Here is a 144,179-nt window from a genome sequence, read left to right on the forward strand (position 1 = left end):
CTTTTTAATATGCTGTCTAGGTTGGTCATGGCTGTCCTTCCAAGGAGCGAGCATCTTTTAATTTCATGATCACCATCTGCAGTGATTTTGGAGCCCCCCAAAATAAAGCCTGTCACTGTTTCCATTGTTTCCCCTTCTATTTGCCATGAGCTTGTACTCCAAAACAAGAGAAGTCACTGCAATGAGAAGCCTGTGCACCGCAACAAAGAGTAGCCTCCACTCACTGCAACTAGAGAAAGGTCGCACAGCAATGAAGACTAAGTGCAGCCAAAAAATAAAGCATAAAGCTTTAAAAAGCCCCACTGAATCCTCAGATCCATGAACATGGCATACACCTTGATTTACTTGGGTCTTCTCTAATTTTTCTCAGTAACGTATTGTTGCTTTCTGAGTACAGATCTTACATATATTTTATTAATTTTTTCCTTAGGTATTTTATGTCTTTCAATGTTGTTATAAGCTATATTGTTTTATCATTTTATTCTCTATTCTTCCTAGTGATTTTTTTTTCTTTTTTTTTTTCCTAGTGATTTTTAAAAATATACTGATTTATATGCAGTGACGTTACTAAATTCACTTACTGATCCTAGTGGTCGATCCAGACTCTCAAAATGGCTATACCTTTGTAATGATCTCCATTCCTCTGTCTTCTATATTTCTTTCTTAAGAGTCTGTTTTCCCTACTCTGTTTCACAACTCTGGTGTAAGCTTACACAGGAGATATTAGTGAACTAGACTTATGTCTTGGTGGGCAAGAATTGTTCAGAACCATGGAGAGCAGCCCACCTGGTTCAACCTTTGCTTAGTCTTGATATGATCATGACAGGTCTTTGTGAGCTTTGTTCTAAACCCTAGAGTTTAGACTATTGTCTAGTCTATAAAAAGTAGTCAGTATTTACTGAATGAAATGAGTCTCCCATGGTGAAATCAAATTCATGTAGGACTATAAGCATTTTCACAGCTCTTGATGTGCTGTGCTAAGTCACTTCAGTCATGTCCGACTCTTTGTGACCTTGTGGACTGTAGCTGGCCAGGCTCCTCTGTCCATGGGATTCTCCAGGCAAGAATACTGGAGTGGGCTGCCATGCCCTCTTCCAGGGCATCTTCCCAATCCAGGGATCAAACCTGCATCTCTTGTCTTCTGCACACTTCCCTGGTGGTTCAGATGGTAAATAATAAGAGATTTATTTTTCTTTCTGATCTATAAACCATACATAGATCTTTTATATAAAGATATATATATATAAACCATAAACCATATATATATATACCATATATATCTTTTATATAAAGATATATATATATATAAACCATATATATATCTTTTTCTTATGTTATCTAGGACTCCAGTATGATGCTGAGTAAGAGTAGGAATTGACATTCTTAAGTAAAAGAGTTCATTCATGAAGAGAATTTAACAATACTAAATTTAATGTACTTAATGAGGAACTTCAAATTACAAGAAGCAAAAATTGATAAGAGTTGAACTGAGAAATAAGACAAATTCTCAGATATTTCTATACTTCTCTCTCAATAATTAATAGTAGTACACCAAAAATCTTAGTCAAAATTTTAATCTAAAGATATAGAGGGATATCCTTCTATGAGGAGAGATATAATGATATAAAGCAAGATATAAGAATGGTATTGTAGGGGAGTTCCCTAGGATTCCAGGCTTTCACTACCAAGGTCTGGAGAGAGTTCAATCCCAGGTTAGGGATCTGAGGTCCTGCAAGATTCAAACAAGACATGGACAAGAAAAAAAAGAATAGTGTTGTACTTGAATCCCCCACCCCCCCTTAAAAAAGATATGTTGAATTCCTAATCCCTATGACTATGAAAATGACCTTATTTGAAAACAGGTCATTTGGAGAAGTAATCAAGTTAAGTAAGATGAGATTCTACAGGATTAGAGTGGGCCCTAAATCCAAGGATTGGTGTCCTTCTAAGGACAGACAGAGAGAGAGATTTGAAGATACAGACACATAGGGAAGGAAGCCAAACGATAAGCACACACTGGAGCTTCCATAAGCCAAGGAATGCCAAGACTTGTCAGTATCCACCACAAGGTGGAAGCTGCAAGAGGATTCTTCCCTAGAGCCTTCTAAGGAAGATAGTTTGATATTTTGCTGATATTTTGATTTGGGGCTTCTAGAATCCAAAATGATGAGAAAAGAAATTTCTGTTGTTTTAAGCTCCTCAACTTCTCACCAATTTGTTAGAGCAGCCCTAAGAAACCAATGCCTCAGCAGTAAAGAATCCGCCTGCCAATGTGGGAGATGCAGGTTCGATACCTGGTATTATAGAATCCGTCATTGTGTTTTCAAATGTGCGAAGAACATTTACCAAGACAGACCATATTCTTAAATCAGCTCTCAATAAACTTAAAATAATCCAGTCATACCAAGTACCTTCTGATCACAGTGGAATTATAAATCAATAACAGAAACATATTTGAAAAATCCCAAATGTTTCAGAAATGAATAACAAGCTTCTAAATAATCCATAGGCACAAAAAGAAATAGCAAAGGAAATTTGAAAAGTATTTTGACCCAAACAAAAATGAAAAACAAACATATCAAGTACTGTGGGATGCATTTAAAGTAGTGCTTATTAGGAATTTAACTTGTAGCATCTTTACAGGAGCATCTAAGGGATTTTGTTTTTGTCATCTGTGGCTATTAAAATTTTCATGGGTTGAGATAATTTACTAAGTCAGGAGTATGAATTTGAATGTGTGCCTTTAAAAATATTTTCTATTTGAATTATTGTTGTTCATTGCTACTGACCTTATGAATTTGGAATCCTTTATTGAGTACTTTTATTAATTCTCATGATTTTTTTCAGCAAATTTGTCTGGCCTTTCTGAGTACATAATAATCTCCTTTTCTTTTCCAACACTTATTTTTATCTCATTAGCCCCACATCTCAGAATTAGTATGAAATAGTAATAGCAATTATTAGTAACAATGCCTTATTTATGATTTTTACCAGAGTGCTTCTGATGTTTATCAACTTCTCAAAGAGATCTGTGCCTGGAGAATCCCAGGGACGGCGGAACCTAGTGGGCTGCCGTCTATGGGGTCGCACAGAGTCAGACACGACTGAAGCGACTTAGCAGCAGCAGCAGCAGCAGCAGCAGCAAAGAGATCTGTAATTCTGAAAAATTAAGAACCATTGTTTAGAATCTTGAGTTATTAGCATTCATACAATCTTTATTCTGTAGGTAATGATTCTTAAGATCAGAAAGTTTAAATGACTAGCTCCAAGGTCTTAAAAGTAGGCAGTAGAAGAACCATGACTAGAATTCCCTTTCATTTATGGTTTTATTATCAAACCTTACAACACAAATAGTAATAGTTTTCCTCATCTCTGATTCTTTAAAAATTGAAAACATTGCATTTGTATGTTTTTTGGTAACAAGTTTATTAAGATATAATTCACATACAACTCACACATTTAAATGATACAGTTCATGGCTTTTAGCTCACTCACCAAGCTATGCATCATCATCACAATCATTACTAGGATATCCTCATTATTCCAAAAGAAACCTGGCATCACTTAGCCATAACCTTCCAATTCTCCCATTCCTCCTGTCTCCCTCTTTACCTCCATCTCAGGCCTAGGCAAGCACTCATCTGCTTTCTGTCACTATGGAGGTACCTACTCTTTAATATTTTTATACAAATGGAGTCTTATGTGGCCCTTTGTGACTGGCTTCTTTCACTTGGCATGTTTTCATTGTTTATTCATGTTGTGGAATGTATCAGTACTTCATTTCTTATTGCCAAATACTATTCTACTGCACACCTATAAAGTGAAAGTGAAGTCGCTCAGTCGCGTCCGACTCTTTGCAACCCCATGAACTGTAAGCCTACCAGGCTCCTCTGTCCATGGGATTTGCCAGGCAAGAACACTGGAGTGGGTCACCATTTCCTTCTCCAGGAGACCTTCCCGATCTAGGGACTGAACCTGGATCTCCCGCATTATAGGCAGACGCTTTATCATCTGAGCCACCAGGGAAGTCCATTGCACACCTATAGCACTTATTTATCAGTTGATGAATATTTGGATTGTTTCCACATTTGGCTATTATGAATCTACTGTTATAAACATTCAGGTGCAAGTTTTTGTGTGGACACAAGTTTTCATTTCTTTTAGGAGTGAAACTGCTGAGTCAGTAACTCTGTGTTTAACATAGGGTTAAACATAGGAAAAAGCTTGCCTTCCAAACCACCTGCACCATTTTACATGCCCACCAGTGGTACATGAAGCTTCAAATTTCTCTATATTCTTGTCACATTTATCATTGTCTTTTGGATTATAGCCATTCAGTGGGTGTAAAGTGGTATTTTATTATGGCTTTGATTTTCATTTCCATGTTGGTTAATAATGGTGAACACTTTTTCATGTGCTTACTGCCTATTAGTATATCTTTTATTTATTTTTTTTTTGAGAAACATCTATATCCTTTGCTCATTTTTTTAAAACTTTGAGAATACTTAAATGTGTATTAGTCATTCAAATTTCCTCTTCTGTGAATTTCTGTCACTTGCATAGTATTGTGTTGCAGTCTGGCACTTCAGTTCAGTTCAGTTCAGTCGCTCAGTCGTGTCTGACTCTTTGCGACCCCATGAATCGCAGCACACCAGGCCTCCCTGTCCTTCACCAACTCCCAGAGTTTACTCAAACCCAGGTCCATCTAGTTGGTGATGCCATCCAGCCATCTCATCCTCTGTCGTTCCCTTCTCCTCCTGCCCCCAATCCCTCCCAGCATCAGGGTCTTTTCCAATGAGTCAACTCTTTGCATGAAGTGGCCAAACTACTGGAGTTTCAGCTTTAGCATCAGTCCTTCCAATGAACACCCAGGACTGATCTCCTTTAGGATGGACTGATTGGATCTCCTTACAGTCCAAGGGACTCTCAAGAGTCTTCTCCAACACCACAATTCAAAAACATCAATTCTTTGGTCTTCAGCTTTCTTCACAGTCCAACTCTCACATCCATACATGACCACTGGAAAAACCATAGCCTTGACTAGATGGACCTTTGTTGGCAAAGTAACATCTCTGCTTTTTAATATGCTATCTGGGCTTCCCTGGTGGCTCAGACGGTAAAGCGTCTGCCTGCAATGCAGGAGACCCAGGTTCAATCCCTGGGTGGGGAAGATCCCCTGGAGAAGGCAATGGCAACACAGTACTCTTGCCTGGAAAATTCCATGTACTGAGGAACCTGGTAGGCTACAGTCCCATGGGGTCACAAAGAGTCAGACACGACTAAGTGACTTCATCTTCTTCTTCTTCAGGTTGGTCATAACTTTCCTTCCAAGGAGTAAGCGTCTTTTAATTTCATATACAGTATCAATTGTATTATTGCCTTTTTCCTTATTAACTATAGGAGCTCTTTAGGGTAGATATGTATCTTTGTACATTTGTAGCTTGAATTTTCACTACTTTGTGATCTCCTGATAAAAAAAGACCTTGAATTTAATATTTTCTGTTCAATTATCAATCTTTCCTGTTATGGTTTGCAAGTTTTGAATCTTGTTTAAGAAATATGCCCTTATATCCTTCATGAAAGGCAGGCAGTGTAGTGTACTGGTTAAAAGGGAGACCTACAATTTCCCCAGTAGTCCAGTGGCTAAGACTCCCACCTCCCAATACAGGAGGCCCAGGCCCTGGTCAAGAAACCAGATCCCACATGCTATAATTAAGACCTGGCACAGCCAAATAATTAATTAATTAAAAATAAATAAGTAAATAAAACAGGAACTCAAGATGCAGTTTACCAGAGTACAAATCATAGCTCTTCTACTTTATGGTACTGTGGCCTGGGGACATTTAGTTAACCTCTTTTGCCTGAGTTTCCTCATCTATAAAATGGAAACAATATTAGTAGTACTTACTTCACAGGGTTGTTATGAGGACTAACTAAATTGGGATATATAAAATGCTTAAAATTGTACCAGCACATAATAAACATCAAGTAGTTTTATTATTGTTTGCATCTTTATTCCACCTGATTTATTTTGTGATGTAGAAAACTAATTGGACTTTTGTTCCATATAGATAACCAATTCTTGAAACACTGTTTATTGAACAATCTGTCCTTTCTGCATGTTTTTGTCAACGTTTCAAGTTGGTCTGTCCCACACCTCTCCATTCTATTCCATTGGCCTATCTGTATCCTTCTGACTCTTAAAAACTTTAATATACCTTGCTTGCTGTTCAAGCAAATTCCTCTACCTTTTAATTCATCTTCAAAATTATCAACTATTCTTACACCTTTGCTCTTAAGTATGAATTTTAGGTTTACCTTGTCAAATTCCATAAAATCTCTGTGGGTATTTTGACTGGATCTCTGGTTAAATTCTGGTGGAACTGATTAAGTTTATGGTACCTCTGTCACTACCAATGAGAGCATAACTGAAAGCTCCCCAAAATGTGTTTCCTCATACGATTGACTATCAGATAGGATTCTTGCACATATATGTCTAGTTGACAAAACCCACATCAAATGATGATGTCTTAGCTATAAGAGAAGGTTTTGAAAACATGAGTTCTGCCTCCTATTTTGGGGAGGGCAACTGAAGAGGAGATGGAGAGTTACACAGATATGATAAAAGTGTGCTATATATTTAGCCCACTATAGAATTTCTAAATAAGTAGTTTTGTTCTTTTTGAAATCTTAAAAATTTATTTTTCTTCTCCAGCTGCTTTTGTAAGGAAGCTAGAAAATTACTGAATAGAAACAGCGATAATGAGACAAGATAATTCTTGTCTCATTCTGATTTTAAAGGGAATGAGTCTTACATTTAACCATTAGGTGTAATATTATGAATCTTTGTTACATAACCTTTAACTGATTAAGAGTTTCCTTTTATCTAGCTATAATTGACATATAATAGTATATTACTTCTAGGTGTATACGGTAATGATTCAGTATATATTGTGAAATGGTCACCACAAAAAGTCTAAAAAATGTCTATACATTTAAAAGTTGCTAAGAGAAGAGGTGTGAAAAGTTCTCATCACAGGAAGAAGCTATATTTTTGTTAACTACAATATGGTGATAGATGTTACCTAGATGTTGCACATTTTTAACTGGATAATTTATCCTTTTTATTAAGTTATAGTAGTTCTTTACATATCCTAGGTTTTTCCCCTTCTATCTCTACACTTTGGGTATCCAAATCCCGTTTTTAGTCATATTTATATTTATCATATTTTCACCAAATCATTTTAGATATGTGATTTGCAAAAAACTTCTCCAATACTGTCAGCTGTCTTTTTTCTTAACAGTGTCCTTTGAAGCACAGTTTTTAAAATTTGGTGATGTTCAGTTAGTATCTTTTTGTAGTTGTTTCTTCTGCTTTTGCTGTTATATCTAAGCAACCATTGCCTAACTCCAGGTTATGAAGATTCATGCCTATGTTTTCTTCTATTGGTTTTATGATTTTAGATGTTACATTTAGGTCTTTGAGTTAATTTTTGTGTATATGGTGTGACGTGGGGGTCCAACTTCATTCTTTTGCATGTAGATAACCAGTTGACCCAGCACCATTTGTTGAAAAGACTATTTTATTTTCCTTTAATTGTCTTGGTACCCTTCAAGAAAATCAATCGCCTTAAACATGAGGGCTTATTCTGGGACTCTCATTTCTATTCCATTGATCTATATGTCTATTCTTATGACTATTATCATACAGTCTTGGTTACTGTAGCTTTGCGGTAAGTTTGTAATTAGCTGGTTTGAGTCCTTCAACTTTGTTTTTTAAAGATTATTTTGGCTTTTCTGGCTCCCTTGAATTTTGACATACTTTACCATCAGCTTGCCAATTCCCATAAAGAGGTCAGTTGGTAATTTGATATGAATCTATAGAACAATTCGAGTGTTGATATCTTAATACTAAGTCTTTTGATCCATGAACATATCATTTTATGTGTTCAGGTCTTTAATTTCTTTCAAACTGCAAATATTTTTTTAACATGCAAGTTAGCTGACAAGTATTCACACATGGCTTTTGAGAACTGCTTAGCAGCTGTAACTATTCCTTTTATTTTTATGTAAAATCATTTTAATGTGTTGAAATTAAAAGCACAAAGATGTATAAAACAATATCTGTTGCATTAAATAATTTCTGAAATAAGGAAGGGCAAATAAGTAAAAATCTTTTAGTTAATATATAAACTGGGGAAGTATAATGAAACATGTTTGAGACTGAAAGGAAACTGGGAAGCTTTTTCCATCTCTGTGCTTAACTAACCATAGGACCTTGGGGAAATTATATCTCTAAGATTGTTTCTTCACATTTAAAATGATATTGTGATTCTTCCTAAATAGAAAGTCATGGGTCTATGCAACCAATCTATAACATAGCATGCAAATTATTTTTAGCCTAAATCTTGAGGGTTAATGTTTATAGAATTGTTTGAAGTTGAGACCTTCAACATCCCCACCCACTGCTTCCCTCACTTATATTTTTCTTATCCAAATCCAGTTGCTTTTGGAAGTATTTACACATGATTTAATACCAAGTACTAATATTATTCCCTATCTTAGAAGACTAAAGGAAAAAATATGTATAAAAGATTTTTACTTGCTGCAGATTAAATTAAAGGAGGATTTATATGGGGCTTAAATACCTATAATAAGTATAAAATAGAATTATGAGCAATACTGTGGCTATGATTCATCATTAAAATAACCAGGAAATGGATGCCATCTGTTTTAGTCAGAATGTTAATGATAATAAGCCGACTTAAAACATCCAGTACAGTAAATAAGATAACAAGTGTGGGCCAATATGAGGACTATATATTTAAACCTCTCTTTTTTTAGTGTTTGAAAGTATCCTAGCATAAAAATCTTTAAGAAACTTTTTAAAAAAAGTAAAGTATCTTTAATATTGTGTTATTTTTAGGTATACAGCATAGTGATTCAGGATTTTGCAGATTATATTTCTTTATAAGTTATTACAAAATATTGGGTATAACTCCTTATGTATACAGTAAATCTGTTGCTTATCTGTTACACAGAGCAGTCTGTATCTGTTACTCCCATACTCCTAATGTTCCTCCTTTTTCCCACCTTGATAGCCTTAAGTGTGTTTTCTATGTCTGAGTCTGTTTTTGTTATACATCCATTTTTTTTAGACTCCACAAAAGCTAGGATACTTTTAATGCACCATTTTTCTTAGCATCCCCGGACCTCCAGTTATCTCCCATGTGAGATCCATGTATTCAGGAATTGTTGTTTTAGTGGCTAATTAGAACCAGTTTTTTAATTGGCTTTTGAAGCCAATACTCAATAGCACCATCTACTGTTAATACAGTGGAATTTAATAATAGTGAAAAGATCTTCACGTTGGAATGAATACAAGAAATCATCTAGTCCCAACTTCATAAGCTCACAGATAAAGAATGTGAGGCGCAGAAAAGACACGCAACTTGTTAAAAGTCAAAGATTTACTGCTAAAACTGTATTGCAAGCTATTGCAAGTTAAAATTTCTGTAGGTGCTTTCAAAGTAAGGAAACACATGGATAAGCAATTTATCCTAGTGATCAAGTCTCTGAGGTTAAGAACCGAGCTGGTTCTGCTCAAGTGTTATCTTGGGGCAAGTTAATTAACTTCTCTGTGCTTTAGGTGCTATATGTGGTAACTGGCTACCCATGTGCTTCTCAGGGTTTGTGTAAGAAGTATCAGTCAGTACAGGTAAAGTGCCATGCTTGATGTATGGTGATCGACAATGGCGGTATGACTTTTATGCACGAGTGGTGGAGACACCTTCAAGTCCAGGCCTCTCTGATTTCAGTGCCCATGTTTTTGACCACAGCAGATACCAGAAAAGACTGGCATTATCTTACATGCAAAATAATTCACAGGCATTTGATAACACAGTATTTCAAAATATATGCCTACTGGCATAGCATGTTTTATGGGATTCTTTGATTTTGGGAGTCTAGGAAGTTGGGTCTTATCTTCAATACTTGGAAAAGAGAATCTTAGTTGTTTGTGTTATCATTTGGCCCAGCAAGCTTCCTCTCTTTTAGTGATAGATCTTATTATCCTCTTTTCCTTGAGGGTTCTGTAGAGAGTAAATGGTTCAGAGGACAAGTGATGTAAAAAGGGTCAATGTCCAGAGGAGTCAGAGAAATAAGAGACGTGTAGTATCTTAGAAATCAGGCAAATACATCCTGTGGGGTACCTCATTCCTAATAAAGTGGGAAGGAGAACCTTGCCCTGTCATCCCACTTTCATTCTCTCCATTTAGCAACAGAACTCTCAAGCCTATACTTTCTAGTCTCCTCTGGAGACACTAGAGCCAGTGATTTGAGAGTGAAATTGCTGGATGCCATTTTTAAATTTGATCTGAAACCATTAGTCATTTACTGAAATGCAAATATGGCAGTGACTCAGCTTTAATCTATAGAGAAAGAAAATACCTTAGAAGATGAACATGTGAGGTAGTTTAGGATATACTAAGAAATAGATTTTAACAGTGCAGTCACTCACTGGAAACTGTGTGCATGTGGTGTTAGATAGTAAATTCAATGCATAAGCTAACAATCCATTTACGCTTAGACATAAAGAGGAATGACATACTGATTCATGCTCCCTTATGGATGAGCCTTGAACATTACTCCAAGTGAAAGAAATCAGACACTGAAGGCCATGTATTGTATGATTCAATTTATGTGAAATGTTCAGAATAGGTAAATCCATAGAGACAGAAAGTAGATGAGTGATTGCCAGGGGCTAGAGGGGTGCTCTAGGGACTTCTCTGGTAACTCAGACCGTAAGCAGTCAGCCTGTAATGTGGGAGATCCAGGTTCAATTCCTGGGTTGGGAAGATCCCCTGCAGAAGGAAATGGCAACCCACTCCAGTATTCTTACCTGGAAAGATCCCATGGCTGGAAGCGCCTGGCAGGCTACAGTCCACAGGGTCGCAAAGAGTCGCTCACAACTGAGTGACTTCACTTTAGAGCGGTACTGGGGTACAGAGTGACTGCTAGTGGGCACCAGGCTTCTTTGGGGGGTGATGAAAGTGTTCTAGGATTACTAGTAATGATTGTGCACCTTTCTGAATACAGTAAAAACCACCAGTCTGTACACTTTAAAGGAGTGAATTTTATGATATGTGAAGTCTATCTCCAAATATCCATTTAGTGTGAATTACACTTGAGAGTCCTTCTCCCAGAGTCTAATACAGTTAGTTTACCTCCAATGTAAAAAACAAGTTGCCTTTTTAACTTCTGAGTTGAGAACTAAAGTAGCATGCTTGCACTGAGGCGCCCTGTCACAAAAAATGTATAACTTGAATCCCCCGCAATTACATAAGATTCTCACATTATAAAGTGTAAGGGACATATCAAAGGTATTCACAAGAGAGTATGTATACTCCCGAGGATAAAAGACGGCTTTCCAAGAGGTTCTCAGGCACAGATGGTTTTAAGGAAATGAATTTCCAGATCCTCAACTTGCACGTGTTATCGTTTCTAGACTGATCTGTGGCTCAGTTGCCATGTCATTAAGTCCTACTGCCCTTTCCTACTTCCCATTTTTCAATTTATAGGAGAAAGGCATACTCACCTGTCATGAATTCTTACCATGGTGGAAACTTCAGGGTGCCAAACAATCCGACAGTTTGAGATACTCTTGTTTGGGGAATGTGCTTAGTCGCTCAGTCACGTCTGACTCTTGGCGACCCCATGGACTGTAGCCTGCCAGCATCCTATGTCCAACCGGTCTCCTGTGTCTCCTGCATTGCAGGTGGATTCTTTACCCATTAAGCCATCAGGGAAGCCCCCTTGCTTGGAAAAGCCTCCTTTAAACCAAGGACTATAAAACCACGATACGGCGTTGCATTTTTCCCTGTCTTGTATTTTTAACAAACAATCCAGAATAAGTCCAATCAGTTGAATATTTTAGTAAAATTCCTTTCATTCACTTATATACGTTTAGAAGAAAAATCTACAAAAATGAAAGCTAGGAAAAGAAGCCAAATCAGATCTTCATTCGGTACACGATTACTGGCTTCCCACACCCCCATCCCTAGGAAGTAATTTCTCCAGCAGAGTGTGAAAAGGAAGCGCCCGAGGATGAAGGGGTCGGGGGCCAAGGCTTTCCCTGAGACCAACGAAAACGCAGGAGTTTCTCTTACACTCGGGTTAACTGCCACATATTTATGTGCCACAACGGCACATATTTATGCCCGCTGGTTGAGTCCACCTTCGTAGCAGCCCTTTCTAAAAGCATGGTTGTGTTCAAACGGTACGTAGGCGGTTTAAGCCGGCTCCAGAGAAACCTCCAAGAATCCGGCCGGCAGCTAGCTCTCTACGGTGAGCAGGTGCCCCTAATCATTCCACCAGAAGCGTGGGAAGGGCGGGGCGAGCCGGCCGGAAGTTGCGAGAACAGCCACACAAGGTTTGTCCACTGTTTTCAGGGAGGACCGAGTCGGCGTGGAAGGCGAATGGGCACCTCCCCCACTGTGACAGCGCCGACCACCAGAGTCATCGTGTCTACTCCCTCGTCACACCTCGCTGGTCTTCTACGCGCTGAGAGAACCAGGCCGAACGTCGCGCGGCTCCCCGCCTGGCTCCGCCCACCACGCTCGTAGCCCCGCCCCAGACCCGCCCAACAGGAGGTTCACCTATCGCACTTCCGGCATCAGCAGGCCGACCAGCCTCTTTCCCTCTTCCAGGCTCTCTTCTCCCGCCCCTATCGACTTTAACACTATCACGTGAGGGGCGAGCGCGGGGGCTGCCGGGATAAGTACGCCGGTGGGTCAGGGTTCGGCCTCAATATGGCGGTCCCAGTCCGGCAGTGACCAAGGCTTTGCTGTCGAGAGGACTAACTGGCGACTGCCGGCGTCTCCACCTATCAGGGTGGAATGCGAGGACGCCGGGGCGAGCGCTGAGGAGCGGCGGTGACGGGGAGGGGTCGGTGGCGGGTGCTCCGGGAGCCAAGGAGGCAGCGTCTGTTCGTTCTACTGGTCTCAAGGCTTCAGCGCCCGGCCCCGCCCGGCCGGGCCAGGCCGGCGGGCGGCGGCGGTAGCTGCTGCAGCCGCAGGATCAGCCTCCGAGGGTGGGCCGGAGGGCGGACGCCGCCGCTGCCTCTGCCGCGGTGATGGCCCAGTGTGTACAATCAGTGCAGGAGCTTATCCCGGACTCCTTCGTCCCCTGTGTGGCCGCGCTGTGTAGCGACGAAGCCGAGCGGCTTACTCGTCTCAATCACCTTAGCTTCGCGGAGTTGCTTAAGCCCTTTTCTCGCCTCACTTCCGAGGGTATGTGGTCTCCCCTTTGCACTGAGCTCCCGCAAAGCCGGGGCTGGGAGAGGGAAGTCGGGAGCGGGCGGGGACGAGAAGGGCGGTGTTTACATCTCGGAGCCGGGAGAGTGGCGTCGGACTGGGGCCCCGCGGTGTCTTTAGTTGCCGTAGGAGGAGGTTCCGTAAAAGAGATGGTCAAGACAGCAGCGTGGTTCTGACCTCCAGTTTTTCGGGCACTTCCCGGACAAACCAGACTGTTGGGCAATTAAAGAAAAACGTGAGCCGCGGAGAAGGGCATTGAGCCTGTTCTCAAGGGCCGTAGGGAGGGAATTAGGAAGTTGCAAGGCAGGTCAGCCTTAGAAGATGCTCGCTGTTAGACCAGTGAGGTCTTAGTAAAGAAGACGAATCGTCTTCCCCTGGGAGTTAAACTGGTTTTCAAAGTTGCCTTAAGTATTATATTCTTCAGCAGTGAGGCGTATCCCTTTCAAGACTTCCGTTTACTTTACTTTTTTTCTTTTGAAAACATCTCTCTAGGTATCCAGAATTTTACTCCTCAAGCAAATAAAAAATATTATAAAAGTAGTGAAACTTGCAACAGCCTTTTTTTTTTGCCTGATGGATGAGGAAATAAGGACAAGTTGTAGTTATAATAATTTAATCGAGTTAGTTGCGGTTATATAGATCTATAGGGATGGAAAAGTCCTGAAGTTTGTGGGGGTTTTTTTTCCGGATAAAAGTTTAATCAACAGGAGAAATATCTTTTATTGAAGAGTTGCCTGTTTTCTCCAGCTTTAGATTCTTTATTAGGGAAAAGTAAGTGTAATAGTAGTCTAGTGTGGTTTAATCAATATCTTTAGCTGTACTTTGCAAACAGAACATTGAAAAATATGGGTAAGATTTTTTGTTAAAGACTTTAAAAAGGTTCTATAATAAAGGTTGTCAAGACAACGATCATGATGTTTATTTGGTTATGATGACTTCTTCACACACACAAATGCTGTGCCATAAGTTTTATGTATTTACGGGCCACACGTGTGTATTCTTTGGGAGAATACTTCCATTATAAGTTCACTTTTGGATTTAAAAGAGACAAGGAGCTATCCAAAATAAAACAGGTTGAGAACTCTTGAATTTCCTTCAGCCTGTACCTTAGCCATCCGTCTCATCTCCTGCAGTATTTTTTACTAACTCAACAAAAATGACAAAGTGCTCTATATTCTTAAATTCTTAAAAAACAAAACAGGGGAGCAAGTTTGCCCAAGATTGGAGTGCTCTTTCCTGCTCTGTTAATAAAGAATAGTAACGCTAACTGATATATATACTTAGCGTTTCTCTTTTAGTCCCTCTTGAGTCCTATGAGAAAGGTACTGTTAACATCATTTTAAATTTGAGGACATCCAGGCATGCAGATACTAACTTGGTCAGTCTTAGACAGGTGGGAAAGATTTAAAACCAGGCAGTGTGATTCAAGACAAGGTGTTCTCAGGAAAATCATCTCATCTTCTGGCAGTGTTTAGAATTACTTACTCACAGGCAAGAGCAGTACCTTCCAGTAGTAACAATGTGACTCGCATGCATAACTTGAAGTTGCTTTGTAGTCACATTGTAAAAAGATAAAAAGAAATTGGTAAAGGAGATTAAATAATATTTTACTTAATTCAATATTTTCAAACTTGTCATTTCAACAGATAATTATAAAAAAACTTAATGAGATATTTTGCATTCGTTTTTTATTGCTAAGTCTTTGAAAGTTGGTGTGCATCTTACACTTATATCAGCACCTAAGTTTGGACTAGATATATTTGAAGTTCTCGGTAGACACATGCCTGTTGCCTTCTGTGTTGGACAGTGCAGTGAATAGAGGCTGAAATCTTTACTGTTTTCCTTGTGTAGACTGCAAAAGATTTAGGGATGGAGTATAATGAGATGGACTTGAATAGGTAGATGTTGGTGGACTGGAAGAGGATGAGCATTCCATTTTGAGAACAGAAATGAGGTTAGAATGGTATGGAGTAAGGTAGGAATGATAATTGAGTGGTTGGGGAACAGTGGAAAAACTCCCCTTTCAGTACCGGATAGTAAGGGAAAAGGCCTACATAAGGAAGGATCTTGAATTCTGAGAAAGGAATTTTTGATTTCCTATCTCGTGGGTATGTGATTTCCTATCTCGTGGGTATGTGATAGATTTTTTGAGCAAGGGCATGGAGTTTGGGGGAGTTGTGTGAGGTTTTATTTTTTAATACAGTAAAGTTTTATGTGTTGCATAAAGTTAAAAGATATTATTTTTCAAAATACATTCTGTAGAACACCAGTTATGTATGTTTCCTGAAAAAATTTTGTGGTCAAGTAAGTTTGCTTAAAAAGGATGTATTTGGGAGAATTAGTGTCATTTAGTGTATTAAGAGCTCTGGGAACATCTACTGTCAAGAGACCTTTTAAAAGTGTAATCTAGTTTCCCAAATTTATTTGAACATGAAGTTGAGTTTTTAGAAACATTTGTCTTGAGCAGCCAGTAGTCTATGGGCAGCACATACTGGGGAATGTTGCTTCAAGGAGCTATATGTGGCAGTCTATAAAAGTAAGGCAGTGGTGGAGCTGAATTTCACCCTGAAATTGAGATGTTATATGCTATATAAAGTCACCTTTTGTGACGTTATAATCTTAGTAAAGCCTTAATTATTTAATTTTGAAGCTTTTGGATTTTTTTGTGCATGAATTAAGAGCTTTTGTCAATCACTTTTAATTCTTGCCTTTCTCTTTATTAAGCTGATTTTGTGCTACTCCAGTGTATTACTTATCAATTGTTATGTAATAAATTGCCCTGAAACTTAGCACCTTAAAACAAAGTGTTTTTAAAAATTAATTTTATTTACTTGTTTTTGGCTGTGGCGGGTCTTGGTTGCTGTGCGGGCTTTTCTCTAGTTGTGGCTGGGGGCTACTGCTGTTCCAGCGCAGGCTTCAATAGTCGTGGCTCTTGGGCTCTCGGGCACACGCTCAACAGTGGTGGCACGTGAGATCTTCCTGGATTAGGGATCGAACCTGTGTCTCCTGCACTGGCAGGCAGATTCTTTACCACTGAGCCACCAGGGAAGCCCCCAAAGCATCTTGTATCTCTCAGTTTCTCAGGGGTCTGGGAGTGGCTTAGCTGCACTATTGTCTCTTGAGGTTGCCCTGGAACTGTCAGCAGGGCCTTTGGTCATCTCGGGCTGGAGGATCCACTTGCAGGCTCACTCCTACAGTTGTCGTTTCACTTCTTCACTGGTTGTTGGCCTGAGACCCCAGTTCTCTGCCATATGGGCCTCTCCAGAGGCTCCTTGAGTGTCCCTATGACCTGGCAGTAAGTTTCTCCTAGAGGGAGTGATGAGAGAGAGAACCCAAGATGGAAGCCATACTCTTAAAACCTTATCACAGTAGTTTTTGCTGTGTTCCAGTGGTCATACATGGGCTTCCCAGGAGGCTCTAGTAACATATCCACCTGCAGTGCAGGAAACATGGATTTGATCCCTGGGTCAGGAAGATCCTCTGGAGAAGGAAAAGGCAACCCACTCCAGTATTCTTGCCTGAAAAATCCCATGGGCTGCAGAGCCTGGTAGGCTACAGTCCATGGGATACCAAAAGAGTCAGACATGACTTAGCGACTAAACAACAAGAACATTGGTCACACATATCCATCCTGGGATGTGGGAGAGCATATACTGGGAAATATCAGGATCATCAGGTGCCGTTTCAGAGGCCGGCTGCCACACATTGACTCATTTCTGGTTTATTGATAAGATTACCCAACAACTAATGACCCATTCCGAATATAGGACACAACTCTTAGTAGAATAATTTTTTTGTGTTAACACTTAAGAATACCAGAGTCAATTTAAAATTTTGAGAGAGGTTTAATATACATAATGGTTGCTTATGTTATTTGACAGTTACGGATCAACTTCAAGGAAACTGCTTGTATCCTAAAAATATCAGAAATGTGTCATAGTATTTTGATGTTTTTTGGTTTCTCTATTTCATAGACCAGCTGAGAAGTTTAATTAGGGAGCTTGAGTATGTTTATTTAAATCATTTAGAAAATGAGCAATTACAGATGAATGCAGAGAATGCAAGAAGCATCTAGCTCCCTACTACCTAGAGCCAGCGAATCTTGTCATATTTGCTTTGTATCTTTTTCTTTGCTTTAAGAAACGAAGTTGAATTCACCTTTTACCCTTCCTTAGTTCCATTTCTTTCCTGCTTTTACCATAGGTAATCATTATAATGGAATTTGTGTGTATACTTTCTGTACATATATTTAGTTTTACAAGTACACATATTCATGTCATAGGTAGTATTTTTAAAAGCTTTTTGTCTTATATTTTTTAATTGAAAATTTAGACATCAGCTGAGAGAACACGTTGGAAATTTAGGAAGACAGTTTTAATGGATGTAACTTTATTTAAAACATAGGCAGACCTGAACTTAAAAAGTTTATTATAAAGCATTTCCTATTAGGGGAAAATGTCATTTTTTTAGTGGGTAGGTACGCAAAGTCAGTTTTCTAAGAATTGCCCTGTATTGGTATATGATGATTCATGACATACTTGAAATAGAGGATATTATATGTGCTGCCACCATCCTAACTACCTACTCATGTGTTAGGCCTGTGCTGAGTGCTTTATACTTACTACATCTTCTAACAATATCTCAGTTAAATTCTTAAAATAACCCGGTGAGGTAGGTTATTTCCTTCATATGTTATAGGTGAAGAAAAAAATGAAGCATGGAAAAGGTTAATTGGTGTTTAGGATAACCCAGTTAAAAGTAGTGAGTTAGTATTTCAAGTAAAGTCTGACTCCAGGATTTGGGTCCTTAATCTGTATAATGGACTGCTTCTAGTGCTACCGTGGAAGCTAATAATCATCTTGTCTGATTATGAGAAAAAAATATACTTACACATTTCCTACTGTGCACCATGGGCCCTGTCTTACTACAGTTGCCTGAGAACCTCTTGCCTGGCCTTGAAGCTCTGAGCCCTGGTTATAAATAATCTAGACTGAGACAAGGCCTGTAGTAGGGAGGAGACCAGAAGTATTTATTAGGTTGGGAGAAGGAATATGGTCATTGATTTTTGTTTTCTTCCTTTTTACTAGACTTTGTTTTTTAGAGCAGTATTAGATTCACATCAGAATTGAGTGGAAAATACAGAGTTCTCATGTACCTCCTGTTGTGATATGTGTACACCATCACCTACTATCAGCATCCCACAGTGGAGTGGGCATTGATCTTTATGATAGTAGAACAGGGGCTGAGCATTCAGGCATCACTGTCGGGGACCCAGAGGAACCCCGCGTGCAGCATTCAGTGCCTTTTCTCCCCTTTACTATTTTCAGTTTTGATACCATAGATCTCACACTGCCCTGGACCAGCCTTAGGGTAAAGTGAGAATCAGAGATTTGGTATGGATGGTGGTTGGGCTTCCCAGGTGGCTCAATGGCACAGAATCTGCCTGCCAAGCAGGAGATGGGGGGTTTGATCTCTGGGTTGGAGAGATCCCCTGGAGAAGGAAATGGCAACCCACTCCAGTGTCCTTGCCTAGAGAATCCCAGGGACAGAGGAGCCTGGGGGGCTGCCTTCTGTGGGGTCCCACAGAGTCGGACGTGATTGAAGGAAGCGACGCAGCAGCAGCTAGTATTCTTGCCTGGAAAATCCCATGGACAGAGGAGCCTGGCTGGCTACAGTCCAGGGGGTCACAAAGAGTCAGACACAACTTAGCGACTGAACCACCACCACCGCCACATGGATGGTGGTTATGTGCTGCGTGGTCAATCGCTTCAGTTGTGTCCAGCTGTGACCCTATAGCAGAGAAGGCAATGGCACCCCACTCCAGTACTCTTGCCTGGAAAATCCCATGGATGGAGGAGCCTGGTGGGCTGCAGTCCATGGGGTTGCGAAGAGTCGGACACGACTGAGCGACTTCACTTTCACTTTTCACTTTTATGCTTTGGAGAAGGAAATGGCAACCCACTCCAGTGTTCTTGCCTGGAGAATCCCAGGGATGGGGTCGCACAGAGTCAGACACGACTGAAGTGACTTAGCATTTAGCAGTGACCCTATAGACTTTTGCCCGCCAGGCTCCTCTATCTATGGGGATTCTCCACGCATGAACACTGAAGTGGGTTAGCATGCCCTCCTCCGGGGATCTCTCAACCCAGGATTGAACCCACATCTCTTATGTCTCCTGCATTGGCAGGAGTTCTTTACCTGCTAGTGGGTTCTTTACCACTAGCCACCTGAGAAGTTCTCCCTGGCAATTCCAAAGGTAAGAGAAAGGAAAAGACCTATGGTAGAGTAGCTGTGAGCAGTAGCGTTACCAGAGAGGAAGGTTAGACTGTCTAGCTAGCCCTTTGGTGTGTAATGGAATGTTGTTGTTCAGTTGCTAAGTCCTGTCCAACTCTTTGGGACCCTGTGGGCTGCAGCACGCTGTAAGTCAGTTGTATTTTGGAAGACTGTTACACTTGGAATGTCTGGTTTCCAAATTGAGCATCCTTTGTAAATCATTAACCCAGTTTTTTTCTTTTTAATTGTTATTATAATTGTTGGCTTGTTATCCTTTGTGTAGAGTTAATTTCAAGTGTTTTTTTCTTTTTTTAAGTTCATATGAGAGATCCCAATAATCAGCTTCACGTAATTAAAAACTTGAAGATAGCTGTAAGCAACATTACCACCCAACCACCTCAGCCTGGAGCCATTCGGAAACTCTTGAATGATGTGGTTTCTGGCAGTCAGCCTGCAGAAGGATTAGTAGCTAATGTGATAACGGCAGGAGATTATGACCTCAACCTCAGTGGTATGTAATAAGGTTTATTATTATTTTTTAAATGATATTTCTTTTGTTAGAAAAGGTAATTCTGTAACTTGGAAATCATTCAACACACTTAAGTACTTGCTGAGTGCTTGAACCTGAGAATACAATGTGGAAGACAAGTCCTTGCTTTTTAGGAGATTACGGTCAAGTAAGCAGGCAGCCATTCAAATAACTACGAAATAAATGGTTTTACTTTTTCATGATGAAAAATTTTTTGTAGTTCTACTTGTAAAGTTAATGCCTAGAACATGTGCATAATATTTCTTAAATGAAAGAACCAACAGTAGACAAAAAAACCTATTCTTTTGTGATATTAGTAATACAGTGATTATATAAAAGCATTAAGTTTATTGTCTTTTATCATGCTTAGTGTTAAATGGAGGAAATGTTTATAGTATATAAATAAATACGTATCCTAATCTGATATGACTGGTAAATGTTTTCATAATAAAATTTGTAGGTGAAACTATGTAATAATATGTAAAGTCAATTAGCAGTATTTGGTGTGACTCTTTGCCAGTGTGGAAAAGACTTGATGAGGGGACATGGGATAGATTTTTAAAGGGGAAGGATGAAAAGTACATCATCTAGGAATTTTCTGGTGCTCCAGTGGTTAGGACTCTAAGCTTCCACTGCAGAGAAGCATGAGTTTGATCCTTGGGCAGGGAACTTAGCTCCTACATCCTCCATGCATCATCTAGTTAGGCTATTTTAGCTACCTAATAATCATCTTAGATCAGTATAACTTATAATCTATTATATTAATGCCTCTTAATTGCATAGTTGAAGATTTTCCCAAACATACAAAGAGAAATTAAGAGGGATGTTTTAGATCATGAAGTTACTTGGTTGCACTTGTATAAGTTAGAAATATTTGTAGATTTACTTTGTTTAAAAATTAATAATTTTTCTTCTTTCTATGTCATTTTAATTCCAATAAGATAAGTTACCTTGATAGGATTAAGTTTAGAAAATTTTGGTTATCTTTACAAATCAAAAGAATCCATTTCAGGATATGTACTTTAAGCAGTTCCTGGCATAACTTATTTTCGTGAGGCAAGATTTGTGTATTTTTGGGAGAAAGTGATGGAATTTGCATTATTTCTCTCATCAGTGGAAAATTTGAAGTGTGAAAGGTGCTGAATCTAATGCCAGAGTATCCAGGTTTTTATATTCCCATTGCCAGGGTTAGTTGGATAATCTGAATCAGTTACTTATTCAGAATCAGTTCTCTTCTCTGAAGATGAGAAAATTTGACTACATTACTTCTTAAGGCCTCTTCTAGACCTTTAATCCTGTGATTCTGTTTTATAGGGACTTTAACATTTTTATTATTCATGCAACAAATATTTATTGATTTCTCTCTATATGCTTTGCACTGAGATAAGATGCTATATGTAAGTTCATAACCTGATCAATAATTAGGAGACATTCTAATTTATAGTATGTTAAAATACATTATAATAGAGATATAGCATATCTCATATGCCAGAGTGCTGAGGGGCACAGAGAGAGGAATTAACTATCATATTTTTTCAAAATTATCTTTTGCAGATACTTTCCTGACCTCCAAAGCTCATGTACCTTTTACTTTAAAAAAAATTATTAAAATGAAACATGCACAGAAAGAAAGCAAAAGTGTTAGTCAGTTGTGTCTGACTCTGTGCGACCCCATGGACTGTAGCAGGCCAGGCTCCTGTCCGTGGAGTTTTCCGGGCAAGAATACTGGAGTGGCTTGCCATTTCTTTCTCCAGGGGATCTTCCCAACCCAGGGATTGAACTCTAATCTCTCTTGTCTGCTGCATTGCAGGCAGAATCTTGACTGTCTGAACCACCAGGGAAACCCCATATTAATAGAGATAATGCTGAAAAGACTTAAGAGAAACAAGCAACAGTAATCTGCTCTCTGTACCCCTGCCCCACCAACTTTCACTGATTTTCTCTGGTATTCATTTTGTGTTTCCAAGTAATATTTTTATATGGTTGTTTATGGCTTAATTATCCTAAAGGAGCTAAGTCCTGGGTGTTCATTGGAAGGACTGACACTGAAGCTGAAACTCCCAATACTTTGGCTACCTCATGCAAAGAGTTGGCTCGTTGGAAAAGACCGTGATGCTGGGAGGGATTGGGGGCAGGAGGAGAAGGGGACGACAGAGGATGAGATGGCTGGATGACATCACCGACTCGATGGGCATGAGTCTGAGTAAACTCCGGGAGTTGGTGATGGACAGGGAGGCCTGGTGTGCTGCGATTCATGGGGTCACAAAGAGTTGGACACGACTGAGCAACTGAACTGACTGACTGATGGCTTAATTAAAATTTTTATTTATTGATTTCTCATTATAATTGATGAAGATTTAGCTTAAGTATGCCCCTTCTTCCATCTCCTTAATGTGGTTTTTTATAATATTTGGTTAATACTCACTGTTGACAATACTAAGTATTCACCTCACTGCTGAGCTGAATATTGGGCTTTCAGTTCGTTTTTATACAGCATTTTGTTTTTTTCAGGATTTAGTTAATCACCTTTTGAAAAACATCTTGCCCAGAGTTCTTTGTATTTTTTGCTAGTTTCTCAAACTCCTAGTAGCAGCTTCCCAGTAAGATTTTCCCCTTGATAGATCAATTTGAGATAATCCATTTATTAAGGTCTCCTTCCTAAGTCTTCTCTCTTTCTACTCCACACATTCTCAATAGGTTATGATAAGCATTCCTCAAGTGGGTGAAAATTTGGTAGTTGGGGGACAAAAAATATATACTACAGTGATATGTGGCTCTCCAAAGGACCACAGTACATTAATGGATACATAGTATATCTGTGGTATTATGTAAGAGTATTCTGTGGGGAGAAGGAACAATTAGAAGAATATTTTAAAAAGCTTACCAGGCAGTGTTGGGGGGTTGGAGGGGAGAGGGAATATAATGAAATGGAAGTTTCAAACACTGTTCTACTCTGTCATGGTTTGGCTGCATTCCGAGACCTGCTCCACAACTGCTATCCTGGAGATTTCCTTCCCTACTCTGTAGCCTCTCATTCATATCTTTAGGTATATTTCATTGATTTGGTAAAGGACATCTCCAGTATCTTCCTAAAAAGATTTATGTTTTGGAAGGTAAAATTTTTCAGGAATGAATGTCTGAAACTCCTTAGGCAGACTTTAAAAAAGAATCTCAAGTGGTTAGGACAAGCTTCAGAAGAAAGCAGTTTCTTTAGCTTCTTTCTCTGCTACTTAAGGCACTTCTCTTTAGCTTTATTGTTACGTTGGTCTTGAAGGCTGAGAATGTGAGATGCTGAAGTACTGAATTTATTTTAATAAAATTCTTTAGAATAATACTCTGGAGATTTGAGAATGTGAGATGATGAAATACTGAATTCATTTTAATAAACTTCTGTTAGAATAATACTCTTTGGAGATTTGAGTGGTTTTATCCATTTTAAGTAAGATTAATTCTTTGTCTAGAAATACTCTCTAGTTTTACCATTAATGTGAGTCGTCATACTTTTCACCCATTCTGTTTATGAAATACATGTTAGATACTTACCTCATAAGCCTAGCTTCACAGTGCCATTTCTTCATCAGATTGGTCAATTAAAGCTGGTGTTCCTTGGTATGGTAGTTGGAGAGACATAATGATGGAATTGAAAGAATCCTTATTATGTATAGGTATTTCCTCTGGTGGTCTCAGTTTTCCAGATTGTTCATAATCTACTCCTTGTCTGTTACTTTTTTTCCTCTCAGCTACCACTTTTTGGTATTTGTTTCAGTTAACTTGTCTGTTTAATTTTTCTAAAATGGAGATAACTTTTGTTGTCTCTTTATCTATTACCTATTGTATTTACTCTTGATTTACAGCATTATCTGCTAAACTCAGACATTGACCTTGAAAAATATAATTTGGGCTGCACCTTGTTTTGGTAAGAAGGAGGAACATATTTTCCATCCTTTTTCAGTATGTAGTGTACTTTTTCTGATTGCCTTTATGTTAACTACTATTACTGTGTAAGATACCATTAGACTTTAGTGAATAGTCATGTGTAAACAGTGTTTTAGGAGATTGTTTAAATATTCTTTAATGTCTTTCCAAAGATTTTTACTTAAAAGCATAAAGAACCCTTTTAAAAAGTGATTATTATTTAAAATGTGGGTAGTGCAAAATAAGAAATGATTGTTCTTATTTTTCTAGTATCTTTAAGTATTTTTCTGTTTTTTGTCCTGGGAATTGTTTATCAATACCAGTTACTTTGAACTATAAGAAAGTCCTGGAATAATGAAATTCCCTAGGATGATACAATAGTGAACAAAATCACTGTTATATCATCCTTCAGTTTGAAATTTTGTATTGCCCACAGTTCTACATCTTCTTTCAGGAAGCTATGAAAGAAGTTTGGAGACAACATCTTTATAGTCATATCTTTTATCTTTTTTTTTTCTCCATTGAACACAGTTGAGACTTGGGAATTTTTAGTCCATATTGACAAAGAAAAAAAAACTAACAGTGGAATACACAATTTTTCACAGTTACTAGACAAATCAGAAGATGAATACAGTGACATATGGCAGTTTAGACTCATGCTATCTAGTAGAAATAAATGAGCCACTTAAATTATTCTCAGTATTCTGTAGCTACAATAAAGAATGTAAGAACAGGGAATTCCCTGGTGGTCCAATGGTTAGGACTCTGTGCTTTCACTGTCAGGGGGGCCCAAGTTCAATCCTTGGTCAGGGAACTAGATCTCACAAACCTTTTCACTTTGCCAGGAAGGGGGAAAGAAAGAATGTACAAAGATATGAGTGAAATTAACTTTAATATATTTAATTTTAACCCAAATATTATCATTTCAAATTAATCAATGGAATTTTTTTTGTATATTCAAAATTTTATGTGTATTCTTTTTTTAAATTTTATTTTAATAAATTCTTTTTTAAAAAAATTTATTTTAATAAATTCTTAAGAAAAAAACATTGACGTGAATCAGCATGGGTGTACTTGACATGAATCAGCCATGGGTGTACATGTGTTCCCCACTCTGAACCCCCCTCCCACCTCCCTCCCCATCCCATCCCTCAGGGTCATCTTATGCTTACAGCACACCTAAATTCAAGCCACATTTCAAGTGCCCAAGAGCCACATGTGGCTAGTGGTTACTTACCTTGTTGGACTCTGATGACAGTGGTGAAATTGATCATATATAAAAATCCCAGTCTTTGAGTCTTCAGAGGACAGTATCTAGGACAGTTGTCTTCAAACTCAAGAGTTGATGATTGAGCAATGTATTTCTAAAAACAAAAAGAAAATATAATATTTTCACCCAATTTAACAGGAAGGACTTAGTTTAACAGGAAGGACTTCATGTAGTATTTTGAAATGCTAACCTAGACCATCCCATTTTGTTAAAGGACATGTGACCATATTCTTTGATCTTTTATGATGTTGGGTAACAATTTACTTGATACAGTTTGTTTCAGGCATGTGTATGAAGGTAATTGGAAGGAATCAGATGATGTAGAAATGAAAATTCATTAACTTAATCACTGTGTTTATTGTTTAGAAGTCTAAAGAATGAAAATGCTTTGCAGTGATGGAGCAAAATAAAATGACCTTTTTGTTTTCAGCAAAATTTTGAGCCATCACATTTTTCCAAAATGTTGCACCTTGGCTGTGCAAGAAAAACCAGAAACAGTGATAAACTAGAAGTTGTTAGACATGTGTTTAAATCTGGAATCAGTATTTACATGGTGAATGTGTTCTAGGTTTGTGCATAATAGTTGATGGACTTTCAAAAAACATTGCCTAATTGAGGCATATATCTTTGAAACTGGGAATAGATGGAATACAATTGGAGATTGCTTTATTAAAATTTCTAAAAAGTTTGTTTTGGTTTTATTCTTAATTCTGTGAATAATTTATAAAATGAATTAGAAATATAATAAAATATCAAGGATCAGTTAAATCCAAATAGTAAATGCAATGACTTTCTTGATATACTGAGGGTTAAAAGGCATATAGTTTCAAAACAGAATGATCTGTTCTTTAAAAAAATCTATGGTATATGAGAAATTTAATTATTGGGCATAAGTTATCATGGCTTGCATCTCTTTAGAATACTTTGATTTTTGCTGATTTTTTTTTTAGAAAACACTTGATTAGAAATAATCTCTTCAAGGATAGTTTTCAAAAAAAAAAAAAAGGTAGTTTTCAAGGGTGGTGTTAATAAGATTAGTGTTTCTTAGCTCTTCATATTTAAGATTATTTGATTTGCAAAATGCTCATAAATTTTATATAAAAGTTCTGGTATTAGTTTTTTGTAGCTTTTGTAGTCTGAGATCTTCTGAATTAAACCATATATTCTGATAGTCACTGTCAGGTATTTTTGACTTGAGACTTCTTTTATTGAAATAAATAATTATGCATCTAATTATCATATTTTTTCCCTTACTTGAGTATTTTCATTTGGGAAGATATTATTTTGCTACTGCTGTTTATCAAAAGTTAAACTGCTAGCATTATGTGGAATTTGTAATATTTCTTAGTGCTTTTTTGTTTAGTCTGAATGGTGGTTTTCTGGTACTTTCAGCGTTTGTGAATGACTAGAAAGGGAAAATAGTGATTTATGGGTGATGTTTATGTTTAGGGTAGCCAGTCTTTTTCTCTTACGGGTTTGGGACTACTGATGAGAGTGTTTGGTTTCAATAGAAAAAAGACGAGAGTTGCTGTAGGTCTGTCTCAGTGCCTGCAGCCCTTGTTAGATATGTATTTGAACACTAATAACTTTGGCTCCCCAGGTGGCACATTAGTAAAGAATCCACCTGCCAGTGCAGGAGACACAAGAGATACAGGTTCAGTTCCTGGATCCGGAAGATCCTCTGGAGTAGGAAATGGCAACTCACTTCAGTACTCTTGCCTGGGAAATTCTGTGGACAGGGGAGCCTGGTGGGCTACAGTCCATGGGGTCGCAAAGCGTTGGACACAACTAAGCACGCGCACACAACTCTGTTTGCCAAGTTACTGGCACTGAGAAGGGAACGAAGAATAAATGGGGAGAGAGAGAGAGGGCTGCCTTTTGTATGCGTGGAGGATAGAGCATTACATTTTTTTTTTCCACTTCTTGGCTGCCGCCTTTACCTTTCTTACCAGGGGAAGAGTACATTCTACATAGAGAAACTTAACTGGTAGGATATCATGGTTGCTGTTTCAGTTCCAAGCAAAGAACATGTAGAGAGGGAAAGGAATGTGAGCAAAACACTGATTTCATCCAAAATATGTACAAAAGAATTTTTAAGGGATGAGAAGTGTCACTAAATGTTAGTCTTTTGTTAACATTAAAAAAAAACAAAAAGACTTTTTTCCCCTACATGCTGCTAAAACGTTGCTTGAAAAAGCAGAAAGAGAAGGATACCCTAATCTTCTGCCATGTGAGAAAAATGGAGGAGGACTTCTTAATTAGCCCTTCAAGGAAACATGTGGCTGAAGGAAAAAGTTACCTCATCAACCTGAATGTTACCGATTTGAAGGATAAAACCCACTTCTGCCATATAGTTAGAAAATTTTCCTTTGTTCCTGTATTCTTTGTTGAGTACCCAGTGTTTTCTTGTACCAGTGTTTAGAAAGTATTATTTCAGTTTAAGAACTCCTTCATGTGTATGTGTGCTTTTTTTCTTTTTAATTTTTTTTTGTTGTTGTTAGGTTTTGTTATCTGTAACATACTGTTGCAGAGTCAAAACTATACAAGAAGGTACATTCACAGAGGCCTAGCTTCTGTTCAGGCCCTTCCCCTTTCTCATCTCTTCTTTATCTTACACATGGTGGCATTTGTTAGATTCATCCTGTCTTTTCTCTTTGACAGAGTAAATTAATACATATGTGGCTTTCTTTCTTTTCCCCTTTTTTTCACAAAATTGCATACTTTTCTATTGTTGTCTTTTTTCACTTAATTGATCCTGGGGGCACTTCATAGTAATCATGTGGAGATTTCCCCCTTTCTCATAAAACTCCATAGCACATCCAGTGTGTGTCCCTTAGTTTACTTAACTAGTCCCCTCCTGGTGGACATGTGCATTTTCTAGTCTTTTATTACAGAAAATGTTGCAATGAATAGCTATTTTGGAAGACCTAATTTGTTTATTCAGAACTCCCCAACCCACTGTGAAACAGACCCCTTGTCATATGTCTACAACTTACCTGTTTTTTGTTAAATTTAAGCATTGTTGAAGCAACAAAGAAAATAGAAAAATAAAGTTGATAAGGTCGTTTCCCCTATCATCTGTGGTGATTTCTTATCTAACCAAATTTTTCATTATTTATATTTTATTTTCTCTTCATTGGTACTGATTGAAAATAAAAACTAATTTTCAAGCTAGAGACTCATTTTGACTGATTTAGGGGAAAGATATATTTACTGGTTAGTAAGAAAATTGGTTTCCTGTTGTAACAGACTAGTCTATGTCATTCTCCAATTATGCCACTGTTCGTGTATATGTATATATATATATATAGTACTATTTCTGGGAATGTTTTTCCTCTTCTGTAGCAAGAAAACATGAAAATTTTGTAGTACTAATCCTCCTAAACAATATCTGGGTTATTCTCATAATCCGTTTGTTTTTATATATATGATGCCAGGTTGGATATGTTACTTGGTTAAGATGAGTAGCTTTATTATTTCACCCTTCCCAGTTTAATGTAGTATTGCAGTGTAAAAAGAAAATATACTTACTATGCTTTCAGTGATTATAAGAATAAAACAAAAAGTATATAAGGTTTTATAGTCAGCATAAGTAACTAGGAATAAAGTGTCCTTTTAGTAAAACTGTGATTTAGATAATCTGCTTAAACCTAATGAAATGACCAAGTTTAACAAAATTCAAGTTTTTAACAAGTTAGAATACTTGTAATGTAAAATGCTTAGCATGGAGTGAGAGAGATTTGACATTTTAAGAATCACATGACATCCATGTATACAAAAAGTAAAAATACACATCTTTGTATTTGATTGTGAGGTAAGCATGTTTTGAAATTCCATTTGAAGAGGTTTAGTTGCTATCGTACTCAGGTAATGAAGTAAGGTTTGTCAGCTTGACCACTATTGACATGTCGAGCGAGATTATTCTTTGCTGGTATTGTAGTGGGGTGTGTGTGTGGGGTATTGTTACCCTGTTTTCCTCAGTGTAGGATGTCCTCATTATTCCATCGTTCCTGACCTGTTTCCCTAGATGCCAGTAGCACCCCTCCTTGTCCCTATTTGTGACAACTCACAGTATCTCCAGACATTGCCAGATGTTTCCTGGGGGTCATGATTGCTCTTGGGTGAGGACCACTGTTCAGAAGTAATGCCATTTTTGAGAAAGAGCTACTTATAACAGCATGACTAGTGGAAGGGAAAGCTATAGTTCTAACATCTGGTTGTTCACATAGGTAATATTGAAAGCATTAATAAATAAACTGTGGTATCATTGTGTAGGTTTGGGAATAGGTCAGTTTTATTTTTGCAAGTGCATGTACTGCCATGTATGAATATATTTGTGTGTATAACTTATGTATGTATATCAATATATATATATTAAAGCACATGTGAAAAATGCTTGTTTATTGCTAGAAATGATGTTTCATACCTTTTAGGAATATGAACTTGAAATGTGGTCTGTTGTAAACTGATTCTACTGAACAGTTTTAACTTTTTCTTTATTAATTTTAGCTACTACTCCATGGTTTGAGTCTTACAGAGAGACCTTTCTTCAGTCGATGCCAGCGTCAGATCATGAATTTCTGAACCACTATTTAGCATGTATCCTTTGACTTTTATGTTCTCTTAAAATATTTGGAAGTTACTGATGTTAGAAAGAGTTACATAAATGCAAAATTGTTGAGAGAATGGAAAAATTATTTTTTACTGAAATGCTTTGTGTTTTCTTCTTGTCCTTGTTAAATGGCATCCTAGATTCAAGACTGGTAGAACTAAGTTTTGATTAAAAAATAAGAATACTAAGAGCCTGCTTATTTTTTGTCATCCAACTTGTATATTTCATGCTTAATATGTTTTTAAGCTATTTTAGAAAGAAAAAATGTAAACTGTCAGTGTTAATTGCTTTTGCTGGTTGTCTCAAAATTCCCTGGTGGTTCACACAGTAAAGAATCTGCCTGCATTGCCAGAGACCTGGGTTTGATCCCTGGATCGGGAAAATCCCCTGGAGAAGGGAATGGCTACCCACTCCAGTACTTTTGCCTGGAGAATTCCGTGGAGAGAGGAGCCTGGCAAGCTACAGTCTGTGGGGTCTCAAGAGTCAGACACAACTGAGGGACTAACTCTTTTACTTTCAAAATTAACTGCTTATGCAAAAGCTCGGATTTAGAAACAGCTTTCCATCCTTTAGTAACAAGTTTTATAGCTGTTAACCTCCTTTCAGAGTTATGACTTTCATTTTTTTTTTAACGTGGTTACAGAGAAAAGTTGAGAAGGGACAGAGTATGAAATTGCACCGAGATGGAAGGGAGAGGATCAAGACTCAGCAGAAGTTTTCATTATGTTGGTAGTTGGACAGTTTTCATATTGTCCATTTTTATTTTCATAGATTTCCTTATTGTATAGATAAGTGATCTAAACAGCTGTTAGCAAGATATCTTTAGTACTTAGAACCTTGAATTACATAGAAATGTTGAAGAAATTATTTTATGCTTGAAGGAAAACCTGTAAAAATCAGATTTTGTTTGTTTTAGCTCATAAAATACCTCCTTAAATTTACTTTTAAAGAATAATATTAAAACAAAAATAAAGAATAATATTAATTATTGGACTTCCTAGATGGCGCAATAGTAAAGAATCCGCCTGCCAGTTCAGGAGATGCAAGAGACACAGGTTTGACCTTTGAGTCGGAAAGATTACACTGGAGAAGGAAATGGCATCCCACTCCAATATTCTTGCCTGGGAAATCCCATGGACAGAGGAACCTGGCGGGCTGCAGCCCACTGGGTTGCAAAGAATTGGACATGACTGAGTATGCATGTATGCATGCAGTTTATTTTAATAGGATAATAGTTACTCTTAAGTGATAAGTGATTATTACCTTAATGTGGTTTACAAGGTATGTTGGTGGCATCCTCTGGTGAAGCTGAACCTGTGGAACAGTTTTCAAAATTGTCACAAGAACAGCATCGAATTCAGCACAATAATGACTATTCCTACCCCAAGTGGTTTATACCAAATACACTTAAATATTATGTACTTTTACATGATGTAAGTGCAGGAGATGAACAGAGGTAAGCTTTATTTTTTTTAATTTTAAAATATTTCCTGTCAAATGAGTTGACATTAATTTGGACATGGCTTAAGTTTTTGATACATTTTTCATCTAAGAAAGTAAAAATTTATTAATAAATCAGCTAGATCTTTTATTTGAAGTTATATTCAGCAACTACATCATTTTATTTCATATGCTTATCCAAACTTTTCCTTCAGCATATATGTCTATTAATCTTTGTTCATGAGTGCTTGCCATTTTATATCTATAGATCTTAGCTGTTATTTCTTACTTTGTATATTATTATTGCTCATTATTTTCTCTTGTCCCTTTCCCAGTTTTCCTGTAACTTTTCGTTTCCTGGTTTATAGGCACTTCTTTTTTCACTCTTCACTCTCATCACTTTATATTTTTAAACTTGATGTTTTTCACAGTCTCAAAAAAAAATATCCAAACACTTATTTCTTATGTCCCCCTTAATATTCGTTGTTGGTGATTTGTCATAGTCCTTTTATGTTTGGGATAAGAGAATAGCTTATCTTTAAAGATGAGTTCTTAGAAAAGTAAGATAATATTAAAACAGTTTTATGGCTTTTTCTGGCCAGTGGGGATGGGGGAGAAGATGGGACACCCAATACTTTTTTGTTAAGAGGGAAACTTAAATGTTCAAAAAAGGTTAAATGCGTTAAGACTTTTTGCTGCTTTGCAGTTTATTTTGATTTTTGGTTTAAGATATTGATCAAAATCTTTTGTTTCAAACTGTTATTCTGTTATGTCAGTGCTGTTTAGAAAAATGCAGTTAAATAATTGTTTTTTGTCCTTGTTCTGAGCGCACGCCACCGTTTTAAAATAAAGTTTTCTCGATAAAACCAAAGAATTGTTCTGAGGATTACTAACCTTTATATATATATATATTTTTTTTTTGTAGGGCCAGGATCTTTATTGTTTCTGTATATTTCTTTTTTTTTTTTTTAATTTTATTTTATTAGTTGGAGGCCAATTACTTCACAACATTTCAGTGGGTTTTGTCATACATTGACACGAATCAGCCATTATAATTTTTTTTGACATCATAAATAATCTGTAGCTTCTTGGATAAAGTATATAAATAGGAATAATTTGAACTGGCTTTTATTAGTTTCAATTGTTTGAATATGGATACCTTCATATTAAATGGTTATAACATGGATATTTAAGTGGTAATTAAAGTGTTAGAGCAGTGTTTTTTTTTTTTAATCAGTGGTTCTTATGCTTAACAGTGTCATTGGTAAAGCAAGTAGATGTTTAGTTTATTGTACGTGAGTAAATATACACACACATATACTTTATGTGTTTATACAAATTTATAATTGTTTTACTTAACTGGCCTTAATTTTACAGTGTGTAATAGGATTTAATTATTTGTTAGGTTTGTTATTTGTATAGTATTAGTATCTGCATTGAATGGGATATATCCACATGTTTTTTGATATCAGATACCTGATGAGTTTAGCGAGAAAAACTAATTAGGTTAGCTCTATGTTCCAAAATTTCATTTCCATTAGAATGTACTATTTGATTCTTAGGCTGACTTATTTGAATTGTCTTATCTCTTACCAACTAGCAAGTCTAGTTAACTAAAAGTAAGGAAATCAACTGCTTTTTGTTGCATCTGAGAATAGCTCATGGGTCCAGCTGATAATAAACTAAGCAAAAAAGTTGGATTTCTATATAATAAGTATTTTGACTGCTTTTCTTGTTTTTTTTCCTTCTTCTAAACTGTGTTTTCTTTGAAGACTGCTTGGGGAAGGGTAAAGTGTAGCAGTAAAAGATGATTTTTTTGGGGGGATGCTATAATTGTCTATTTTAGCACTTATATTTTTTGGTAAGTATCTGTTATCTAAGGCAGAATTTCCCAAAGTTATTTCCTAAAGACTAGTCCACATAGTTGAGTTTCTGATATATATGTTTGAACCCACTCTTTGGAAATTCACTGTACACAGTAGCATATGGAAGACTCAGAGGTGGTCTGCTGCAGAGTAACTGGTTGGCTTGATTACTGTAGTTCCCCAAGCTAGTGTGACCACTGAAACTTTCTTTTTTAATAACATGAGTATTTTTAAAAATTTATTCTATGAGATGTACTTTGGTAACTGTACTTTAAGGTGATAACCAAGCTAGCTAAACTTCAGTTAGAATCATGAACTTTGTTTTAAGTTTTAAAATTATGCTACTTCTAATATCTTTTTTGAGAACTATGTTTTTCATGGTTTTTGTATTATTTTAACATCTGTTATTGCCTAAGATCCTCTCTCCATTGGCTACAAACTTTTCCACTTTTTATTTTAGAGCTGAGTCAATTTATGAAGAAATGAAACAGAAATATGGAACTCAGGGTTGCTATCTACTTAAAATTAATTCTCGAACATCTAATCGAGCATCAGATGAACAGATACCAGATCCTTGGAGTCAGTATCTCCAGAAAAATAGTATTCAAAACCAGGTATATGTAAAAAACAACAATGAAGCAAACCACAAAAGTTGTATTTCAGTTTTATGGCTAATGGCATCACTGTAGAATTTGTAGAATTACTAGTAGTTATTTTATGGAATCTGTCTAGTTTTGATACATTAGTATATGAGCTCTTAATGTTTCAAAAGCTGTTTTTAACTGCAGTAATCCCTTCTGTGTATACCTTTCAGGTATAAATATCAGTGTTAATTGTTTTCTTGAAAGATGAAAAGTGGAGACTTCCCTGACAGCCCAGTGGTTAAGACTCTGTACCTTCACTGAGGGGCGAATTAAGATCCCACAAGGCTCATGGTGTGGCAAAAAAAAAAAAAGATGAAAAGTGAATTATACATTTAAGAATTGAATTAGATTGACTAAACATGTATATAATAGAATTTTTGGCTTGCACATTAAATTCATTATGAATGCTTACAGTCAATTCTTTATTATCCACATGCTCTGGGGGTTGCCTTCCTTCATTTTCAACATGCTGTTCTTATGGCCACCTTTTGGAGCTCATACTTTTTAGGTGGGTGGGCTTTTTTCCCTAACTTTCCTTTGATTTCCTTTTCTTTTGAATTTCTAGGAAGTTTTGTTTCTTCCTAATCAACTCTTCTAATGTTGATTTCTAGACTAATGTTAATTACTATCTGTTGGCTGGTGTGTGGTGGGTGTAAAGTTTCACGTTCTGTCCAACTTTTAAGATAGAATTTTATGCCACATGGTACTAGTCAAATGCCAAGTTATATGCTTAATTCAGATAATCAAGAGTTGACTGTTTTTTGTTTAGAAGGAAGATTTCCAAAGTAAATGGAAAATATATTTTGTACAATTAAGCTACATTATATACTTTATGTGATACTATTTTAAGAAGTATGAATTAGAAAGTATGTACATTTTGATGTTCTAATAGAAATATTGTTTAATAATCTGTTTATTTGCCCTTTTTGTCTTACATATGAAATTTTAAATCACTTTAGATTTAAAATTTTACTCACTTTAATATTGAGATGATTGTTGACCTTCTTTAAGATAATGCTGGGGGAAAATGTCTGAGAGAAAAAGAACCAGTTGGAGGTAGAAGAGCTTTTAAATGGTGTTTCAGGGCCATACGCAGAATAGGAATAGTATTGAAATACTCAGTTTAGAATCTAACCGTCTAAGGTTGGGAAAGGGCACATAATAGGTCAGATTGTGCAGTTGGAGAACTTTTAACAGAAGACAGAGCTATAGATATTCTACAGCTTAGAATCCTAGAAGTCCACGATTTGAGGATAGTTTAAAGGTTGTCAGATCCAGGCGTCATTCTGATGCTTTAATTTCCTTTAAATCTGTGCGTGACCTCATCTATTGAAAGTACTCACTGTCTTTTTAGGTGACCTGCTCCATGTTTAAGCAGCTTGAGGATCAACCAAAATTTTTCTTCTTTTGCTTGTACTCAATCCTATTGGGACCATGTCAGTTTTTCATTAAGATGACTTTCAGAATATAGAACATAACTCTCATGTCTTTTAAAATATTTTTCTAGGGTAAATAGACCATTTTTTCAGCTCTTAACTGTTTTTAAGCAATTTCTTGTCCTGATCACCTTCCCCTTATTAAGTTCTAGGTTATATATTTTTCTCAAAGTCTGGCACTCAGAATAATACCTCATGATATTAGTGGGCTCATGGAGTAGTATGGACATTGTTTTTTTTTGGTGGCTGAAACCATTACCCTTTGTACAAGTAAACATTGCATTGGATATTTTTCCAAAACTTTTATTTTCAGAATTCATTCCAGCCTATTAATATTATGTCCATGAGCCCGCGGATTCCATGCCATCCTTTTTTACCCCTGCTGACTCCAGTAGTCCATCTGTCTTGCCATTCTTCCTTACATAGTTGCACATACAGGGATTCATATCGGCCTGTGCATATCACATATAAACATAAACTGAGATAGAAGTAACTTGAATTCTGAAGAATTAGGGTAGTTTGGATGTGAAACAATATAAGGATATAATAAGTATGGATTTAAGTGATAGAATATGATACATGGATGAAGTTAAGAATTTGGAGGATTAGAAATTTTTTGCTGTAGGAAAAAAAATGAGGTTTATTATAGTAGATAAATTTGGTGATATCTTAAACATGATTAAGTATAATTGTTAACACTTTTTGTATTTTATTTTGATAGGAATCATATGAAGATGGCCCTTGTACTATAACTTCAAATAAGAATTCTGATAGTAACTTGCTTTCATTGGATGGATTAGATAACGAAGTCAAAGGTCTTGATATACTTTCTCTTAAGTTTGTCTTTTGATTGAAAATAGCACTCTTGTTAAAGCATGCTAATCTTTATATGTAAAAGATGGGGGAAATTTTCATAGTGAAAAGAGATAATGGACAGATCAGCTTTTCCTCTGAAGATTTTATTGAGTTATTTGAGTTTGATGTTTTTTGATGTTTAAAAATTTGTTTTATAAGAGTAATAAGTCAAACTTAAGAAAAAATTTTTTGGTAGAAAGCAAGGGATGGTATGATATGTAGTATTAATTATTCCCCCATTCACGTAATTTTGAGAGTTTTATTTTTGTATTTTAAATTACAGTTTAGGTAGTGATAGCTTTAAAATTTTTTGTTATTTTTTTCATTGGTTAGTTGTGCTATTTAAAAATAATTTTTGTATTTTAACACTATTTTTCTTCATTTATTTACATGAATTAAAAATTTTCTATTACACATAATATGTATTAACCCAAGTCCTGATTTTAGGGGGAAACTTGAAGAATGCTGTTGTCTTAGACTTCTAAGACATACAGTAAGAGAAAGGGTTCCAATACTGTTTCTTTTCTTTAGCAGTATGGTAGTAATGCCTCAATTTTCTGTTGCTTTCTGAGAGTAAAAGAAAGATCTGTTTCTCAGTAGATGGCTTACCAAATAACTTTAGAGCTCACCCGCTTCAACTGGACCCCTCCAGTGACTCTTCAAACAGCATTGATGGCCCAGATCATGTAAAATCCGCTTCATCATTACACGAAACAAAGAAAGCAAATGCTGGAATTATTCATGGTGCATGTTTAACCCTTACTGATCATGATAGAATTCGACAGTTTATACAAGAGTTCACATTTCGGGGCCTTTTGCCACATATAGAGAAAACAATTCGGCAATTAAATGATCAGGTAAGACTTAATTATTTGCATTAGTATTTTTTAAAATTTCAGGAAATAATAAACTTGAAAATATAGTAGTATAAGTTAAAGAGTTTATTTTTTATTTTAAAAATAGACCAATATTAGAATTTATTAACTTATTATCAGTGATGAAATTCTAGTAAATCCTAGAAGAGGCTTATTTATTTTCACTAGGGATTTTAGATGATTTTCTTTAAATCATTGTTATTAAAGTGCACATTTGCTTATTACTCTTAAAACTTTTTAGTTATTTAGAATCTTTTGTTTTCTATGTAAGTAAAGAATACTAAACTCATGTTTATCAACATATTTCATTTGTTTTCTTAGCTAATATCAAGAAAAGGTTTGAGTCGATCTCTATTTTCTGCAACTAAAAAATGGTTTAGTGGCAGTAAAGTTCCAGAAAAGAGCATTAATGAGCTAAAAAATACATCTGGATTGCTGTGAGTAAAATATTACTGTTTTTAGTTTTCCTGTATTTAACTCTGGTTAGTGTTTAACTAATGATGTTCTGCAAAAAATGACTATAGTTTATTAGTTTCATTTTGGTCAGAACTCCAGTAGATAAGAACAGTGACCATAAATAAGTTATATTAAATTAAAAAAAAAACTATTAAGTAATTCCATATCTAAAAATAAACAAGATCACAGGGAGGTCACATTATTTTGGGTCTGTTTTCCTTAAAAAGATAAGGGTTGGATTAGGTATTCACTGATAACTCTTCTTTATTAAAGTACTGAGGTCTAGTAATTCTAAGACATAGCATGTATTTAGAAATTTTGTCTAAAATCTGGTTTTAAGGGGAAATAAAATTCATTTTAGATTTTTTTTTGACTGTACATAAAGGTGAGTCACCTGGAATTGATCATTTGCTTCCTAATTTGACCATGGGGAAAGTGCTTGCCTTCTGAGAAGTTCTCAATATAGGGATATAAATTATATAGATACAGGTGTAACAGTCTGTTTCCAAATATCTTTGAGAAATTCTGCCTGAATTTTTATAAGACAGGATCAGATTTTCCCATGTTTTGGACAGTTGGGCATCTTTTTAGACATTTTGTAATATTTAATGGCTTAGAGGTCATAGATTCTGAATTCCTTTCTTATGTTGTATCTATAGGTATCCACCAGAAGCGCCAGAACTTCAGATCAGGAAAATGGCTGACTTGTGCTTTTTGGTGCAGCACTATGATTTGGCGTACAGTTGTTATCATACTGCAAAGAAAGATTTTCTTAATGATCAAGCAATGCTTTATGCAGCTGGTGCTTTGGTTGGTATTCTGTAGTACTATAATCTCTTGTTTCTGCTACCATGAATGACTTAGAAATTTTTTTTATGAAACGGCAAGCAGAATTTTCCCTAGGGATAAAGTTGTACTCAAAGAGCACATAATGCTTTATAGCTTTTGAATTAATTGATGATAACTTGATGGATTTCTCTTAAATTAGTATCTTCAAGCATGGTCATACATGAGGGTTTCTTAGATTTGATTAGTACTTTCTATTTAATTTGACCTACAGTTTATACTGTATTTCCAGGATAAGAACTTCTCGTTTTTAGAGGATTCTTTTTTTTCCTCTTGAAAAATGTTTTAAAATTGTTTGAAATTTTTTTTCTGATCTAAGACTGTTTATTGGTTAACAACATGTACTTTGGTGTGCGACAAACTTTCATCTTAGGCAAGTTACTGAACATCTCTAAGCCTTAGTTTTCTCATCTGTAGAATGTGAATCCTAAATATGGTTAGATAAGGTACAAGGTTTGTAAAGTGCCTGGCACACTACCTTATATTTAGGCTTGTCAGTAGGCATTGGCAATGTTAGTTTTGTAATTGATATAAAACCTAGGTATTTCAGAAAGAATTTTCTGTGTTGCCTTATAAACTTCTAATGTAATTGAAAAGTTGTCACAAATATGTTTGTAATGTACTTTCTGTGCTTAGAAAAGCGTAAACTAGCATTGTTACTTTCTACATGGTCTGTTTATTTAAACAACAGGACACGTGACTTAAAGGGAAACTAGGATTCATTTCTTTTAGGGTAATTTATCCCACATAAGGACAGATTGCCCTGCATGTAACAGCTACATACAGAAAAGTTATAAAATTGTTCTTGGTTTTAAATGATAAATGAAAAACATTAAAATTTTCCAATTGGATATGGTATGCAAGGATTTTTATGTCCTTTATGTATTAGAACAAAGTGAGTTGCTGGAATATAAAAATAAGAGCTGAAAAAGTATGCCACTAATGGAGAAAAGAGAAAGGGATATTTTCAGAGAATAAGTATTTTTCCCCATCTCATCCCCATTTGATGTTGAACAAAGCATACCATTGGCCATTTGGTTTTAAAAAAAATGCTGTGTGCTTGTGCACATACACCAGTCTTTATGTTCAGTTAAAGAATGGGGACGGGGAAAAGGAAACAACAGAGAAACTGTACTGTTAGTAGTCAGGATGTGGTGGAACCAAATTGCAGGTTCCTAACTGAGAATGTCTTCTTGGTCTGGAGGAACAGAATTCTGGAGTTAAGTAGCAGGTTCCCTTTTTAGTAGAAACCTCTTGTCTGCCACTGGAACACATCAGTTGTATCTTCAGCCTCCTTTTCCAACTGTGCAGGTATGTCTGTTTCATTGATTGGCATCCAGACAAATGGGAATCTGGTCTGCCTCATTGACAAAGCCTGTTGTTCACAGTAGGCTTCCATTAGTTTACTAAGTAGTGTGTGCCTCTTGATCTTAAACTGCGCCACAGAACCCTCTGTCCTGCCCCCTTCAAATTAATAGGATTATCACTCTCAGTCTTGACTCCTCCCTTGGGCTTTTCATTGGCCATGGCATGTGCAGGAGTCTCCTCAGCTGTTGCTTCAAAAAAGAGGTACCAGGTCCACACCAAAGAGGCATACGAGCGAGTGGCAGAAGGAGGTGGCGGCGGTGGCAGAGGCAGAGGGCACACGTCGTGTGCTCGCTTCCCCGCACTGCGTGCCTCTATAGTCTTCTTAAAAAACATGTAAGCTATAAACAGTGTGAAGAATAAAAATACATGAGAACTCTACTTCATTGATAATTATCATGTAGATAACCTGTTTAATAACTGCCATCTATTTTGCATTTATTTTAATACTGTATATATAAAAATAAGATAGTCATTTTAAAAAGTAAAGCTAAAATAGCAAAAAGTCATCTAACTTTTAAAAAATCTTCAGGAACTGAAAATGTTGATGAATGAAAGTATTTGAAAAAAAGAAGTATTTGAAAAAAGTATTTGAATTGTCCTTGGCTAGACAACCTCTGGTGTATGGTTAACTAACATAAGCTAATAGAAAATCACAAACACTTAAATTTCATCAATACTTTATAATGTAAGTTCATAATTACAAAATTATGCATAATGTATCTGAAAATTGAAAGTTTGGGAAAATCTTATGGCAGAAAATTTGTATGATATTATGGTATTTAAGCTTTTTCATTTCTGTCTACGATCTGATTAATACTTCATTTAAACCATTTAGATGGAGGCAAATTAGTGGCATATTGGTAGAGGCATATGAAGGAAAAATAACTGAACGCTGGAAAGTAAAGGCATAGCTGCTACAACATATGCACACCTAAAAATCGTTGTAATCTATAACTACCCTAAAAATAATAAGCCTTAGAGAAAAATTGATCTGGTAGAGTCCTCCTAAAAGCTATGTATCTTTGTAACCAGAGCATAAGGTGTTGTGTGAGACAGCTTAGCATAGTGGAGGTTATCCCAAGAAATAAAAAAGTACACAAAACCAGTTTGTGAACCCTGGGGTGGGGAAAAGAACTCCTAACCAGTGGAATTGTCGTTAAGGTAAGCATGGAAAGACGTGCAGCCTGCCTTGAGCAAGAGCTGTGTAAGGCTGGGAGTATACATCTCCAGAGAGACGCCCCCTGCCCCCAGGCACACACACTTACAAAGAGTAGACATTCAGTTTTTATTTCTTAAAGCACAGATTACAAGAGCTCCTGCTTGGGCAAGAGCTAAGTTCAGAGCTTTTTCCTTTCCTGCTGAAAGTTATGATTCTTATTTGCTATTTTTGATCCCCTTGCCTAAGAAAAACTATTTTTGAATGAATAAAAATTCTGTTTGTACTGATACCACTTTCCTATTTAGCATTCACATAGTAGATAATTGATCACAGACTATACTGCCTGTCTTTTTTGATGAAAATTAAGATACTTAATTATTTTAACTATAAAGTTAAAAGTTACATCACAGCAAAACCAATAAAAAAATTTTGGAGAAATACTGTTTATTTTGTAGTTTAATTTGTCATAACTAGCTGAAGGTTAAGCAGGTCACTCCAGTTCTTGACGAAAGTCTTTGTAAAATGTGTTGACCTGTTATTGTATACTGTAAGAAATGATTTAATGGTTGATTATTGACTATCATGCAGTTACTTGGGGTGATCATTCTGAATGTTTCATTGTATCCATAGAAATTGTTAACTTGTATGTATATTGATTTGTAATTTCTTATAGAGTTAAATTTGAAAGTGACAGAATTTGAAGCTTATTTTTCTTACAGGATTTTTTTCCTTTGTACACTTTTACTGATAGGTGTATGTATGTATGTATGTGTGTGTATATATATATGTAGTATATATAGTAGTATAGTGCCTATGTAGCAAATATAATATATTTTTATATAGTATTATACAATATATGTGGGGCTTCCCTGGTGGCTCAGATGGTTAAGAATCTGCCTGCAATGCAGGAGACCTGGGTTCGAGATTGGGAAGATCCCCTAGAGAAGGGAATGACTACCCACTCCAGTATTCTTGCCTCAAGAATTCCATGGACAGAGAAGTCTGGTGGGCTACAGTCCATGGGATCTCCAAAAAGTCAGGCATGACTGAGCGACTCACATTTCCACTTTCGTGCTCTATATGTAATGTGTTTTAGTTTTTTTTGTGTAATGTAGAACCCTCTGTATATTCATTATATGTATTAGTTAAAATATAAGCTGGTTAAGAAAACATGATGTTTCAGAGCTGTAGAAAATTTTGTCACTTGGAGATCACATATTTTCATTCAGTTGCTTCAATAAATTTTTGCACTGGATGCTGAGGATACAGATACTCTGAAACAGGTAGGGTTTGTACTGTCATGGAACTTAAATAGGCTGTCAGGTTAAAGGCTTTAATCATATCCCAGTTTTTTATCCCATAATTTATTTTTGTTTTTTTCCTCTATTTTAAAAACTATTGCAGAAAAGTGTTTATTCATCCTATAAGTAGGTTGGCATTAGCAAATTTCCCCCAATTTATGGAAGTTTCATTTATTTCTAGTTAGATTTTTATTAAAAGTTGGTATATATGAGACTACAAGTATGAATGTAATACAGTACTTTGCTAAGAGTCCCCTTCATCTTTATCTTCATTTCTTTCTCTTTTTTGGCTGCACAGTGAGGCATGCAGGATCCCAGTTCCCCACTAGGGATGGAACCCGTGCCTCCTGCATTGGGAGCATGGTGTCTTAACCACTGGACTGCCAAGGAAGCCCCTCATCTTCATTTTTAAATCCTTTAGCACCATTGTATATTATTTGAGTTATTGACAGTGGAATGGGTCTTTGAAGTAAGAAGTCCTAAGAAGTTGAAAGATCGGTTTCAGAAATGGTTTTTGTGTCTTCTGATGTAGAATATGAACCATAGAGTTTGTAAGAGGTGAAAGGTATATAGTACAAGTTGTTGTGAGCTGTTTTCAGATATTGAAGCCCATAAATTGGAAACAGATGTACTTTGTTTCTCTGTCTATGGTTCTATCATTGGTTTGTTCTCTACTCTCTAAGGAATAGGCAGTAATGAGGAGGTGGCAGCAGAAATCTTACTTGATAGTTACAGACCATGACCAAAAGTGTTTACTAGGTCTTCTTGAAAAAAACTCATTTAAATAATGAATGACAGACTTTGGAATGTGATTGGAGAACTTTAAAACTGAAAGCATATAAACGTAATTATTTCCAAGTCTGCATTAGGCTATCAAATTTATATATGTGGCTACATAAAAAAACTCAGTGAACTGCATTCCTGTCTTTAGACTCTGAATGCTAAACTGACTACAAGAATTTTCTTGTTTTGAAATACTGTAGTGTCTTTTCCTTTAGGAAATGGCAGCTGTGTCGGCTTTTCTTCAGCCAGGAGCACCCAGGCCATACCCTGCACATTATATGGATACAGCAATTCAGACATACAGGGACATCTGCAAGTAAGTGACTAGAATATTTATGTTCTGTCCCTTTAGAGATAAACTTGACATTTATATTGCTATTAGATATAAGTGGTGCTTTGCTTTTTTATGTCTTAATGTAAAGCTCCCATATCAAGTTATATAGATGAGGAGATCATTTAAAACTAGTGTTTTACTACATTTCCCTTTCCTGGAAGGATTTGTAGTTAGGAATTAGTTATGTGTAATGTTGAACTTACTTGTTTCATTGAGGGTGATTTGTATTTTGAGAACATTTTTAACTTTAATTACTGTTAAGCCAGGAGTTAGCTAGTTTGAACTTTCCTTGTTAAATAGGCAGATACAGAGAGGTAGATAATGGTCTCAGAAAGAAAAAGAGAAACATTTTGTACATGTAGTGAGTTCTGTTGAAACTCCTTGGAAGTCAGAACTCATCACCTGTAAAGGAGACTGTTAAAGTTGGTCCAGAGAAAGTTTCATGGTACGTTTGAAGAATAGACCTTGAAAGAAAGGTGGTTGGGATGTGAGAACCATAAAGATAATTCAGGAATTTTGGTTGGCAACAACAGTATTTTGGATGTAACATTACTGGAGAAAAAAGAAGAGAGCCCAGGCTAGATTAGAGGGTTTTGTGTATATGGAAAGGTGTTTTGAGAGAAATCAGTGTGGCAGAGCATTAACTCTCACTTATTACAATTTTTAATCTGTAGTTAAGCTTTATGTTTAATAAATGGGGAGTTACTGAATATTTGAGTAGAGCTTTGACATGGTTGTTTTTCAGAAAGATTAATACTAGCCTTTTCTGTGTAGAATGGAAAAATTAAAAGATGAGGGCACAAAGGCAGTTTTGTCTGCGATAGTGTTGAAGTAGTAGTAGTAGTGGTCATAATAATGTGTTTGGAATACAGCACTAGTAATAAAGATCAACACTTATACAGCACTCAGTGTTTACCACTGTGCCAAAGTAATTTATTTGCTCATTTATTCTTTACAACAAACATATGAAACGGTGGATGCTATTATTACTGCATTCTACAGGCAAGGAAATTGCAACAAAAGAGTTTAACTTGCTGGAATGGGTGAATTTAACTCAGATGACCATTATATCTACTACTGTGGGCAAGAATCTCTTTGAAGAAATGGAGTAAACTTCATAGTCAACAAAAGAGTCTGAAATGCAGTATTTGGATGCAATATCAAAAACAACAGAGTGATCTCTGTTCGTTTCCAAGGCAAACCATTCAATATCACGGTAATCTAAGTCTATGCCCCAACCAGTAATGGTGAAGAATCTGAAGTTGAATGGTTCTATGAAAACCTACAAGACCTTTGAACTAACACCCAAAAAAGATGTCCTTTTCATTGTAGGGGACTGGAATGCAAAAGTAGGAGGTCAAGAAACACCTGGAGTAACAGGCAAATTTGGCCTTAGAGTACGGAATGAAGTAGGTCAAAGGCCAACAGAGTTTTGCCAAGAGAACACACTGGTCAGAGCAAACACCCTCTTCCAACAACACAAGAGAAGACTACACATGGACATCACCAGATGGTCAACACCGAAATCAGATTGATTATATTCTTTGCAGCCAAAGGTGGAGAATCTCTGTACAGGCAGCAAAAATAAGACTGGGAGCTGACTGTGGCTCAGATCATGAACTCCTTATTGCCAAATTCGGACTTAAATTGAAGAAAGTAGGGAAAACCACTGACCATTCAGGTATGACCTAAATCAAATCCCTTACAATTATACAGTGCAAGTGACAAATAGACTTAAAGGATTAGATCTGATAGAGTGCCTGAGGGACATGGAAGTTCATGACATTGTATAGGAGACAGGGATCACGACCATCTCCAAGAAAAAGAAATGCAAAAAAGCAAAATGGCTGTCTGAGGAGGCCTTACAAATAGCTGTGAAAAGAAGAGAAGTGAAAAACAAATGAGAAAAGGAAAGATATACCCATATGAATGCAGAGTTCCAAAGAATAGCAAGGAGAGATAAGAAACCCTACTTCAGTGATCAGTGCAAAGAAATAGAGGACAAGAACAGAATGGTAAAGACTAGAGATCTCAAGAAAATTAGAGATACCAAGGGAACATTTCATCCAAAGATGGGCTCAATAAAGGACAGAAATGGTATTGACCTAATAGAAGCAAAGCTAAGCTATTAAGAAGAGGTGGCAAGAATACACAGAAGAACTGTATAAAAAAGATCTTCATAACCCAGATAATCATGATGGTGTGATCACTTACCTAGAGCCAGACATCCTGGAATGCGAAGTCAGGTGGGCCTTAGGAAGCATCACTTTGAACAAAGCTAGTGGAGGAAATGAAATTCCAGTTAAACTGTTTCAAATCCTAAAAGATGATGCTGTGAAAGTGCTATACTCAATACGCCAGCAAATTTGGAAAACTCAGCAGTGGCCACAGGACTGGAAAAGGTTAGTTTTCATGGCAATGTCAAAGAATGCTCAAAATACTGCACGGTTGCACTCATCTCACACACTAGTGAAGTATTGCTCAAAATTCTCCAAGCCAGGCTTCAACAGTATGTGAACCATGAACTTCCAGTTGTTCAAGCTGGTTTTAGAAAAGGCAGAGGAACCAGAGATCAAATTGCCAACATCCTTTGGATTATTGAAAAAGCAAGAGAGTTCCAGAAAAACATCTATTTCTGCTTTATTGACTATGCCAAAGTCTTTGACTGTGTGGATCACCACAAACTGTGGAAAATTCTGAAAGAGATGGGAATACTAGTCCACCTGACCTGCCTATTGAGAAATCTGTATGCAAGTCAGGAAGAAGCAGTTAGAACTGGACATGGAAGGACAGACTGGTTCCAAATTGGGAAAGGAGTACATCAAGGCTGTATACTGTCACCCTGCTTATTTAACTTATATGCAAATTACATCATGAGAAACGCTGGGCTGGAGGAAGTACAAGCTGGAATCAAGATTGCTGGGGGAAATATCAATAACCTCAGATATGCAGATGACACCACCCTTATGGCAGAAAGTGAAGGGGAACTAAAAAGCCTCTTGATGAAAGTGAAAGAGGAGAGTGAGAAAGTTGGCGTAAAGCTCAACATTCAGAAAACAAAGATCATGGCATCTGGTCCCATCACTTCATGCCAAATAGATGGGAAAAGAGTAGAAACAGTGAGAGACTTTGTTTTTGGGGGCTCCAAAATCACTGCAGATGGTGATTGCAGCCGTGAAGTTAAAAGATGCCTACTCCTTGGAAGGAAAGTTATGACCAACTTAGATAGCATATTAAAAAGCAGAGACATTACTTTGCTAACAAAGGTCCGTCGAGTCAAGGCTATGGTTTTTCCAGTGGTCATATATGGATGTGAGTGTTGGACTATAAAGAAAGTTGAGTGCCGAAGAATTGATGCTTTTGAACTGTGGTGTTGGAGAAGACTCTTGAGAGTCCCTTGGACAGCAAGGAGACCCAACCAGTCCATCCTAAAGGAGATCAGTCCTGAATATTCATTGGAAGGACTGGTGCTGACACTGAAACTCCCATACTTGGGCCACACAGTGCGAAGAACTGATTCATTGGAAAAGATCCTGATGCTGGGAAAGATTGAGGGCGGGAGGAGAAGGGGACGACAGAGGATGAGATGGTTGGATGGCATTACTGACTCAATGGACATAAGTTTGGATAAGCTCTGGGATTTGGTGATGGACAGGGAGGCCTGGCATGCTGCGGTCCATGGGGTCACAAAGAGTCGGAGACGACTGAGTGACTGAACTGAACTGAAGGGCATGAGGTTAATAAATGGTTGAGCCAGTATCAAATCCTGCCCTTTTTATTATTGTTTGAGACTATATTGGAAGTTTCTGGCAGAAGAAACAGCCTTCTGTCAAAGAGGAACCTTCGAAGAAGTCTGAAAAAAAGTTTCAAAAGATAGAAGAACTATGAGAGGGAGGCAGTAAGGAAGCCAGAAGTCCTTTAAAGTCCTTTCTCTGCAAAGGGCTAAAGTTCTCATAAAGTCCTTTCTCTGAGAAGATTTTCCTTGTCTTTATGAAGCCCAGAGCTTTTGGAGAGAGAGTCACATTCAAGACAAAAGTGAAAATAGCCATTGACCCCGATGGCTATATGGCAGCCTGGTTTTTTCCTCCTGTTCACAACAGACTGTATGCTTTTTCTAAATACACTCTTAACTGTCATGCATTTACTGTATAATCTTCCTTCTAAGTTACCATGTTTGGTAAGGTTTATCATAAACGTAATAGATATTTGGGCATATACTACATTAGTTACACATAGCAATTTTAAGAATCTCCCCAATCTGAGAAATATTAAAATATAAATAAGTTTTCTTAAAATACAGGAAATAGAGTATACTTTAGCCGTGCCCTTAGAATGCCACGCCCCACTTTTTAATTGATGCAGTCCTATTTATCTGGATAAATTTCTTATGAAGCTTTCCCTTCCCTCCTTTATCTCTCATATCGTAATAAAGATCAGTTGTACTCTTCATTATCTGTTTTATGTCAGTTTCTGCTTTTAGATAGGGATTGTGTTTTAGAAATGGCTTGAATTTGTAGCACTTCCACTGCTTGACACAATGAGTTTAAAATGTTGCTTAAAGAATCAGTAAAGTCCTAGACTTGTTGTAGCCTTGTCACTTCATAACTGGTCATATGGGAGAACATGTGAAGACAAAAAAACAATTACGTTAAGATTTATAAAGTTTACTAAAGATTCTTTAAGAACTGAGCTTATTTGAGCATGTTGTAGTATATGTAAATTGTTGTTTAGTTGCTAAGTCATGTCCAACTCTTTGTGACCCCGTGGACTGTAGCCCACCAGGCACCTCTGTCCATGGGATTTCCCAGGAAAGAATACTTAATTGGGTTGCTATTTCCTTCTCTAGGGATCTTCCCAGCTCATGGATCAAACCCATGTCTCTTATGTCTTCTGTATTGGCAGGTGGATTCTTTACCACTGAGCCACCTGGGAAGCCCAAAACACTCTCAGATAGTCATAAATACCAACCCTCTAAGAAAAATCATGGTTTGTAGAAAATTTATGGCAGATGACTACAGTAATTTTGGAAACAATGAATTGTATTTTAAAAGTATAACTGTTCAGAATGGCCTTCAAGTTAGTGATCCTTGGTTGTAATTTTAAGGCCAAGTGGTATTTTCATATAAGGATTAGAAAGTAAAATAAGAACTTTGCTGCTTCAGTTGACCCTTGAACAAAATGGGTTTGAACTCTGCGGGTCCAACTTATATGTGAATTTTTTCACAAAATATGTACTACAGTACTACACAATCCTAGGTTGGTTGAATCCGTTGATATGTAACTGTGGTTACTGAGGGCCAGCCGCGTAATTTTGACTACACTGGGTGGTCAGCAGCCCCACTCCCTGAGTTGTTCTAGAGTCAACTGTATTTCTGAACAAAAGGATTCCATCTTGAAATTTTTCAGTTTTCATTTACTTTTATACAGGAATAAATAATCCAGTTCTAGATTTTTGATGGTAGAAGTCCATGAGAAAAATCAACTGATTTCATATTTTCAAAAAGATTTTTAGTCAGGAACAGCTAGACAGCATTAGCTCCTCGATATCTCCAGGTGAAACATCTCAATAGTACTACCAGAGAGAAAATGTCTCATTATTCCCAAAAGTACACATAACCAGAAATACACATAACCAGAGTTCACAGTAAGGAAAGAAAAGAAATCTGGATGAAATGTTTACCTTCCTTTATGTCTGAAAGCAGGTTTTGTTTACTAACTGCTGGTTCCAGTTATGTTCTAGCATTTTTCATATAGGAAATGTGACTTTGTATTGTGTTCTTTTTTTTCTTTAAACATTTATTTATTTATTTGACTGTGCCAGGTTTTGGTTGTGGCACATGGCATCTTTAGTTGAGACATGTGAGATCTAGTTCTCTGACCAAGGAACAAACCTGGGCCCCCTGCATTGGGAGTGCAGTATCTTAGCCACTGGACCACCAGGGAAGTCTCCTTATATTGTATTCTTACTGCAAAATTATACAGTGATAAAAAGTTTTGATGAGTTAAGAGATTCTTTGAAGTTGTTTTATTTAACCGTTTTTGGTAAGTGGAAAACAGGGATATGGATTTCTTTTAGAATTGGAAATTTTTGTTCAGTTCATGGTTACTGTGATGTACTAAAATATTATTCTAGTGCTAATTATATTTTTCTTGACTTTTTTCTTTAGGAATATGGTATTGGCTGAAAGATGTGTATTGCTTAGTGCTGAAATCTTAAAAAGCCAAGGCAAATATTCAGAGGCTGCAGCTCTCCTAATACGGTTGACCAGTGAGGTACTAAAACTGTGTAGTACTTGTTTTAATTAGTATTGTTTCATATTTTTAAAAAAGTATTTTCTTTTTTCTTGAGAAGGGTATGCAGAACAAAATTAAAGGGGCATCTCTGTTTTGGAATTTATAACCTGGCTACTTTAGTAATTTGTAGAATTAATTTTAAATGCAGTGTTTTGTAAACAGGATTTATTTTATTTACACATTTTATGTCTACATGATGTTTAACCACAGCCATGCATTGTATGTCTTCTGTGAATTAGGTTTTGACTTATGGATAACAGTATTTAAGGCAGCATACATATGTATCATTCCTGATGTAAAATCTATACTTAAAAATATTCAGGAATTTTTAATTTTGTTTTCATTCATATGAACTTGTTAAATCATCCTAAGCATTTTAAAAATTCTATATTATGAATATTTCAGAAGGAGGAAAAACCTGCTCATAGCTGCTATTTAAGGTTTCCAACAGACATTAAGTTGCATTGACTATAGGCTTGTAAAGAATGACAGTAATATGATTAAAGACATGTTTTTTTAGATGAGTGCTCAAGAACAGAAAAAACAGACACGTTTGTTTGCCCATTAAATATTAACTTACCCTAGGGTTTTAATCCTTGGACCGTTGTACCTTTTTACTTTTGTGTAATCTATTTACAGTTATAATTTTCACTCTCAAATCTCTCCAACCCTGGAGCTTTAGATTTGAATGACCAACTGCCTTTTAGACTCACCTACTCGAGTGTTTCCAATGCACCTTTGAGTCCACATATCAATTATTAAACTTAATACTTTGTAAATCATGATCTTAAATTGTAGCCAACCAGCTCCTAATTTGCTCAAGGCAGAAACTATTTGAGATGCTCCTATAGTCTTCTATACTGTTAGTGACACAGAGGATTTTTTGACTTCTTAAATATGTGTTCTTTTTATAACTTCAAATATTTCACTTGTCTTTCTCTTCTTAAAATCCCTCCTGTTACTATCATGGTTCGTGTCCTTAATGTCCTTCTCCTGGACTTCGTCCCGTTTCATCTTTTCTTCACCTCAGTTCAGTGGTTCCGATAGCAGTTAGATCCTTCAGATGGTACCCAGGTTGTCCTCAGTGTGTCTGTCCTGCCCTCTTATATGCTGTGAGACCTGACATATCATATATTGAAAATTTACGTTTAAGCTGTTAGCTTCTTGAGGATAGGAAACTGTTGTTTCAACTTTGTTTTTCCCTAGTGGCTAACACTGGGCTTGACACATGGTATATGGTTTGCAGATGTTTGTTGAGCTGAACCATTAACTATTCTAAAAAGGTTTCTTTAGGATACAACTAAGTAGGCTAAGGGATGATATTAAAAATATTTTATAATTGATACTGTGTGGACACTGACCAATATCAGTGACTGTAAAAGGAGTTTATGGTTTAGAAGCTTGGAATAAAATTTCTTTTATTAGAGCAGATTCTTGTGTCTCATTGTAACATTATTTTCTTTCAGTGTTTTTTCTTTCCAACTCTTTTTTTTTTTAACCCTTTTTCAAACCTGGATGATTTATTTTGTTATGAAATTCTAGAAAATTTATCATTGTCTTTTACTGCTTTGGGGTGAAAGAGGGGGGTGAATGTATTTCCCTCGAAGTTGTGATTTTAAATGGCCTTTTCTCCTGTGCTTTTCAGGTATTTCTTTGAAGTAACTTGAAAGTAGAGACTGCTAGGCATAATGTATCTAAGATTATTAAATTTTAGCTAGTAATTTATATTTATTGTCCTTTTGTTTACTGGAAAAGCTGTATAAAATGACAAGTCCGTTTATCCTGAGGGTAGAGAACTGAGTCACAGTCTTGACCCTCAGGAATTGTTTTTCCTAGTTTTTTGTTAATGCCGCTGTAGCCCTTGACAGCTGTGATGCCTTGGTGAGAAGAGTCGAGCTTTGAGTTTGTTGTTTGCACTGTAAGTGTAGGGGCAAGTGGACCTTACTCTTGTGTCGCGCCCTGGGATTTTCAGCGTGGCAGAGCAAATACGGCTTGGTGATAAAACGGGTCCCATTGATCAGCGCATAGGTAGTATGTCTAAATCTGGTGCTTTAAAGCATGATGCTTCCCCCTACTTGTGTCTGTATTTCTGTGTTGAACATTTATTCTGGTCATATGATGCTTTTTGTGTGTTGCTCCATTTAAATACAAATAGATCAGCTTATCAGAGGTATTGTAATAGCAGCAATTTGCTGTAAGTTTCTCCAGCTTGGGAGGAACTGTTCTGTTCCTGTGGTAAGTTGGTCAGCTGTTAGCACCTTTCCTATTAATTTCACAATTATGTAAGGGAAAAAAATCTTAGTGCCATGCCTTCCTTGAGATCTGATTCAGTGAAGTTTGTACAGCTGTTGTCTTCATCAGCTGTGTTTTTATGTAAGTTTTTACTGACGCCTCTACCCCAGATGGTTTTATATCTGGTTGCAGGCAGAGTTCACAGACTGGAGTTCTTGCTGAAATGGCACCCTGGGTTTTTCCTTTTCTCAGTTCCTCACAGAGCACGCATGATGGCCTTGTCAGCACGGTTGTGAACTGCCACTGAAGTAAAATTGTATACTTCAAACATTCAAAGCCTCTCCTTTCTGAATAAAACTATCCTTCTGTGACGTTCTGCCATTTTTCTTCCGTCAACACTGATGACAGTTAGCATTCTTTTCGGGGCCATTTTTTGGTTTCAAAGCAATGTTTTCCTACTTTAGGTGTCTCTGTAAGACAGGAACTAAACAAAGAGCAAAGCTGCAGTGAGATGTAAGTGCAGTGTTTAGCTCTGCAAATCGACTCTCAGGAAGCAGCTTTACTGAATGCAGGAGGCACATTTTGCTTCAGCTAAGTTAACATATGCTGTGGACTTCCAGGTCTTTCTTGGGTTGGTCAGTCAGTTAAAGTGGAGACTGTTGAGGGTTTACTGTCCTGGTTCTCAATTGATGTACATTAGAATCATGTACACACCACCAAAATTATCTCGGGTATATTCCTTATTTTAATCTGAATGTCCAGGATTGCTGCCCACCAAGTTTTGCAGGATAATGAAGCTTTGTAGAGAATTAAGATGTTTTATGCTCTGTGTGTGCATTGCTGGGCATAAACTTAAGAAATCTACTGGACTTAAACTGACTCCATTGAGAAACCTAAATTCCAAAGTAGATTTAGAGGGAATCTACTTGTTCTAGATATTAATGATAAAGTAATAGAATAGAATGAGAAAATGCTACATATGATTGGCTGTCATTGTGTCATATTAGTGGGGAATGTTAGATTAGTCACTGAATGGTATTGTGACACCTGATTAGCTGATTCCTATCTAATTCATTGCATAATATAATTATAGCTTGATTAAGTTATAACATGAAAAAATGAAATAACCTCAAAGAAAATATGGAGCATCCCAGGTGGCTCAGTGGTGAAGAATCTGCCTGCCACTGTTAAGAAATGCAAGAGACATGGGTTTGGTCCCTGGGTCAGGAAGATCCCTCTGGAGTAGGAAATTGACAACCATTCTTTGCCTGGAAAATTTCATGAACAGAGGAGCCTGGCAGGCTGCAGTCCGTAGGGTCACAAAGAGTCGGAAATGACTGAGTGACTGAATATACATATGCACACACACTGGAAGAGCATATTTTTAAATTTAGGAATGATAACATTCTTTCTTAGTTTGATGCAATATTTTGAAGCCATGAAAGTGAAGATAGTGTGTTTGACTACTAAAGAATAGACTCTTTTATAGCAAAACTGGGAAATACTATTTGCAAATGTATGACAAAGGCTTAATATTGATTAAGTGTACAAAGGGCTCTTACAAACTAGATAATCACAAAAACCCATTCACAAATGGGCATAACAGGCAGTTTGAAGAAAAAGTACAAAGATCCCTAAACATATGGTAAATGAACAGCCTTACTATTAAGGAAGTCTAAGTTGAGGAACTAAGTATTATTTTTCTTTTATGAAAAAGGTAAAAAATCTTAAAACTAATTTTTGACTGGGTAGAGTAGAAAATAAACTCTTGCTCTCTGGGAGTTTTTACTGATATGACCTTTTTTGTACCGATATACACATATATTGATTAGAATTTGAAGTATATGCATAGTTTTCATTAACTAAGCACTTCTATTTCCAAACACTTGTCTAATAAAAATATTTGTATAGTTATTTAAAAATATTTTTTAAAGGTGTTTATTGAAGAGTTTTTTTGTAGTAGTAAAAGTTTGTGGCAATATTAAATCAGTCAATTGGAGACTATATTAATAAATTATACATTTATATAATGGAATATAAAGTGGCTTTAAAAGAAATGAGAGATGTAGATGTTTTGGAAAGATGTTGATGGTACTAAGGTAAAAAGCGAGATAATACTCTGTGTAATACCATTTCTGTATAAGAAAGTATGAATATCAAAACTGTGGCATTTAGTATATAAATGCATACGTATTTAGACAATGAGGGAAATGGAACAGGCCAGTACCATGTTGGTAATGGTAGTTATCCCTGAGTCAGTCAGATGAGGCATGAAGTGGGGAAGAAAGACACTTCCTTTTTTTCTTCAACATTTATTCTTAAAGGAAAAAAAGAGGCTATATTTAATAATTTTTTAAGAAGAAAGCATTTTCCTAAAAAAATAGAGATGTAAGTGCCCTATCTTCCCCAAGTAATTCTGATGCCTTGGTTAACAACTGTTTGTTAACTGTACATTCCTGGTTTTTCCACTCACTAGCTTTTGGATCTAATTAACTAAAAAAATCATCTAATCATTTAGTTTTTGTTATGAGGAGGTCTGAAATAGATAATAATATCTACCATCTACTGAATGCTTTTCCTCAGATGTTTCCACTCTAATATAATTTTATGATTGCTACGGAGATAGTTGCAGTAATCAATAGTCTATGAACACTTTTTGATGTGACTATAATTTGTTGAAATTATTGCATTTAAAGTCAATGTTTTCTGTTTTCAACTTTCCCTGGGGAAAATAATGGCAGCAGAACACATGGAAGGGCATGGTAAGTTCAGCTTGAGAATAGCTGAAAAGCTAGAGAAAGTTTGGTGAAAGTGTTGTTGATGCTTGATCAGCAACCTTCCGTGCTTTCTCAGTTATTTGTCAAGTGATGATGGCTCTGTCAGTTGAAAGATTGTCCTTATGGTGAGGCTATAAATGTACAATGTGGTTTTTGTAGACTCTCTTGTAAGTCAGTTGCAGTGGAAACTAATTTGAGTCGTATCATTTACTAATACACTAACTGTAGGTGATAATCTTTGAAGGGGAAACCTTCTGGATGTTTTAATGAAAAGCAGTTATTTTGGCTGTTTTAAACTAGAGCAAAACTGAGAATTCCTTTTAAGTATAGTAAACCTTTATAGAGGATAAAGTAACATTTGATTATTTAATGATCTACATACATTCTGTTTTAGCTTTCTTCTTTTATTGGATGAATAGAAATAGGCTATTGTATGTCACAGATCAGTTTCCAGAAGAAATTAGATTTGAATCTTAGCCTATACTCCGTTTTCTGGTTTGAGTCAGTATACCTGTATTAAATTCTCAGTTTATAATCTTTTTTTGCCATTTGAAAAGGGATTGCATTTCTTCACAGATTTATTACATGGTGCATATCACAACCAGACTTCTGACTTTATGTAAAGTGAAAGAAAGTGTTTCATGGTAGAGACTTCTTTGAACTTTTTTAAAATTTGTGCTTATTAGAAGAAAGAATCATCAAGACTGGATTGTCTATTGATCTCTGCCCTTAGATACTACCAAGTTAAATATTGGATACACTGTATATTATTTAAAGAAAGAAAATGTTTTTTCACTAATTAACTCTAATTTTGTTAAATTAACCCTCTTTTTCTTTAAATATTCAATAGGATTCTGATCTTCGAAGTGCACTTCTTTTGGAACAGGCAGCACATTGCTTTATAAACATGAAGAGTCCCATGGTTAGAAAATATGCATTTCATATGATATTGGCAGGCCACCGGTTCAGTAAAGCAGGGCAGGTGAGTGTGCTGGCTTTAAACAGAAGATAATTTGTTATTTATTTTAATTTTTATTTGTTGTAACTTGTTTATTTTATAAATGTATGTTATTTGCTAATTTTTTGATTTAAAATTATTAAGATGAAACTAAATTTTGTACTGAGGTAATGTGTTATATTGGTAAGGACATGAGATTTGGATTTAAACAAGTCTAAGTTTAAATCTTGATCTTGTGCTCACAACTTTTTAAAGTTATGACTTTGAGCCTTTTTTTTTAATTTATAAAATTTGATTTTGCCCAAATTTCTGTGAGGCTAAATGATATATGTGAAGGCCAGATATACTGCACTTAAGTAACTTTAATCCTTCTTAAAGGTGATTGTACCTTCCCTACTTCAACTCTGGTCTTCTGTTGTTTTTCAGAGTATCTCTTAATGGTATTTGCTAAATATTTAATAGGTAGAAGTCATCTATTTCTTTTCGCTGGGAGCAGCTAGGTTGGAAGAGATCTTTATTAATTTGGAGCGATTCTCTGGCCCCCACTAGTCCTTTTAAACATTAGCTGGAGGGAGCTTTCTTGAGGCAGAGAATGGTAATAGCACCTGAGATATGGTCATTGGAGTCTGTGTGTGCTCAATTGTGTCTGACTCTCTGCAACCCCATGGACTGCATGACTGTGATCCCTGCCAGGCTTCTCTGTCCGTTGTGGTTTACTATAAGTATACATAAAAACGTGGGCTTAGTATTCATCTGTATATTCCAAGCACTCTGCTAGGAGCTGAGCTTACACTTGTAAAACTAACATGGTCTTGTCTCTTAAGGAATTTTTTAATCTAGTCAGACAGTATGAGGATTTTTTTTAATTTAATTAAAATGAATTTTTATGAACATTCCTTTTTCAAAGTCTGTGATAACCAAAACATGCCAGTGTTAATTCAAAGGTGCAAAGAAAGAAAGGTGTTCAAAATTACTCTCAATTTCATGAAAGAATGTCATGATTTATAAAAATCAACTTTTCAAGATTGAGTTCCTCTACTTTTGGAAAATGGAAAGTTAGAAAATATGTGAATTTGCTTTATATTAAATACAAAATTGTAAGCATATTTATGAAATTAAGTCTTTATAATAATTTTATGTACTTTATGATTAGAATTTCTCAGATTCTGAAGTGAGGAAAAAAATAAAAAAGCTCTGATTTTTCACAGCCCATTTTCCATAGTTAGTACAAATGCATCTGAAACACTATCCCGTTTTTATCTTTGCTTAAAGTGTTCTATTAAAGAAATCTACAAAATATGTTAAGTAGAAGAAAAATTATATGCCCCACTAGGAATGGTTCTGTCATTTTCCCACATCTTTGTCCACTTCTGTGAATGATTTCACTTGTGGTTTTGATGTCATTGGATCCTGTATTTACCTTCTAAAGGTACAGGACATATTGCCTTTAGGAAGTGCATGGCAGGTTAAAAATGCTACATTTTGGTAGGTTGAGATACATTTGCTCTCTGGCCTAATAATCATCTTTAACTGTAGTTATCTTGTGGAGTTAATGATTCCAAGGTAGCTGGTTTGCTGTTTTGTGACCTATATACCTTGAACTCAGGGGATCGCTTTCTCAAATAGTAGAAATCTGAAATATGCAGACCTGTTAGAAAAGCAAATATATGTCTCATTGAAGTTGGTCAAGAACAGTGTCTTCCTTGGACAATAAGGTGCTCATCATGCACATAACTCTGACTCGGGCCAAGTTGTTTCTGAGAAGCTCCAAAACTTTTCATGACATTTTCATTAAAAATAGATGTGGCTATTGACCGAGATGAGTGTGAAGCATAGAGGAGATTATATGTATATAGTGATGTCATTTTTCAGTCCTCTGTGATTGCAAGTTCATGCTGAATTGCTTATCTTATCCCCAGAAATTGTTTATAGTTCAGTTTTTTTCCATTAAGAATATCAACAAAAAAACAACAACAACAAAAAAAAAAAAGAATATTAACAAGTAAAAAGTATTTAAAAAGAGAGCCGACATTATAATCAGTATTAAAAAAATAAAGTGCTGAAGAGGTGTTTCTGATTATGCCCAGTATACCCTGGATGATCTTTCTATTACTTTGAAAGGCAAACTTTAAATCCTTGTTACCTTTTAAATATCTTTAGATGCTTTTCCAAGAGATCCTAAAAAATGCACTTGAACTTGACACTTTTAGACACATTTTATTGTTTCTCTGTATCTCTCAGTTTTTTTTTTTCTCTCAGTTTTTAAGATTCAGTATTTGTTCCTTTACTAAATGCAATATGGAGATTGGGATTTTTTGTTTGTTTGTTTTGTTTTTAAGAAACATCACTTAAAAATTATTTTGAAATGATCTCAAACCTATAAAATAGTTTCAAGTACAGTTCAGAGACTTTTGTTTACCTGAGTTGTTTGGGAGTTAAGTTGTCTACCTGGTGCCCCAGTACCCTCCCAATATTTTAGGATATATTTCGTCTTTCTTAGAAACAAAATTCTTTTCTCCTGTACAACAGTAAAACAACAATGCCAGTCGAGAACTTAGCACTTAATACAGTATTACTGTCTAATCCTCAGACCCTATTCAAGTTTTGATAGTTGTATAGTGAAGGATCCTGTCAGAGGGTACTTTGACTTTTATGATGTTGACACTTCCGATGACGATAGGCCACTTATTTTGTAGAGATGTGCCTCCATTTAAGCTTGTTGAATGTTTCCTCATCCTGAGATTCAAATCAGGTATATTTGTAGGATTATCACAAAGAAGAGACTGTGTTCTCACTGCATGCTGTGATGATTTTGATTTTGATTTGCCTTTATTACCTCTTGATCAAGAAAACATTTCCTAAAAAAATTGACCAATTCTGGTTAAAAATGATACAGATTTTGTTAATCTACCCAGGAAGAGGGTGGGTATAAGAATTTACTCTGAAGCACAAGGTTTAGTGGAGAGAAACCTTTTTCTTGGTGAAAAAGTGGAAAAAAGTTCATTATTCAGTCAGGTCCGACTCTGTGACCCCATGGACTGTAGCCCTCCAGGCTCCTCTTTCTGTGGGATTCTTCAGGCAAGAATACTGGAGTGTGTAGCCATTTCCTTCTCCAGGGGATCTTCCTGATCCAGGGATTGAACCCAGGTTCCCTGCATTGCACACAGGGTCTTGAGCTGCCAGGAATACCAAATCCCATTTTTAGAATGGAGGTTGTCTCACTTCAGAGGGTGGCATTAATACGTAATTAAAGCCTAACACCTATTCATGGGTGTGGCAGCATGCAGCCTTCGGCAGAAGAAAAGAAAACCAAACACTGTCACTATCAAAGACCAACAAATACATGTACACACATAATCACTGCAGATGGTGATTGCAGCCATGAAATTAAAAGATGCTTACTCCTTGAAAGGAAAGTTACAACCAACCTAGATAGCATATTGAAAAGCAGAGACATTACTTTGCCAACAAAGGTCCGTCTGGTCAAGGCTATGGTTTTTCCAGTAGTCATGTATGGATGTGAGAGTTGGACTGTGAAGAAAGCTGAGTGCTGAAAAATTGATGCCTTTGAACTGTAGTGTTGGAGAAGACTCCTGAGAGTCGCTTGGACTGCAAGGAGATCCAACCAGTCCATCCTAAAGGAGATCAGTCCTGGGTGTTCATTGGAAGGACTGATGCTGAAGCTGAAACGCCAATACTTTGGCCACCTCATGTGAAGAGTTGACTCATTGGAAAAGACCCTGGTGCTGGGAGGGATTAGAGGCAGGAGGAGAAGGGGATGACAGAGAATGAGATGGCTGGATGGCCTCACTGACTCGATGGGCATGAATTTGAGTAAACTCCAGGAGTTGGTGATGGACAGGGAGGCCTGGTGTGCTGCGATTCATGGGGTTGCAAAGAGTCGGACACAACTGAGCGGCTGAACTGAACTGAACTGATACCTTCATACTCATATATGTAGAATTAGAAGACACTTTACTGTTCAGTCTAGGGCAGTGGTATAGAGAGCTGACTAACCAAATTTAGACTTCACAAGATAGCTCTCAGCTACAAACTAACAGCAAGTCTCACTGATCTATGACTCCACGTGCTGCTGCTCTGGAAAATCCCAGATGGTTTTTCACAAAGTCAGTATCATCCCTGACTTCTCAGACTTCTTACCCTTGGACAGAGCAGCTGCTTGTCTGCTTCAGGACCTCTTGGTTTTTAGCGATCATTGCAAAGTTTAGTTTCATTTTCTTCATCATCCCAGTCTCTTTTAGAAGAACAACTCGTTACTAGTTATTTGATTGTGTGTGTGTGTGTGTGTGTGTGTGTGTTTGTCCAGTCCCAGAGAAATTTGGATTGTAATACTTTGCTTTATATATTTTCTTACAGAAAAAACATGCTTTACGCTGCTATTGTCAAGCCATGCAAGTTTACAAAGGAAAAGGCTGGTCTCTTGCAGAGGATCATATTAACTTCACCATTGGGCGACAGTCCTACACTCTCAGGCAACTGGACAATGCTGTGTCTGCTTTCAGGCATATTTTAATCAATGAAAGTAAACAATCTGCTGCTCAACAAGGGGCCTTCCTCAGAGAATATCTTTATGTTTACAAGGTGAATACTTATTTTCAGCAGTGGATATTAAAATTATATTTGTCATTATTTTCAGCATAACTCATTTTCAGTACTATCTAGTAAGAGTCTTATAAATGGTTTTATTAGACTACATATAATTATCTTTCATAATAAAATGCAGCAGACTAGGCTTTTTGGTCATAAATCTGAGTTACATTGCCCTTCTACAGTTCTCATAAAAGAGAATTTTAATATTACAGTAAACATTTGATTTGTGGCTGTATTTGGAATCTTAAAAAATACCATGAGCTTTTGGGACTGTTTTCTTATGTATTTTTGAATTATAAGTGGTTTTACAGCATTTGGGTTATTGTACCATTCTTTGGAAAAGTACATTCATCTCAGTTTCCTATGAAAAATGAATAGGTAGGGATCTGTGAGAGGTAGACATTACTTTGATGTAATGCATAAAATTAATAGGAAGAAAAAATATTTCACTGAGACAGGAGGATAGCAAATTTAAAGCATTATTTTGTGGACAAAATGGAAAGTTGTAATTTTTTCCTCAGGGTCCATGAATAGTAAATAGTTTATCTGTCCTGCAGAATATAATTACCCTTTTTTACTTTATTAATTTGAAACCATATGGGTAAGAATTTTGGCAGATAAAATGCTAAAATGAGTCTAGGGGAGGGGGGATCGGGATGGGGAATACATGTAAATCCATGGCTGATTCATGTCAATGTATGACAAAAACCACTACAATATTGTAAAGTAATTAGCCTCCAACTAATAAAAATAAATGAAAAAAATAAAATGAGTCTAGGAAGTAAAATACATATAAAAATAATATTTGGAGCTTTAGCATCCACAGAGAACTAACTTGCTGAGTAACCTTAAGGAGATTTTCTTGGACCAGAATAAATATATCTAAAATTCTTCCTCGTAAAATTTTATGACTCATATATTAAGTAAAAGCATCACTACGAACAAAGCTAGTGGAGGTGATGGAATTCCAGTTGAGCTATTTCAAATCCTGAAAGATGATGCTGTGAAAGTGCTGCACTCAATATGCCAGCAAATTTGGAAAACTCAGCAGTGGCCACAGGACTGGAAAAGGTCAGTTTTCATTCCAGTCCAAAAGAAAGGCAATGCTAAAGAATGCTCAAACTACCGCACAATTGCGCTCATCTCACATGCTAGTAAAGTAATGCTCAAAATTCTCTAAGCCAGGCTTCAGCAATATGTGAACTGTGAACTTTCAGATGTTCAAGCTGGTTTTAGAAAAGGCAGAGGAACCAGAGATCAAATTTCCAACATCTGCTGGATCATTGAAAAAGCAAGAGAGTTTCAGAAAAACATCTATTTCTGCTTTATTGACTATGCCAAAGTCTTTGACTGTGTGGATCACCACAAACTGTGGAAAATTCTGAAAGAGATGGAAATGCCAGTCCACCTGACCTGCCTCTTGAGAAACCTGTATGCAGGACAGAAAACAACAGTTAGAACTGGACTTGGAACAACAGACTGGTTTCAAATAGGAAAAGGAGTATGTCAAGGCTGTATATTGTCACCCTGCTTATTTAACTTATATGCAGAGTACATAATGAGAAACGCTGGGCTGAAAGAAGCACAAGCTGGAATCAAGATTGCCAGGAGAAATATCAATAACCTCAGATATGCAGATGACATATGCACCCTTATGGCAGAAAGTGAAGAGGAACTAAAAGGCCTCTTGATGAAAGTGAAAGAGGAGAGTGAAAAAGTTGGCTTAAAGTTTAACATTCAGAAAACTAAGATCATGGCATCTGGTCCCATCACTTCATGGGAAATAGATGTTTCCACTCAGTGGAAACAGTGTCAGACTTTGTTTTTTTGGGCTCCAAAATCATTGCAGATGGTGATTGCAGCCATGAAATTAAAAGACATGTACTCCTTGGAAGGAAAGTTATGACCAACCTACATAGCATATTGAAAAGCAGAGACATTACTTTGTCAACTAAGGTCCATCTGGTCAAGGCTGTGGTTTTTCCAGTAGTCATGTATGGATGTGAGAGTTGGACTGTGAAGAAAGCTGAGCGCCGAAAAATTGATGCTTTTGAACTATGGTGTTGGAGACGACTCTTGAGAGTCCCTTGGACTGCAAGGAGATCCAACCAGTCCATCCTAAAGGAGATCAGTCCGGGGTGTTCATTGGAAGGATTGATGCTGAAGCTGAAACTCCAGTACTTTGGCCACCTCATGCGAAGAGTTGACTCATTGGAAAAGACCCTGGTGCTGGGAGGGATTGGGGGCAGGAGGAGAAGGGGACGACAGAGGATGAGATGGCTGGATGGCCTCACTGACTCGATGGACATTAGTTTGAGTAAACTCCGGGAGTTGGTGATGGACCAGGGAGGCCTGGCGTGCTGTGATTCATGGGGTTGCAAAGAGTCAGACACGACTGAGTGACTGAACTGAACTGAGTGATTCTTAATATTCTTTCTTAGCATGCCTTTAACAGCTTGTGTATTAAAAATGAGGACGGATGAGAGCTCTCTCAGAAATTCCTTTCGTCTTTTGTGTCTCTCCCAGAATGTGAGTCAGCTCTCCCCAGATGGCCCTTTACCACAGCTTCCTTTGCCATACATTAACAGTTCAGCAACCCGGGTTTTCTTTGGCCATGACAGACGACCAGCAGATGGTTAGTAAAGTTTAATTTGGCTTTGTTACCTCGTGACTTTTTCTTTGGAGTTATTTCATCTTTTTCCACTAAAAAATAATATGTAATTGTTAAAGAATATTTGAAAGTAAACAACTATACAATATCATCTTGTCATCCTGCACTTGAACCTACTACTTTGGTGCTTTTCCTTCCAGCTTTAAAATCTAAAAACGGTAACAGAATAGCTGTATGTATCATGACTTTTCTCACCTAATATAAATTCTCATACAGATTATATAATCTTGATAAACATTTTTAATGGTTGTCATGCATTCAATGGATATAAAGTATTTTAATATTTGCTATATGGTGTCCATCTTCTTTGATTATATGAAATCTAAGTTGTAATGGACATCTTTGTGGATGAATCTTAACATTTTATTATGGAAAATTTCAAGTGTACACAGATGCAACGAACAGTTGCCAATATAATTGCTGTTCTTGTTCTGAGACTTTTTTAAAATTCAGGATTATTTCCTTAGCATTGAGCTTTAGAATGGCGATACTGGGCCAAAAGTTTAAATATATTAAAGGTCTTTATGCATGTTAAACTTTGTAATTCTAAGTTTTTAATTGGAGCTTAGTATGTTTCTTTTTGAGAGCTAATTTAGTATTTTATTTAAAATATTTATCAGGGTACTTGTAGCAGCATTGTTTTTAGTAGTAAAAAAAATGAAACAGAATGAATTGATAGATTTTGGAACCTTCATATATTGGTTTCATGCTGTAGGATGTGAGTGAATGAGTTCTGTATATTTCAATGTGGATAATACCCACAACATAAAGTTGAGTGAAAAAAGTTGCAGAAGGATGAATCAAAAGTTATTCCATTTATATAAATTTCAAACATATAAGCTAGTTCTATGAGTTGTTTATATACACACTCTTATTTGATAAAGTAAAAACAAAAATTATGAATGTGCATACTATACTTCAACTTTGGAATAGCTCTGGGAAGAATTGGTACCAGTGGAAGAGGTGAAGCAGAGAGAATTGGGGAAGGTGAGATAGAGGAAATCAGCTTCATCTGTAACATTTATTGTATTTTTTAAATAAAACTTGGTTTCTTATAACAAAGTTGATATTTCTTAAATTTTGATACACAAGTATTTGTTATAATATTTTCCATGTTTTGTCCGTATGTTTGAAGTATTTCATATAAAATTGTGGACACTAAGAAAATATATTCTGTCAGAGTCAGAAGGAAAAGAGCATCAGTATTACAAGTTGAGTTCCAATTAGGCTAGAATTAGTAAGAGAATATTTTTCTCTCAGATAAAATTGAAAATAGGCAAGAATGGTATATGTATTTATTTGGATACCTTAGATTTTTATTTAAAATACATTTCATTGGAGGACAGGTGTTAATAAATATGTATATTTAATAGTGACACTTTTCTTTCTTTTTTTTTTTTTTTAAGGTGAAAAGCAAGCAGCTACTCATGTAAGTCTTGATCAAGAATATGACTCTGAATCCTCTCAGCAGTGGCGAGAACTTGAGGAACAAGTGGTGTCTGTGGTCAACAGAGGAGTCCTTCCACCCAACTTCCATCCCACACAGTATTGTTTGAACAGTTATTCAGATAACTCAAGGTTTCCCCTCGCAGTTGTGGAAGGTGATACACTTGAATTTTTATTCATGGTTTTTTACTTGTTTGTTTTGCTTACAGCGTATTCACAGTAATTTTTTGCATGCCAAATATGACTGGAGGCTGAGGATACAAAAGTAAATTGAGTACTTATTACTTAGTGAGCTGCATTTATAAAACCAAGCAGTGGGGACTTTAAGAATATTCAATGTGCTTTTGGAATGTAGAAGGGAGAATGACAAAGAGTACAGAAAAATTATGGGGGAAATCTTCTAAGGAAGGTAATTTCAAAACTGTATCCTGAATAAATGCACATTTACAAAGTGATAAAGGACAGTCTAGGCAGAAATGCAGAGCTTTGAAAGCAAGGTATGTTCAGAGAATTGAAGCATATGGTGATGTGTAGGGTTTATTAAAATTACTAATTAAGGCTTTTCTTTTATAGAACCAATAACAGTGGAAGTGGCTTTTAGAAACCCTTTGAAAGTTCCACTTTTGTTGACTGATTTGTCATTGCTCTGGAAGTTTCAACCTAAATATGTCAGTGGAAAGGATAATGAAGAAGTTAAAGAACTAGTAAGTTGTTAAAAGGTATTTGTAATAAGCATGTTTCAGTAATAGTCTAACAAATGCTGTAATAACATTTCAGCAGTTTCTGTTCAGGAAGCTGAACTTACTCTTTTCTTATGCTTATTTTCCCTCATTACAAAATGTATGATAATATGCTTATTGTTGAAAATTAAGAATATAGAATTTTTCCTTGTGATGAGAACACTTGGGATTTTTCCCTCAATAACTTTCTTATATCACATGCAGCAGTATTAATTATATTTATTATGCTTTACATTGTTTCTTGTATGTTATAACTGGAAGTTTATACCTTTTGATTGCTCTTATCCAGTTGCTCCTCTCCCGCCTCCTACCTCTGATAACCACACATTAGTCTCTTTTTCCATGAGGTCATTCATTTGTTCTGTGTTTTTGAAGTACAGTTGACTTAAAACTCTACATTAGTTCCTGATACACAACCCAGTGATTCGCTATTTCTGTGCATTTCAAAAGGGTCACCATAAGTCTAGTTGTCCTCTCTCACCATTCAAAGATGTTACAGAGTTATTGACTATATTCCCCACTTTGTACACTTCTTGTGACTCATTTACTTTGTAAGTGGAAGTTTGTACTGTTAAATTGCATTCACCTGTTTCTTTCTTCCCCCCAGCCCCTCCCCTCTGACAACTATCTGTTTCTTCTCTGTATCTATAACTGTTTCTGTTTCATTATGTTGTTCACTTTGTGTATTGCTTAGCACATAGTAAAAACCTAATAAATGCTAACTATAGCTATTGTCATTGTTGCTAAGTATTGATATGTAGCAGTGTTAATAATCTGATACTTTATTCGTTAGAATGTATATTTTACATAATTTGCTTTTCAGGTAAAAGGTCAACCTGAAATGATTGGAACTGAAGTTATTTCAGAATTCTTAATTAATAGTGAAGAATCTAAAGTGGTAATTACTTTATTACTTTTCTGTCACACCTTTCTAAAAGATGACAACAGATTTTTAAAGCCCGTTTATTTAGTTTGTTTTCTAGTTTTCTTAAAAATTAAGATTTATCATCTTAGGAGACTGGAATTACATAGAAGGAAATAGGTTGGGAAAGTAGGTTTGCAGTGGTTTTTAGTTTGTTAATTTCCTAAGAAGCCTGGAGAAAAAAGGTTTTGCTTTCTTCTTGGGTTGAGTGTTGTGATTTCATATGATATTTGGTTGGCCAGAATATCTTGGTTTTTATTAAAAGTTTTGGTGCCTGTAGTTACTGAGTTTAGAAAGTTTCTTACGAAGAAAATGCTTTCCAGTAGGAGAAATCAATTGAGAATTAAGTAAATTTAGGTCTGAGCTTTTATTTCTGTAATATTACAGAATTTAGGTGTTGCACTATTTAAGATATTGTGAAAACAGGTAATAAGAGTGACTTAAATATCTCCACAGGCAAGGCTAAAGCTCTTTCCCCATCACATAGGGGAGCTGCATATTCTGGGAGTTATGTATAATCTTGGCACCATTCAGGGCTCTGTGGCAGTAGATGGCATTGGTGCTCTTCCTGGATGTCACACAGGTAAAGTTATATCATTGCTGAATAATTAGAAGCTAATAAGTAAATCTCCTCAGAATAAATTGAGAAATGAGCTATTTTAAAATTAGGTTTAAAGTACCTTTAATAAAGACATTTAATCAGATGAGAGAATTAATAATTTGGATTATTTTTAACTCTGCCATTGCTTAAAAAAAACAACTTTATTCCCTTCTGATGTATTTTTGATAATTCTGTGTTTCTACCCTATGTATTTTTCTTCTTTGTTACTGATCCACATTTAGTAAATTGTAAATTAATGTATTCTAACCATTGGTTGAGATGTCTGCTGCCAGTACAAAGGTTGACTAGGATAGTCTCTTTTTTTTGAATATTTATAAAAACATAGAGTGAACCAAGGACCAGTGTTTTCACATTCTGAATGTGAAATGACATAAAATTCTGTCGTCTGTTTTGTAAAAAGAGAAGGGTTTAGAGTTACGCTGGTATTCTTGGTTCCCCAGAATTGGTAGGTTTTACAAATTTTTGAAGAGTAAAACTACCAGATACATGTTTAACACAGCTTGCCTTTTTTTCCCCTTTAATTTCAGGAAACCATTCTCATATTATTTTGTAATAATTATATGTTGCTATTTGAGTTTAAGTTGACAAGACTAGAGAGAGGGTTTACTATAAAATTCTTCACTTCTGTCTCTTCATTTTAATACCTGTCTGTTTTTAACAAATTAATAGTCAGCAGACTTGAATTTAGCATTTATAAAAACTGATTATTAATATTGAAAAATCTTTTGGGACCACTTGGAAAATCTGTTGGTTCTTTTAAAATTTAGTTTGAAATTTCTCCTTACTTGCATATCTAGGGTAATTTAGTAAAACATTTTTTTGGAACATATACCGAAATAGAATGAATCCATAAGAATTCAAAAATTATAAAACAAAAAATTGCCACTAAATGTATAGTATTCTGCATTTTACTACTACATGTATAATTCTTGGTTGACCAACACCAGAGAGGATGCTTTTACAAATAATACTGCTAATTTTTAAATATTTTAAGTAAGTTAGCTGAGTGTTAAAAACTTTTTGAAGCTTCTTTCCTTCCCCACTAACCTATGATTTTAATTTTGTACCACAGAGTTATGATTATCAATAAATTATAGCTAATTACTTCATTAAGGTACCAAATATATGCATTAATAAATAGTTTATAAATTTTTTATGATGTCAGTGGGAGAAGACTCTGAATTAGCTATTAAATTGTACCTTATAGTAGAATTTGAGTGAGGTTTTAGTGTAAAATGCTAATAGGGATCTGGGTCAAATGAGGTAATGGAAATGCTACCTTGTACATCTGGTCTGGGCAAATCACAGTGATCTTTGGCATATTAAAGGTTCTAAGTATTCCTGCTAAGAAGGAAATGGCAACCCACTCCAGTACACTTGCCTGGAAAATCTCATGGATGGAGGAGCCTGGTAGGCTACAGTCCATGGGGTCACAAAGAGTTGGACATGACTGAGCAGTAGGTTCTAAGTATTCCTGCAGGAAATACAGTTGTCTGCCTTCGCTGTTTTCACACCTACATGCAATGTGTGGAAGCTTTTGGGGAAGAGCTCACATGCATATTAAATGAGCTTAATTTTGAGAAAGCTATGTATATTATAATTTGCTTTGTGTAGTTTATTGAGAAGGTACAGTTAAGTCTGTTGAGAAAGTATATTTATAATCCAGAAATAATTCAGATTAGTTTATATATTTGAATATGAGTAGCTGTTCTGTCAGATAGATCTTTTTGGTTGATTATGGGTTTCAGAAACTTTCCATTTGATGATGTGCAGTCCTTCTGCAAAGTAAGTAAATCCTAAGAAAATGAGAAATTAAGCAGCATGCAGTAGTAGATGTGGTTAAGCATGAACATAAAATATGCTTAGTTCTTTGCTTAACCATGTTAATTGGTAATTGTCTAGAGTTCTTCTAGAAATAATCTGAAACATACAGTACTCATATATTCAGACTAACTTGATGTCAGTTAACTTATCTAATTATTTTAGGGCATTGATTGTTTTTTATTTCAGGAAAACATTCCTTGAGTATGTCAGTCCGAGGGAGACAGGATTTAGAAATCCAAGGTCCTCGACTTAACAACACAAAAGAAGAGAAAACGTCTATTAAATATGGTCCTGATCGACGTCTAGATCCCATAATCACTGAGGAAATGCCACTATTGGAGGTATTTCAGTTTTTAAAATTTCATGGGCTTAATAATTTATCTCTAAGGTGAGGATGATATTTTGGATAGATTAATTTTAGACTTTGAGATTGTTGATATATTGAAGTGCAGTTTTAAATTCTTGATAAGCTAATGTTAAATAGATGTAATTCACAAAGACAAGATAATCATGCAAATTGGCATTAAGTGACAGCCAGGTTATAAGATATAATCCTCAAAATATTAATAGAAGTTGCGAAAAAACTTCTAAAAGAACACTTTGATTGTTATTAAAATCAGTGGCTTTTTCTGGGTAAGATATAAAAATAACCTGGGAGTTAATTTTTATAAAATATTTAAGCAATAGATAGGTGTATGAATGAAAGCAATATTCACTTCACTTTCTTTGTGTCCCACAATGTCCTGCCTTCATGCAGTCTTTTAGCTGCAAAAGGTAGAAATTGATGCTAGGTAGTATTAACCTCCCCCACCCCCCCACCCCCCCACACACCTATTATTTAGTTCAAAGGATTTTGGAATAACCTCATGGAAACTATAAAGCATCATAGAACAGTAAACTCAAGGAAGAATAAGGACTCAGCAGCTCCGAGAAATTTGTAAAACCTTTAGAAAGCATTACTTCCTAAATAACTTTTTATTTTACATAGGAGTATAGCCAGTTAACAATGTTGTGATAGTTTCAGGTGGTCAGTAAAGGGACTCAGCCATACATATACATGTATCTGTTCTCTTCCAAATTCCCCTCCCACAGCCTACTATGTAACATTGAGCAGAGTTCCACATGCTGTATAGTAGGACCTTGTTGGTTATCCATTTTAAATATAGCAGTGTGTACATGTCCATCCCAGACTCCTATTTTGATATGACTTTATTAGTCTTATAACTTCTGTTCTTTGTGCCATTCATTACAAATATCAAGTGTCTGGGACAGAACTGTGGCCCACCTTGAATCAGGTATCTGACTGAGAGGCAGGCCACTGGCACAGCCATGAAGTGTAAGTGTGAACCCTGGAAGGAAGTTCTTCCTCCTGCATCCTCAGATTTTCCTGGAAGGGGAGTTAGAAGCTTAGTCATTCACCATCAGAAAGCGCCAGTGATACCAAACTGATGTTTCTCTTTTCAGACCTTTCCTTGTATATTTGTATATATTTTTAGTAATCGTACTGCACATTTTATTCTGTGACTTGCTTTTTGCCTTTATCAACAAAACCTGGTCTTTGTTTTCATTCAGTAAAAATTCTTTCACAGCTGCATAAGGAATGCATTTATTCAGATATGTTATACTGTATTTTAGTCATTTATATATTGATGGATATGGTTCTGGCTTTTCATCATTACTGACAGTTCTGCAGTAAACATTATGTAATGTTCTGTCCATGCTCTAGTTTAGGCAGGACTTCCCTGTGGCTCAGACGGTAAAGCGTCTGCCTACAGTGCAGGAGACCCGGATTTGATCCCTGGGTTGGGAAGATCCTCTGGAGAAGGAAATGGCAACCCAGTCCAGTACTCTTGCCTGGAAAATCCCATGGACAGAGGAGCCTGTTGGGCTACAGTCCATGGGGTCACAAAGAGTCAGACACGACTGAGTCACTTCACTTCACTTAGTTTAGGCTATAGACTTTTAGAAATGGAATTGTTGGATCAATTGTGCAGTGTACCACAGGCTCTCAGAATTGACACTTTTCCTTCAGAATGAGAGTGCCATTGCCTCGTGACAGTGCCATACTGGATACTACCTTGTTTTTATTTTTGTTTTTTTTTTTTTTAACTTTTGTAAATCAGACTGGTGAAAAATGGCATTTCTTTGGTAACTGATAAGGTTGGTTAGTCTTCATTTTTTTTTGTCCATGTGATTTTTTTCTTCTGTAAGTCCATATGATGCCTTTTAATTGGGTGTTACTTCCTTTTTCTCATTGGATGATTTTATGGGTACTAATCCTATACTTATAGTGGTGGGAAAGGTAACATGCTCATGAAAATGGTGGTATCTGTTGGTGTTGAGCAAAAGGTATTGTTGAGCTGCTTATTTTCTGCCCAGATTTTACACTTGCTTAATTATGTTGCAGACTTCCCAGGTGGCTCAGTGGTAAAGAGTCCACCTCCCAAGTATGAGAACACGGGTTTGATCCCTGGGTTGGGAAGATCCCCTGAAAAATGAAATGGCAAGCCACTCCAGTATTCTTGCCTGGAGAATCGCATGGACAGAGCAGCCCGGCAGGTTGCAGTCCATGGGGTCTCAGCAGAGTCAGACATGACTTGGTGACTAAATAGCAACAACAATTATGTTGCATTTGAAGAGCTGTATGGGGGATTCCCTGGTGGCTCGTGGTGAAGAATCCGCCTGTCAATGCAGGATACACAACAATAATAATAATAATAATAAATAAAGAGATGTGTAGGGCAAGTAGAAGACGTACAGACTGATGTCAGTACTCATTTCTGGTTAGTAAATACTTGCACATACTTTATCTTTCATCTGGCAGTTTTCATCATTTAATATTTTTTTAACTTAGTTAAGAGAACTTCCATTATATTTGGATGAGTAATAGTATACCTTAATATTAGTAAAAAATTCATAGAATATTCCCATTCCCAATATTGTATGTCAGAAATATTTCATAGAGTTTGAAGTGTTTTAAGGGAGTAGTGAAAGAAGTAATCAATCTACAACATCTGATGAAATAGTCTCTTAATCAAAACAAGAGTGAGCATGAAAATTACTGAAGCTGAGAAAAGATGAAAATTAAAGTGTCGTGTGTTAACTGTCACGTGTGTAGCATACTGAAAGCATACAGCTGTGAGCTGTATCTACTGATTAGAAATATTTTGTTTTTAAGTTCTGTTGGAGAAAAAGCAGTGTCATTGCAAAACTTTTTCTTCCCTTATTAATTTTTTTTACATTACATTAGAAAAATGTTTTACATAGAAAAATAGAAGAGTAGGCCCTTCAGGTTCTCTCTGTAGACAGTGTGTTGTGTATATGACATTTATTCAACCAGACTTGCCTATCATGTTACATCACTTGATGTTACAGATGAAATCACAATGACTAGTCTTATGTGTATCATTTTTACTTTATATGCCTGTCACACATCTTGAGGAGTAATTAGCGGAAGTGAAAGTCCTGGTTCTCGGTCTTAATTTCCATTAAAATTTGAAGCTGTTTAAAACATCAACTTTTTATGAGGACTTTTAGCAGAAATGCATTTGAAGTAAAGGCTAGATATACTGGTTCTCCTTAGAGTCAACATAGTATATTTAGTAAAACCTTATTCTGAAGATACATACACAGTATCCTACATATGGTTTATCACTGGTCCTATTCCATCACCCTTCCCGTTCTACCAGTGCCTTACCCGTGGTATCTGGGCATCTTTACAGTACTCTATTTCACTGGTTACTCATGCTGTTGTTTTTGATGTAACAATTCAAAATTGATATTCCTTCACAAATTTTAGCTTATTTGATACTGGCTAATTAGTACATTATCTGTGTTTTCAGTATAATGTTATGCTTAGTTTATTTTTTCCTAACTTCTTAACCTGTGTTTTGGATTTCTGCATTAATCCCTTATTTTCTCGTGTCCATTTTTTTTCCTTTTTTTTTTTTTTGTGTCCATTTTTGAAGCTTTTCATTTCCCCTGATTTCATCTGATTCCTTAAGAATTTGGCCAGAATGAAGTCTTATTCAAACTTAGATTGAAAGACACAGATGTTTCCACTGGACTTTAATAACTCCTTTGGGACAGCCAGCTGTAACTTTACTCTTCATCCTCTTACCCTCTTATTCCTCCTTTCTTTGATTCTGTCAGAGTACTTCTGACATTTATGCTTGTGGATCTTTTAAATGCAAATGACTTACTGGATGATTTTGTTAGTTTATATTTCCAGCTCTTTAGTATAGGTCGACAGTCCCTATCTGTTCAAAGTTGTTGGTTTTTTTTTTTAATTTTTAGAAATCACACATATGCATGTGTGTTTTTATCTTCTACATTTTGTGACCTCTGTTGGGTTTGTGGCAGCACCGGTTATCAAGCACATTAACATAGCTTGAATGAACCACATGAATATCGCACTAAATGGGAAAGGCTATAAAGAGTCTCCATTAGTCAAATCAGGTTTCCCTCACACATTGTGTTATGGAAACTCTGAGGATACTCAGAGATACCAGGTTTAAAAATTGTGGATGTGGAATCTTGCTTCTGTATGTTCTCCTCTTTTCATACCTATTGTGCATCGCTTCATTTTAATGATGTATAGATAAATAGATGAGCTATTTTTTAAGTTGACAGTGTTAGGGACTCTTCAACTGATAACTGTTCATGTAATCATGTTAAATTACTTATAGCTTGTCTTAACCATAATCTACACAGTTGTGAAAATTTTGCTGGTGGCTCTTGAGTTGTTGACATTGTACCTTTAATATGTAACTCTGAAATCTGCTACTGAGTAACATTGGTCTCTGTCTTATCCCTCTTTTTAAAAATGGAGTTCTTAATAACCACATACACAGGGAGATATCAAAGAGAATGAATAAAATACTTGTAACCCTGTAGTAAAGAAATAACAGCATCTTAAAGTGTTATTCAGTAGAGGTTCAGAATTTTTAACAGACAATATAATAATATTTTTTCCCTCCAATGCAGGTGTTCTTTATACATTTTCCTACAGGGCTCCTCTGTGGAGAAATCCGAAAAGCTTATGTAGAATTTGTCAATGTCAGCAAATGTCCTCTTACTGGATTGAAGGTTGTTTCTAAACGTCCAGAGTTCTTTACCTTTGGTGGTAACACAGCTGTTCTGACACCGCTGAGTCCCTCGGCTTCTGAGAACTGTAGTGCTTACAAGACTGTTGTGACAGATTCTACCTCTGTGTGTACAGCACTCGTATCATCAGCTTCTTCTGTGGACTTTGGCATCGGCATAGGAAGTCAGCCAGAGGTGATTTCTGTTCCCCTTCCTGACACTGTTCTTCTACCTGGAGCTTCAGTTCAGCTACCAATGTGGTTACGTGGGCCAGATGAAGAAGGTGTCCATGAAATTAACTTTTTGTTTTACTATGAAAGCATTAAAAAGCAGCCTAAAATACGGTGAGTATGATAAAATTTTTTAGATTTAACCTCTGCGTTGAGGATACATATATATGAAAAAAGTAAAAGTGTTAGTTGCTCAGTGGTGTTCAACTCTTTGCGACCCCATGGACTGTATGTAGCCCACCAGGCTCCTTTGTGCATGGAATTCTCCAGGCGTGAATACTGGAGTGGGTTAGCCACTCCCTTCTCCAGGGGTCTTCCTGACCCAGGGATCTAAGCTGGGTCTCTTACATTGCAGGCAGATTCTTTATCATCTGAGCCATCGGGAAAGTATATACCCATTCAAATAAACATTTTACTATTTGTTATCATATGTCATTGTTTACTAAGAAATTACTCTTATCCAAATTATGCATGAAGTTTTTATCTGAGGTTGTCCCTAATCTGAGTAGCCAAAAGTGGAAAAAAATTAAGCTACATTAATCTTTTTCATGCTTTTTTCTGTAAACTTCATGGTTTTTTGATACAGCTAAGTACTATGGTCAGAGTTACCACATAATAATGAAATTCACAGGTACCATGAATTAAGAGTGTCATTTGTATATGAAGACAGGTTGCCTACAGTCATCCTTTTTAAAGAAAATTATTCTAACTTTTCCTTTTCTCTAGCCCTCCTCTGCCTCCCCAAATTTATGTGTTTGCAGAGCAAGTAATTTGAGTGGTGGTATGGGTATCTCTGAAGAAATTAAAACACAGGGAGCTGTAGCTTGTATATTTGCACAGTGGAGTATTCTGTGCTAATCCCATTGTCATTTTTACAGAACTAACTTGGAATAATTGTGCTACTTTTAAAAATTTATTGGACTATTAAAAATATCATAAAAGACTTACTATGAGAACAAAAAGATACAATACTTGTAAGGAAAAGTATGTTGTAGGTCCTCAGTAAATGTTAATTCTCCCTTAAGAAGATGAGTCATCTGGCCAAAGCAATTCATTAAGACTTTGTGGAATGTAGTAGTGGTGAAATGAACTTCCAAAGAAAGTAAAGATTTCAGAATTTGAATTTCAAAGGGTATAGGCAAAAGAGTAATGGGTATTCCAGGAAGTAGCTGTATATGTGAATGAAAATTGATGAGTTAGGAGATACAAACTGAATATAGTTAGTTTGGCTACAGTGTAACATGTGTAAAACAGGAATAAAGATTGAATTGTAAAGCTCTGTTGTGGAGAGCCTTGAATGCCAGGTGAAAGTGTGTAATTTATCAGTACTTGGTAGGCATCCAGTAACTTTGGAACTGCTATCAGAAGAGTCATAATCAAGACATACGGAGAAGGCAATGGCAGCTTACTCCAGTACTCTCGCTTGGAAAATCCAATGGACAGAGGAGCCTGGTAGGCTGCAGTCCATGGGGTTGCTAAGAGTCGGACACGACTGAGCGACTTCACTTTCACTTTTCACTTTTCACTTTCATGCATTGGAGAAGGAAATGGCAATCCACTCCAGTGTTCTTGCCTGGAGAATCCCAGGGACGGGGGAGCCTGGTGGGCTGTTGTTTGTGGGGTTGCACAGAGTTGGACACGATTGAAGTGACTTACCAGCAGCAGTATAATCAAGACATAACTATATGATGATTATTTTCAGGTCTGTGCTATGGATGAGTTTGATGAGCAGGGAAAAAGGGAGACATAGTTTTCTTCCAAACTGGGAGTAAAGAATTGAACCAAAGTTAGTCTAACTAGATAGATACTCTTACATTATTGTATTTGTCTTTGTTTTTTTAAGAGTATAAATGGTCCTGAGAGTGAATGGGTTTTAAAAGCTTTATTTGGAATTAGAGAATCATAACTCTGGGAGAGGTTCTTAGATTAAATTTGTAATTTTTACTTCTTTAGTCACAGAATATTAAGACATACTGCAGTCATTTGTACCAGTCGATCTTTGAATGTTCGAGCCACTGTCTGCAGAAGTAATTCTCTTGAAGATGAGGAGGGCAGAGGAGGCAATATGCTAGTCTTTGTGGATGTGGAAAATACCAATACTGTAAGTTGATTTAAAAATAAACTTTGTTTTTAATAATGAACTTTTTTCCTTCACAAGACAGTATAAGCTAGGAATTTAGGGAGTGTTCATTTTGAATAGAATATAAAAATACCCTACTTCTCAATTTGCTTTTGTGGTTTTATCCTTTAGTGCTTCAAATAAAAGGAGTTAGTGGTATTAATATGCTGCATAGTTGTATGATATATAGCCATACATACCAGTAATTCAACCCAAAAGAGATCTTATAAAATGCTTTCTAGTCTCACCATTGAGAACGTCCTTTGATGTAGTTAAATTTACAAAGTTCTTTTAGAATTTCACATTCAGTAGTAACTTGATAACCCCTCACTTACACATTTCCAACAGTACCATTTCCTTTATATAAAGCATTTCAAACATTTTATTTACCATTCCTGTTTATGTACTCTAAATATCAAAATGAAAATCTTGAAGGAAGGGAATGTGATCTTATTAAAATAGAATTTTAGCTTCAGATTGATTCAGTTTAGATACCTATTTGAATTGTTATTACTTCTGTAATGTCCTTTTTCTTTCAACTCCAAAAATTTATTAAGGTCAGTTTGTTCGGTGATCTTCCCCAAAATCAGTATTTGTAATAGGAAGAATGTCTGGATAATTTGAAATCAGCTCTTATTAAGGAGAATAAAAAAATTGCATGCAGTTTAAATAAATGTAGTTGATTGTATTTTGGGATTCTGTTCTTTGTTGCTTTTTTGCCTTAATAAGAATGTGATAGAAAGATAAGAAAAAATAAAATGAAAGTGCTATGGTTTTGATTAAAAATTGATAAGAAATAATTTTTGATAAATAACTCAGTATGATAGATTCTAATAACTGAATGCCTTTCAATATTTAAAAATTTGCCACCAGAAGTATATTATAATTAAATCTGTTTCTTGGATAGGTGATGACTTACCTGTTTTCAGAATGTTTGTGGAGGAGTTTAAATAATTGCCATTACTGGCAATTACTGAAATATATAGTGTTAATTTATTTCAGAATAAAAATTGCATCTTATGTTAACTGATAGTGACTTTGGGAGCAGTGTCCTTCTCAGTAGAATATACTAAATTAGTGCTTCTAAATCCTGAATGACTCTCTTTACTTCTTTTTGATAGAGTGAAGCAGGTGTGAAGGAATTCCATATAGTACAAGTATCAAGTAGTAGTAAACACTGGAAGTTACAGAAGTCTGTAAATCTCTCTGAAAACAAAGGTTTGTGCTTTTTCCCTTTTCAGAATAAATTCTGATATCTTTATTAGTTGACTTTTCTTCAGAACAGTACCAGAATGTAATAAGATTATTGGTGCTTTTCTTATAATTAACTTTTTTAAGCATTAAATTGTGCATTCATTACATTGCATGATTTTTAATGGAACTACTCATCTTAATCAATGATTTCCCATCTTTTTATTCCACATCTTTTCTATTTGGTTTTTTTTTTTTTAATTCTGTTCTGGGACTTCCCTGGTGGTCTAGTGGTTAAGACTTCACCTTCCACTGCAGGGGGTACAGGTTTGATCCCTGATTGGGGAGCTAAGGTTCCACATGCCTCATAGCTAAAAAGCTAAAACATAAAACTGAAGCAGTACTGTAACAAATTCAATAGCGACTTTCACAAATGGTCTGCCAACAAAAATAAAAATTCAGTTGTAAAATTAGTACTTGGATACATGGTCACAGTCAAAATTTAAAACAATACAGAAGCATATAGACTAGTTTCTCGTTGTTTCCTTTACTGTTGGTAAGCTGATTTTTCTGTGTATAATCATACTTGTATGTTGATTGGCTTTTCTGTGTATTTTCAAACCCATATAACACTTAAAAGAACATGCACACTTGTGATACGTATTGTCTAATTGTTCTCCAAAATATTTCTATCATTTTATCATCTTGCCAGTAATATGAGAGTGCTTAGTGCTTGTCAGAAAAGATTGAAGTTGGCAAAATGATACTTACTCTTTCTAGAAAGAATTGTACATGTATTTAAAAGATTAAAATAATGTTTTAAACCCTTACCTAGCCTCACAGTAGTAATCCTTATTTTTGGAATTTATACAAAGGAATTAATTCAAAAATATAAGAAGATTCATATATTCAGAGCAGTTTATTGCAGGGTTATGTTTAATAGGGAAAAATCGAATGTATCTTTAATGTGAATTAAGCTACAACTCATCTTGTCATTAAAATAAATAAGCTTTTAAAATGTGTCTGTAATATAGTGGGGAAAATGCATCATGGCAAACTATGTGCATATAATAATATTGATATAAATTATCCACTTGAAAAAATACTGATAGGAAATGAAATGATAGAGTGGTGGGGTTGTGTACTCCCTGGCTCCCAGATTCTAAATTTTCAAAATTTCTGTTTATCTGTATGAACATGAATTTCAGAAAGATTTAATCTTACCCTTTTAAAGAATTGAATGAGATTTGCTTCATTGAGAGAAAAGCAAAGATGTTTTTCAGTCAGTCAGTTCAGTTGCTGAGTCGTATCCGACTCTTTATGACCCCATGGACTGCAGCATGCCAGGCTTCCCTGTCCGTCACCAGCTCCCGGAGCTTGTTCAAACTCTTGTCCATCGAGTTGGTGATGCCATCCAACCATCTCATCCTCTGTCGTCCCTTTGTCCTCCTGCCTTCAATCTTTCCCAGCATCGGGGTCTTTTCTAGTGAGTCAGTTCTTCACATCAGGTGGTCAAAGTATTGGAGTTTCAGTTTCAGCATCAGTCCTTACAATGAATATTCAAGACTGATTTCCTTTAGGTTTGACTGGTTGGATCTCCTTGCAGTCCGAGGGACTCTCAACAGTCTTCTCTAGCTCCGCAGTTCAAAAGCATCAATTCTTCGGCACTCAGCTTTCTTTATAGTCCAACTCTCAACATCCATACATGACTATTGGAAAGACCATAGCTTTGACTGTACGGACCTTTGTTGGCAAAGTAATATCTCTGCTTTTGAATATGCTGTCTAGGTTGGTCTTAGGTTTTATTCCAAGGAGCAAGCGTGTTTTAATTTCATGACTGCAGTCAACATCTGCAGTGATTTTGGAGCCCAGAAAAATAAAGTCAGCTACTGTTTCTGTTGTTTCTCCATCTGTTTGCCATGAAGTGATAGGACCAGATGCCATTAAACATTATTTCTAATGATGAAATGTTTTCTAGTTTGATTATAGAAATCTGAATAATGAACTAGCTTTTACCATGTTACAAACGGAGAAAGATCTTTGAAATTTTCTCTTTTCTCTTACTAGATGCCAAACTTGCCAGTAGGGAGAAGGGAAAGTTTTGTTTCAAGGCAACACAGTGTAAGGAAGAAGAAGGTAAATTCATTTTAGTGTCACACTGTCTTAAATGGTCATTTTCTATTTCATGCCAATGATATGATTAGTTTATTCTCCTCCATTTTTTAGTTACGGAGGTCTCAGAAAAATACACCTTTGCAGATATCATCTTTGGAAATGAACAGGTATGCAAGTAAACCTAATAGCGTTTGATATTTAAAGTTATAGTTCTGGAGTATCTTGACTGTTTTGGCAAAACTGTTATTCTAGTAATCTCTAAATTCTTTGGTGTATGAACATGTCAGCTTTGTTGAGTTTTGCAACTTGATGTCATGCCCCCAAGCAAATAAAAATGCTATATGTAATATGCCATTTTAATTAGTAATTTAAAATTAGCTTTCTTTTGGATTGTAAGAAACTGAGGAGATAAATTTAGCCCTTGGCATTAAAAAAAGGAACAGGATTATATGAAAGAACCTATCTATTTGGAAAAGTGGTCACAGTGGAACATACAGATGATGATCCCCTGGATTTGGGAATATCAAACGGTTCTGAGACCCAAATAATAAGCTGTTTGTAATTTTGTTTTTTGGTAATGAGATAACTGTGAAAATTTTTTGTAATTTTCATAATGAGCGAACTATGAACAATGGTTTACCAGAAAAAAGTTCATGTCTGAGGGGGGAAATCTTATGAATTTATTAATATTTAATAATTAACTTGGAAGCTTAACATCTGCTTAACAGAATTTATAATGCAGGAAATTAAGTGTCGAGATTCTATAGTAAAACACAGTATTCCATTAACTAGGGGAAATTCTGTAGTTCTGAGTCTGTTAAAAATCTTTTCTCTTATTCTCTCCCTTTAAGTGTAAAAGCCAAGTTAATGCTAATAACTTCATTTGAGTTGTGTTTCATTGGGTATCACCTAGTCTTCTAAGTATTTGATTGGGAAATACTTGTTAATTTTAATAGTAAAAAAATTTTTTTAATAGGAAAAAATAATTTTAAAATTTTTCTTTTTTTTAACAATTTACTTTTTTTTAAAACTGAAGAATAATTTACAATATTTTGTTAGTTTCAAGTGTACAGCAAAGTGATTCAGTTATACATACATATTTATATATATGTTGTTCTTCAGATTCTCAACAATTAACTTCCTATTTTCTTTGAATACCCATTTGTCTTCCCTGGATACTTGGAAGGTCCAAGTTAATGTCATGGCAGTCTAGATTTAAGATTCAAGGTAATTTGAACCTAATGTTTTAGATATTCAGGCATTAGGGTGGCCTTCTTATATTCAACCAAATTGATAAGAAATATGTAAGTTGTAGAAATATAAATTTTTACAGGGTATATTTAATTGAAAACACATATAGACAAGTGATTTTCTTTTAACAGATAGTAAGTTCAACAAGTCCATGTGCAGATTTCTTCTATAGGAGTTTATCCTCTGAGTTGAAGAAACCACAAGCCCAGTCTTTGGTGCATACAGAAAAACAGTCAGTAGAGGATGTTATGAGATTAATCCAGAAGTGCAATGAGGTGGATTTGAATATTGTGGTGTTGTGGAAGGTATGTGTTGTTAAATTATTTCAGCAAGCCTCATTTATATTTGATTCTTAAGCTGAACAGTAAATGTAAGCTATTGTGTATATTTTTTCTGCTTAAATTTTTCAGTTTGAGTTTGAAAGCTGTTTTATAACTTTTTGTTAACAGTTCCAGATGACTTCTTTTTTTTTTGCCTAAAGGAAAAAAAATTCATTCAAATTAAATGACTTTGTTCTGTTACTTACTACTTACAAGAGGTACTGAGAATATTGTAAAACATGATAAGCTCCATGAAAGCAAAGTGCTATTATTAAACTCTTTATTGTGGACATTTTCAAACTCTGTAAAAGGAAAAATAACACCACGTACCTCTAGGTACCCATTACTCAGGCTCTAGCAGCCGCTAATTTGCTACTGTTCATTTTCTACCTGTATTCCATTAGCTCCTTTATTTTTACCTTCTTTTATTTTTTATGCTGTACTATATATTTTTAGTGACCATAATATTTCATCTATAAAAGCATTTTGTAAACTGCTTTTCTAGCAGATGAGGACTTTCTTGTTTAATATAACCCTGCCATATGATTATCTCACCCTAATTAACAGAAATTCTTTATAATTACCTAATTGTTGGTCTTTGAAATTTTCCAGATTGTTTGAAAATATCATTTTAATTTTTAAAAAAAATCAGATTAAATGCCATCTACACATACACATGGCAGACTAGAATGAGGTAATTTAGGCATTGGTCTTCCCTAAAGTTAACTGAGGTTTTCATCCCTGGGTTGGGAAGTTCCCTTGGAAGAAGGCATGGCAACTCATTCCAGTATTCTTGCCTAGAGAATCCCTACGGACAGAGGAGCCTGGCGGGCTACAGTCCATAGCGTTGGAAAGAGTCGGACATGACTAAAGTGACTTAGCACACACACAAAGTTAACTAACTATAATACAGAGATTTATTTTTCACAGTATACCCTTTTTTTATCTTAAGTATATGTTTTTAGAAATGATTCTACACTGAAATTTAAGGTCTTGCCTACAGATAGTCACCTGAACTATGTGAAGAGGTTTTATTTTTGTATTGTCTAATACAGAGGCCTAACATTGGGACATGTTCATGTTAGATGATTGGAACATGCATTTTAAATTGATTCACATGTTCTAGCGTGTTCTTTTTACTAAGCTGTACATTTTAAAATAAACTTTCTTGAAACCAAGTGGGCTCTACATGAGTTCCAATAATAGTACTTAAGCAAATTGACTTTTGTTGATTATAGAAGGTGAAGATGCTTAATGCTTAAAGGATAAATTACACATTGTTATCTTGAAATCAAATGTCCTTGAAGCTTTGAGTCAAGAAAATTCTATTTTTAGCCTCAGTAGCATTGCCCCTTTATGTAAACCAGCCATCCATTAAATGTATAGTAGACCATATGCATTTGTAGTTGTCACTCCACAGATTCCTGCCATGTAACAATTGTAGTATATCCAAGACAGGATCTTGAGTAATGTATGCTGTATTCTGTACTTATTGTTGAGCCCACATTAACCTTGGTTGGAGGGGTGAGTTATCATTTTAAAAATCACCCTGAATGAAAATCAACTACTATTTTTGCTGATCACATGAAGAAGAAGAAAACTACCCAAGATTGTGATGCTCCTTAGTTAGGGAATGCAAGTTCGGATAGATGAAAGGATGGGATATTGTCTGCTAGTGGCTAGTATCTGTGGTAAGTTTGTGATTCAGCTCATTTGAGAAAGTGACTAGTAGATTTTCCTTAGTGAGGGCTCTGGATAATGCCCAAAGGATCCCCTTGACTGAAAGAAAACTTGACAATTCATTTAAGTTGTGGAGTGGATGCTTAGGGAACATAGCACTCTAATAAAATATGATTCAGAAGGAAACTAAGACCTTGGACAACATTTTTCTTTAAAAAATAAATTAGTTGTAAGAGGCTATAATGAAAGTGTGAAAGTGTTACTCACTCAGTCGTGTCCAATTGTGCAACCCCATGGACTGTAGCCCCCCAGGCTCCTCTGCCCATGGGTTTTTCCAGGCAAGAATACTGGAGTGGGTTGCCATGCCCTTCTCCAGGGGGTCTTCCCGACCCAGGGATTGAACCCAGGTCTCTTGTATGGCAGGCAAATTTTTTACCAACTGAGCCACCAGGGAAAGCCCAAGGGGTTGTATAATACAGCTTCTAAATATTTTTAACCAAAAATAAAAGTTTGTTTTGAAAAACAAAGACTTTGTGCAGGAGAAACTGCATTATAGGGTTAAGCATGATTTTTTATTTGATCCCTTGAGACCACTGAAAGAGATGTATGTCCTGTGTCAGGACTTTATCAGCTGTCATCCTCTCAATTAAAGGTCACTTCATCAAATATTTATTTAACTCCTCCTGCATTTCTCAGTTGTGCGTGGATGGATGCTAAGCAGGCCCTGGGCCTGCCTGGGTCTTAGTGCAGCACTTCTCCAAGTGTGGTCAATGGATGGCAAATTGCCCCACGTGATAAGTATAGAAATTGAAAATAAACATTTTAGGAATGTTTATAGCATTTGACTAAGTAATTTTGAATCTGTTGAGTCTAATAGTTAAAAAACATTGGGCTTGTCAAAAAAAAGAATTTAACCATCTGTATTTGCATAATGTGATGTTAAGTGTATCAGAGCCATTTAGAGATTTTATTTTCTCCAGGATAGAAGAAGTTCAAGAAGAAGAATTACATGCTGGAATAAGTTTTAGTATAGATTAAATCAGTTCATTGTATAAGAAGAAAAAAGCCCCCCCCTTTTTTTTTAAAAGCTTACATACTGATATTTAAGATCTCCAAGGACATGGCATTTCCACTTATAGGATTTACAGTTGTATATTCACTGTATATACTCACTCATTTATAGTTGCTCTACTATGTGATAACTCTGGTGCGTCTTAGAAGCATAACTATAAGAAAAAGGCTTCTGCCCGCATATTGTCAGTCCAGTAAAGAAAAAAACTTGTGTTATGGTATAGCACTGTTCTTTTTAGGCTGTCTTAAGCACTCTAGAGAAAATTGGGAAAGGTTTCAAGATTTGTTTCTCGAATATCCAGGCCAACTGTCTTATATTGAGGCAGAGCAGATTTTGATAGATACTTTATTAATTGAATGAATGAATGAAAGTTAGAAATGCTGACACAAGGTCCAGCACATTGGAAAAAAAAAAAAAGAAATGCTGACACAGTCATGAATCTTGGTATTTGATAGATATTAGCTATAACACCTCCACTTTCCAACAGACTTTGTCTTGGTTACTTTTGAGGTTGACTGCCAAGCAGGGGTAACACTTTTGTGTTTTTTCTTCTTAGGCTTATGTCGTGGAAGACAGTAAGCAGCTTATTTTGGAAGGGCAGCACCATGTTGTTCTTCGCACTATTGGAAAAGAAGCTTTTTCATATCCTCAGAAACAGGTAATGACATGTTTTGGGGCCTCCTGTGAACTTGTGGGGGTTTTTGTTTGGTTGTTTTTGTGTTTTTGAAGGTGTCTGATTTCTGCAAGCCTTTATTTATTTATTTATTTTTATTTATTTATTTTTTCCCATTTATTTTTATTAGTTGGAGGCTAATTACTTTACAGTATTGTAGTGGTTTTTGCCATACATTGACATGAATCAGCCATGGATTTACATGTATTCCCCATCCCAATCCCCCCTCCCACCTCCCTCTCCACCCGATCCCTCTGGGTCTTCCCAGTGCACCAGCCCCAAGCACTTGTCTCATGCATCCAACCTGGGCTGGTTATCTGTTTCACCCTTGATAATATACATGTTTTGATGCTGTTCTCTCTAAACATCCCACCCTCGCCTTCTCCCACAGAGTCCAAAAGTCTGTTCTATACATCTGTGTCTCTTTTTCTGTTTTGCATATAAGATTATCGTTACCATCTTTCTAAATTCCACATATATGTGTTAGAATGCTGTATTGGTCTTTATCTTTCTGGCTTACTTCACTCTGTATAACGGGCTCCAGTTTCATCCATCTCATTAGAACTGATTCAAATGAATTCTTTTTAATGGCTGAGTAATATTCCATGATGTATATGTACCACAGCTTCCTTATCCATTCGTCTGCTGATGGGCATCTAGGTTGTTTCCATGTCCTGGCTATTATAAACAGTGCTGTGATGGACATTGGGGTGCACGTGTCTCTTTCAGATCTGGATTCCTCAGTGTGTATGCCCAGAAGTTGGATTGCTGGGTCATATGGCAGTTGTATTTCCAGTTTTTTAAGAAATCTCCACATTGTTCTCCATAGAGGCTGTACTAGTTTGCATTCCCACCAACAGTATAAGAGGGTTCCCTTTTCTCCACACCCTCTTCAGCATTTATTGCTTGTAGACTTTTGGATAGCAGCCATCCTGACTGGCATGTAATGGTACCTCACTGTGGTTTTGATTTGCATTTCTCTGATAATGAGTGATGTTGAGCATCTTTTCATGTGTTTGTTAGCCATCTGTATGTCTTCCTTGGAGAAATGTCTGTTTAGTTCTTTGGCCCAGTTTTTGATTGGGTCATTTATTTTTCTGGAATTGAGCTTCAGGAGTTGCTTGTATATTTTTTAGATTAATCCTTTGTTGCTTCATTTGCTATTATTTTTTCTCAATCTGAGGGATGTCTTTTCACTTTGCTTCTAGTTTCCTTTCTTGTGCAAAAGCTTTTAAGTTTAATTAGGTCCCATTTGTTTATTTTTGCTTTTATTTCCAGTATTCTGGGAGGTGGGTCATAGAGGATCCTGCTGTGATTTATGTTGAAGAGTGTTTTGCCTATGTTCTCCTCTAGGAGTTTTATAGTTTCTGGTCTTACATTCAGATCTTTAATCCATTTTGAGTTTATTTTTGTGTATGGTGTTAAAAGTGTTCTAATTTCATTCTTTTACAAGTGGTTGACCAGTTTTCCCAGCACCACTTGTTAAAGAGGTTGTCTTTTTTCCATTATATATTCTTCTGCAAGCTTTTATACTGAGATTTGAGTTAGGGGTTGGTGGCAGTAAGCTGATTAAAATTAAAAATGAACATAAATTGATTTTGAAGTTCACTAGCCCTTAATAAGAGCATTAAGATGCATTTGTGATCATGGAGTTTCCTAAGATATACTCTTTATTGAATCTAGAACTCATAGTTATAAAAAGAATTGACTTATGAGAGGACGGAACCGTATCCTCTGTCTTACCTTGCTTATTGTTCAGCAGGCCCACACCATTGCAGAACTCCACGGGGCTGGTCACGTAGTGTAGAGGAGGGCCTCTGGAGTTGTGCAGCAGCTGGTAGTACTGTTTGTTTTCTTAGTTCTCCTAAAGTACTATTTAATCTTATCAAAAGTTCTCATCGTATATATATATAAATAAAATTTAAGCATATTTAGTCCTATGATTCAAACAGTGACCTTGTATTGTATTCATAAATAATTTATTCTGATTGTCATGATTTTCTCCCCATTATTTTTGACAACTTGTAGTTTGAAATAATTTTGAAACTTAAAGAGAAAATCTTATAAAGCTTTTCTTAGACCTTTCACTCAGGTTCACCACTGGTTAACATTTTGGCTTATTTGTTTATCTGTTAATGTGCATTTTAATTTTTTTCTTCATCATTCTTGGATTCTCTCTTCTGAGAAAGTTGCACACATCTTGCCTATCTGCCCCTAAATACTTGACTGAGAGAGTATTCCTGAAGACAAAGACAATCTTCTCCATAATCACAAAAACCATTATTAATTCAGGAAGTTTAGCATTGATGCAATACTCATATATACAGTCTAAATTCAAATGTCATCAACGGTCTTGGTTATAAGACTTGGTTTGCTTTTTTCCCATTCAAAATTCAGTCCAGGATCGTGCATTGTGTTCACTTCAGTCTCTTCAGTCTCTTTTAATCTGGAACATTTTCTGAACCTTTATTTTTCAGTTATCATGTAGACATTTTTGAAGAGCCTTGGCCAGTTATTTTAAATATAGAATAATACTTGGAATATTTCTTATGATCAGATTAAAGTTACACATTTTTGATTGAAATACTTCCTAAGTGATATTATATCCCTGTCAGTGTATTACTTCAGAAGGCTCATGAGGGTCTCCCCTGATGGTCCAGCAGTTAAGACTTTGCCTTTCAATGCAAGGGGTTGGTTCGAGCCCTGGTTGGGGAGCTAAGATCCCACATGCCTCAGGGCCAAAAAACCAGAACATGAAACAAAAGCAGTTTTGTTCAACAGAGACTTTAAAAATGGTCCACGTCAAAAATTAAAAAAAATAAAAAGGCATTTGATATTAATTTGTCCCATTATAGGTGATGGATCATTTGATTAAGATATTACCTGCCATGTTTTTCCACAGTATTACTATTTTTTCTTTTTATTTATAAGAAGAAGTAATTGTGGGGAGATAATTTGGGACTATGTAAATATCTGATTTCTCATCAAAGTTAGGTATACTGGCTTTACATTCCTTTGGTAATAATATAATTTGAATTGATTTTTACTTTAGTGATGTCTAATGGTAATTTTCTGTTAGGTTTAATGAAGATATATTTAACCCCAAATCTGTTTCTTACTTTAAGAAAGTTGTTTTTCTCAAACTGATTTGATTAATTAAAAATCTCATTTTATTTATAAGTTGTCATATTTTGATAATTTGGAAAGGCAAGATTTTCATTTAGAAAATGAAACAAAGTGTTCTGTATAAAATTTACTCATGTTATATTCCCATTTTACAAAAATACTGTCTAGGGCATATCCTTTTTATTTCTCTGTATTTCACTTTTGAAATATTTTACATGATTAGCTGAGTTGCGAGATGTGGCATGTTCATTATATTGAGGATAATATATATGGAACTCATAGACTTTTAGATTGATGACCTAGTGCAATTTACTTGCATAATTTGATAAACTTTAGCTTACTTATAAAACAGGAGAGTATTTTATATCTTGCCTATCTTGTGATGGAACTCTGTCTTGGGGTATAACTGTCTGTCACCCTTATTGGAAAAAACTACTGTACAAATTGTCCAGCACTTACTGTGAAAATTGTTGCTGCTTTTAAGCTGAGAGAGAGGGAAGCTTCTGTCAGTATTCCCTTGGTAAATTAGCTTCAGGTTTTTGGTATCCTTTTATGTGTTCACATGTTTGCCTCCTGGTAGGTGGTATGTAGAGATTTATTCAATATAGTTTAGAAGTCTCAAATAACAGCTTGTTTATCTTAGATGATTATACTATGTTAAACAATGGGATATTTTTTGAACTTTTTATTAAAGTTTAACAAAAATGCAGAAGAGTGACTTTTCACAAATTGAAGAACACTCCAGTATAAGCAGGACCCAGATTAAGAAAGGGAATATGACGTGCACTTCAGAAGTTCGGCTCCTTCTGGCTTCCAGCCACAAGTTTTTCCTTCTCCAAAGTAAACCTCTAGTCACCTTCCTCTCACTCATAAGTCAAAAGCAAATTTGAATAATGCTTTTGAAACTGTATAAATCAAGGATCAGCAACCCTTTTCTGAGAAAAGCTGGACAATAAACATTTCTGACTTTGCTGGCCAGAAGGTCTTTGTCGATATTACTCATCTCTGTTGTCCAAAAGCAGCCATAGCCAGTATGTAAACAAATGGATGTGGCTCGGTTTCCATAAAACTGTCTTTACAAAAACCAGAGGCAAGCTGGCTTTGGCCCATGGGATATGGTTTGCCAGTCCTGGGTGTAGATCAGATTCCAACTAGGCTACCAAGAAATTAAAAAACAAAATTTTCTGATAGTAAAGGAAAACGGAGAAAAAAGTAATGAAGGAAGAGGACTTCCATGGTGGTCCAGTGGTTGGGAGTCTGCCTATCAATGCAGAGGACATGGGTTTGATCCTTGGTCTGGGATGATACAACACGTCTGGGGACAACTGGGCCGGTGAGCCCCAACTGCTGAAGCCCATGCCCCTCGAGCCTGTGCTTCACAGCAAGAGAAGCCACTGCAGTGAGAAGCCTGTGCGCGCTGCAACCAGAGAGGAGCCCCCACTCACCGCGGCTAGAGAAAGCACACCCACAGCAAGGAAGACCCAGTGCGGCCAGAAATAAATAGGGAGAATGTTTTTAAAAACTCATGAGGCAGATGATATACAATTGAATGTCTATAGCCTAAGTACTAAGCAGTTTTATTAGATGAGAACCACAGCAACTTTTGAAATTATTATTATTGTGAACCCTTTTTTATATATGAGGAAATTAAGTCTTGAAGTATTAAATAACTTACCCAGGATCATAGAACTATTATGTGTGATTGTTGGATATCAAGTTAACACCAGCACATAATAGAGAATGAATAAATGATTACAGATCCTAATTTTTTATCATAGGTTGTATTGCACATGATTCCTACTGTTTGTTAGTTTTTACAGCCGAAAAAATATTGTACATGCTTTACTTTATTTCCAGTTTTTTTTTTTTAATTTCCACTGGTTTTAAGCTTCTTTTGTTTGTATCTGTTATACCTTATTTTAAGAAGGCAGTGTTTTCATTGTCGTATTTTTTCTTTTCTCAGGAGCCACCAGAAATGGAACTATTAAAATTTTTCAGGCCAGAAAACACTACAGTTTCCTCAAGACCATCAGCAGAGCAGCTTTCTAATCTTATTAAAACGAGTCTTCACTATCCAGAATCATTTAATCATCCCTTTCATCAAAAAAGGTTTGAGATATATTTTTGTTAAATTTTTTCTGCAATGTACACACATGTATGTGCATGCACACACATCAACACATTTATTAATAGCATTAACACAAATATTGAAGAAGAGATCTAGAATAATATTGAGTACACAGAAATTGCCATTAAGTAACTTACCTGTTACTATGGTTATTATTACTGTAATTAAGAGATGGATATTTCCTCAGCCAATTAGTTGTCAAAAGATTTCTTTTGATGAATATATTTATCATTAAGTCAAAAAGAAGGAAAAAAATAGTATATCATTTTGTTTTTGTTTTAGATACAGAATAAACCTAAGACATGACTATGGTATAGATTCATCAAACAGTTTAAATTTAGACAGCATCATTGACTTAAGGTTTACCAAGTGTTAAACTTTTGGGGGGATGATGTATTTATAATTTTGATAAATAGCTTGATTACATAAATTTGAGGTTCTAAAATAAAAGGTCCTAAGTCAGGTGATACTTCAAAAAGGAGCTGGTTTGCAGATAGAAAACAAGATGGAGTGAAGTCTGCTACAGCCAGTCTGTAAATTAGAATTGAAAATGTAAGTTTTGGTGAAGTCACTGTGGGTAGGGGTAGGGAAGAGGTGGGATAGAACAAAAGAGAATGGTGACCCATAGAACAGTGGTATTGGAGAGATGAGCCAAGGAAAAAGGATTCCATCAAGAAGAATGGTTGAGAAGTAGCAGTCAAAGAATTAGGAAGACAAGACCAGTGAGTAGAAAGTGGGATCACAGAGGTGGAGCGAGAGCAGTTCAAGGATAGGAAAGTGGCTACCAGTTTTGAGTGCTGCAGAAAAGTCATTTCATTGGTTCTGACAATAAAGAAATTGTTTTGAGAAGACTATTAACTGTATGGGAGGTGGAAGCATGACACAGTAGGTTTTGAGGAAAGATGGGGCTGGGAAGGAAGGAAGGATACTAGTGTAGACCACCAGCCTTTCAAGAAGCCTGACTGTAAACAGGGATCAGAGAATAGCCTTCAGTATTGCTGTTTTCTTACTTAGAAGATACGGATGTATTTATGGTCTTAAAGGAAACGATAGGATGCAAGAAGGGCAACAAAACCCTTAATAGATGAAAGGGTAACACTGAAAAGTGGCAGAATTAGCTTTGGACAGAAAGATGAAAGTAGGGAGAAAATTTTAACAAGTTTGCACATGCCTCCCTTTTAGAGTTTGTAGGAATGAGGTTAAGTACTCAAAGTTCTCTAGGAAATAAGAGGAGAAAGGGTAGAGAATTTTTAAAAGTGAAATTTGAGGATAACTACTGAGAGGAATGAGAAGCTGGCTGAGAACACACAGTGCTGGGCAAAACGAAGACCTTTACAGAGACTTAGGAGCATCAGAGTTATCTAAAAAGTAACTTGAATGGTGCTAACCATTTTTAAACCTTTTTTTTTGTGAAATATAGCACATAAAAAGTGAAGTAACTCAGTCGTGTCCAGCTCTTTGCCCACCACACTGTAGCCCACCAGGCTCCTCCGTCCATGGGATTTTCCAGGCAAGACTACTGGAGTGGGTTGCCATTTCCTTCTCCAGGGGATCTTCCCCATCCAGGGATTGAACCCAGGTCTCCCACATTTTAGGCAGACGCTTTACTGTCTAAGTCACCAGGGAAGTATAACACATAGAAAAGTTCTCAAAACTGAAAACGTGTGGCCACAGTGATTCTTTTTTCACCAAACTAATACCCAAAAAATCATATCTAGGGAAGAAATTTAAAAATTGCTAGCAATCTCAGCGGCAGCAGCAAGTTTCAGAAGCCCCCTGTGTACTTGCTGTCCATCCCCAGTATTAGCAGTCATCTCTTTGCTCCTCTTTCATTACAATTTTCCAACCATGTTTACATCTCTGTATTTTGATTTTTGTGGGGTTTTTGAATTTTATTGTATAAGTGGTATTATACAGAGTTTATTCTTTTTATGCCCAGTTTCTTTTAAACTAGTTTTACTAATTCGTACATCCCATTAGTAGTACATGGGAGTTCCATCTGCTGATACCTTCACCAACACTTTCTGTTGTCAGACTTTTAAAAATTTTAGCCATTTAAGTTATTTTTAAATACTTTTGTTCTTAAATATTTGTCTAGGTCTTAATTGCTTGGTACTCAGTCTTTGTGCCTTTGACTGACAGAGGCATGCTGGGATCACTTGGGGAAATTTTTTAAAAAATACAGATGCTTTGATCCTACTCCCAGAGATTCCCGTTTGATTGGCGGAGGGTGGGGGGCAGGACATCCAGAGTTCCTGAAGTTCTCCAGGTGATTCTCATGTGTAGCCAAAGCTGAGGAAAGAAATGTTTTATCCCTACTGAACCTGTCTTGCCTTCACACGCTTCCATAGATAGTTTTGATTCCACAATGTTTCATCTTACCTCACGCTTCTGCTTTGTCTCTTTTTATCAAACCCTGTCCTGCTTCATGTAGTTCCTGAACATCTTGGATTCCACGGTGCTGCTTACTGTTTAAAACCTGGGCTGTGTGTTAGAGGCTGGAACATGTAGGACTTCTCCATGTGATTTTGTTAGGGTTGAAAAGCATCATAGAAACTTGGTAGTGCAGGGAAGTATGTAAAACAGGATAGATTTGATCAAACTAAAGCAGAACAGTGAGCTAAAATAAAGCACCACAGAACTCGAACTGTGCATGGAAGTATGTGAATGCAAGGAAGGCTCGAGAAGGATGACACACTGCAGTTTCTTCCAACTTGGCTGCACATTAGAATCACCTGGAGAATTTTTAAAATCCTGATATTCAGGCCAGTTAAATCAGAACCTCTGGGAGTAGGACCCAGGTGTCTGTATATTTTAAATAAATCCTCAGATTGCTACTATAATGCTTTGTGGGACACCACTCCAGAATTCAGTAGCTTACACAGGGTATTTAGTCCCACGCTCATGGGTCTGCAGAGCATCGACAATTTCACTGATTCTCCTTCAGGTTGTGGGTTGGTTGGATTCATGTCTGTGCACATGTATTTTGGGGGTCAGTCCAGATGGGCAGCAACTAGCTATTCTTCTCATGGCATATCTCTGAAGTACAGAAAGTGAGCCACGTTGCAGTAGCACATTTAAAGCTTCTGCTTGCATCAGTCATTATTACTCCATTGGCCAAATAGCCTCTCCTTCACAGTCAACAAAGATGATCCCCCATCACACAGCTGGAAGGTGAGGGGAGTAAATAATTGTTAAACAAGCATCACCATCACCACAGTAATCAGGGTTGAGAATCGGTGAAGTAGAGGGTCAAATGACTGGATATACCTGTGAAACTGAAGATCAGAAGCATAATTGAGAGAGCTGGCGATTGTGGTCAGTGAGTGGAAAAGCTGAGGAGTATTTCAGAGGTAGTTATTTTAGGTGACTAAAAAAAAAAGTTCACAGTTAAGTCATGAAAGATAGATGACTGAGTTTTGAATACTCCTGGTGGTTATGGGTGTGATAGATCAAGGGTTTGAGAAAGAGCTGAATAAATTGTCTACCTAAACAGTGAAGTTCGCCAAAAAGATGTCAAAGTTCAGGATTGAAAAGAAGAAAGCAAACTCATGCAGAAGCTTGTAATAAATGAAACCGGTAAGAGAAGCCCTGTGCAGTGCTTTCTATCTAGGTGGCAGGCCTCTGCTTGACCCACATAGTAGATGAATCAAGGGTGGGGTGGGGAGAAGCAGATGCTTCCCTCAATCTTTACTTCAGATATTTCAAAATCCTTATCCCTTCCCCTGCCCCAAGGAATCTCTGTTGCACTGAGTTACGTTCCCTGGTTTAGTTTGTCAGTTTGAGGGCAAAGAAAAAGAATAAAAACCTTGGAGTAGTTTATGACAAAAGTGGAGGTGTTTTTATAGGAGAGAGAGGAGGAAGAACTCGGCAAGTGGTATTAACTATATTAAGGAGACATTCTGGCCTGAGATGTGGAAGATACTGGAAGATAAACAGTATCTATTATGGCGAGGCCTGTAGAGGCAGCTGTGTCCTTAGCCAGATTTCAATTAAAGTGAGATGTGGACACATAAAGAGAAGAGACTGAGGATCTGGAGGAATGTTCTTAATGCCGTGGGGAGGGGGCCGTGGGACAGGAGGCGACTTGATCACGGCAGTGGGACACGGGGCAGCAAGGGAGTGAGACTATGGGAAAGAGCAAAGAGTCATACTGAGCTTAGCTGCCATAGCTCCTCACAATAAGAAGTCATGTTAAATAGTGTTTGTGAAGCTTTTGAAGTTGTGCTAGGCATTATTGTCAGCGCATAGCATATTTGATCTTACCCAGCCACAAGAAACTCAGGAGATGGGTAAAGTTATTATTCCTAGGTTACAGTTGAGAAAACTGAGAAACAGAATTGTTGAACTGACATGTGAATCCTAGCAGTCTGACTCTAGAACTCATGCCTTTAATAATACCAGATTTTAGTGGTGGGGGAATGGTTGTTAGCAGTTTGGTCTCAAGGCACTGTTTTTGGCTCATCAGATGAGCGTTTTAGAAAGGCTGTTGTGTGAAGCAGTGACTTTTGAAAGGTGGTCCCAGAGCAGCAGCAGTTGGGAACTTAGCAGAAACACAGATTTTGGGCCCCACCCAGCCCTTTTGAATGAGAAACTCTGGGGATGGAGCCCAGTCTCTTTTATCAAGCATTCCTGTGACTGTGGTGCACGTTGTAGTGGGAGGATCACATGTCAGGTATGAGAAACACCCAGGTAAAGATTGGTTTACATCAGAACGCTAATTCAGAGGTGATTAGTAAACCAAGAGATGCAGTGACTTGAACTTGTAAGGAATGTGAATTTTGAGTGAAGTCACCAGCCTCCAGAGCTGTGTGGGAGACAGAATTGATAGGAATTTGTGACGAGTAGTAAAAAGTTGGGGATGGGGGCTAATGAGGCAGTAGCCCCCATTCCCACTTTAAAAAAAAAACCAAACACTTGGGATGATGCCCAAGCTTTGCTAGGGAGATGAGGATGCTATTCACTGAAATAGTGATGGAGGAAGAAGAGGAGTGAAGATAATGATTTCGGGGTTAGGAAGCATCCAGATGTCCTCATTTCTTCTTTCACTGGAAGCATTTAGATAGAGCATGGAGGATTTGAGGCTCAAATGGTAACACCGTTAGAGTTCCTGAGGTTTTGCTTTAGGTTACAAGTTCCATGGCTGGAATCTAACTTGATGAGGGGCTCTAGACTGGACCCCCATTCGTTAGTCTTGGTTGTCCTCCATTCCTGTGAGAAGTTTGTGGGGGAGGTAAGGGTGTAGCACCAGTATAATCTAAGGATGAGTTTTTGAAAGTATCTTAGTTTTTGTCTAGGGAAATCTGTTATTTGCCGTGTGGTTTAGGAAGCGTTTCTTAGTAAGGGGATATAAAATTTCTGAGAGCATAAAATATATTATCTGAGCAGAATTTTAATATTGTGTGAGCTCATAAGATTTTTTTTTTTTACTCTCTCTTTACTATTGTTCTTTATGTTAATAGGGTAAAATATTTTAAATAATAGTATGTAACCAGGCTTCATTTGTGCATAGATTATTATGTTCATTTATTATGTTCTTAATATGTACTCTGTTCTTAGGTCCTCTTCTCTCACTCCCTGTCTTTTCTCCTGTGCTTTAGTGACTTACTGATCATAAAGTGAGATCAGAAACTAGGTTAACTGAGCAAATATGTCTACTTGAAAGGGCTTTTCTCATAACTTGCTATACAGAAATAATTCTCATAGTTTCCCAAGCATGATGGCTTCTGTGCAGATTTGATAGGATAGCAAATGTCAGCCTAGGCCAAGTTCTCAAAGTAATTTTTGAGAAACACAAAGAACAGCATTAGTTGTTGGCATTTTCACGATTTTTTTTCCCTCCATTTATCTTTCTTAGTTGCAGTTGTTTCCTTCTGTTTTTCATTTTGGGAAATAACCAATTAGAAACATTTTGGTTATTTTTAAAGATTAGCTTTAATAAAAGGAAATAAAAGTGGTTTTGTGAATGTGTATATTCTAATATTTAGTATTCAAGCATTGTATTAATATGTTTTACTTCTTATTTATGTAAATCATTTGGCTTGAGTGATTTTAGAACTCAGTTTTTTCCCTTACTTGAATATAATTGTTTTTGAGGATCTTATGCTGCTAGGTAATTGTAAGTTTTATTTTCAAGAAACTGTTTTTGTTTTCAATAACCCATTAATCTTTTTTGGTTTTTCTTTTCCACAGCCTTTGTTTAGTACCAGTGACCCTTTTACTTTCCAATTGTTCCAAGGCTGACGTCGATGTAATAGTTGATCTTCGGCATAAAACAACAAGGTAAAGATTTATTTAGAGCAGGCTTGTTTTGTAGTTAAAGATTGAGTTGAAAGTAGTTTAATATTTCAAAATAATTATCTAATATAGACACAGTTTACTCAGAAATACCCTTTTTTGTTTGGTATTAAGAAGTGTTAGCTAAGGGACTTGCCAATTCTGCGCTCCCAAGGCAGACATCCCAGGTTCGATCCCTGGTCGGGGAACTAGATCCCACATGCCACAGCTAGGATTGAAGATCCTGTGTGCTGCAGCTAAGGCCTGGCACAGCCAAATAAAAAAAGAAGTGTTAGAGAAGAGTTACAGATATTTGTCTTAGCATTTCAGTAGTCAGAAATGAAAACTGGTTTCTAAAAGCAGCAATTCTAGCCAGAGATGACAATTTTTATAAAAGCTTGTTGGTGATAAAGAACTCTAAACTTGAAAATCAGTAAGTTCATGATAGAAGTTTTTTTGGTCTTGTTTTCTGATTTATAAAATAATGCTTAACAGCAAAAAAAAAAAAAAATGCAGGTCTGTACCAGCACTCTTAAGAGCTAGGTGCTTTTCAGAATTCAGAAAATTTGGAATCTATAGAAAAACAGTGTGAAACATATGCTGATTATTAATTACAGTATAACACTGCAAACAGGATCTGGGTCAGCTCTCTGAAATCCGAACATGTTTTGTGTATCATAAATTAATTAACCAATGTCTTATTGGTAGACACTGGGTTGCTTTCCATATTTCAATATTATAAAGAGTCTCAGTATTGTAACCATTCTTATTTTTACATTTATCTTTATGTGTGGAGAACCAGGTGGTTAAAAGCTCAGGTTTGAAATCAGGTTCCCTATTTACTGACTGCTGTCGTGAGTGTTAAATGAGATAATTCATTGTTAGCATTAAGTCTAGAACATAGTAATTGTTAATAAATGTTAGTTATTATAGAAATAGTAATATTAGTTATTACTATTGATGTTATTATTAACAAACAGTTGGCATCATAAATACTTTCTAGAATTAGAGTTGCTGGATGAAAGGGATGTGTTACTGGGGCTTTGGGAAAAAATTCCTGAAGAAAAAATACCTTCCAACTTACCCTTTTCCTCCTCCCTTAGCCCAGAAGCTTTGGAAATCCATGGATCATTTACATGGCTGGGACAAACACAATATAAACTTCAGCTTAAAAGCCAGGAGATTCACAGTTTGCAGCTGAAAGCATGCTTTGTCCACACAGGTGTTTATAACCTTGGAACTCCTAGGGTATTTGCCAAGTTATCGGACCAAGTCACGGTGTTTGAAACAAGTCAGCAGAGCTCCATGCCTGCCCTGATCATCATCAATAATGTGTGACAACTTACAGATTTGTACTGAAATCCACGGGAATCAGTTTTATTTTACTGAATGGGTTTTACAGCAGTATTTGAAATGCCTAACTTGTTCGGGAGGTTGGTGTTGGATCACTGCAGAATACTTTTGGTTTGTCTATTTGTTGATGATGCAAAGCACGTTGGACTGAGAATACTTAAATTCTTTTTTTGTATTTCTTTAAACCTTGGTAATAATTTACATGCTCATAATACAGAATTTCAGTATATCCATGCACCTTATTAAGCCCCATCTTAAAACCAGTGTCTAAGTCTGCTGTTACAGCTTACTGATGGTATATGAACATTAGGAGATGATTTGAAGGAAGAAAGGGCCTTGTTGGCAATACTCCTGTTAAGCCATTAGTCTATAAATTCCAGCTTTACTGTGAAGTTCTATAGAGTGTTAAATACACGGTTTCTTGTCTTACTTCACACAATTCTCTAAAATCAGTTTGAACTCTGGTTATGAGTCTTCATACATCAGTATCTGGTCGTTCCTTTGGCTTATACATAACTTTGTAAAAAGAAAAAAATTTTTTTCTGATGCTTTGAATATAGTTTTGAAAGGAGTTTGACTTTCCTCCCCCCTCATTCATCTCAGCATAGAGTGCACTATTTCACAATATGAGATTTTTGTCATTTAAATTATCATATTCTTTATTATGTAACTTTAACAATTGAGTTGATCTGTTTAAAATATAAATCTACTCAAGTTAATTAAAAATAAGCTTTTAAAAAATGTATTATATTTATAACAAATGTACTGTAAATAGAATAAAGACATGCTATTCACTGTATAGATTTATTAGATACCTTTTAAAAAAAATTCTGAGAACTTAATATATTCTTTATTCAAAATCAGTGCCAACCATATTATTGTAGCAGGTAGCAGATGAGTTTCCTGAGAAGGCATTACCTTTGTTTCCAAAAGTGAAGAACAGTCTTTGTTCCTACAGTCCTTGGTGGCTGTGTTATAAAAATGAGCAAATGAATTTTGTCTTTATATGTGTCATGTCTGATAACCAGCTACAACTTTGATAATCCTTTCATATCTTGGGAGAAAGGAAGATCTATGCTTATTGACATATTGACACTGTTATAAATAACCACAGTGCAGATTCTGGTGCTGGTTACGGAGGACTAGGTAATTTAGCTCTCCTGCTGAAGAAAAGCAAAATGTCGGAACGAAACCAAAGAAAATGTTTTACCACTAAAAGAAAGCATTGTCAGTATAGTTCATTATTAGAAGACCAGAATCCAGGAGAAGAAGTCTAGAGAGATGAGACGTGGGCCTACTTTGTAGCCTTGGGAGGTTTGCCCACGTAGGAAGAAGCAGCTGAGAAGCAGAGCCTACAGTTGACTGACTTTTGAGACAAGAAGTATAGGTCAGGAGAACTATTTGAAACTGAAGGAAGGAGAGAAAAAGGATGGAAAGTAGGCCCCCGAAAGATAAGAAACCTACTGGATTCTGAAAGAAAGTCTTATATCTTTATTTGGAGTCTGAGAAAGGGGAGAAGATAGGGCAGAAGCATTTGAGAATTTTCTGAGATGGACAAGTTACAGATTCAAGTAGTTCAGTAAAATCCCAGACAACATCAATAAAAAGGAACCTGTATCCAGATGCATCGTAGTGAAACTGCTGGAATTTAAAGGCAAGAGGAGAACCTGTCCTGAATACAGAAGACAAAACTTACATGAGCGAATGGTAGCAGTAATTCAACTGATAGCAGACTTCTGAACAAAAATAATGAAAGCCAGAAGATAGTTCCTTTCAGTCCTTTGAAGATACCCTACTAACTGCTAAGCCTGAATTCTAAACGACAAGGATACCTGTCAAGAAGGGAAGTGAAACAAAGATATTTTCAGACAAAACCAGAGAGTTTGCTTCCTTGCTGGTGACTGAGGATAATGGTGTCTGTGTGCGTGTGTGTGTGTGTGTATGTGTACGTACGTATGTGTGTACCTGTGTGCACACATGCTCCATCATGAATGACTCTTTGCAGCCCCATGGACTGTATTCCACCAAGCGCCTCTGTCCATGGGATTTTCCAGCCAAGAATACTGAAGTGGGTTGCTATTTCCTCCTCCAGGGGATCTTTCCGACCCAGCCGTCAAACTTGTGTCTCTTGCGACTCCTGCATTGGCAGGCAGATTTTAAACCACCGAGCCACCTAGGAAACCCTGTGATGTCTGCCTGAATCTAAATCTTTACACTCATTCTCCAAATGAAGTATACAAATCAACAAGAGCAGATGAAACCATGCCTACCCTGTGCTTTTAGCATAACTAGACAGAATACTAACTTCAGACTATCTGCACATAATCTGAAAATTTAGCCTTCAATTCCAGCTGCCTATCTTGAGAATCTATGGCAAGTCTTTGTAGAACGGATGGATGTGGGAAAGACAGGAATCTGGAAAGACACTGTGGAAGGGAGATAAGAGAACTGTACTTAAGGATGAGCCAAAAATCACTCAACGAAGAGAAAGTCATTCTGACTGTTAAAAATACGAGACATCTGGTAGACCAGAGCTCTTGTGACAGGCAAGGCACTTGAAGCTTTGCAGTGGGGCATTGTAGGAGCAAGGGATGGGGGCACAGGGTCTGTCCATCACATGGCTAAGGAAGTACCTCCTGATAGGAATTAGAGTGTTGAGTGTTTTGAGGCTTGTGCAGCTCAAATCAGGTGAAATTGGTCCATTAAAGATTTAGACCCTTTGGCCAGAGTTCCAAAACACTCCATTAAAACAACCTAGAGAGCTGAAGATAGGATGGGAGGAGGGAGGGAGGTTCAAGAAGGGGAGGACGTATGTATACCTATGGCTGATCTGTGTTGTTTGGCAAAAATCAACACAATATTGTAAGGCAATTACCTTCAATTAGAAAGTAAAATGCAAAATATTCAAAAAATGCAAATGCCTTTAGGTACCCCGATAGCACACCCTCATCAGTCTTTACAACGTAAGATTTCTCAAGCAGGCTATAAGGGCAGTGATACTTGGAATGGAACACAGAGCAGTGTCTAGAAGGGAGGATGTGTGGCGAGCTGCTGGGAGGAGCAGAAATTGGGGAGAGAAGGAGGAAAGGATAGGATGCTGAAGGAAAGAAAGCTTGATCTATTTCATGATTTTGCTTAGGGTCAGTCATATTTGGTGTTTCTCACCTCAGGATAAAGGTTTGGGTGTCCTGTGTCATCTGTCCTTGCCTTGCCTCCCCATGTTTTTGTTTTGATTTTTAAGCTTTGATTGACATCAACTTTCCTAAAACTTGTTAGCAGTTCTCAGTCCCTTACCTATTTGAATTACTGTGTACTTGATGGCAGGAAAGGACACATGTGATAATTGGATGTTTGTGAAAGGCAAAAAGCAAGTGTTCATTTTCACATGTGAATGAATAGTTCATTAGTTAACTGAATATTCTACCAGGATGTAGTGTATAAAACCATCTGAAATATTTTAAGATCTAGCAATCTTGCTTAGAAAGTCGGCTCTCAAAATAACTCTTTGGGACTTCCCCTGGTGGTCCAACGGTAAGGAATTCGCCTGCCAGTGCAGGGGACATGGGTTCGATCCCTGATCCAGGAACATTCCACATGCCACGGGGCAGCTAAGCCCATGAGCCATAACTACTGAGCCCACTCCCCCTAGAATCCATGCTCCACAACAGGAGAAGCCCGGGGCCCCACACCTGGAGAGTAGCCCCTGCTCACAGCAACGACGATCAAGCATAGCCAAAAACCAATTAGAGTAACTTTTTGAGCTAGAGAAGAGGCGTTTGACTGCAGAAGGCAAGCAATAGGGAATTTTAACACAAAGCGCAGAGGAAGAGGAGGAGGGTGCTTGGAAGGGAGCTTTCATTCTTGAAGGAGAAGGGCTATGGGTGGGCCAGGGTGGCTGTACTGGGGCAAGTGGACCCAACCCTGCTGCCGCCAGACAGCAGACTGTCTGTCCCAGTCTGTCCCCGCAGCCCTCTGGGGGCACTGCACAGAAGTGAGGAGAGATCAATAACCCCATTTTCCAAGTTCAGGAAAACTGAGGCTCCTGAGAGCAAACCTGCTGATTGATGCAGGCATCTCATCTACCCTGCCACACCTTCTGCCTGAATTCTTGGTTGCAGGTTTGTGGCAAGGTGGAGAAGAAAGTCACCTCTGGAGGCACATATTTCCTTCTTGGACGTTAAGGGCCATGATCTGCAGGGGGGAAAAAAAGCAAATTTGAGCGTGAGAGGGAGATATAATGAGTAGGTAGGTGTGAAACCATACACCTCAGATGGGACTGGAACCCACAGTCTTCCAACTGGCAGAAACACTCAATTCAGATGTGATGATGGGTGACAAGATTCAGCTAACCTTCAGATTGGATGAAATCAGGTGGTAGAATCAACTGATGACTTAGTACCTGGAAAAAGGACTGAATTTTAGTCGTGGGCCAAGAATGCCACTGCAATGAGAATAGGTTACTGGCCCAACTAGATTCCTGAGCCCCAGTGTGGAGGAGCTTTACAATATTTCTAGCCAAGACACATAGCTTGAACTCCACTTACATCTCCTTTATGTTGGTTTCCAATGCTAATTCTGCTGGGAGAGCTGATATTTGAAAGGCTTTTGGTAGCCACTTCTGGATTTGTGGACTGACCAATTTTTCAAAGGCAAAATAACCATCCCTGGGTTAGATACTTGAAGTGTTTTTTAACTACTCCTAGGTGGTTAAACCATTTAACATACATATTTGTCACACTGTCTTTGGTAAAATATTTTAAAGTAAATTATACTCAATATAACATTTGATTCCCAAGGCACAGTGTTCAAGACAGAATTTCCTTTTAGATTGATAAGAAGTGTAATAAGACTTAAGTCTTAAATTTAAGCACAGTATTATAAACTTGAATTTCCCAAATTGTCTTCCACTGAATAGGATGTTAATAGGTATTAGGTGAAAAAGTAGGGAAATACGGAATTAAACTAAAAAGTTATCTTTATTGCTCGTGTGTATTTCTGGGGCGTTTCCCAAACATATTGATAGGGACCAGGCCTTACTAACCAAAGCCTTTTTCAGAACTAATGATAGGCTCATAAACTACAGATTGGCAAACTTTTTCTGCAAAGTGGCAGATAGTGGTTTAGGTTTTGTGGGTCATATAGGCTGTTGCAACTACTCAGTTCTTCCCATAGTAGTGCAAAACAGTCAAACACAAAATGTAAATGAATGATTGTGACTATTTTTGTAAATACCTATTTCTGTAAATAAAGTTACATTAGCTTTGACACTAAGGGATACTGTCAGCATATCTTGGGAACCTGGACAAAGCTAGAGGAGAAAGGAGAGAGGACGACCTTGTTCTTGTTCAGTCGCTAAGTCGTATCCGACTCTCCCGACCCCATGGACTGTAACCCACCAGGTTCCCCTGTCCATGGGATTTTCCAGGCAAGAAAACAAGTGGGTTGTCATTACCTTCTCCAAGGACTACCTTAGGGAGCCATGTTCCTCTGTCCATGGGATTCCCCAGGCAAGAGTACCAGAGCGTGTTCCTATGCCCTCCCCCGGGGATCTTCCAGGTGGACCCAGGGATTGATCCCGAGCCTCCTGCCATTTCTGCATTGCAGGCAGATTCTTTACTGCGGAGCCACCCGGAAAGTCCTTTTTCCTAGGGCACGTTTCCTGTTAAAACATAGCAAGTGGGTCCTGAAACCAGCTATCCACTAGAGGGCAGCAGACGTGCAGTTTTGCCTCAGCGCCATCCTTACTACTTGCCTTTGAAGTGTTGGAATTAGCATTTTATGAGATAGCCCTTGGTAGAGTTGGGTATCACATCAAACATTTTTTCCTTCTACTGTAGAGACTTAGACAAGTTAATGATAGTTCACCAACCTTAAGTTACGATATTAACTCAGAAAATACTTCCTAATTAAAGGTGTTGCTGACTTTAGTAGTCTTTATTTCAGAGAATCAAGATAGATGGGTTTTCTTGAAATAGTATTTTAAGACACTGTAAAGTTTTATTGATCAAAAGTCATTTAATTTGTCATTGCGCAATCTAAAATGAAGGCTAAAATAGGACATTGTTAATGAAACCTCTGATAAAATACGTGGGTGAGACTTATTCCATCCCTGTTTATTAGCTATGGACAAACCTCTTAATGTCTTTGTTTCCTTCTAACACAGGATTCTTTTACAATATATTTAAGTGAGATAATGAGTTTTTAAAGTTCTTAGAGCTTGGTTGGTATCCAGTGCATGCTGACTAAGTCAAATCATGCGTTGGTGAGCTACTGGAAAATTCCTCCCGGCAGGATATGACATTACAGGACAAGATGACTTAAACCAGAAGAACTCCCAGGCAATGTGGAGAGCAAGAGAACTTATCAGCTTGATTCAGTCATTTAGGCAGCTTTTTATTTTATTTTTATTTTTAAAAGTATTTATTTGGTTGTGGCAGGTCTTGGGTTGAGGCATGCAGGATCTTTAGTTGCAGTGGGATCTAGTTCCCTGGCCAGGAATTGAACCTTGGGCCCCCTACATGGGGAGCTCGGAGTCTTAGCCACTGGACCACCAGGGAAGTCCCTGGGAAGGTTTTTAAAAGTATCTCACCATTATCCAAAAGTCATAATCTGGGGCTAAGAAGAAGTTGGCTTGCATAATCTTTCAAATTTTGAAATAAAAGTTACAGTATTATAAACTAAAACATTGATTTGAAAATCAATACCAAGATTGAGATATCAAGTATAATACTTAAATATTTTAGATATTTAAAGGGAAGTTGTAATATTTTCTAAGCAAAAATGGAAGGGACTATGATTTGGGACACATGAGTTTACTTATGGATAACGAACCATAATCTCTGCAAACCAGACTACCGTGGAAGAACTAGTACCAATGACTCCTAAGTCTACATGGGTTGGAAACCAAGGCGTTGCTCCTTCAAACATGAGACCTTGGGAAAGTAAAAGTAACTTAACTACCCAATTAGTCTCATTCATACAGTGCTGAACTATTCATACAACAATAGTTCCGCTCTCACTGGGTCATTGTGGTGATCAAATGACAAAGTTTCATAAATTTATTAGTTCACTGACTGGTAGTGAACACTCAATAATCTGTTATTTTTAAACATGATTTACTTAAATCCCATTTGAGAATACCCACTGTAAGTTCCTCTAATAGATGCCATTTCAAATGACTGCATGAACCATAAACCCATAATCAATTCTATCTATAGCAGCCACTGCACTATTTTAAGTTTCCAATTTTGTTCATGATTATAAGCTTTATTTTGATTACAGCCTTGGGCCTCATGCTCATTGACTTGGGTCTCATGAAAGGAGCAAAAAGATTTGCTCCCTTCATATCATCCTTTCCTTAATACTAAGAACAGTGCAAGACATATGCTAGAAATTCTTGTTGAGTTGAACCGAAGACTTGGTTAAATTACCTTTTGTCTATATTACATTGTGTGATTAGCAGTGCCAGTGGGCGACAGTTCTTCGATGGCTTTATTTAACATGTGTACCTTTTTAAAAAATGTTTGTTTATTTTTGACTGTGCTGGGGGCTACTCTCTAGCTGTGGTGTGTAGGCTCCTCGTTGCAATAGCTTCTCTCGTAGAGCGTGGGCTCTGTGGTGCACGGGCTACAGTAGTTGTAGTACATGGGTTCAGTAGCTCTGGCTTCTAGGCTCTAGAACACAAGCTCGATAATTATGGTGCACAGGCATAATTGCTCCATGGCACGTGGGATCTTCCCAGATCAGGGATCAAACCCATGCCTCTTACACTGACAGGCAGATTCTTTACCACGGAGCCACCAGGGAACCCCTTTAAAATGCTTTATGGATGAGAAATATTCATAATCCTGGCACTTAGTTTGATAAAAATGAGCTTTTAAAACTGAATTCACATACTTGGAGTCATATGAATTCATTTTCCTGTTAAGAAAATGGAAGAAAACAATAACTAGTCTTTTATCCATGACAAAAGTTTAAGAATTGTAGGGAAGTGGAAACACGGGGTTTGCTTTGTATTTGCCTGTTTCGCTACCATTTTCACTAAAAGTGACTTCAAGTTTAGCAATTCTAATGGATCATTCATTCAATAGATATGAATGTGGTTTTGCCTTGGCACTGTTTTAGGTGCTAGAAACCCCATCCTAGGCATTGGCTGCAGTAATAGCTAATACTGAATTAAAGATATTAACTTTTGGGGACTTCCCTGGTGGTTAAGTGGCTAACAGTCCATGCTCCCAATTCAGGGCCCCAGGCAGGGTTCAATCCCTGGTGGGGGAACTGGATTCCACATGCAGCAACTAAGACCTGGTGCAGCCAAATAGATGTCAGTCAGGTCAGTCGCTTAGTCGTGTCTGACTCTTTACGATCCCATGGACTGCAGCACGCCAGGCTTCCCTGTCCATCACCAACTCCCAGAGCTTGCTCAAACTCATGTCCATTGAGTTGGTGATGCCATCCAACCATCTCATCATCTATGTCCCCTTCTCCTCCTGCCCTCAATCTTTTCCAGGCTCTTTTCCAATGAGTCAGTTCTTTGCATCAGGTGACCAAAGTATTGGAGTTTCAGCTTCAGCATCAGTCCTTCCAATGAATTTTCAGGACTGATTTCCTTTAGAATTGACTGGTTGGATCTCCTTCAGTCCATGGGACCCTCAAGAGTCTTCTCCAACACCATAGTTCAAAAGCATCAATTCTTTGGCACTCAGCTTTCTTTATGGTCCAACCCTCACTCACATCCATACATGACTACTGGAAAAACTATAGCTTTCACTAGACAGACGGCACGGTCATGTCTCTGCTTTTTAATATGCTGTCTAGGTTGGTCACAGCTCACAGCTTTTCTTCCAAGGAGCAAGCATCTTTTAATTTCATGGGTGCAGTCACCATCTACAAGTGATTTGGGAGCCTAAAAAATAAAGTCTGTTACTGTTTTCATTGGTTCCCCATATATTTGCCGTGAAGTGATGGGACTGGATGCCATGGTCTTCCTTTTTTGAATGTTGAGTTTTAATCCAGCATTTTCACTCTCCTCTTTCACTTTCATCAAGAGGCCCTTTAGTTCCTTTTCACTTTCTGCCATAAGGGTGGTGTCATCTGTGTATCTGAGGTTATTGATATTTCTCTGGGCAATCTTGATTCCAGCTTGTGCTTCATCCAGCGTGGCATTGATGTACTCTACATAGAAGTTAAATAACCAGGGTGACAATATACAGCCTTACTGTACTCCTTTCTCAATTTGGAACCAGCCAAATAGATACATAAATTTTTTAAAAATACATTAATTTTTTTACCTTAAATGTGGCACTCTTCAGACAGCAACTGTATGAGTAGTACATTTGTGAAGAATCGGAATTTCATCTTTGAAAGTTACAGGAAAGTATTTTGCTATGTGAATTTACTAAACCAAGCAATGAAATCTTTTGTTAACATTTTTCAAGTCACAACCCTTACATTTTTTGCTCACTTTATTTACATACTGTAAATGCATTCCTTTTGGTGTACGCTTTTGAGTTTTGACAAATACGTATAATCATGTGACTGCCATCATGAGTTACTTACAGAGGAGCTCATCACCCCCCCACATCCCCTCATGCTGCCCCTGTAGTTTCCTAGTGCTGCTGTAATAAAGACCACAAACTGGCTGAGTCGCACAACAGAAATTAGTTTCACATTGATTCTGGAGGCCAGAGTCCAAGATCAAAGCTGGCAGAGCTGGTTCCTTCTGAGAGCTGTGAGCCCTGTTCCAGCCCTCTCCCTTCCCTTTGGTTGTTTTGCTGGCAGTTGTTTGTGTGTGGAATCACCATCCTATCTCTGCCTTCATCTTCTCCTGGGGTTCTCTCTGTGTGGATGGCTGTGTCCCAATTTCTCTGTCTTTTTTTTTTTAATAAAGACACCAGTCATTTTGAAGGAAGGGCCCATCCTACTCCAGTATGACTTCATCTTAGCTTAATACATCTGCAATGACCCCATTTCCAGATAAGGCCACATTTTGAGGTACTGGGGAATTAGGACTTTATATGAATTGATTTAGGGGGTGGGGACACAATTCAACTCATAACAGTAGCCAGCCACTATCCCAGCTGTCATCCCTGGCAGCCGCTGACCTGTTTTCAGGTCCATAATTGTTCCTTTTTCAGAATGTCCTGTAAGTAAAATTACACGGTAGAGATCCTTGTCTCTGGCTTCTTTCATTTAGCATACTGCATTAGAGATTCGCACACATTGTTGCCTCTATCAGTAGCTTATATCCTTTTTTATTGCTGAGGAGTATTCCATTCAATCACAATAAACTGTGGAAAATTCTGAAAGAAATGGGAATACCAGACCACCTGACCTGCCTCTTGAGAAACCTGTGTGCAGGTCAGGAAGCAACAGTTAGAACTGGACATGGAACAACAGACTGGTTCCAAATAGGAAAAGGAGTATGTCAAGGCTGTATATTGTCACCCTGCTTATTTAACTTATATGCAGAGTACATCATGAGAAATGCTGGGCTGGAAGAAGCACAAGCTGGAATCAAGATTGCCAGGAGAAATATCAATAACCTCAGATATGCAGATAACACCACCCTTATGGCAGAAAGTGAAGAGGAACTAAAAAGCCTCTTGATGAAAGTGAAAGAGGAGAGTGGAAAAAGTTGGCTTAAAGCTCAACATTCAGAAAACAAAGATCATGGCATCTGGTCCCATCACCTCATGGGAAATAGATGGGGAGACAGTGGAAACAGTGTCAAACTTTATTTTTGGGGGCTCCAAAATCACTGCAGATGGTGACTGCAACCATGAAATTAAAAGACTCTTACTCCTTGGAAGGAAAGTTATGACCAACCTAGATAGCATATTAAAAAACAGAGACATTACTTTGCCAACAAAGGTCCATCTGGTCAAGGCTATGGTTTTTCCAGTAGTCATGTATGGATGTGAGAGTTGGACTGTGAAGAAAGCTGAGTGCTGAAGAATTGATGCTTTTGAATTGTGGTGTTGGAGAAGACTCTTGAGAGTCCCTTGGACTGCAAGGAGATCCAACCAGTCCATCCTAAAGGAGATCAGTCCTGGGTGTTCATTGGAAGGACTGATGCTGAAGCTGAAACTCCAATACTTTGGCCACCTCATGCGAAGAGTTGACTCATTGGAAAAGACCCTGGTGCTGGGAGGGATTAGAGGCAGGAGGAGAAGGGGATGACAGAGGATGAGATGGCTAGATGTCATCACCGACTCGATGGGCATGAATTTGAGTAAACTCTGGGAGTTGGTGATGGACTGGGAGGCCTGGCATGCTGCGATTCATGGGGTCGCAAAGAGTCGGACACGACTGAGCAACTGAACTGAACTGAACTGAACTGATTCCATTCAATGGATATACCAAGTTTGCTCATCCATTCACCAGCTGCAGGATATTTTGAGTTAATATGAGTTTTTGGAGATCATAAATAAGCTTGCTATTAATATTCACATTCATGTTTTTATATGACCATAGTTTTTATTTTTTTTTCTGGTAAATTCCTAGGAGTGGAATTACTGTGTCACATATACGCAGGTATGTTTAACTGGATAAGAAATTCCCAAATTTTTTCTAAGGTAACTGTACCTGTTGCATTCTCACCAGCAATGAATGAGAATTTTTGTTTCTCTGCATTCTTGCCAGCAATTAGTATTTATTTTCGAAACATTTTAGCTATTATAATAGGTACATTAATTCTCAGCGTTTCTTTTTTTTTTTTCCTTTTTGTCCACACCACATGGCTTGTGGGATCTTAGTTCCCTGACCAGGGATTGAACCCATGCCCCTTGCAATGGAAGTGCGGAGGCTTAACCACTGGACCACCAGGGAATTCCCCTCTTAGTTGTCTTAATTAGCATTTTTCTAATAGATATTACTTAAAAAATTTTTTTAATATGGTGGGTATCTACTGTTCATACTGTAATTGTATGCTATGTAAATCCTGTCCTCTCTTGATATTTGAGGACTCTCTTTGTATCTTTTTTCTTAGAAGGAAAATCACTTTATTTTCATTACAGGTTTTAAACCTTGTTGTAATATATTAATTAGCCTGTGACTTAATGGGCTTTCCCTGATGGCTCAGCAGGGAAAGAATCTGCCTGCAATGCAGGAGAGACAGGAGATGTGAGTTTGATCCCTGGGTTGGAAAGACCCCCTGGAGGAGGAAAATGGCAACCCACTCCAGTATTCTTGCCTGAAAAATCCCATGGACAGAGGAGCCTGGTGGGCTACAGTCCATGGGGTAACAAAGAGTTAGACGTGACTGAGCAACTGAGCAAGCAAGCAAAAGCATTGTAAGTATTACTGCCTATTAAGAAAATTAACTTGCAAACCAGGCTTTCTAAGATGTGAATAGATTATAACCTCCAAGCCCATCAGAGTTGATGATTATGGCTGCTATTTAAATACAAATTTTGAAAAATGCAGATTTTTAGACTATATTTCTGGAAGGTTACAGAAGAACCCAATCATGGTGTTTGCCTCTGGATTGGAAAGTCAATAACAGTGGGAAAAGAGTGGAAAGGAAACTTGTTTTTCACTCTATTTATATTTCAAACTAGGCAAATATCTTTCTTTTACAAATTGAAATAACTACAAACAAATAAAAGCTAATTTTCAGCTTTTAATTAAGCAGCTCTGAGTAGGGAATCATGAATTTATAAATTCAACAACAAAAATGTTAACTTTTTAGGTTTCCTTAGGAATTTGTTTTTATGAATATCATGAAAAATGTAGAATTATCTCCTAAAGGAATGCATGGCATCAATATTTACCAGTTTTTGCTGGTTAATTACTACAGTTTTCACATTAACTAGACTCATAATAGTCTAGTTTTTCTTTGTCTCTAAATGATGTTTTTGGATCCATTCCCCTTGATGACAAAGAACTGGCGTTTTCCCACAGAGATTCTCATGAATTATTTTACATCACTCATGGGGCAAAACACGTGTTGTTTCCTCACATGATGCTCAGTTTCATTCTCTAAAGAACCAGTGACCCAAATTCTGTGTGTAACAGAAACTTGAAGGTTTGTGGCATTGAAGGACTTTGATCTTGAAGCCAGCCCAACAGCAAATACAAACCAGCCTTCCAAGTCGAAGTCCTTCGATGACCCTTATCCTTGGGCATCATTTCCCACTGACCTACTTCCCACAGTTTCGATCTTATCATCTGGCTTCCAGACCTTACTGTCTCCCCTTTGGACTGCCTCCAAACCTGCAATCTTCTGCCTTGTGTGGCTTGGAAAGAGCAGGACTCTGTAGAAGTGAAACAGAAAGACTTCTATTCTTTTCCACCCCCCACCCAGTCCAGATACACACCCCCTAACCCACCCAGGCATATTGATTGAAATGTCAGTAACTCTTTCAACATCCTCCTGTCACTCTAAATCTTAAGAACAGCCTCAATTCCATCATTAAATTTTCAAAACACTTCAACAGCCAGCATTCTGAATGTCATAATGTTAAACCTCTAGTTTTCTGCTGGGAAGCCTTAAATTGGGCAGGGGGGGAGTGTGGCTAACTTCTCCCTTTTTCTAATGTACGCTTTTCCCCTTCTGTCTTGATATGCCTGGCTGCCTCCAAATCTCCCAGAATTTGTCTTCCCTCCCTGAGGCAGTGGGAATCTGACATTGACGTCCTCTGGGCACTTTGGTCTTGGTAGCTGTTTAAATCTCATTCTCAACAACTTGTCCTTGAGATTCTGTGTCTTGTGCTCTTGTTATGTAGAGGGGCTTGGTTCATTAAGTGTTTGTTTTTTTATCTGATGGGTGTGTCTTTGGTTACATATTCTGTCTGCTATGTCAACATTACTCTGATAATTTCTCTAGTTCTTCCTTTTTCCTTCTAGTATTACATATACATGTGTATGTATATATTTATATATTGTTGTTTTGAAAGTCGCTCAGTAGTGTTTGACTCTACAACCCCATGGACTATAGAGTTCATGGAATTCTCCAGGCCAGAATATTGGAGTGGGTAGCCGATCCCTTCTCCAGGGGATCTTCCCAACCCAGGGATCGTACCCAGGTCTCCCACATTGAAGGCGGATTCTTTACCAGCTGAGCCACCAGGAAAGCCCATATATATATATATGGTGGTGGTGGTTTAGTCACTCAGTCATGTCCGACTCTTTTATGACCCCATGGGATTTCCCAGGCAAGAATACTGGAGCGGGCATTTCCTTCTCCAGGGGATCTTCCAGACCCAGGGATCAAACCTGGGTCTCTGCATTGCAGGCGGATTCTTTACCTACTGAGCCACCAGTGAAGCCCAAATATATATTTATAGTACATATTCTAGTACAGTTTCTAAACTCATCTTTAAAAGAAATGAGTTCCTTGATCTATTGTTCCTCTTTTCTAGAGGTCTTTGGAGAGAGTGTTATATGTAGTTGCTAATGCTGTATTCCAGTAATTTTTCTTATGATTGAAGGTTTTTTAGATACATATACATCTATAATTTTAGCCTTTGCTACTTTTTAGCCAATTAAGATTAATAGCTGTAGAAACTGCTGCTGGATATTTTGCCTCCACTCTGCCTCACTGCAAGATTTTTTTTCTCACAGAAATGGCTTGTCAGTGTAATTTCTTCATTGCTTTTCTTCAGATTCAGACTCAAACAGGAGAGACTGTCACCTTGACTTTTTGTGACAACACACTTCTGGTTTTCCTCAGACACATCTGGTGCTTTTTTGGCTCCTTTTTAAGTTCATTTTCCTTTCTTCAACCACCAACAGGTAGCCCGAATTGTTTGTTTTTTAATTATTTATTCTGGCTGTGCTGGATCTTCGTTGCTGTACCCAGGCATTCTCTAGTTGCGGCGAGTGGGGGCTACTCTCTAGTTGTGGTGCTCAGGCTTATTGCGGTGGCTTCTCTTGTCGCCGACTGTGGGCTCTAGGTGCTCCGGTTTCAGCAGTTCGGACTCCTGGGCTCTGAAGCACTGGCTCAGAAGTTGTGGAGCATGGGCTTGGTTACTCTGAGGCATTGGGATTTTCCTGGACCAGGGATCGAACCCATGTCCCCCGAATTGGCGGATTCTTATCCACTGCACCACCAGGGAAGTCCCTAGTTGTTTCTTAAAGAGTGAGCTGCTTGGGGCATAGAATGAAGTTTCCATTAAAAGAGGGGTTTGATTCTGCTCCTAATTTTTATTTCCACACTTCTCTGAGATTGGGGGTTAATACGCTTAGGGAATCATAGGGAAAGTGACCTTCCTCCTGAATTTCTAGGGTGCCAAATTAAGCATTTAAAAATTAACGGTGCTCAAGGACTAGATGAATTAATAAAAAGGACAACAGAGAAATAGCTTTATAATCGAAAAAAAATTCCAGAGAAATGAGGTAAAATGAATTTTTAAAATATTCTGATACAATAAATGCTATTCTTTAGGAAGTTATTCCTTTATTATGAAAAACAGAATCATAGGCTCAAGGAAAGTTAATTAAAATCTAGGGAATGTCTGTTAATCTAAAATGAAATGCAGTTTGGGGAGATCCAAACTTGTTAAGTTTAATATATTAAAAATTGGGACTATCTGCCTAGCAGTTAAATTTTTATGCTGCATGTTTCATATTGAATCAATTAGAAAATGGGTAACTGCAAATCAGATGTGATTTATGAAATAAATGATTCTTGCTAATGCCATAATTAATATAATTAATGTTTAATAATTCCTTTATTTTTGTATATGGAACTTGGAAGGGGCAACTTTACACACTCATCTGCCTACTTACAATTATTTTAAAATGTAAATTTAGGTCTACCATATAGGAATTTGGAATTGGGTACTTTTTACAAACATAGCTTTATTTATCAGTTATAATTCATTTAAAATGTAAACCTAGGGACTTCCTGGCGGTCCAGTGGTTTAGATTTCACCTTCCAAGGTAGGGGACTTTCGAGAGTCCCTTGGACAGCAGGGAGATCCAACCAGTCCATCCTAAAGGAAATCAGTCCTGAATATTCATTGGAAGGACTGATGCTGAAGCTGAAACTCCAAAACTTTGGCCATCTGATGCAAAGAACTGATGTATTGGAAAAAACCCTGATGCTGGGAATAATTGAAGGTGGGAGAAGAAGGGGATGACAGAGGAGGCGATGGTTGGGTGGCATCACCAAATCGATGGATGTGAGTTTGAGTAAAGTCCAGGAGTTGGTGATGGATAGGGAGGCCTGGCATGCTGCATTCCATGGGATTGCAAAGAGTTGGACGTGACTGAGCGACTGAACTGAACTGAGGACTTGGACTTGTTTAACCTCATATAATTCTCAGGTAATTCCTTGATAAGCTTCTCTGGTTCCTTTAGTCTGACCTCAGTTGATCTTCTCTGTAATAAAGAATGCTAACTCCATTTGTTGGGGGTTGTGGTTCTGTAAAGAGCTCAAAGATATTATTTTGTGTATCCCTTGAGGGGGAACCAGGACCCTGCCTAATGGAGTTCTCTTGGCTGTTCCTCCCTTGTCTCTGCGTCCCTTCTCTTCCCTGATTAGCAACTCTTGGAATTTGCCCTTTAGGACTCAGGGAAGATCATGGAGGTTGGAGTCTGTTCCCTACAAACAAGAAATGGGGGACATTGAAAGGCCCTGTAGCCCCTCAGGGTCCTGCTTAGCTTCATAAAGTTGGGAGCTGGGAGACACTCAGAGAAAGTTCAGAGAAGGAAAGAAAATTCTTTGTTTGGCTATAGCCTAGTGCCTAGGTGGCTGTCCTTGGCATTTTGATTAGTCACCTTGAGGCATGTACATTACACTGGTTTCTAATGCAGGAAGGCAGGACATCAGAACCACCTCTGTCTAATGGCCTCCTTGTTTAATTTAACAAGAGTCACAGGTCAAAGAGAGCTGGGGGGTCCCCCCTGGGAAGTGAGGAAGCTGCTTTCCTCTGTTCTCTTCTTGCTTCTCCAGCCTGCATCCTTGCTTCTCCATCAGTCATGACCTCCAGTTCAATTCAGTTCAGTTGCTCAGTCGTGTCCGACTTCTTCTGACCCCACGGATGGCAGCACACCAGGTTTTCCTGTCTATCACCAATTCCCGAAGCTTGCTCAAACTCATGTCCATCGAGTCGGTGATGCCATCCAACCATCTCATCCTCTGTTGCCCTCTTCTCCTGCCTTCAATCTTTCCCAGCATCAGGGTCTTTTCCAGTGAGTCACTTCTTTGCATCAGATGACCAAAGTATTGGAGTTTCAGCTTCAGCATCAGTCCTTCCAATGAATATTCATGACTGATTTCCTTTAGGATGGACTGGTTGGATCTCCTTGCTGTCCAAGGGACTCTCGAGAGTCTTCACCAACACCACAGTTCAAAAACATCAATTCTTCGGTGCTCAGCTTTCTTTATAGTCCAACTCTCACATCCATACATGACTACTGGAAAAACCATAGCTTTGACTATACAGACCTTTGTCGGCAAAGTAGTGTCTCTGCTTTTTAATATGCTCTTTATGTTGGTCATAGCTTTTCTTCCAAGGAGCAAGCATCTTATAATTTCATGGCTGCAGTCACCATCTGTAGTGACTTTGGAGCCCCCCAAAATAAATTCTGTCACTATTTCCATTGTTTCCCCCATCTATTTGCCATGAAGTGATGGGACCAGGTGCCATGATCTTAGTTTTCTGAGTGTTGAGTTTTAAGCCAAGTTTTTCACTCTCTTTCACTTTCATCAAGAGGCTCTTTAGTTCTTCTCCACTTTCTGCCATAAGTGTGGTATCACCTGCATATCTGAGGTTATTGATATTTCTCCCGGCAGTCTTGATTCCAGCTTGTGCTTCATCCAGTCCGGCATTCCTCATGATGTACTCTGCATAGAAGTTAAATAAGCAGGGTGACAATATACAACCTTGACGTACTCCTTTCCCGATTTGGAACCAGTCTGTTGTTCCATGTCCAGTTCTAACTGTTGCCTCTTGACCTGCATACAGATTTCTCAAGAGGCAGGTCAGGTAGTCTGGTATTCCCATCTCTTGAAGAATTTTCCACAGTTTATCATGATCCACACAATCAAAGGCTTTGGCATAGTCAATAAAGCAGAAATAGATGTTTTTTTAAGGACATAGGGGACTGCTGTTACTACTGCCCTGGCTGAGACTGGGAGCCCACACCACACTGTGTGTGGGAGTAGGGTGGCCTGGGGGTTCCCTGAACATAACACCTGTTTCTACCATCAGTCATCCTGGGGTAGGATGGGAGTGAGGAGGACATTGCCTGGGGTAGAGTTGGGTCTGGACTCAATCTGTGAAGATGCTGGGAGATGCCTGGGATTCCCACCGGGGAGCCAGGCCTGCCCCTGTCCCGAGGAGGTCTGTTGTAAGCTGGTCAGGAGTTCTTGAGGTTAGGTTTGTAGCAGCAGGTACACGGTGTTCTCAGCATCATTTTCTGTATGCCTGTGCATGCATGCTAAATCACTTCAGTCATGGACACTCTTTGCGATCCTATGGGCTGTAGCCCACCAGGCTCCTCTGTCCCTGGGATTCTCCAGGCAAGAATACTGGAGTGGATTGCCATGCCCTCCTCCAGGGAATCTTCCCAACCCAAGGGTTGAACCCGAGTTTCTTATTTCTCTTGCACTGGCTGATGGGTTCTTTACCACTGGCGCCACCTGGGAAGCTCTCTTGTATTCCTCCTTTACCAAAAATCAATAAAAGCCACCATCTGGTCTCAGCTGTTAGTGGCAACAGGATCTCTGAGCTGAAGACTGAGTGGAAGCATTGTTTTGGTTGTCATGAAGGACAACTGACCCCACTAGGGGGCGATTTCACAAGGCTTACCAGGGTTGCAGTTTAAAAAGAAACATGGAAACCTTGGAAATGCCCGCAAATAGCCAGGAAGGCACTTTGGAGGAAGCACGCCTATGGGTGTCTGAGTCAAAATAAGTTGAATAAACAAAGATGTAAGCCCGCTCTGAGGTCACAGGCCCATGTCACTGGTAACAGGAGTCACAGAAATGTCTTTCAGTACCTTCCACCTCCCTTTCCCCTAAAGCCACACTCAGCTGTTGACCTTCAAATAGTGATTTAGCTTCCCCAATATCTGCCAACAGGGAGAGAATACATTGATAGTTGTTGTTTAGTTCCTAAGCCATGTCTGACTCTTTGCGACTGCATGGACTGTAGCCCGCCAGGCTCCTCTGTCCATGGGATTCTCCAGGCAAGAATACTGGAGTGATTTGCCATTTCCTTCTCCAGAGGATCTTCCTGACCCTGGGATTGAACTCTCATCTCCTGCATTACAGGTGGATTCTTTATTACTGAGCCACCAGGGAAGCCCACGTTGGTGGTATTAGTGTGTGTTCTAGTTCTCCTTCAGGCTTTATTTTGCTTGTTAATCCATAGTACTCTTCTGGTCCATAAAACAATCTTTTTTTGAGCTTGGTACATAGGAATCAGTCCTTGTGTGTGTACTGTGTACACAAACAAAATCAATTTTTTGTTTGTTTCAGAAACAAAAATGAGATCTGGGGCCATAGCCTCCTATATTAGTCTGTTCTGGTTGCCAGAGCAAAGTACCATGGACTGGGTGGCTCAAACAACGAAATTTTATTTTCTCACAGTTCTGGGGCCTGAGAATCCAAGATCAGGTGTGGGCAGGTTTGGTTCCCCTGGAGGCCTCTCTGTCTGGCCTGCAGATGGTTGTCTTCCTATTGTGTCATCACAAGACCTTTTTTCTGTGTACACATCCCTAATGCCTCTTCCACTTTTCATAAAGGACACTGATCAGGAACTTCCCTAGTGGTCCAGTGGCTAAGACTCCGTTCTACTAATGCAGGGGGCCCGGGTATGAGCCCTGGTCAGGGAAATGGATCCTGCATGCGGCCACGAAAAATCCTGCAACTAAAACACCCTGCATGCCCCGACCTTACAAAGATCCCATGTACTGCAACTCCAGCCAAATAGATAAATAATAAATATTTTAAAATTAAAAAAGTAACGCAACTGATCCTACTGAATTACAGCCCCACCCTTATGATCCTAATTACCTCTTTAAAGGTTCTGTCTGCAAATATAATTGCACTGGGTGATGCGGCTTCCACGTGAATTTTGTTCACAACACCCTCCTTCATCTCCGCCACCCCCCCAGGAACACCATGAAGTTTGGACGCCCAAAGAATCCAGCCTCGCTCCCTCGATGACCTTCCCCAGTGACTCCTTTCTGTGACTGCATCTCCTTCCCATACAGTCCTTGTCACCCCTGACCGGGCACCGGGAGACTCCCCTTCACATGAGGATGCTCACCCCGGAATCCAGTCTTGCCCCCACGCTTCCTCAGGTTGTCTCCCTGGGTGACTCCAGCAAATGGAAGACCCAGCAGCAGAGCTCACATCTCTACAACCGGGTCAACCCATTGGTAACTCCCTCCCCACTGGTCTCAATTTGAAGCTCCTTCGTGGATCCTTACACAGCTCACTCTAGAGGCCCTCACCCTGGGATCTGTCCCAAAGTCCACGTTCTCTTCTTCAGCATCAGGTAGCTTAGCTCTTCTTGAGAAAACCTAAGTGTCTTTATTTATTCATTTTTAATTAATTTTTATTGGCACATCGGTGATTTACACTTTTGTGTTAGTTTCTGCTGTACAGAAAAGTGAATCAGTTATAGATATACATATATCGACTCTTTTTTTAGATTCAGTTCCCATATAGGTTAGAACAGAGTATTGAGTAGAGTTCCCTGTGCTATACAGTAGGTTCTTATTAGTCATCTATTTTATATGTTTTCTGTTGTTAAGTTGCTAAGTCATGTTTGACTCTTTGCGACCGATGGACTATAGAACGCCAGGTTCCTCTGTCTTGGGAGGCTTCACTGTCTCCCAGAGTTTGCTCAAATTCATGTCCATTGAGTAGATGATGCCATATACATATTATATGTAGTAATGCATATATGTCAATCCCAATCTCCCAGTTTGTCCTCTGTAAACCTTAGTACAGCAATCGGCCCAGAGTCTGCAACCTCATTGAAACATCATCGGAATTTCACTTTACCCTCCTCTTGGTCTGGTTCCTCACAGTAGTTCTTACAAATCTAAGCTTCCAAATAATAACATACTTCTGTGTGTCAGTCACTGCTCAAAGCACTTCTTATTAACTATTAATGCATTTACATTTAATTCTCGTAACAACCCTGGATGGTAGGTACTATTATTGTTACTTCTTGCCTCATTTTATAGATGAGGAAATCAAGGCACAGAGACATTATAGAACTTGCTAAAGGTCACACAGTTACTGCTCAGAGACATTATAGAACTCGCTCAAGGCCACTACAGCTACTAAGTACCACAACTAGGATTTAAATGCAGGCATCCTGTCCCACGTGAGTCCCTCCACCTGAGCGATCCCACTTCTGAGACCTGGTTCTCTCAGTTATTTCCTGTCTTCAAATTCGTTCTTTCATTAGCTTTTTCCAGTTTTGTGATTCCCCAAAGCTTGATTATGTCAACATCTGTTACACTGAGTGAATTCACCAGGACTGATATATCACACAACCCTGAAAAGTGGCATGCTAATGTATTTATAGTGACACACATAACTTCCAAGGAAACCAAGTGTTCATTTGAGACCAAGCTTAAATCTCATCTCCAGAAGGCCCTTTATTGCTTTGTTGTTGGCTTTCCTCAGGCACTTTTCATTTGCTGCTGTGTGTTGCTATTATCTTATTTATTACTATCCTGTGACATCCAAGTACACTGAAGGTCTATCTACTGAGAACAGCGATGATACCCAGTCTTGCTTTTTATGTTTGGCTCAGCATCTTGCACACAGTGATCACACATAACAAATCTTCTTGGCTCTTTCAGTGTTTTTTTCATCCAACACATATTTATTGAGCTGCTACTGTGAGTCAGACATTGTTCTAGACTTTGGGGAGTTAGTAGTGTATAAAACAGTGAATCTGATTGCATGTGGCTAATGTATGTTCTAGCAGAAGGAGATGAACAACTAGGAAATATATATATGTCAAGTTATGATATGAACTAAAGAGAAAAATAATTCAGAAGACAGCATTCGGGGTTTGAGAGGGGTTGTGGCCTTATTTTTACAGAAGGAGTCAGAGACAGCTTTGCTGTCTAAGGTGACATTTGAGTGGAGACCCGAATGAAGTGAGGGGGCAAACAAAGAACTGGCTTTATCAGCATGAATGTTTATGAAGCTGCTGGTTTAGGTCATCTGACACCACTAACCAGTCACATCATTTTTTTTCCCTAATAAAATGTTAAACATTTAGAAAAGCTGAAATAATTTTACATTGAACACCATGTCCCACCACCTAGATCCTACTGTAAACATTTTGCTTTATCACACATCTCTCTATCCATCTCCTATTCATCCATCAAGTCATCTTTTTTCCCCCGATTCAATTGACCATAAATTAAAGACATTTGAATATTTTCCCCTAAATACTTCAGCATACATATCATTAGTTCAATTCTTTTTAGTTTATTTTTCCTGTATGTAAAATGAAATGTACAAATCTTAAGTACACGTTTGCTATTTTTTTTTTTTTTTTTTTGCTCCTTGGAAGAACAGTTATGACTAACCTAGACAGCATATTAAAAAGCAGAGACATTACTTTGCCAACAAAGGTCCGTCTAGTCAAATCTATGGTTTTTCCAGTAGTCATGTATGGATGAGAGTTGGACTATAAAGCTGAGTGCTGAAGAATTGATGCTTTTGAACTGTGGTGTTGGAGAAGACTCTTGAGAGACCTTTGGACTGCAAGGAGATTCATCCAGTCCATCCTAAAGGAGATCAGTCCTGAATGTTCGTTGGAAGGAGTGATTCTGAAGCTGAAACTCCAATACTTTGGCCACCTGATGTGAAGAACCGACTCATTGGGAAAGACCCTGATGCTGGGAAAGAGTGAAGGCAGGAGGAGAAGGAGACAACAGAGGATGAGATGGGTGGATGGCGTCACCAACTCGATGGACATGACTTTGAGCAAGCTCCAGGAGTTGTCAAAGGACAGAGAGGCCTGGCATGCTGCAGTCCATGGGGTCACAAAGAGTTGGACATGACTGAGCGACTGAATTGAATTGAACTTTTTAAAGAAAGCAACCTTTGTTGTTAAGTCTTTCAGATTTTTAAAAATATTTATTTATTTGATTCCACTTGGTCTTAGCTGGAGCACGTGGGATCTTTGATCTTTGCTTCTGCATGCTGGATCTCTAGTTGTGTCAGGTGGATCTAGTTCCCTGACCAGGGATCGAACCTGGTCCCCCTGCAGGGGGAGCATGGAATCTTAGCCACTGGACCATCAGGGAAGTTCCATACATTTGCTAACTTCTGACAGATGCATACACTTAGATAATCCAAATTCTGTTCAAGCTGTAGAATATTACCTTGACCGTAGAAAGTCCCCTCATGTCCTCATGTCTCACCCCATTAATCCCTGGGCCCAACTGGCAACCACTATTTTACTTTTTATCACTATGAATTTCGCCTGTTCTAGAACTTCATATAAACGGAATTATACAATATACGTTCTTTTGAGGCAAAGCTTTTTTCACTCATAATGTTTCTGAGATTCATTCCTGTTGTTGCATATAGCAGTAACTTTACTTCATTTAAAACTCTAGTCCAGTGGCTCTCAATCAAGGGCAGTTTTGCCCCTCCAAGGGCAGTTAGCATTATCTGAAGACATTTTTTTTTTTTTTTTTTTGACTGTGCTATATGGCTGGTGGGATCTTAGTTCCCTGGACGGGGATTGAACTGGGGGTCCTGGCAGGGAAAGCACAAAGTCCTAATCAGTGGACAACCAGGGAATTCCCTGGGGACATTTTTGGATGTCACACGACCGGGTTGTTACTGGCATGTAATGATTAGAGGCCAGGGACGCTGCTGAATGTTGGGTCCAGCGAGGACAGCTCCCTCTGCCCACCTGACTACAAAGGATTATCCAGGTCCAGAAGCGGAGAAACCCTGCTCTGCATGTGTGCTCGGTCACTACAGTCGTGTCTGACTCTTTGTGACCCCAGGTACTGTAGCCCACCAGACTGCTCTGTCCATGGCATTCTCCAGGCAAGAATACTGCTGTGGGGTGCCATTTCCTCCTCCAGGGGATATTCCCTGGAGGATCTTCAGGAATCAAACCTTTGTCTCCTGCATTTGCAGGTGGATTCTTTACCCCTTGAGCCACCTGGCCTAGCCAGATAAAAAGCAAAATGGGTATCTTTCCATCCAATCAATATCTTCTGTCAATTATCATTGATCAACTAAGGTATTACATCTGGATCTTTGCTTAGTGTTAGTCTTCTTGTTTTTGTTTTTTTACATCTTAAAAAAGGACAACATTTGCAGAAAAATAATTTTTATTTCATAGTGGAAAATCCATTTGTCAATAGCAGACTCAGGTAGGAGGAATTTTGGGTATGATTCTTTCTTGCGATTCATCAAATCCTATTGCATTCAGACTTCCTGGAAAATCCAGGTGGGGTGCAAACTTCACTAGCCTCTGGGAACCACCAAAGCAAATGCAAGTTAGAAATTTTTCTTTTCTTTCCTTTTCTTTTCTTCTCTTTCATCTCTTCCTTTTCTTTTCCTTGTTGATATCCCTATGAGCATGGAGAGTGACTAAAGTGGCCACTTTAGATTGAGAGAAGGTCTAAATGTTTCTTGTTTTCATATTTTTTCCCATTCAGAGCAATATTCCAAGACCAGAAGGAAGCTGGTTGGGGGGTGGGTAGAAGCAGATGGTACTTTGAAATGTTCTGTTATACTTTTCAAAAAAAAGTCATTGACTACAATACAGAGAACATGAGATTCCTAGAAATGTATTGGAGAGGAGTTACATTAAGTGTCTCATAAATTTAATGGCTACTGATTAGATCTACCTGACAGATTTCTTGGTATAGATTCTGCTGTGAGGCTGAATTTCTTGTTTCAACAAGAGCTGTGATTAGCATTCACATAGCTCCCAGGCACTTCTGAAAGTGGGGTTAAAAACAGAAGAGAACATTTTCCTTAAAATTAGCTGCTGTGAGGTTCTCCTTTTATGAAGTTTTTTATTATCCCCATCCATGTTGGGTTTTTATTATTTGAACTATTTTATCCATGGTCCATGGTCACTAATCCATAGTCACTAATTATTTTAAACATTAATGAGAAAAATTAATAAAATCATGGATGTAAATGCCATATTTGTAACTTTGGATTTTATTTTCATTGTATTTCTGACTCTCCTTGTGTCCTAAATATAATGTAATCTGACTATTGATAATCAATTTTTAATTATGATTTTTTTACTTAGGTATATGTAAGTTAAACAATATACTTACAAATAATTTAATGATATATAAAATGCCTAGGAGAACAAATCACACTAAAGCCTGTTGTCTAGTAGTATCTGTTGTCTAATATTTACATTCACATGCTTAAAAAATAACTTCCTTAAAAATATGTTTCTTGGGAATCCTCCTAGACTGTTGGTGGGACTTTAAATTGGTACAGCCACTATGGAGAACAGTATGGAGTTTCTCTAAAAAAGTAAAAATGGAGCTACCATATGACCCTGCAGTCCCACTCCTGGGCATATATCTGGAGAAAAGCATGGTTTGAAAGTATATTTGAATGTTCATTGCAGCATTGTTTCACAGTAGCCAAGACATGGAAGCAACCTAAATGTTCATGAACAGAGGAATGGATAAAGAAGATATGGTACATACACAGTGGAATATTACTCAACCATTAAAAAGAATACATTTGAATCAGTTCTAATGAGGTGGATGAAACTGGAGCCCATTATACAGAGTGAAGTAAGCCAGAAAGAAAAACACCAATACAGTATACTAATGCATATATATGGAATTTAGAAAGATGGTAACGATAACCCTATACGCCAGACAGCAAAAGAGTCACAGATGCATAGAACAGACTTTTGGACTGTGAGAGAAGACGAGGGTGGGATGATCTGAGAGAATAGCATTGAAACATGTATATTATCAACTGTGAAACAGATCGCCAGTCCAGGTTTGATGCATGAGACAAGTGCTCAGGGCTGATGCACTAGGATGACCCAGAGGGATGGGATGGGGAGGGAAGTGGGAGGGGTGTTCAGGATGGGGAACACGTGTAAATCCATGGCTGATTCATATCAATGTATGGCAAAAACCACTACAATATTGTAAATTAGCCTCCAAATAATATAAGTAAATGAAAAAATAATAAAATTAAATTAACAATTATTATTAAAACAAAGAAACTTATAACAGGAGCCAAATGTGATCTGTTATTGCTCGCCAACAGGCTTTTCCTTATAATTTAGTTAATTATAGTTATTATAATTATAACAACTATAATAATCATTATAGTTATAACTATAGTTATTGTATTTATTAATTATAATAATTATTATAGTTATTATAATTATAAATTATAGTTATTAATCTCCTTAATCCAAATATATATCTTTTGGCACAATTAGCTTCTTACCCAGTGGGGTCCAAGTGATATTTTCCTCATAGGTTCTCTCAAAAATTCCATCCTTGGTCATAAATTCCAGATGAGAACATTGTCTTTCTTCTACACAAGAGTGTTATATTGGTTTTCCAGGGCTGCTGTAACAGAGTAGCACAAATAGTTTGCTCAAATAACCGAATTTCATTGTCTCACAGGGCTGGAGGGTGGAAGGCTGAAATCAAGGTGTCAGCAGATTGGTTACTTCTGAGGCTGTGAGAGCAGAATCTGTTCTAGACTTTTCTCCTTGGCTTGTAGATCGCCATCTTCACGTTCATGTGGCATTCTGCCTGTAAATGTAGATGACTCCAAATCTCCCCCTTTTATAAGGACACCAATCCTATTGGATTAGGGCCCCGCCTAATGACATCATTTTAACTTGATGACCTTTGTAAAGATTCTGACTTCAAATAAGGTGACATTCTGGAACTTCCCTGGTGGTCCAGTGGATAAGAATCCCCCTGCCAATGTAGGGGGCACTGGTTCCATCTCTGGTCTGGGAAGTTTCCACATGCTGTGGAGCCCAGGAGTGACAACTGCTGAGCCTGTGTACTGCAACTACTGAAGCCCAAGCACCTAGAGCCCGTGCTCCACAATGAGAGAAGCCACTGCAATGAGAAGCCCAAGCTCCACAACTAGAGCGTCTCCGGCTCACCACAACTAGAGAAACCCTGAGCAGCAACAGAGACCCAGGATAGCCCAAAGCAAATAAATATGTAAAATTATAAGAAGTCTTTGTCTAACAGTTTTATTTATGTGTAACTGGCACATAATGAACTGTGCATACTTAGAATGTGTACATTTGGTAAATTTTGACAAATGGTACACCTGTGAAACCACCAGCAGAATCAAGATAATGAATGTAATCAAGATGATGAATGTATTCAAACAATGAATATAATGAATATACCCCCTCCACCAAGACTCCCCAAGTCCCCTTTGTCATTTCTCCTTCTTGTTCTTCACCAACTCCTGTATGCCCAAGGCAACCACTAACCTGCTTTCTGTTTTTCCACATCAGTATGCATTTCTTATGATCTTATTAGGTTGGTGCAAAAGTAATTGCGGTTTTTGCATTGTTGAAAATTGCCCGCAGGAGGGCATGGCAACCCACTCCAGTATTCTTGCCTGGAGAATCCCTATGGACAGAGCAGCTTGGTGGTCTATAGTCCATGGGGTTACAGAGTCAGACACGACTGAGTGACTACGCATAGCACAGCACTGGAATACATTCTTAAATAAATGTGGTTATGTTATACATCATGTACATCATTTTAATGTTAATTTCTTGCTTTATTTATTTATTTTTTTGCTAATCACATTACTTGCTGTACATTTTATATTTATTTTAGACTAGGGAAATGATGTTAGACAAAGAAGCAAATTTAAACAATTTTCTTTTTTGAGTTCAAAATGGATTGTAAAGCAGTGGAGACAGCTCACAGCATCAACAGTGCATTCAGCCCAGGTGAACATACAGCGCAAAGGAGACAAGAGCCTTGAAAAGCTCAGTGGTCCGCCTTCGGAAGTTGACAACACCAATTGAGAGGATTATCGAAACTAATCCTCTTACAACTACGCAAGAAGTTGCCCAAGAACTCAGTGTTGACCATTTTATGGTTATTCAGCATTTGAAGCAAATTGAAAGGTGAAAGAACTCCATAAGTGTGTGCCTCATACTGCTGCTGCTACTGCTAAGTCACTTCAGTCGTGTCCGACTCTGTGCGACCCCATCCCTGGGATTCTCCAGGCAAGAACACTAGAGTGGGTTGCCATTTCCTTCTCCAATGCATAAAAGTGAAAGTGAAGTTGCTCAGTCATGTCTGACTGTTTGTGACCCCATGGACTGCAACCTACCAGGCTACTCCGTCCATGGGATTTTCCAGGCAAGAGTACTGGAGTGGGGTGCCATTGCCTTCTCCGGATGCCTCATAAGCTGACCGCAAATCAAAAAATCATCATTTTGAAGTGTCATCTTCTCTTATTCTACACAAAAACAACGAACTGTTTCTCAGATTATGAGATGCAATGGAAAGTGGATTTTATACGACAACTGGCGACGACCAGCTCAGTAGTTGGACAGAGAAGAAACTCCAAAACACTTCCCAAAGCCAAAGTGTCAGTCGCTCAGTCGTATCCAACTCTTTGCGACCCCATGGACAGTGACTCACCAGGCTCCTCTGTCCATGGAATTCTTCAGGCAAGAATACTGGAGTGGGTAGCCATTCCTTTCTTCAGGGGATCTTCCTGACCAGGGATCGAACCTGGGTCTCTTGCATTGCAGGCAGATTCTTTACCATTTGAGCCACCAGGGAAACCCTTTCCAAAGCCAGACTTACACCAAAAAAAGGTCATGGTCACCGTGTGGTGGTCTACTGCCCATCTGATCCATCACTGCTTTCTGAATCTGTTGAAACCATTATATCTGAGACACATGCTCAGCAAATTGATGAGATGCACCAAAAAGTGCAATGCTTGCAGCTGGCATTGGTCAACAGAAAGGGCCCAATTCTCTGCAACAAGGCCCGACTGCACGTTGCACAACCAAGGCTTCAAAAATTGAACAAATAGGGGTACAAAGTTTTGCCTCATCTGCCATATTCACCTGACCTCTCACCTACCTCTCACTTCTTTAAGCATCTTGACAAATTTTTGCAGGGAAAACGATTCTACAACTAGCAAGAGGCAGAAAAAAAAATGCTTTCCAAGGATTTGTTGAACCCCAAAGCACAGATTTTTATGCTACAGGAATAAGCAAACTTATTTCTCATTGGCAAAAATGTGTTGATTGCAATGGTTTCTATTTTGATTAATAAAGATATGTTTGAGCCTAGTTACAATGATTTAAAATTCACGGTCAAAAACCACAATTACATTTGTACCAACCTAATATATGAATTGAGTTGTAAGTACCTAGTCTTTTAGTTTGCTTATCCATTCACCTGTAGTTGGACATTTAGGTCATATCCAGATTTTGGCTATCATAATGAACTTTAGCTAACAGCTATGAACATTTGTATATAAGTCTTTCAATGGAAATATATTTTCATTTCTTTTGGTAAAATGCCAAGGAGTGGTGTCTGGATTATAGAATAGGTGTACATTTAACCTCCTCAGAAGCTACCAAAATGTTTTCCAAAGTAGCTGTATCACTTTATATTGCCAACAGTCCAGGTCGTTCACAGCTTCCCCAACACTTGGGATGTTGTTCTTTTACATTTAGTCATTCTAATAGGTTTGAGGTAGTAACTCATGGGGGATTTAAGTTGTATTCTCCCCTTAAATAATGTAGACTGTCTTTTCATGTAACTCTTGGTCATTAATTTAGAAGAGCTTATTGTTGAATAAAATTTCTTAGACAAATTTGATCATGATTTTGCCTACATTTATTTTCTAGGGTCAAGAGAACTAGTAAAGTTCAAAGGGGAGAAAGACAGAGGCAATGAAAATCAAGGCATTAACTAGCTGGGAGAAAGAATGATTATGTAAGTAGCTAATGTTTTTCAGAGTAGGAAATATTATAGTTTCATTTCTTATCACGACTCTATCAGTGGTTACAAAAAAAGCCTGTGAGGGCTGGGTCCCAGATGCCAGGTGTGCCGTCTACCCAACAGGAAAGAACAACCGTCTACAAGCAGACGATGCAGATATATCTATGGTGCTCATCACTGGAATAACAAAATTTCTTCCTGCAGCTGAGGTGCTCATTAGTCCCCTCAACCTGAAAGGGTGACATGGGGTCAGGCACAGAGCAGAAGCGAAGGGCCCGGGAATGCAGCTGACGTTTATACAGGCCATTGCCTGTCATGATGTGTTTCAGGATCCAAACAAAGGTGCAGAACACACAGTTCTTTTACTTTCCAGTCTGGAGACTATTTTCCCCCCATGATATTGTTGCAGGAAGGGGAAACTTCTTCCAGGGCCGCAAGAGTGGGCTCTTTTCTAACTCAGAAATATATTGTCTGAGAAGACACACATGCCGACAAAGCAAGAGGCTTTATTGGGAAGGGGTGCCTGGGCAGACCCAGGGGGAGGGAGCCCAGGAGGACTGCTCTGCTCTGCGGCTTTAATCTCGGGTTCGTTTCCAGGTTGTCTCTTATCAATTTTTCTGACTCAGGGTCCTTCCTGGTGGTGCATATCGCTCAACTAAGATTGATTCCAGTGAGAGGAGTCTGGGAGGTTGGTAGGACATACAGACTGACATCTCCTCTCTCCTTTAGACCTCTCCTGAATTTTTTTGGTTGGTGGTAACTTGTTAATTCCACACTCCTCACCAGGACCTCCTGTTTTGGATAACTCATGCAAGTGGTTACTATTGGTCCTGGTCAGGGCAGGTGGTTTCAAGTCAGTGGTTCCCTTAACAATACTATTACAGAGCATATGTGACAATATAATTGTTCTAATTAATAAAGTGAGGAGAGTTAAGTTTCTGTGGACTGTGCGAGAAAGGGAATCTCTGAAAAGAGAATGGTGTTGGAGGAATGAGGGCAGTTGAATAATATGATGAGGTCGTGAAAAACAATTTAAGAATGGGCTTCATCTGATTTTTAGGATTTGGAATTGCTGTCTCATGAATACCTCTGTCGACCTCAAATGTCAGTAAATTCTGTTATATGCGTGAATGCCTCATTTTGACTCTGTGTGAGCGTATGAGTGTATGTGTGTGTTAACCAAAGACAAGAAGTTGAATCTGACATCCAGGCTGGCACACAGGAGGTGACAGATCTGAGTATCATGAGTCTTCTGGGAGCACAAAGCCAGAATTGCTCAGGGAAACATAAACTCTGGGGAATTTGCAGAAACCCTTGTTATTGTTGTTTAGTCACTCAGTCATGTCCAACTCTTTACGACCCCAGGGACTGCAGCACGCCAGGCTTCCCTGTCCTTTACTATCTCGTGGAGCTTGCTCAAACTCGTGTCCATTGAGTCAGTGATGCCATCCAACTATTTTATCCTCGGTTGCCCCCTTCTCCTACCTTCAATCTTTCCCAGCATCAGGGTCTTTTCCAATGATTCGGCTCTTCTCATCAGGTAGCCAAATTATCACAGCTTCAGCATCAGTCCTTCTGATGAATATTCAGGATTGATTTCCTTTAGGATTGACTGGTTGGGTCTCCTTGGAGAGTCTCCAAGGTACTCTCAAGAGTCTTCTCCAACACCACAGTTTGAAAACATTCATTCTTCAGGGCTCAGCCAACTCTCATCCATACATGATAACTGGGAAAAAAACCATAGCTTGACTATATGGACCTTTGTCAGCAAAGTAATGTCTGCTTTTTAATATGCTGTCTAGATTTGTCATAGCTTTTATTCCAAGGAAACCCTTGGAGACCATTAAAAGTTCTAATCTGTTGTATATTAGACCTCTCACAAGTGTGGGCAATAGATTAATCTAATTTAGCTTAAATTTTCAAAAACAGAATGACATTTATAAGAATTCAGCCAACAAGAAGCTGTCACAACTCAGTCAATGAAAAGTCACTAAACTTTGAACTCTCAATGCTTCCAAGTTTGTTTACTACACCCTCCCAACATCCTTTCTCCTCTTCATTTTTTTATTCCTTCCTCCTCTTTAAAACCGTCCCTCTCTCCTTGCTGCAGGGAACTTGCATGTGGCTCACCATGGTTGCAGACCCTGAATTGTGATTCTTTGTTGATCCTGAATAACACTTTTTTTTTAAATAGAGAAATAATAGGTTGTCTGTTTTAGGTGAACAGGTGTTGCAAGTAATTGACTATTTACCTCTACAGTTAGTCACTCAGTCATGTCAGACTCTTTGTGATCCATGACCTGTAGCCTGCCAGGCTCCTCTCTTCATGGGATTTCCCGGGCAAGAATATTGGAGTGGGTTGCCATTCCCTTCTCCAGGGGACCTTCCTGATACAGGGATCAAACTCAGGTCTCTTGCATTGCAGGTGGATCCTTTACTGTCTGAACCACTAGGGAAGCAACTCTACAGCAACCTCTACAGTAAAGAGGCCTAATATAAAAAGATGATAAGTTGGTATAGCTGAGGGTGGGAAATGATGATGTGGGAAACAAGAAAATATTTTTAGAGACAAGAAGAGGACTGCAGACTAGGATGGAAGATGACCATTTTCCTAGACCCAGGGCTCTGAGCCTTCATGATATGGACTTGGAAGTTGGTTTCAGAAACAGCTGCATTTCAGGAAGATGAAAATTAAGGCCTCTCCCACACTTTGGGGGCCTGAGGTTGATAGATTCCCATCCAGTGTTCTTCATCTTACAGAACTGACCCAAAAAGTTGCATGAGCATTTGACATCACCCTCCAAAGCAGAAAAATTTAAAAAAACACAAAACTTTCATTTAGAGAGTATGCTGGGCCTGTGATGAATTTAAGAATGTTCATTACTAAATGCTTTGCTTATTAATACACTCCCAAGGCAGGAAAAAGCACACAGAACAAGCATGCAGATGAAAAAGTATATGGATTCATACTGTGAATCAGTGTTTGTCCTCATGAGCATTGTGCGTGTATGTGTGTGTGTGTGTGTGTGTGTGTGTGTGAAAGGGATCTATTTACTATTGATAGTGACCTGTTGGAAGGTCTGGAAGGACTGAAAGTTGCATCTGTGTCTGACACTGGCATAGAGACTGCAAAGGGGACCAGACTTGAAGCAACCAAGCCCTCAACTGATGGTTCTATGGGGCTGAAAGTTGCAAAGTATATCTGGTTTGTGCTGCCTGTTTGCACGGGAAGACTTCAGCCCAAGGTGAAAATAATGGACCATGACTTAACCATGTTTATATCCATGAGATGGAGAATGTTGTATGAAACCCATTTGCCCAACCTCAAATGGTCCATGAGGCAGTTTAAAATGCCCAGGAACTGTACAAACAGGCTTCCTTGGGTCGTGCTTTGCACAAGTGGAATAAGTGAAGCAGGTACTTTTTGTGGGCTTGTTGATGTTCTCCCACCGATATTGATCCACGAATGCTACAATTTTTTCAGTAGACCAATGGTTTAAAGCATGTACAGTGGCGAGGAGTGGGAATTTTAGAGTCTCCAGTAGGACCAGGTTATTTGGTTCAAACCAGAGTTTCTTCCTTTTACAAACCAACAGTTACTGAATTTTCAATCTTGTTTTTCCTTTTCTGAGGTCAGTTGTTGCACTTTTCTAACAAGTTTTCCTAAATTATCATTTAGGGAAGTATCTGTTAGGACAATGGCAGAGACTTGGCTGCTATTGGTTTCTTTAAGGGCAGCATTTAAAAATCTATTTATTTATTTGGCTGTGCAGGGTCTTAGTTGTGGCACACAAGATCTTGGATATTCATTGCAGCATGCGGGATCTAGTTCCCTGACCAGGGATGGAACCCAGGTCCCCTGCATTGGGAGTGCAGAGTCTTAGCCACTGGACCACAGGGAAGTCTCAAAGGCAGCATTTTTTTTGGGAAACGTCAGCAAGGTGATTTCCCTTAGCTTCCAGAGAGTCAAGTTTAGAATGCCCTGAAATCTTATTAATAGCTAAAACAGCAGGTCAAACTGTTATATCCAATAATTCCTGAAATAGGGGTCATTTAAAATTCTATTTCCGCTGGGAGTAAGGAACTCACATTACTTCTTTACTTTTCCAAAATCATAAACTATTTCAAAAGCCTATTCGCTACCAGTTATAAATGTTGGCAGTTTTGCCCTTGCCCTCATGTAAAAGCATATAATTCAGCATGTTGTTAAGTAGCCATTGCTAAAAATGCTGCCTCAACAATATCAAAAGGAGTAACAACAGCATACCCAGCGCCTCATTGACCATTGTCACTTTTAAATAAGAACTACCAGTAAACCATAAGAAGTCAGCATTACCTAATGAGATTTCTTGCAGATCTTTGCAAGGAGTCAGATGACAGGTCAGTGTTAAGTGGTCACGAGGGACTTGGTCCGTGACAGAGGGGAGAAGAGTAGCCAGGTTAAGGTTATGACAGTGGGAAGGAGTGATGGAAGAAGCACTTAACAAGGGACTTCGTAGGAGGTGAGGCTCCCGACTGAGAAATGCTGAATGTGATGAGAATTCAGGAGGGCTTCTATTGCATGATGTACAAAGGTGGTTAAAGAGGTTCCCACAGTGATTTTTCTGGTGGTTTTAACCAAAAAGGCAGTGGCTGTAATGGCTCTAAAACAAGGTGGGTTTTACCCACATGGCCCAGGGTCCAGGTGCCTGCTATAATACCCTATGGGTCATTGGTGGCCCCGTGTTTGGGGGTAAGTACCCCAAGGGCTTCCCTGGTGGTTCAGATGGTGAAGAATCCACCAGAATTGCGGGAGACCTGGGTTTGATCCCTGGGTTGGGGAGATCCACTGGAGGAGGGCATGGCAACCCACACCAGTATTCTTGACTGGAGAATCCCTATGGATAGAGAAGCCTGGCAGGCTACAGTCCATGCAGTCGCAAAAAGTCAGATATGACTGAGTGACTAAGCACTATTACTACACTCCAAGGACATTCCCTTCCTTTTCATATACAAAAAAGAAAAAGGGGATCAATAATGGGATGTCCAAGGGTGGATTCATCAAACTCTCCTTTAAGGCCTTGAACTTCTCATGGTTCTTCCCATGAACTTGTGTCTGGGTTTGTTACTGATGAGTAAAACACAGTGGTTTGACCATAGAGAGACATTTAGATTGATCTTCAGCAATAATCCACTAGCCTGAGAAAATGTCACAGTTGGTTCTTAGTTTTGGGAAACTCAGGACACCATGAAGCCTAGCTAGATCCAGCTGTTGTCCTTGTCCTGATGGCAGATGCCCTAGATATTGAACCTGGGTTTGGGCAAACTGGAATTTTCCTTGGCAATCTTATGTCCCTTTAAGGCTAAATGCTTTAGCAAGTGGGTTCTGGCTTCTTGTGATAGGCCTGAGAAAAAGAGCAAAGAAACAAATCATCCACTATTGACTGCAACCAAGTAGAACCTCTTGGGAACTTTATGTCAAACAGATTACCTTTTAGGATTTGCAAAAAAATAAGAAGGATTCTCAGTAAGACCCTGAAGCATTGCTGTCCAAGTGAACTGGTTTCCTCCCCAGCTGAAGGCAGCAAGGTATTGAAGAGCTTCATCAACTGAAATACTAAAGATTACTGAGCATAAATCAACTACAGTAGTGGGGATGGGTGTTAGTCATGTATGAGAATTAGGGGCAGCTGGGTGTTGATAACAAGGTTATTTATTGCTGGGAGGTCCTAGATAAACTGCCACCCTCACCCCTTAGGTTTTCTCACCGGTAGTTACAAAGACTAATACAAGGGATCATGAGGTCTTAAGTCTTATAATCTTCTATTATAGTCTTTATGCCTTCAAGGGCTTCTTTACTTACAGAATATTGATTCATTCTGGGAAGAGATTTCAAGAGAGTTATTGAATCTTGATGAGAAGTTGTGCTGTGAAGTTTTCTAATATCAATTGCTGATTTTGCCCATAAAGACAGTGGTAGCTGATTTAATAGGGACAAATGATAGGTATTTTCAAATTTGCACTAAGACTGTATGCAAATACAATGCATCACAGTTAGGTTGACTGCATTGATCACTTATTTCCAAGTTCTAAAATTATTTTCCCATTTTGGGGAGAAAAGAATCCCAGCAAAATCCTTCTGTAAGAAGTCTTGCCCTAACAAATAGGGTGGAGGAACTAAGGAGAAAGGGATGTGTATCTCTCAAAGAGCCAAAACAGGAACTTCCCTGACAGTCCAGTGGTTAAGACTTTGCACTTCCAATGCAGTTGATGTGGGTTTGATCCCTGGTCTGGGAACTCCTTGGAAAGACTAATGCTGAAACTGAAGCTCCAATACTTTGGCCACCTAATGCATTGAGCCAATTCATTAAAAAAAGACCCTGATGCTGGGAAAGATTGAAGGCAGGAGAAGAAGGGGACAACAGAGGACGAGATGGTTGGATGGCATCACTGACTCAACGTGAGTTTGAGCAAGTTCCGGGATGTGGTGAAGGACAGGGAAGCCTGGCATGCCGCAGCCCATGGGGTTGCAGAGTTGGATATGATTAAGCGACTGAACAACAATAATTGGGAACTAAGATCCCACATGTTGCCTGGCACCGCTGGGGTGGAGGGTGTGGGGGAAGAGCCTAAACACAGGGAATAGGTTGGGAACCTCTCGAAGTTCATTAGAGATCCCCATAATTTGAACAGGGGCTGCTTAATAGTCGTGGGTTGAAGAATAAGAATGTGGCCCCGGTGTCAAGACCAGAAAAGAGTCATCCCCAAGATGGAGAAATGTCTCTCCAAGCCAACTTCAGGAGAGAAATGGGAAGAGCCTCTACAGTTCCTTCAGGTCTTGTTACGGACAATCGTGAGGATGTTAAAAAGGTTGATGAGAGAGCTAGGTGACTGAAGTGTTTTGATTGTTTTTAAATCTTATTTATTAACTTGGCTGCGCCAGGTCTCTCTCTCTCTCTTCTTTAAGATTTATTTATTTTTGACTGCTCTGGGTCTTTGTTACTGCGTGAGGGTTTTCTCTAGTCGAGTGGGGGCTACTCTTCATTGTGGTGCTTGAGCTTCTTATTGTGGTGCCTTCCTTTTCAAAATTTGAAACATTCTGAAATCTGAAACACAACTGTTCTCAAAGAAGAGACTCTGGATTTGTATTTGCAGACAATTGGTTACCTTGACATCTGCAAATATCAACATTTATCACTACTTTAGGAATTGAATCTTTATCTCAGTTATACCAAGAAGCCTTTGCTTCTCCAATATTCTTTTCAAAATTCTGGTTATTTGCTTCTATATCTACTCAAGGAATGTGCTCAAGATTACAGTCTTCTCAAGTCTGTGTTGCCTCTTTGTTCTAAGTCTAATTATTATCATTATTTTTTGTGTGTGTGGGGAAGAGTCATTTCTGTTGGGGTCTGTGTTATGAATGTTGTTGTTGTTTAGTTGCCAAGACACCATGGTTTATAACCCATAAGGCTCCTCTGTCCATGGGATTTCTGAGGCAAGATACTGGAGTGGGTTGCCATTTCCTTCTCCAGGGGATCTTCCAGACCCAGGGATAGAACCCCAGTCTCCTGAATTGGCAGGCGGATTCTTTACCGCAGGTCCAGATGTGTCCCTGAAACGCCATTAACCCATTCTCCTAGAGTAGGATCTCAGGAGAGATCCTACTTCATGTTCACTATGGTGCCAGTTTCCCAAACAGGGCTTCTATTAAATATGTAAATATTGACAATAGTAAGGAAGGAGGATCTGGAGTTCTGGCTTGAAATAGAGTGTTAGTTCTTCAGATAAAACATTTCATCATTGGTGACTTTGTTTAGTACTGGAATTCATTAAAAGCATATTTTTAATTAAATCCTTGCCAAGCTGAAGCCATGCTGGTTAACTCCACCTACTCTATTTGGTATATTAAGTTTAGTTGCTTTTATTAAACAACTTGCTCAGTTTGGGCAGGATATGAAATTATTTTCTGTAATTAAATGGTCATGCAATATTGATTAAAAATACTGTTAGCGCACTGTTAGCGCTCTAACTTTTTCTCTGTTTTGAAATAATTTTAGAATGGAAACTTTCATCCAAATATTTACCCACTACAGATTATTGATGGTCTATGATGTGACAGCCCTTGCCACTGGGAGTCCCAAGAGTGAATGAGACCCAATGCCTGCTTTTAAGATACTCATATGCTGATCAGAGTGAGAAATGTTCAGAACTCATCTAATTGATATTAAAACTGGAATATGTTGTATAAGATACAAAAACCTATGGGGCCGGGAAGGTGATACTTGCCTTTGACCATTGGGTGTGCCCCATACAGAGCTCCGTTGTAGAGTTTCACTCAGAATCAAAATCAGTGTCTTATATTCACATTTAACCTTCTAAGTTAGCAGACAGTGTGGAGATCACAAAACATCATTCAGGATTTCAGTCCGGCTCTGCCACTAACTTTTTGACTTATAGGATCCCCATCAGAGTCATCTAGGCAGGCTTATTAAAAAGGCATATCCTAGATAATACTGCACTATATAATTGAAACTTGCTATGAGAGTAGAACTTAAGTATTTTCACCACACACACACACACACACACACACACACAAATATCAACATTCTTCAGCAGGTGAAGACCTAAGCACGTGCTGAGACCTTGGGGATGCATAGTGGCATGAGAAGTGGATTGTGTCTTCACGAAGCTGAACATAGTCAGTGGTGTAGTATGAGGGTGCCAAGGGCCTCACTGTGCATGTATGGGGAGAAGGGGTCCGTGTTTAGATTGAGGATTTAGGAATGACTCCTAAAAGCCAAATAGAGATAGAAGGAAGGACAGTTTAGGCAGAGGGAATAACAATATAAAGGCAAAGAAGTGTCAACTAGCACATTATCCTTTTTTTTTTTCTGGAGACCACGAGTCGTTTGATGTGGGGCTGGTGCAAAAAGTGCCTTTTGAAGTGTGTTGGCAGATAGGCCCAGGGTAGGAAGACATCAGGTCACAAGGGCCCTTTATCTTTCAGATGGAAAATTGTTTAACGATTTACGCAAGGAGAAAATGTGGGCGGATGTGCTAGGAAGATGGTCACCTCAGCTCTAGTGTGGAGGGCACATTGAGAACGGGCAACGTTCTCTCACCCATGAGACTCTCAGCATCTCTCTTTAGTTCTGTTTTCACCAAATTCTGATTGCCAACATCTTGACAGAAAAAGTGAGAACTCACTATCAATGTCAGAGAAAAGCAAACCAAACCAAAGAAAACAAAACAAACAGAAAAAAGAAAAAGTATATCCTTCCAGCCCCCAGCAGTGCTAATATTTAATACACAGCAATTAAATTTCTAATGAAAATCATTGCCTCAAAAATCAGTCTGAGTCTGAATGTTGGTGTCTCCTTTCTCCTTCTATGAGAAGGTTTTATTTCTTTTCACTAAAGTTTAAAGAGGACTCAGGGGTTTGTAGGATTCATTCAGGAGCAATTCACTACGGGAATCTGTTGGTGGGATGGGCAGGGAAGCGCCATCATTTGATCCCAAAAAAGCCTGTCATTTGACTCCGTTGACAGCGGGCAGTGCACATGAGAGGGCGGTGTAGCCGGGTGCTATGACCTACTTTGTGGCTGAAGTCTTCCACTGTTGCTGGGAGGGAGGTTATTTTTGTTTCTGCTCATCTCTCACACACACATGAAACACAAACATCTGATGCTCCCTGAACACACACCAAAGTTGTAGGGCAAAATGGGCTTCAAGGTTATTTCATTTAAGCCTCTTCAACCTGATACGTCTTTTTCTCCCAAGTGAATTCCATGCAGCATATAGAACTTTTAACCTTTTACTCATCTTTTCCTTACCGTCATCTTTTTCTTTTTTTCTCTCTTTTTAAAAGAATATTCCAAGGCTTAAGTGGCTGGCTATGAATTCCCAGCTTTTGTGCTTCTGGATATAAAGCTTGTTTTGTCTTCCTGAAAAACAACACTAAGATCTTCTCTCTCACTTAGTAAATTCCAACTTAAAAAATGATAATTTTAAAAGCTTCAGTAACATTTCCTTAGGAAAAGGACAGGGAACGTATCTTCATGGTACCCTTAGAAGAGTTTGGCGATGGAAGAAACACATGTAGTGTCTATGTCTTTTAATATCTAGGGATTTGTTGGCTTCTAGTATCTTTGCATTAGTCTGGTTTTAATTTTATCCGGCTCATTTAGAAAGATATTGCCATGCTTGTTCAAAAGGAATCCTTCTCACATATGAGGCAGTCATTGTGTGGAAGTTTACTCAGACTACTTTCAAGTTTTGTTTTTTTAAATTTATTTATTTGGCTGTGCTAGGTCTTCGCTGCTGCATAAGGGCTTTCTCCAGTTGCATCAGGCGGCTTCTCTCTAGTGGTGTGCAGGCTTCCCATCGTGCTGGCTTCTCTTCTTGCGGAGCACAGGCACTACCCACGTGGACTTCGGTAGTCAGGGTGCGCACGCTTAGTTGCCCAGCAGCATGTGAAATCGTCCCAGACCACGGATGGAATCTGTGTCCCCTGCGTTGGCAGGTGAATTCTTAACCACCGGACCACCTGGGAAGTTCCCGACCACTCTTATGTTTTGATTTGATGAGACATGTCTGTGGGTTCATATAGAATCAGGAGGCTTAGTTAACCTTCTGTCTCCAATGGTGCCTGGTATTTGTGAGCTTGGGAAAATCTTTTCCTTCCCATCAGAATTTGTAGTTCATGGCAATAAACCTTACTCAGGAATTTCGCTAACAACACACTAAAATAACAGTGCAGACCATAAGAAGTAAGGAACATAAGCTTTAGAATAAGACTCATCTGTGTTCAAATCCTAACTTCACTATTAAAAAGCTATATAATATCAGGGAAGTGACCCTGTGTCTTTCATCTGGAAAATGGTGTAATATTTACTGCAAGTGGTTGTTTTGAGTTATTAATGAAATAAATGCGAAGGGAGGCAGCCAACACAGCATCTGCTAATGACATGGTTTCAAGTTATGAAACTTGTTGTCATTCTCTTTTCTTTTTATCTCACCCTTTGTATTTCTCCCAGTATCTTTCTAGTGTGGAAATGGAGTCTATCCAACATTTACAGTGTTGATTCTGTTTTGATATGTTGGCTACTATTAATATTTCCTTTCAAAAATGTAGTTCTTCTTCTCTGGTCTTGATCTATTATTTTGATTTTTCTCCAATGGTTTCACTGTTTGGATATAATGTGTATGTGTGTGCGTGTGCGCACATGCAAGTGTGCTCAGTTGTATCTGACTCTTTGTGACACCATGAACTGTAACCCGCCAGGCTCCTCTGTCCATGGACTTCTCCAGGCAAGAATACAGGAGTGGGTTGCCATTTCCTCCTCCAGGGGGTCTTCCTCACTCTAGGATCAAACCCAGATCTCCTGCCCCTCCTGCACTGGCAGGTGGGTTCTTTACCACTGAGTCACCTGGGGAGCCTTTTGAAGGACAACCACCATGTAAACATTTCCTGGCATCTGAATACTGCAGCCCAGTCAATGGGACCTAAATGTCCCCACCCTTCATGAGACCAGTCTCTGATCGGTTACACACATGAAAGAAACTCAGATTGGCCTCCATGCAGGTCTTTACCAAACATTTCTTGAGAATTTGGAAACCGGATTTATACTGCATTTTCATATAATTGAATTGAACTTTAATACAATTGTATTTGAATACTACTACAAGTATTTAACCCCCCACAGTTCCAGGCTCCACATAAGCTCTCATATCCACTCCCTCTGCCATCTTTCTATATACACGATGCTCTTTGCCACCAAACTAGCTCCCTTCTTGACTCCCAGCCCCCAGTTTGTCAAGCTCTTCCTATTCTGTTTCCCAAGTTTCTTCTCCATGGGCACCTCCATGCTCTTTCTCAAGTGGAAAAATTTAGCTATTCTTAGATTCTACATCTCTTTTCTAAGTTGTTCACCCATTAATTCTAACAGAGGCAGATACTTAAAAGGAATTATTTTTAAGGGACTTTCCTGGTGGTTCAGTGATTAAGAATCCACCTTCCAACGCATGAGACATGGATTCAGTTCCTGGTTGGGGAGCTATGATCCCATGAGCAACTAAGCCCATGCACTGCAATGAGAGAAAGCCTATGTGCCACAAAAAAAGACCCAGTGCAGCCAAAATAAAATAAATTATTTTTAAAATTGAGGTATGATTGGCATACAAAAAGCTGTACCTATTCAGTATTAATATATACATCTTGATGAATTTACAGGTAAGTGTAAACCTGTGAAACTATGACCATAAATAATGCTGTAAACAAAACCATCACCTCTAAAAGTTTCCTCCCTCCCTCTTTAAGAAATTCTTGTTACAAGTATGTCAGTAGGATTCACCTAAAACTGTAGCCTTCCTATGTCAACATGACTTAGTAGTTCATTCCTGAGAACTTGTTCAGAACAGATACAGTTGCAAACCAATAAATAACTTCAGGGTTTGCTTCAGGAAATTCCCATAAACCAAGTCAGTAGAGATAATAAATTGCTTACCTGGGCAAAATCTTGTTTATTAACTGCAGGTTGCTTATTCAAGACCCTTGCTTTGCTGTGTCCACCAACCTAGATATAAATACATTAATAATAAAGTAATTTTAACATATTATATGTAAAAATAAACTCTATATTTATGTATAATATAAATAAATTTCCCTGCCTTGAAGACCCATCTTAAATCCATGTTGAGTTCAGACCCCAGAGCTGAATTAATATCTCACTTCTGAGTTCCCTCTTTGAAATGCTGCTAAGATCGCCAAGGTTGCCTTCTCTCTTTTGGAGAAACTTCTAATAAATTTAGCTTTGTTTTATTAAAAGCCGGTATTTTGGAGAGATGAACAGAGCAAATAAATATTTTCTAATTTATCTTATGTTCTTGGTAACTGTGTTTAAAAGACACACAGAAAGAACTGCCTATATTTATAATTTTTTTTTCCAGAGAATCCTTTTATTTATTTATATTTTAAATTGAAGTATAGTTGATTTACAAGGTTGTGCCAATCTCTGTTATACAGCAGACTGTACACATATATATATACCTTCTTTTTCAAATATTCTTTTCTATTATGGTTTATCCTAGGAGATTATACATAGTTCCCTGTGCTATACAGTAGGACCATGGTGTTTATCTATTGTAAATGTAATGGTTTGCATCTTCCCACCCCAATTTCCCAGTCCATCCCTTCTCCCCATCCTTCCCCTCTGCTCCTTGAAAACCACAAGTCTGATCTCTGTGTCTATGAGTCTGTTTCTGAAGAATCCTACTTTTAATTAGAAGAAATACTAGATCAAGCTCATGAAATAGCTTTATTTCTGAAAGTGAAAGTGTTAGTCGCTCAGTTGTGTCCTGTTCTTTGTGATCCCATGGATTGTAGCTCACCAGGCTCCTCTGTCCACAGAATTCTCCAGGCAAGAAGACTGGAGTGGGTTGCCATCTCCCACTCCAGGGGATCTTCCTGACCCAGGGATCGAACCCAGGTCTCCCGCACTGCAGGCAGATTCCTTGCCCTCTGAGCCATCAGGGTTATTTCTGGGATGTGCTTAACTTTTAGCGAACAGGACTACAGCTGGCCTTAGGCACAATTGTGAAGTAGGTTAAAATGAATTTCAGTATAATAAGTTTGCTTTGTCTCCTGTTCCTCACTGAATCTTTGACAAACCTACCTGTGATAACCCAGATTCTCCTGCTGTCCCGGGACCTGTACTCAGTTCAGTCAACTTGTTCCCCAAGTTCTCGCCCCTTCCTCTTAGCCACATGTACCCCTCCTACCGTCACCCTGAGACAGGCTGGGCCCTGGACCCTTTGCTGTAGTTCGGCCATGCTTGCTCCTGGACACACCTCTCCTAGAACAACCAAATACGAACAAACTATGCAGGATTAAAAATAATTGTGTGCATTCTCACTCAGGGAAACTCTGGACAAAAGATGCAAAGAGACCAAAAGACCCAATTGTTACTTCTGAAGCTCCCGGAGCAAAAGCAATTTACTGAGCAAGCTCCCTTGCACACACCACCACCTAAGGGCAAACCACCCAGCCACCCCTCCAGTTCGACTCCTCAACACATCCCTATCCCCACCCCATATAAGGAACAAGTTTGTCACCTCCTTGGGGAGTGAGCTAGCAAGGGAACCTGTTGTTTGTTATCACTCCCTGCTATTGCAGCAGGGACCCCAATACAGCCTTGCCTGAATTTCTTCTCTGGCCTCTGATCAATCTCTATTGATTAAGGAGGTCAAGAATCTCATTAACAATTTTCTCACTTCTTCGTACGTTCTTGATTTTTAACAGGTTTATAGCCCTAAGAATCAGAGAGGAATTCCTATCTCTGAGCTCATGTCCAGGATCGAGGGCCCCTGAAAGCCTGCATTGCTAACAATATGTTCAGAATTTAGCTTTATCCATTTTGGGCTGAGTGTTGAAGAATTGATGCTTTTTAACTGTGTTGTTGGAGAAGATTCTTGAGGGTCCCTTGGACAGGAGATCAAACCAGTCAATCCTAAAGGAAATCAGTCTTGAATATTCATTGGAAGAACTGACACTGAAGCTGAAGCTCCAATACTTTGGTCACCTGATGCAAAGAGCTGACTCATTAGAAAAGACCCTGATGCTGGAAAAGATTAAAGACAGGAGGAGAAGGGGACAACAGAGGACAAGATGGTTGGATGACATCACTGACTCAATGAACACGAGTTTGAGCAAGCTCTGGGAGATGGTGAAGGACAGGGAAGCCTGGCATGCTGCAGTCCATGGGGTCACAAAGAATCAGACACGGCTGAGTGACTGAACAACAACATTTTGGGGTGTGAGCAGGTGGGAAGAGAGGGCATGAGGATGAAGGGGGGACGGGGAGGGAAGAGGTACAGAGGGCCAAGAAGGTAGATAAGATTAGCATCTCCTGGCATGTGACCCTGGCAGTCTCAGAAAACAACATACATTAGCATGTTGAAGCTTGGAGTTGTGACCTTCCAGTGAACCTTCTTATTTAATCTGTGATGCCCAGAAAGTTGCTTAAAGTTCTATAGTGACAGGCAGAACTCAAAAGACAATTTATCTGTGATCACTCAACATCTAAAGAGGGGAGTTAACTGGGAAAAAAAGTAGATAATCTGCTGGCCCTGATAAGTAAGGTTTTAGTCCCCAAGAGAGGAGGCTCATATTACTATTCTAGGGAGAATGGAATGACACAAAGGCAAGTCTCAGGCTTCAAGACTTTTTGTAATAAGGGACTTCCCTGTTGGTTCAGCAGCTAAGACTCTGCTCTCCCAATGCAGGGGCCCTGGGTTCGATCCCTGGTCAGGGAAATGACCCCTCATGCTGCAGCTAAGACTTGTGCAGCCAAATAAGTAAACAGAAATAAATATATAAAAAAGACTTTCTGTGATAAAAAATTATTGAGTGACTGCTGTGTACCAAGTACCAACAATGGGATATGTTTTATTCTTTTTTCCTCAAAATTCACTAAGAGGTGAACACTGTTAGGGATTGTTATATTTTTTTAAAGAAATTTGTTAACTGTTTTTAACTGCCTGTCAATTTTAATTGTTAGGTGTGAAAGTAACAGTGGTGTGCATAAGAAAGAATTTAAATTTAACATGCTGACTCCATCTTCTCCTCCCTTGTGCCACTTAATTATAAAACATTATAAAGTAATTACTGTGGCCTCTAATAATGAACTTCATTTGTAATGGAGAAATTTCTTAATGATTTTTATGTTGCAGTCAATCTTGCTGATGATTTTGGAGGTTGATAAGTGTTGAAAATGACTTGGGAAGTAGCACTGACTTAATCTAGATAAAAATATGCTTTTCCTTGCCTATGCTCACAGGATTTATGCTGTATTTGCAAAACTGAACTATGGTAAGAAATGCTCTATAATATGTCTTAATTGCAAGAGAACAGACTGTTTATTCTTCTCAGTCATTTACTGAGAGAGTTTTTGTTGTGTCAGCAAGTGATGTGAGATTGATAAGAAGTGCTTCAATCATATGACCCGAATTAGTATAAAAAAGGACTGTTAGAGTTCATCTATCTTATTACACAGATTACTTGGCTATGAGGAAGTAAAGTAGTGAGGAAATTTGGCTAAGAATGCAGACCAGAGTATATTAATTTGAGGACATGTTTGTGAGGCTCTACAGGGGAAATAAGGGGAACAGATGAATAAGAGGACCAAAAAATATAAGAAATCATGCAAATTGGGAAAATGCTCTGCGTTAAAGGAAATAAGTGAAGAAGGAGCAGAGGAGTCTGCTACCCAAGGGCAAAAAGACAATATGTCTTAATGGGGGTTTGCATGGAATGGGGGGTTGGTCTGAGAAATAGAGAGAGTCACCAAAATCATTAGGAGAGTCAAGGGAAAGCCAGGGCAATTGAGATGTTGGAGGAGGCTCCTTGGGGACACCAGGAAGCTGCTCTTGCTGGACCAGAGGATGAGTCCACTGGAACACAGGGCTCCTCAGGACGAAGCTTGCCTGCAGTGAGCTGACCTAAGCTATCAGCTACGCAGCTTCTATAGTCACAGTCATTGCCAATGCCAGCTTGAATTCTCATGCCCTACCCGTCTTTTCTCCCTTGAAAATATCCCTTCCCATTTCTGTGATCAGATATACCCCAGACCATGGCTCAATTGCCCCCCACAAGGAGTGGTGGGTAATCTGTAATTATTCTTTGAGCTGCAGATGGCTTTGATAGAGGGTGTGGAGTCCAAACCTTGGAGGGGGAAGGGGTGAAGAGATTTTGGTGTGATGTAGGGGGGAAAATGTAAACTCCCAAGCTTTTAGGTAATATGCAGAACATTAATCCTTGCCCTAGCCCTGAACCTCAAATCTTTGCTGATTTGTATCCCTGGAGAGACAAAGAGTGACAGGGTGAGGAATGAGGGGACTCCTGGAGGAAGCAGAGGAGGTTGTTACAGATACTGATGACTTGAAAAGGAAGAAGGGCCCTGGCTGGTGTGACTCTTTTTTAAAAAAGCTTTTTTTTGTTGTTGTTTTTTAATGTGGACCATTTTTAACATCTTCAATTGAATTCATTACAATATTGCTTCTGTTACATGTACATATGTGTATACATATTTGCTTTTTTTGTCTGAGAGGCATGTGGGATCTTAGCCCCCTGACCAGGGATCAAACCTGTACCTCCTGCACTGGAAGGCAGAGTGTTAACCACTGGACCACCAGGGAAGTTCCTGGGATATGACTCTGATGCCAACTGGTTGAAGGGTGGGAATGGAATAGGGTCAGAAATGTTTGGGGAAATTCTGTACCTGACGTGA

The 144,179-nt window shown here is 37.9% G+C and overlaps 1 protein-coding gene, 1 non-coding gene and 1 pseudogene across 4 annotated transcripts; 2 read left to right on the top strand and 1 right to left on the bottom strand.

Annotated features, from left to right (window-relative positions):
• The first annotated feature begins 5,098 nt into the window (after window positions 1-5,098).
• Window positions 5,099-5,170, top strand: TRNAC-GCA (transfer RNA cysteine (anticodon GCA)). The gene has a single exon. It is a non-coding gene; the product is annotated as a tRNA-Cys (tRNA).
• Window positions 5,171-12,948: 7,778 nt separating this feature from the next.
• Window positions 12,949-98,864, top strand: TRAPPC8 (trafficking protein particle complex subunit 8). 3 transcript variants are annotated; one of them, XM_065932397.1, is made up of 29 exons: window positions 12,949-13,289; window positions 19,903-20,097; window positions 29,810-29,899; window positions 31,194-31,368; window positions 33,678-33,831; window positions 36,019-36,112; window positions 36,753-37,009; window positions 37,349-37,464; window positions 38,143-38,293; window positions 43,156-43,256; window positions 49,442-49,547; window positions 55,428-55,559; window positions 59,913-60,137; window positions 62,673-62,781; window positions 64,224-64,418; window positions 64,837-64,967; window positions 65,827-65,901; window positions 66,382-66,508; window positions 68,558-68,712; window positions 73,358-73,800; window positions 75,640-75,787; window positions 76,927-77,023; window positions 79,064-79,132; window positions 79,223-79,278; window positions 80,494-80,667; window positions 83,991-84,092; window positions 89,197-89,342; window positions 95,554-95,643; window positions 96,741-98,864. In XM_065932397.1, exons 1-29 carry the CDS (start codon window positions 13,133-13,135, stop codon window positions 96,973-96,975), a joined length of 4,305 nt encoding a protein of 1,434 aa, XP_065788469.1. In that variant the 5' UTR covers window positions 12,949-13,132; the 3' UTR covers window positions 96,976-98,864. The 3 variants fall into 3 exon arrangements, with proteins under 3 accessions (XP_065788469.1, XP_065788470.1, XP_065788471.1); XM_065932398.1 differs by lacking the exons at window positions 12,949-13,289; window positions 19,903-20,097; window positions 29,810-29,899 and adding an exon at window positions 30,513-30,637; XM_065932399.1 differs by lacking the exons at window positions 12,949-13,289; window positions 19,903-20,097; window positions 29,810-29,899 and having other exon boundaries at window positions 31,215-31,368; window positions 33,678-33,796.
• LOC136167629 (small ubiquitin-related modifier 2 pseudogene) lies at window positions 39,458-39,856 on the bottom strand (annotated as a pseudogene).
• Window positions 98,865-144,179: the final 45,315 nt, after the last annotated feature.

Source organism: Muntiacus reevesi, chromosome 4 (assembly GCF_963930625.1).
Source record: "Muntiacus reevesi chromosome 4, mMunRee1.1, whole genome shotgun sequence".
Classification (NCBI taxonomy): domain Eukaryota; kingdom Metazoa; phylum Chordata; class Mammalia; order Artiodactyla; family Cervidae; genus Muntiacus; species Muntiacus reevesi.

Bases quoted from the DNA above. Each gene is read 5' to 3' on its own strand.
- TRAPPC8 (XM_065932397.1), top strand. From the start codon at position 13,133: ATGGCCCAGTGTGTACAATCAGTGCAGGAGCTTATCCCGGACTCCTTC. The intron at 36,113-36,752 runs GTCTTGATATAC...GTTTCTCAGTAG, and splicing joins ATTAGATAACGAAGTCAAAG to ATGGCTTACCAAATAACTTT. The intron at 79,279-80,493 runs GTATGCAAGTAA...TTCTTTTAACAG, and splicing joins TCATCTTTGGAAATGAACAG to ATAGTAAGTTCAACAAGTCC.